General features: G+C 39.7%; 1 protein-coding gene across 1 annotated transcript; it reads left to right on the top strand.

The window, feature by feature from the left end:
* Positions 1-38,805: 38,805 nt before the first annotated feature.
* LOC118663601 (doublecortin domain-containing protein 1-like) lies at positions 38,806-112,625 on the top strand. Its single transcript, XM_036323398.1, has 20 exons — positions 38,806-38,841; positions 46,928-47,109; positions 50,246-50,344; positions 56,566-56,665; positions 58,524-58,659; positions 60,223-60,382; positions 65,786-65,944; positions 67,112-67,312; positions 72,355-72,448; positions 75,132-75,302; positions 78,837-79,022; positions 80,625-80,828; positions 82,607-82,808; positions 85,080-85,232; positions 85,947-86,048; positions 91,517-91,653; positions 92,866-93,045; positions 99,715-99,865; positions 102,471-102,580; positions 112,388-112,625. The coding sequence occupies exons 1-20, from the start codon at positions 38,806-38,808 to the stop codon at positions 112,448-112,450; spliced, it is 2,826 nt and encodes a 941-aa protein (XP_036179291.1). The 3' UTR covers positions 112,451-112,625.
* The last annotated feature ends 31,554 nt before the right edge of the window (positions 112,626-144,179 follow it).

Raw genomic sequence — 144,179 nt, 5'->3', positions numbered from 1 at the left:
TCCCGAGGGGTCCCAGACTGCGAGAGGGCACAGGTCAGGCTGAGGGACCTCCCCTTCCCCCCCCCTCCCCGAATGCATAAAATTTTGTGCACCAGGCCTCTAGTCTATACAATAAAAGCCTAAGCGTCTGTTACAGAGGGAAGACCAGAATGACCGGTCGCTATGATGCACACTGACCACCAGGGGGCAGATGCTCAATGCAGGAGCTGACCCTGGTGGTCAGTGCACTCCTACAGGGAGAGTGTCACTCAGCCAGAAGCTGGGCTGACATCTGAGAGTGTAGCGGCGGTGGCAGGAGCCTCTCACACCTCCTCTACAGTGCTAAAGAGCAGTGAGCTGAGCAGTAAGGAGCAGCAAGCAGGCAGGTGGTAAGGAGCAAGGGGTCCTGGACTGCGAGAGGGCTCAGGTTGAGCTGAGGAGCCCCCTCCCCTAGTGCATGATCTTGTATATTTTAACATTACCAAGGTAGATTTTTAAAAACAGCATAATTGGATTTGAGAAATTATTAATGAGAATAAAGTTTTAAATACTAGTATTTATCTTTTTAAAACAAAATATGTTTTTAGTATTTGCCAGTTCTTCTAAGGTCCAAAAATGACAACCTATTAGTTCTTACCATTCCACTATACTTCTTTTAAACCTTTCATGTAATCCTTATGTGTTCATTATTCAAATTCGTTAATGAAGAACTGTCCATATGTCTCCAGAATTGTAAGTTTGCCTAAAAGATAAGTGGGTCTGAAAATAATTTATCAAAAATTATAATGTGTAATCCTAACATCTAACATCTTTTTTAAAGGCACATAACTCTCTCACACCCTGAGGGTCAATATGTTATAATTTTGTTTTACTTAAGCTTATAAGAACTTGGATAAAAATAATGGGGTTTGTATGTCGTTTCTTCTGTTTTCTAGTCTCAGAGGGGGGAATTTCTAGATTAGTTTATTTTTCTTCCCCTGGGCAATATACAACTCTCTATGTATGGCCATTAATGTTCAGTAATAAGTTAGTCTTCAAATACCAATAAGATGAAGTGGGCTTGATGGAAGTTAAATGTCCCTAAATCCTATGAATTGATCTGCAGGAGCTGTTTTCCACATGAGTGGTGGCTTCACCCAGGCAGACATCCGCAGAGCTTGAGGTCAGAGTGATGGAGGAGGAGTGTGCTTGGTGGCACATCTGCACTCTATTCCTGACAGTGTCTTGCTTCGGCAAAGGGAAGTGAAGCGCGTATACCATGCTCAGTGGCATTTCCAAATGCAGCTCAGCTGGGGGCCCAGGCTTATTGCATCAATGGCACGTACTGGGCAAAAAAGGAAATACATAATTTTGTCCAAGTAGTAGATCACAATCTACCAATCCTTCCCTCCCCCTTCAACATCATCACCCCCACACACTAATAGCTCTAATAGATACAGACTTTATGCATATTTCAAGTCACAGCAGTATTTCTAATGCATATGTGAAAGGGCCCTTAATTTATGTCTACCAACTGCGTGGTGCCCTTCTTTTGGGTAATGTCATCATCCTAATGGTGTTTCTATTATACTCAAAGGTAGCAAATGAGGCTTATTGCAAGAAGGTAATTGATTTTCACTGAGTGAAAATGTAAATAGCCACAAGAAATCCTATGAAAGATAAGTAGTTCAAAATTGCCAGGGGAAAAATGATTTGTGTACATGACTTATTGGTCCAAGTATATAAAATCTTTCTTTTTTCAAGTCGATACCACAATAACTGCATTTTGCATCATTTTATTTCAAATTGAAGTAAAAGTTGAAGAATGTTGATGATCTTGCTTTTACCAGCTTATCAGTGTATATTATGACAATTATCATATATGGAAGGGGACTTCCTTTTTTTTCAGTGTGTCTTTTTAATAGAAACCATGTGAATAAAATTCTTATCATGGAGGTATAAAGACTATTCTTTTGACATTCTATAGGAAAAAAAGTATAGCATCTGCATCAATAATGTATTTTTAAAAATATATATAAGCCAAAATCTCATTGAAAATAGCAAAAACATTAGCCCCCTATTCAACAAAAAAAGCAAAGCTATAAACATGTTTTACTATTATAAAGAAAGATTAGGTAAAATCACAGATGCCTAACGACATGATGTGGACACAGTTATGATCAATATTTTCTTATCAATAAAGATAATTCTCAAAGTTTGTATTAGCAAGAGAATTAAAGCAAAATAGAGTATCTGAGACAAAAATTGTTTGCTAAAATAATGCCAATTTTTATTGTACAGTCAAGAGCTCATAAAACTATTTTTGTTCCCTCCACAAGTGAAATATAGACATCTGCATATTGCTATCATAACCAATACTACTTGCGTCACACTACTCTTTCCTGAATCCAAAAGATACCTTTCTCCAAAGAGCCACTTATCAGAAAAGCAACGTTTTAATCACAAAAGTCTCCTTTATCCACTTAAATTTTTTGTGATGGAAAATAAGAAGTAGACCATGTATTTCATCCACTCTCCTAACTTATCTTACTATGATTTGAAAAGGACTTTTATTTCAGGAATTATAAAATATGTAATGAGAATGTTCTTGTCTTAGAAGGTTTCTTGGATTAAAAAGAAAAATATCATTTGTGTTGACCTTTGAGTTGGTAGATGGAGAGATTTGATAATTTTTATTTCTGCACGAGAGTAGGAAATTGGACAGGAAAATAATCCAAATTCCTTCTTCAGGGGAAGTTTAGAAGAACAATTCTTTTCAACTTTCAGCATCATCAGATGCAAAATCTTTAACATCTGTTTTATTCTTCATAATGTATGTGGCTAGAGGCAGAACTGACTCAGCAATCAGTTCAAACGGGTAAACTGAAAGCTTGTTGACTTATTCTACAGTGCCACGGATAAAATATACTCTTTGATATAATTAGTCCCCAAGCAAGCCCTCTAGTTTGCTACAGACAGGACTCCCTAATGATATGGAGGTTTCACTAATCACTTTTAAAGCCATGTTTATAAATTCCATTTGGTAGAAAACCCAAGCTCAAAACAAGAAATTCCACTTTATGGGGAAAACAAAACCTTGCATGTTTATTTCATTGAGAAGAAAACATCAAATAGGTTTATCACAGCATGACTTTTCAGTTTCTGCATTCCAAATTCTATTTCATTAAAAAATCCAGTCATTATTTTGTTCTTTCTGAATTTAGCTACCTTAGATTTATCAGTCTGTGAGTAAATAATGAAAGCAGGTATGGTTTAAAGGCTACTAAATAATTAGCACATTTAGATATGAAATTACAGTAAAGATAGTGGACAGGCCCCATCACTGTGTTTATTGTAGTTGATACGAAGTGTGTAGTGAGGAGAATCCTAAATGGTCCTGACAAATATGGGTCTGAACAGCTCGAGAAGACACTTGTTCTGTTTCTGATGACCTTAAACCTTTTTTTTTTTAGAACTATAGGACAAAAGTAAAACTGGATCCATAGAAAGACATGTTTGGGTAATATTTTAAAGTATCTCTAACATTAAAATAATGTATATAGTATTATACATTTGTATTTTAAAAAACTCATTTGGGGAAGCTTTTAGAAACTAAGTTATTTTAACAATTTTTACCTGTGTCGTAAAAGATAGCTTTATTATATGTCATTTACAATGTCCAAATCTGAGATAATGAATATTGTATTTCATAGAATGTATATCATTTTTATTGGTTTTTATACTACTTGCCTGCTTTTGATTATAAAGGAATAAACAATGTTGTCTTCCAGATATGCCATCCCAAATCTCAGGTGTAATCATGGGTACAATTTTCTTTAAGATTGAGATGAGAATACTATTGGCAGCAATAACTATGGTTCAGTCCTGAATCCTAGAAACTTTAATTCAGGTGCATTGTGGGCATATAAAATGTGAGTTCAAATGCTTTTAAGAAGTCATGCCATTTTGTTGTTTGACACTAATTTTCAACCCAGCATGCTTTAGCAATGACTGAAATTAGTTCCAAGTGAATTACAGCTAAGCTATTTTCTACTGTCTATATTTTTTATGCCAACTGAGTGAAGAGAGTTTTTTGAAATTTTCTTTAGTGTGTATTATGTAATGGGGCTCATCAGTTAGATAATCAAGTGTCCTGATTGTACACACCATTGAGATGTCACTCAATTGCTTTTTTGCAAATATTACTCAACCCCAGTTATATTTTTTTTGGTCAGAAGAAACACCACTTGTAATTGTCTACTTTTTTTCCAAGTCATTAACAAGTGTTATTTCTATAGAGTCCATGAAATAGATACTGACCTATTGGAAATTGGACTAAAACTAGCAACTTATTTCCCTCATGACAGTAGAGTTACAATTAGATATATTTTCTATATCCTACATTAGAAAAAGTGTTCTATATGGGTGTGTGTCATAATTCAACCTTTTGCCCTTAACACACAGTGGAGAGTTGAATTTTATGAGAATTTGAGGCAGGGTATTTCTAAATGATTGTGAAGAGATATCATTTGACCATAAGAAAAAGAAGTTTCTAGGCATTAAATAAAATTGAGTCTTAAACAAATAAGAAGAAGCTTTTATGGACTAATTTAATATTTTGAATTTTCAAGTTGTTTCTCTTAGTCTTTCAAACCAAAGGGATTCATGGTGAATAAAGGTCTGATCTGACCTCCACGTTTCATACAGGGTACAAATGATGCTGGTTTGCTTAATATTCATGTAAAATGTTGATGGAAAATATAAGAAGTATTTAATCAAATATAAGGTATTAAATTCAAAATATAAGGATCAAAACAATACATAGGAAATATATGTAGGAAAAAGTCAATGGCAGTTTCATAGTTAGGGTTGCTGTTTCTCAAGGATTAAACATAACAAATTACAGCAAATGAATTAAGAAAGTTTCTCAAAATGACCTTTTTCCCGCCTTTTTTAATGAATTCTTCTTGAGTAATGTTTTTATCATCAAAAAGGCCAGAGTTTCATAATTTTGTGGAAAGTTCAACATTTATATGTGAAAATAGTCTTCCCTTCCATTGTGATCATTTACATGCTTTAAAGCTATACTGATGAAGTGGTTGAAGGAAATAAATAAGTAATAAAAAGCACATCAAAGAAGTTATGACGAGACAGCCAGATGGCAGAGAATTGCAGTACTTGCTGTAATTTTATCAAAATTACTATTGTCATGGCATGTTAGTTTTCATAAGAATTTGTACAGTCACTGATCTCATACAAATTAATTTCAGGTTCTCTCATGTGTAGTCACATAACAGCTATACTTGAGCACGCACAAAAGAAAATTAAATAATCATAGTCACATAAACTTGAAAAGCAGCACAATATCTTAAGTTTACTATTCCATAACGTCTTGGGAATCAGTGATCATTTCTGTTATGTTAGATTCAAATCGATCTGCAGTGGTACAGCTATTATGTAGTTTCTGCTATGTGTAGTCTTCATTATATAAAGGTAGCTTGTCATGCAGTATTCTATTAATGAATTGTTATTAAATCAGTAATGTTGTAATTCTTACATTATGCCCTTCATCAAGTTTCTTTCTTCTATCTCTTTTATGTCAAAAGGGATAGAAGCTTTTTATGTTTCCCTTTAGAGATAAATCCAGATATGAATCCTCAGTGATTAATGAATTTAAGTGATATTTGAATTAAGAATGTTTATTACAGGTTTCAAATGTTCTCCTTCCTTTCTTTGTTACAGAATTATGAAGAGAAAACCCGACACTATGCATTTTATGTCTCTGCTGTGCATATCTAACCAACACGTTTCTATTCTAAACGCTTCTCCCTAAAGTCATTATTTTTATTGTCTCATTGCCTCGCCCGACTTCTTTCTGTCATCTCATGTCCTCCTAGGTATCAGATTTGTTGCATTGTAATATGTACTTGGCCTCAGTTTCCTCACCTACAACACAGATGTTTCCCTGCTAGAAAGGAAGGGGTTGCTATGAGAGCTTAATGTTTATTAAAGTAAGTTTAGTTTTCATGACGTTAAAATTGAAAAAAAAATTTTCACTAGCTATTTCAATGATCTCAACTTATTCAAACAAATATATTACCTGGAGACATGACAACAGTCATACATATCTTAGAAACAGTCTCATTAAGTATTTTAATTCCTTGTTCATTTTTTCACCAAAAATGTGCTATATTCAACTTTAGGCTTTTGTCCCTAAAGAGAGAGAGAGTTGTTTAATGCATTAAATTTTAGTTGTCCGTGCTGAAGTGTTTTGTGGTCTTGTATGGATGTGTAGCTCTTATTTTATATTAATGGAATAAAATGTTTTAGGAATTTCTAATGTGTAAAATTTTATTACATATAAAATCTACATATGTGTTATATATAAAAAATATATAAAAACATTATATATATAATAGCCTGTTTTTTAATATACAAGTTATACAATAGAGAAAAAACCTTGTATGTTATATTTGAGGCAAATAATGTTTCCAGTATGTGATTGGTTTGTCCTTTAATTTTGCTATTTTCAATAGACAAAGGTTTAACATTTTATATAATTTAATTCACTGATCTTTTCTCCTGTGATTGTTCTACTGATAAAAATGAACAGCATTTTCTAATATAGCACAATGGCATATATTGTCAACCTAGTACGAGTATTTCTCATTTGTATGTAATTCATTATTATAAAGTACATACACATACCAGTATGTTCCTAGATCAAATATTAAGGCTAATTGTTTTCCTCTTTGGATTTTCTCTTTTTGTGTCTCTCCTCTTTCTGCCACCCTACCCTTCCCTCTGCTGTTGCTTCTGCACTCACCAAGTGTCTTCCTCATTGTTCCTTGCTCCACCATGCACCTTTGATTGCCATGGAGTGGAGTGGAGTGGAGTGGAGACAGCAGCCAATTATCATATTGCACTGCTATTCATATCATGCTGTGATCTGTTGGTTTAAATGTTTGAAAAATATCAAAAAGTAGTTCATATACTATACTATATATATTCGTGTGAATATATGCATGTATTTTATTTTGAGGAAAAGCATTGCAATTCTAATGATAACTTTTTTGTCCATAATTATAAACTAAGTCAGGGACTTGCCTTGCCCTGGACAGCTGGGCATGGAGCTGAAGACTAGATTGCCTCCCTGTCATGCAATTACCTCCATTCCTGGGACCAAGTCCATTGTTGATTAAACTTGATCCTTCTTTAAAGTGGAGCCTCTGCTGTGTGGTGCTGAGGAGCTAATGCTACTTTTGGATTCTGACACCGTGAGTGATTCAAGGAGCCTCCTCTTAGCTAATTAAGAGGTTGTTGTGATGGCTGCATGATTGTTAAAATCTATAAAAGTCACAATATCTGTCTTCATCCAATGTTTTGCTTCGTCATTTGTGAGTACCTATCATGGGTCTAGCACCAGGCCAAAAAAAAAAAAAAAAAAGTTAGGAGAACACATATTTCCTGCTCTTGAGATACTTACAATCTAGTTTGGGAGGATATATATATATATATATATATATATATATATATATATATATATATAGTCACCAAATAATGTATAATGTATGCACACATTTTGAATAATTATAAAGGCATTTATTAAAACACACTTCATTTTCAAAATTGAGCTATCAGCTGTTAAAGTGTGTATGTATTTTTGGGGAGACCCTATATATGTATATACATGTATACATAAATTAAAATTTTAAAGTAGCTGAGCTAGTTACTAGATAAGAGAGACTGTAAGGGTGCAGATCTATATGCTAGAGAATTTAACATTGGGGGAAACAGTCTAAAAACAGGGGGCACCAGCTTGAGAAGGTTTTTATGAGTTGAATTGTATCCCAAAGTGAGATGTTTAAATCCTAAACCTCCAGTACTTGTGCATATGACTTTGTTTGCAAATATAATCAATTTAAGATAAAGTCATGCTTAATGGATAGGTCTTAACCCAATATGACAGGTGTCCTTATAAGAAGAGGAAAAGAGACAGAGATACAGACCACCAAATTTTAAAATTAGTTATTTTAGATAAGTAGTATATTCACATGATTCAAAAATAAGAGATTCAAGCTGGTGTACAGTAACAAGTTACCTGCCTACCATTGCCCCCAGCCTTTCTATCAGGCCACTCCCTTACCCACCAGAAAATTACTCCTATTAGTTACTTGTGGACCTTTCCAGTGATTTTTTTTTTTAATGCATAAGCAAAGAATATGAACAAATACCCAATCCCCATTATGGAAGTGGTAATATTCCATACTAGAGGCCAGGTGCATGAAATTCATGCACAGGTATGGTCCCTAGGCCTGGCCGGTGATCAGGGCCGATTGGGGCCTTCCAGCTGCCAGCCAGGGCCTTCCTTCCCCAGCTGCCAGCTACTGGCTGGGGCCTTCCTTCTTTCTGTGCCGCCCCCTGGTGGTCAGCACACATCATAGCGAGTGATCAAACTCCTAGTCTCCTCGTCAAACTCCCAAGGGGACACTTTGTATATTCGCCTTTTATATATATGGGTACTATTTGCACCTTACTTTTTTCACTTAATGTGTTTGAGATTTTTCCGTGTCGGATTTTTATACACAGTGGACATTAAATAACTTACATGGTTTGGGTTAGTGAATGTTCTCAGGATCTGTGTGGTCTTGCTTTTTAATTTTTACCACTAACATCTCCATTAGGGCCTTTTACACAGTGGCTGCCACCCAGTTGGCTCCACCCACCTGGAAACCCACTTGTACCCTACCTTTGGCTATAGCATTGATTAAAACTTACTCCAGATAACCATTTCCACTGACTTCACAAAGTATATTATTAAGGTTTTCTGAAGCTTTTATCCAAACTGCTTTACTCCTTGAAATAACAACATTCCCCCCCCCCCAAGATTCTGAAATTATCTCTTAAGTAGAGTTTAAGCATATATAGGTCATTTCAGAGGCTAATGATGGAAAGGCAAAATCCATAAATATAGCTCTTACACAAAATCATATGGGTTTGTTGCTACCGGGGAAAGATCAGAGGGAGAGAAGATCAACATGAGAAAAGGAACATTAAAAAAGTAACAACATAAGCAGCTGTAGAGAGGGAAACAGAAGAGCAGCTGATGAGTAGGAGAAGAGGAAAAATGAAGCATTTCGGTGAAAACCCGTTATTATTGGGAAACGATTTTTAATATGGCTAAATGTCTGTTTGACAGGACTTAACTATATTATTATAAAAGGAAGTTCTGGAATCCTAAATATAGCTAATGTAGAATTAAGAAAGGGAGGATGTAAGATGCTTCTTAAATTTTGGGATAATGAATGAAATTTAAATCACAACTGAGCCTCCCCCAAAACATAGTTTTCATCTAGAATATTGGACTATTGGTGGGTAGAAATATTAGATGTTATTTTTTCTTAAAAGTCGTGCTTGTATACAACCAAATACCACTGATTCAGCTTCTTATGGTTGTGCCTCAGTCTGATAGGTTGAGGATTATGAAGGACTTCAGTGAGGACAGTGATTATCAACTATCATGAAATAAAAATGGCTGGTATCATATCAAGTAGATAAATTTAGCAGCAGGTGTTTAAGCTGGTTTTGAATAAAGTAGCATGTTACTGCTGAGTAAAAAGTCACCCCAAACTTAGTGCCTGTCAATCCTTTTGGGCTGCTATAACAAAAAAGCCACAGGCTGGGTGACTATTAAACAACAGAAAATTTACTTCTCATAGTTCTGGAGGCTGCAAGTCCAAGATCGGGGTGTCTGTATGATGAAGCAAGGGCCTCTTCTGGGTTGCAATCTCCTCACTGCATTTTTCCTTAGCGGTAGAGTCTGGGGAGCTCTGTGGGGTCTCTTTTGTCAGAGCACTAATTCCACTCAGGAGGGCTCTGCCTTCATGGCCTGATTACGTCCCAAAAGCTCTACTATCTAATAACATCAGATTGGGGATAAGAATTTCAATATTACAATTGGGGGTCAGACATAGATATCAGGTCATATGAGTAACTTAAAACAACAAACGTGTATAATCTAACACAGTTTCTAAGAATCAGGAATCCAGGAACAGCTTGGGTAGGTGGTCTGTCTCAGGATCTTTCATGAGGTTGGATTCAAACTGCTACCCAGGGTTTTAGTCATCTGAAGGTTTGGGTAGGGCTGGAGGATCTATTTCCATGTTTACTCAGGTGACTATTGGCAGCCAACTTCATTTTCTAGCCACCTGGGCCTCTCTGTAGGGCTGCTGACTTCCCCCAGAGTGTGTGATGAGAGAAAAAGAATGCATTCAAGATGGAAGCCACAATGCCTTTTATAACATAACTAGAGGCCCAGGGCATGAAATTCATCCATGGGGGGAGGGGAGGTCCCTCAGCCTGGCCTGCACCCTCTCCAATCTGGGACCTCTCAAGGGATGTCAGACTACTGCCTCTTCCTCTTTATACTACTATCGGATGCAGGTCCTACTGGGGCCACTGACTCCTAGCCGCTCACCTCCCTGCCTGCCTGATCACCCCTAACTGCCTCTGCCTGCCGGCCTGATCGTCCACTAACTGCTGTCCCTGCTGGCCTGATTGCCTGCCCCCTAACTGCTCTCCCCTGCTGGACTGATCCTCCCCAACTGCTTTCCTCTGCCGGCCTGATCCCCTCCTAACTGCTCTCCCCTGCTGGCCTGATTGCTCCTAACTGCCTCTGCTCAGTCCCGCCACCGTGACTTTGTCTGGAAGGACGTCCAGAAGACATCCAGTCTAATTAGCATATTACCCTTTTATTAGTATAACTGTTAGAAGTGAAATATCATCACTTTTCTATATTCTATTGGTCACACAGATCAAACTTAGTAAAATGAGGAAGGTTTATTAGGCAGCTCAGGCTGCCATAACAAAGTGTCACAAACTCAGTGACTTAACAGAAATTTATTATTTTTTCATGTTATGGAGGATAGAAGTCCAAGATCAAGGTGTGCGTGGGCGTGTGTGTGTGTGTGTGTGTGTGTGTGTGTGTGGGAGAGAGAGAGAGAGAGAGAGAGAGAGAGAGAGAGAGAGAGAGAGGTATGTGTTGCCTCTTCCTCTTTATACTAGTATAGGATGCAGGTCCTATTGGATTTGGGCCCCACCCTATAACCTCATTTAACCTTAATTATCTCCTTAAAAGTGCTATTCTAAATAGAGTCAAATCACAAGTCACATTGGGTGTTAGTTTTTCAATACGAATTTTGGGGGAGTCACAATTAAGTCTATCATTGAGGGAGCCTGCTTAGGATGTAAGTAGCAGGAAAAATACTGAGTGGTGGTGTGTCTTAGACTATTCCTGGCTCTGATGGTTTCATTCATACCAGATTCACCAAAAACATTTTATTCCTCTTTGCAGTTACCTTTAGAGTTGGTTTGGTATCACGCTTTTGTCAGGCCCATTTGAAGACAGAAAGGAAAGCACTATGAATACCATTTTATTAAATATGAAATTATAATTACACTAGAGGCCCAGTACATGAATTTGGGGTCCGTTGGCCTGGTCTGCGGGATTGGGCTGAAACTGGCTCTCCGACATCACATCCCCCAAGGACTCCTGGGTTGTGAGAGGGCTCAGGCCAGGCCGAGGGACCTCACTAGTGCACAATCGGAACTGGGGAGGGACATGGAAGTTTGGCCAGCCGGGGAAGGACTGTGGGAGGGCTCCAGAGCATGTCTGGCCCATCTTGCTCAGTCCTGATTGGCTGGACCCCAGCAGCAAGCTAACCTACCAGTTGTAGTGTCTGCCCCCTGGTGGTTAGTGCACATCATAGTGACTGGTTGACTGCCCCCTGGTGGTCAGTGCACGTCATAGCGACTGGTCGACTGGTCGGCTGTCTGCCCCCTGGTGGTAAGTGCACGTCATAGCAAGCGGTTGAGCAGCCTTAGCATATCATTATCACATAACGCTTTGTTTGGTTGAACAGCCGACTGGATGACCGGACACTTAGCATATTAGGCTTTTATTATATAGGATTATATAATTTTATGTATATTTATCATATCTATGTTGGGTCTCCCTAAATAAATATCCAATTATGTGTAAATACTAGTAAATGGGTTCTTGTATATTTTAAAACCATGCCCTTGCTAGCCTGCTACTGTTTTCAATAATGTTCTCTTACTTTCCTTTGAATATAGTTTCCTATATATATGGAAGAGCAGATAAACTTCCTAAGCCCTTTATTTAATGATAAAGTAGTTAAAATACTTTAAAAATAAATGGTTATGGAGGTTAAGTTCTGAAGTGCTAAGAAGTATAACAACAAATGTTTACTGAGCACCTGCTAGGTATGTGTAGACCTGTTGCCATACATTGGGACAAGAGAGAAAGAATAAAAACAGACAATTCCTCCTTAATTTGCTAAAAATTTACTAAAGTAAAAGGTCTTCACTTAATATGTCTTTATTCTCAATATGAAATGTCCCCACAGAAGTGCTCTTGAAAACCAAACTTTTTAATATTCAAAATAAAATTAAGAAATAGCAATGAAATATATTAGAAAGACATTCTACAAAAGGCCAAACAGGAAACCAATGAGCAATACTGGGGAAAGATATGGTAGATACGATCTCTTCAAAATTATTTTGAAATTTTTCAAACAAGCAGAAAAGAATGCAGAATAATTTACTGGTAATGACCACCCATTGCTGTCTACTCAGCTTTAATAGATCCTTAACATTATGCCATATTTGCTTTAGATTACGTTTCAGAAATTGCAAATTATTGTTTCATCTCCAGATTATACCTCTATCCCGAATTAGTGCTCAGTATTCACCTGCATGTTTTAATTTTATTCTAGAAAGAATATATAGTATGGTTTTGGATGTTTTCGATCTTTATCTAAATAATCTCATGCTGAACATACTATTTTTTCTTGCTTTTAGTGGTCCACATATTTTTTAGCCTTATTCATGGTTACATACTTACCTCTAATTTAATTTCATTCCTGTATGGTTCTGAGTATAGCACTATTTATTTATCTCTTCTCCTTTGGTAGACATACACTATTTGCAACTTTTCACTATTACATTTGGTCATTTGCTTTCTTTGCTCAGCATTATGTTTCTGAGATTTATGTATGGTGGTGGGTGTGAATCTATCTTTTATCTACTGCACAATATTACTAGGTATTTATTGCTAGTTTTAATTATTGCATAATATTGCAAACAGTGCATATTCCTTGATATTTCTTGTGGGTATCACTGCAAGAGCTTCTCCGGGGTGTATACATGAAAGTGGGATTACTATGAGTAAAGGGTATGCCAACTTTCAGCTCCATTTGGTATTGACAAATAGCTCTCCAAGGTGGTTCTCCTTTGGGAATGATCATTGTTGATGGTCTTTCACCCAACAGTATGCTCACAGCAGGTTGTATTGGGGTTCTTGCTTGACTTCTGAAAACAGCAGTTGGTTAGAACTTACATATTAGTTTGTTTTATTGTCTCTGTAACATAACACTTAAGTACCCTCTACAAACCCAATAAAAAAACAAAACTGTTTAACAAATAATTATATTAAGATAATTTAGTTACGCTTTGAAAGGAATCATTTTAATTCACAGTCATTGACAACTCAAGCATTGGCAACATTATGTCTGTATTGGATAAAAATATTATTTTCCCTCCTAATTATACTATTTGAGGATAAATTTTTATTTTATGTTCTTTCTGTATCCATTAATGTATAAGAATAAGTCATTAGGTGGCCTCTAAAATAACCTTGGCCTATATTTCATCATGAGTTTACATCTGGAAAACTACTTTTCCACCTAATTGTCACTTAATAAATCTTAGGAAAGGCTCATATATTGATCCTATTTTCCTCAATGAAATAAAGACTACTCATGACTCTAATTTTTTATTTTGACACAATACTGAACATAGAGCACTTATGTGGCAGTAACGAAGAACCTGGAAATTCATTTGAATCTGGGGGAATAGCTACAGCATCCAAATCGAACTGTTGCTAATGCTTTAATATCTCCAAAGGCAAACCAAGCTTATAAAATCTTGCTAACCACCTTGCATGGAGCTGTCACCTTCGATGTACCTTTGATATCCTCGCTTCTTGTTAAAGGGGACGATGGAAAACAGAAAGTGTATCATTTCATTCACACGGACCCTGTCTGGACGTGCGGCTGTGATATGATTTCTGTCAAAAACGATCTGCCTGATATTTCTCCGCCTTTGCCTGGGAACGCAGAGTGGCCTGTCCGTTTGCCATCCCTGGGTGCTGGGATATGCTGCCTTGTCAAACAGCATTTGTCTTTACTCACTACCTGCTTGTTGAGTGGAGCCCAGCCTCGCCGCGGTGGCAGAGAAAGCCTCAGGCTGCTCAGCATCTGTCTCTCCATGTAATTAACTGCAGGCCTGGATGGGGAGCAGGACAGTGATTTTGTGCTGTGACAGAGTAATGTGTCCGGACAGGAGATTCTAAGCAGGAAAAGGACTTGTTAGTGTTTCTGTTCAAACAAGAGGTCACATTTTTTTTCCCCTCAAAATGTTTTCAGGCAAAGGGACCGTTTGCTTCCCAAGGAAACTTTGGAAAACTCAGGTGCCTTAAATGCTATTTCAGAAAACCTTTCCTTGACAATTGTAGCATCAAAATAATGATAGTAATAAATTATAGACCACTGAATAAAATAAGTATCCCGAGTCAATACTGACATAAACGGATGAATAAATAAACAAAAGATGAAGATTGACTCTTCCTAAGCATAGAATACCAAGTAATACATGTTGAAGGAATGATGGACTTGAAAAAAATCACCATTTCACTTCTGTCCTGTCATAATTGATCTGAGCAAAAATCATGCATGGATGCTAATACTAGTCGACGAAAGTTTGATGGGAATCTGGCTATGTATGGTCTCAAATTGTCTCCTCACATGTTTACATGTATTTCACATGTACATAATTCAACCTGGGTAAAGGATATAGGGGAGCCTTCTGTTTTCTTTTTGTAACTTTTCAGTAAGTTTGAAACTATATCAAATTAAATAAACACCAAAAAATAGCATTCACTTGTACTCTCCTGTTTTCTTCCAACGTAATTGGAGCATGGCTCAGGCGTGGCTCTTTGTAACATAGTATTAGCAAAAATGCACTGTGCTAGCCAGAGCTTCACTCGCCAGCTGCCAGCAAAGCGTCATCAATGTAACGTGTTCCACAATCAAAACCTGCTCTCTCTTGGGAAAAGAGTGACATTCTGAATCCTTGCCTTTCACAGAGACCCACGTAGGGACTTGCAGTCCGTAAGGGTTTCTAAGTGAAATGGGAGTATCTGCATGCGTGGTTCCCTGACACATTGTATAGTACCCTTTGACTTTACAGAAAAGGGCCCTGAAATTTAGAAAATGAATGCTTGCAATTCTTCCTATGTCATTCTTAATAAGCTTGCTTTCAGTAGCTGGAGGGCAAAGACTCCTCCTCTTCTAAGACCTTATTATGTAGCCACAGCAACCCCACTAATTGCTCACATAAGAAAAAGAGGCTAAATATTATAATAAAGACTGCAAACAGCATTGAAGACAATTATACTCTTTCCTGGCTATTTTTGGTATTCCTTTAACATAGAGCATTGTGATTCTTAAATGAATGGATGTATAATTTAACTTAAAAAATTGGAATTAAGCAACTCACTATGTGTCTGAAGGAGCAGACATTGCCTAACCTGCTTCTTCATGCGGCAATGCCCTTGGTGTTGCCCTTGCAGGGGTCGATGGGCCTGACCACTTCTTCAGAGCCAGGACAGACCATACCTCTTATTTGGAGCCACCACCTTTGAATTATCTTTTCTTTGTGGTTGGTGACTGTATAGTAAGTTAACGTCCCTTCCAAAAGGGAAATGAGTCAAGTCTCAAACATCAGACCCTTTGCAATTTGAGCTAGGTCACCAATACTATGAGGTGATCACTGGTGTGCTCCTGAGAGGTCTGATCATTATTTAATTTATTGACATTTGTATTTTTAGTATAAGTTTTACATTGAAAAATACTTTTGAGTTTTATGTTTCCTTAGAAATATAAGTCCTTCTCCCACTATCTTTTTCTTTTTTGTTGTTTTATGATAGAAGAGGTCTCTAAGAGCCATCTTGTCCAAACTCATTACTTTAAGGACTAAGAAACTCCTATTTTAAGGGATGAGGATTGGTCTTTAGGAATCCCCATGTTGCCTGGGGCCATGCTTATTGATGGGGCTGGAATTTGGACCAAAGGGTTCAGGTTCCCAGGCTAGTGTTATGTTCACATGTTGCCACTCTCACAGCAGCCACGAATCTGTTCCATGTCTTGTAAATTCTTTGAAAACAAAAGCATAGTAATTTTTAAGTGGAGTATCTAAAGAAGTTAAATTATGCATAATGTTTTTAAAACTTTTTGTTTTGAAATAATTTTAAGTTTACAGAAGAATTGTAAAGATGGTAGAAAGTTCCTGTAACCATGCTACAGTAGCCAAAACTAAGAAGTCATTACTGGTACAACAGCATTAACTAAACTAGACTTTATTTGGGTTTTCCTGTTTGGTTTTTTCCCCCTACTAACGTCCCCTTTTCTATTCCTGAATCCAATCCAGCATACCTCATTGCCTTTAGTAGTCATGTCTCCTTATTCTCCTACATTTCTCAATATTTCATTGTCTTTCATAACCTAGAACCTTCTGAATAGTGGTCAGGTATTTTGTAGAATCTTCCTCAGTTGGGATTTGTCTGAGGTTTCTTATGATTAATGATATACATTTGGGGGAAAATATAAAAGAAGTGACCTGTCCTTTTTATTGCTTTACATTAGGTGTTTATGATAACATATTACATATTACTGGTAATGTTAACCTTGATACCATGGTTAAGATGGTGTCTGCAGGTTTCTCTACTGTAAAGTTAGTCGTTAGTCATTTTCCTTTCTCATACTCTATTTGTCAGAAACAAATCATTCAGCCCACACTCAAGGGGAGTAGAATTAAGCTCCACCTCTTGGAGGGAGTAGTATTTAAAAAATTGTAGAGATAGTTAAAATACCACAACAATTAACAAATATTTGAGGAGAGGTACCCTTGAGCTATGCAAATATGAAGTTTGTTTTTCATCACTAATTTAGTATGTATCAGTGGATCTTGCCTGCATTGCATATTGCTGCGATGTTTAAATGGTGATATTTTATTTCACTTATTTTTTCTATATTTATTAATTAGAACTACTTTGTAAGGAGGATTAATCAATTTTTCTCCCATATATTTATTTATTCAACCTTTTAATTATATCCACATGGGATCATGGATATTTATTTTATTAATTGGGTGGTAATCCAACACTATAATTTATTTTTTCTCCAATTATTTAGCCATTGGGAGCTCTTTCAGTTTGGCTCCTGTGTCCTAACTTCAACAGCTTGAGTCTGAGAAGTAAGGCTGGTTTCCATCTTTGGCTGGGCTGCCTCACTGAGTCTGGGTTCAGAGGATTCTTTGGGGGTCAGACCTTCCACTCAGATGAAGGGAGATTACCTGTGAGTAGCTGTGTTGGTTTAGCTTCAGTCATTATCTGCTGACCACAAAGGGTTAACTTTCAGCCAGACTGACTCCATTTCAGGGCCTCCTTTCTCCTGAAAGTAACATTCAGGATTGTAAGTTTAACATATGGATACATTTTTTGTAGAATAAAATAGAGCATTTCTTTTTAAATGACTTGCTGCTCCACCTTTTATAGTTAACATCCTATATAATAAAAGGCGAATTCGCAAATTGACCAAATGGTGGAACGACTGGTAGCTATACCTGCAATGACCATCGGGGCCAGATGCTTAATGCAGTAGCTGCCCCCTGGTGGTCAGTGCACTCTCACAGGGGGAGCTCCACTCAGCCAGAAGTCGGGCTCATGGCTGGCAAGCACAGTGGCTGTGATGGGAGCCTCTCCTGCCTCCACATCAGTTGGACATCCCCCCAGGGCTCCTGGACTGCAAGAGGGTGCAGGCCAGGCTAAGGGACACCCCCCTCCCCACCTCCAGTGCATGAATTTCGTGCATTGGGCCTCTAGTATATGCATAAGAATCTTATAGAAATAAGTGTAATTTTATTAATGTCATTCTTATGATACCTAAGAGAGAGCACTTTATATTGTACTTTATTTACTTTTATAATATTTCTTTCTTAGAAAACTTGAGGTAGGTAGCAGATCCCTTTCATCTTTGTTCTCCCAACAATATGCAGGAGTCTACAGCGCATAGTAGGTGCCAGGCAATGCTTGTTGAATGACCGATAAATGCTGATGAACTATACAGTTGTCCCTCCTCTTGTTTATTCTTATCTTTCATTTTCAGTAAGTCTAATTTTTTCCAAAGAATATTATGTAAACCTGCTTTTTCTCTTTAATGTGTTAACCATGTATATTTGAGAGAATACATTTTTTTCCATCTTATTTAGGAAAAAAAAAATCCTTCTTAAATAAACCTTTTTTTTTTTGGTGTCACTCATACCAGACACCTTCAGGGTATATATTTTTTCAAGCTGGAGAAAACAAGGGAAATGAGGAGAGAGAAAGAGGAGGAGCTCAGGTGTGCAGGTAGGGACGTGGGTTTAGCTGGGTTTAAAGTGACAGCAGAGCCTAGTGGCGTGGTGGGCCCCAGGTGAACACCTTACCTAAAGCTTCCTGGTCTGGGCCATCCTGACCCAGCCGCCACTGAACTTTCCTTCACGCTACTGAGGAGCCTTACTGATGTTCATCACTGATGCTAATCAGACTTTAGAATCAGACCTTGAGAATCTTGACTTTTTGCATATTTAGAGTGCCCACCCACACCCAGTGACCTTGCCTTGGCCCTCTGTCTCTGTTTTGGTCCTTCTCTGCAGTGCGCTCACTGCCAGGTGCCACGCCTCCCTCCTCCTTAAGGCATCCCTCTCTGGCCGCTGCCCTGTCTGCCCTGGAGGTCCTGGGCTCGAGCACCTGCTGCTTCAGGCCAGCCTCCTCCTGGTTAGCAGGGATGTCCCTGGGCCCTCCCTCAGCAAGCCCCGTGTCAGCTGCCTCACTCCCTGGCAGCACCGACTTTTATGCCAGCAATATTCTCACAGCAGCTTCTCTTCGTAAGTTTCACTTAAAGGTCCCTGTGTTATCCTAGGAAACTTCCTGCCCCAGAATTCTTTTGGAAGGGCATAATTTCAAGTCTACTAGCCTGGAAAATGTCATAAGAATGGAAAGTTCTCACCTATGTTAACTTGCTCAAATACAAGTTTGCTTCACTGCACTGGTGTGATTAGCATCAGTGAAACTATTTGTGCTCTGTCTTCACTAAATAACTCTTCAAACACAAGGCCACTGTGTAAATTAGCTTAATACAGTTAATAAGAAGCAGATCAACATAGAATTGAATATAATTTGGGTTCCATTATTATTAGTGAAACCCAATGTCTGAGTTAGCCTGAGTTGGGAATGAAGTCCTTGTGCAAGTGGCCACACATCCTGGCCAATGGCCCTACCTGCTAGCCAGAGAGCCTTAGTTCTTATACCTCCTCCTCCCTGATTATTCCTGAGCATCACCACGGTTTCATGGATAATCCTTTTGTCTCTCCTATGTTTTGGCTGTAGCTTTCCTGTTGAGGGCATAGCCCCGTAAGGAGGAGCTTACCTGCACCACAGGTGCTTTCATTATAACATGGCTTCCTTGCTCCTGGGAGCCTCTTCCAGTGCATCTCAACATGGCAAATACCTCAAGATGCCAAAAAGTGCTGTGCCCTCTACAGTTCCTGGAACGCATATATTTAAAGGAGATCTTACAGGAGTAAGAATAATTGTATCTGTGTCTCTCTTATGGTACCTAAGCACCTTACATTGCATATATATTTTCAACTGCATACATAGGTTCTGCCGTGGTTGACACCTCAGCTCTGGGCTGCACTTTATTACTTAAATTTTGAAGAAACACTAATGGTACCTTGTGTTTTTAGAACATCTCTTCAGAAAACATCTGCATTATGGCATCAGTTTCTTTCTTGCCAGATGTTGGGACTGGCTGGAGTAGGGATACATCATCCTTCAATTTTGCATGTCAAATGCCATGGGCTCAGGGATCTGCTCCACATGCACACACACAACTGGTCACTCTCTGCCTCTCCAAATAAAGACTCACATCTGCCTCTGACCTCCTCTTCACCACATTCACATAAACTTTTGGAAACCTGAAAGGTTTCTAGCCCGTCATTTCATAAAAGCATTCATTAATTGGCTTTATTTTTGACATCTCATGACACTCATTTTTTTAAAGAAAAAAAGGTATTTAAGAAATGCCTTACATGTGTAACATGTTTTTTATTGGATGCTTTATCTGAGACTTTATGAATAGATTCTTGAATAGATTTGTGCAGAAATAACATATTCCACCTGGCAGTGCCCTCTTAGGCCTAGGGAGCACACACACACTTGTTTCTTATGTGTAGAGCACCGAAAAGAGCAGAACCCACTTAGTTGAACTTTCAATGGACTTATTTTGATAATTTTGATGTGATGTTGGTGCATTTCTGTGTATTAGAGAGTGAGGACAAAGAGGACATCAGATTCTCAAGTTTGTTTTCAGAATTCCCAAGGGTAGCAGGGCTCTCAGATGGAATTTTGGAGTAGAGAGGGGTCTGTGTTTGTTTAGCTTGTCTTGTTTCTTCAGGAGTATACGTGACCTTGATTCTGGAAGAGGTCTTTCCTCATATTAAACTAAATATTGAAAACATAGGCCTTCTAATGGTCACTTCTCTGTTCTTATATGGCCTTTCAAAGCATTTGACACATTTAACTACTTCCTACTTATGAAACACTTTCTTCTTTTGGATTCTCTCCTACCTCACTGGACATTCCTCTTCGATCTCTTTTGCTGCCGGCTCTTTTTGTTTGTTGTTTTGTTTTAACTCTCAATATCTAGTACTTGAGGGCTCTGTCCTTTGACTTTTTCTCTTCTACCTCTATACTCTCTGATGATCTCATCTGCTCCTGTGGCTTGAAATGCCATAAAAATTCCAGTGATTTCCAAACCCATAGCACCAACTTTTGCAGACTCACAGATCCAATTTCATATCCATGTGGAGGTGTAACTAGACTCTCAAACTGAACGTATCCCAGGTAGAATGTTTCTTTTTCTTGCCCAGACTTGCTCCTCTTCCAGACACCTCCAGCTAGCCTTGTCCTCAAGCTTAACATTGGGACATCTCACTTTTTTGCATCTTTAGCCCTATGCCAACTCCAATTTATCCTCAAACTTAACTGATGAATCTGTTCATTTATTTCCATGTGTAGATCCTGAATCTGTCCATTTATTTGATTTCTGTTAAACTCTAGTCCAGCCGCCATCATCTGTTCGATCACAGATGATTCTTAACTGCTGTTTCTGCTCCTGTGTTTGCTCCCCTACTGTCCATCCTCTATCAGCAGCCAGTTAGTATTTTTAAATAAAAACCAGATCATGTCATTCTCGTCCTGAACACTATCCATCATGTGTAGAATAAAATCTCAGCTTCTTATCTTGGCTTGCCAAACCCTACATGGTCTGGCTCCTGCCCATCTCTACGACTTCATCTCCTACGACTACTGCTGTCCACATGCCACTCCACTTTAGCCTCCTACCTCTCTTTCTGTTCCTGGAACATACTAAGCTTTTTTCCTTCTAATGCCATTCTACCAGCTGTTCCTCTGGCTAAAAATACTCTTCCCACGAGCTTCACCTGGCTCTTTCTTTCTTGTCATACACACCTCAGCTTAACTGTGGCCTCTTAAGAGAAGTCTTCTCTGATAACCTCAAATAAGTTAGTCACACAGTCACTCTCTACCATGTTCACATATTTTAATTCTCTGTATAACACCATTTTCAGATCATCTTTATTTGTTGGTTATAAGCTCCACATAGAGTAAATTTATCTGTCTTGTTCATGGCTTCCTCCACATGCCCAGAACAATTCCTGGCATTGTAAATGCTCACATGGCATCTTTTAAAAGTGTGACACTGAGCCACACCAGCCAGGCTCCTATCCATTTAAATAAATAAATAATTTACTTTTGGATTTTTTCCCATAAATGTTGATTTCCATGTTCTCACTAGCCTTTTTTTTTTTTTTTTGATGGGAGCATAGTGGCTTAGTGTGAAGGATGTAGTCTTTGGAGTCAGATGATCATGGGTTTAAAAGTCTTGTCACTTATCTGACTTCTGAAAAGTTTTTTCATTTATCTAAACCTCACCTCCCCCATCCCACCTTGCTAATACCTTGAACATTTTAATGACGATGAAGTGAGGTGATAACATATTCCATCTCTTTTAGTGTGCTGTGTTTCTACACAGGTGTCTACATGTGTTTAAAGTCATTGGACTAAGCATTTAAAAATTGCACATTACTCTATGTAAATTACATTTAAATGAAAAAAAAATGTCATAAAGCCTGGCCATGTGACTCAGTGGTTGAGCATCAACCTATGAACCAAGAGGTCACAGTTCCCTTTCCGGTCAGGGCACATGACCGGCTTGTGGACTCAATCTCCAGTAGGGGGCATGCAGGAGGCAGCCGATTAATGATGATTGATGATGTTTCTCTCTCATTGATGTTTCTATTTCTCTATCCCTCTCCCTTTCTCATTCTCTCTAATATTCAAGAAAAACATTTTGTTAAAAAAAAATGGCATAAATAGGTATTCTGTAAATGGAGAAAAAAAATAAACCCACATATTCCAATGTTTTACTAGGACTATCTTATTTGTGTAATAAAAAGGACAGATAATCATTCTGGGGAGTACTTACAGGTATTTTGATTTCTAACATTCAGAAATTGAGATGAATGCATTCTCTTGGGAGTGCTCACATTTGAGAGCATGTCACGCTGAACTTTTCTAATTTCGGAATCTCCTAGAATTCTTTACCCTAAGATCTGCAATATCATAGTTATTGCCAAGATGAGATGTGACTGTGTCCTATGCTGAAGTTTTGAAGCAGAATCCAATAATTGGGCTTTTCATTTAAACTAGGGAGTCAGTGGTGTCCTCTTGCTTGGGATGATCACCAAAGAATGATGGTTCAGATGGAAGGAGGGGTCATTTCTGTGAGCAAGATTTTGGCCAGGGTTAAATGTGCCCACCAGGAGCCCTGGATTCCCCCTCCCTTCAGGATCAGCTTTATTTCTTTCCTAAGTTTAGGAGTTGTCATCCCTGAAGGTTTTCTACTTTCCTGTCCCTTGTCCCATTGCCCCTAAATGTACTCGATGGACACATGTGGAAGCAGTTCCCCCTGTCATTTGGGAGGTGCCAGTTTACTTCTGTGAGGGACAGGCTCATTTTCACGTTATACTGGTGACTATCCTGGCCTTTAAAAATGCAGCTGCATGTCTGCCAGCTGACCCGCTTTCAGCCAAACAACTGCTGCTTAGTCAGGGGTGGAGTTTGTAAGTCCCTGGGGGCTGAGTTGCCCACCTTTGTTTGAAAATATGAGATGTCCAGTGTAGGAACTACATGAATTGCTCCCACTTTTGATTGAATCACAGCAGATGACTTTCTATGCTGGCTGGTCTAAAAATGACTCATCTGAAGACCAGGCTAGATGACTATATATGCATCAAGACTTATGCAGATTAGTGGTTCATAAATTGCCCACCAGCCCAAAATTGTGACATTTTTTTGTTAGAGAAACACCCGTTTTCCCCCCAGGTGATTTTTGATGTGAGACAGTGAGAATATAAACAGGAATCTTTTGTGTGTGAATATGGTGTTGAATGGCATATTTTTGTTGGTGAGTGAGAGAAGAGGCCCATGACAGTTTCACACACACACACACACACACACACACACACACACACTCACACACACACAGGGCTGTCACACATGGAGTGGCTGTAACTATGGATTTAGATATCTTTATTTCTGTCTTTGTGAAATAAACTCTAAAAACCATGGAATAAACTCCATTTATTTTTGCTCCTTTTACCTCCTCACCTGCACGCTGCACAGTAATTTAGCTCCCCAGGAGAGCTGTTAAGATTCTAATCTTGTTCCTGTCCAGCACTTTTCTCACAGCAGTAAGGAAAGGACTGGCATTCCTCCATGATTGTATATAAAGGAGAACCCCTTCTTGGAAATAAGAGCATTGTTTATGTTAAAATTCCCTTAGCTTAGCTGAACCTTCCATGATTATATCACCCATTCAGATAACCAGATTTTTACCCCCTGTGGTCTGTTTCCATTCTCAGAGAATTGTCAACAATTTATTTCTGCTCTGTCGATTATTTTCATGAGAGAGAGAACGAGACAGAGAGAGAGAGAGAGAGAGAGAGAGAGAGAGAGAGACAGACATCTGGGAAGATTTTGATAATTGAGTCATGTATATAAAACTCTAAAGCACACTTTTAAAAGATACCATGTGAGAGGGAAAAAGCTTTTCTTAAAAAATAGCAAATTCAACTTAGTGATTGCTGAGGCCGCATTTGTAAGCTGTGACTCTTTATTTATATAACTGTACAGATAGCTTGATTCCAGATATCATGGAAAACATCTGTATTTGTAGTGCATAAATCTAAAGAATATTATTTGAAAAAATCCAATATGATTTTTATAATTCTCTTGGATCCCAAATGCAAACTAAAGAATCCTATTACTGTAGTGGAAGCTTGGTGAATTTAGAAATACATTCTATAAACTTAAAAGTGCTGTGTCAATTTTATGCAACATAATCCTGGTAGTACAAACCTCTTCCCCGTAAACTGAGATTGCCATTTAATTCTGTGACATTTTGTTTTCCCTGTATATTTACTCTATTCATCAGTCACTTTCATCCAGAAGCAATAGAAAGTTGGCAAAGACATGTAACGGTCAGTAGATTTTGTTTAATGGAAAACAATTCTGATTATGGGTTTAGAAATTGGGGAAATGTTGCTTCAGATGCTGTCATTTCCTTTGCTGAATGTGTACAAAGAACAGAGAATATTCAAAGCAAAGGCGATTCTTTTTTATTTTGCTAAGTTTCATGTTTACGGCATTGTATACAAAATGCACAAAAAAGGCATTTTTAATCTACTCCAGTTATAGTAGAGAAGTTTATGCCCCGCTCTTAGCATTTTCCAACACAGCTGTAGAGTAGTTTAAAGCCTATTTTTAAAATAAGTGATGCTCAATTTGTCTTTGATGATCCGAATGATTCAGGTGAGATGGGAGCACTGTCGGGCCCTTATTTGCATAAAAATTAATCACATAAAAATGTAAATTGATAAAATTTTGCCTGGCTTTTCCCCCTATTTGAGAACCGAGGATGGCTCCCAGAAGCAATCATCTCAGTATGGGGCCTCATTGGATGCTGTACAAATGATCACATTTGTGTTGAATACTCACTCATTTAAATGTCAGCACGGATGGGGCGGTACATCAGTAGAAAAAAAATGAAAAATAAATACACAGCAGCTGAAGACGATCAAATCCGTGGGCACTCTTTAGAGATATATGATCTAATGTGAAAAAATTGCAGATTAATTATCCTTTTTGCAAAATGGTAATTGTTTTAGTATCACACCAGAAAAAAATCTGCAATTTATTTGGAATCAAACATAAACCAGTAATGTGAAATACGTCATTACATCATTGTGTTTACTAGAAGCCTGCAATTAAATCCTAAGGCTCCTTTGGTCTTAAAGCTGCATAAAATGAAACAAAAGAATGTTGCTATTAATTTTCAAACAAATGCTTATCTTTCAAATCAGTTTGATTTGTGTGAAAACGGAGGTAATGTTATAAAGTTTGGTGGATATTATGTGTTAACTTAATTTCATTATGAGGCTGACACTTATAATATATTCACAGATCCCACTGACATTGCAATGTTAAAATCCAAAGGTTTTTGTTCAGTGGTATGTAACTTTAACTCCCTGTTGAAAGAGTTGTAAAGTGTCTTTTTAACAAAAGATGCTTTAAGAAAAACAACAGTAGTGCTAATAATGGGGAAGGTAGAAACTATCTGTGAGACCCCCAACATGGAAATTCTTTGGACTGCCTTTAACATGCACGAGTTTACACCCATGTCATTTATGTGAATGTTTGAGATTAAGAATTTATGTTTAGCTATTTTAAGGAAAATAACAAAATTTTCTAAAATAAAAACAGGTATAAGTGATGTCATTTTCATTGTAAAAGACGGGTGAAAGGCATTATTAATTACTGCCTAGTTATAATTATCCAGTTATTATTATAGTTTATATGATCCACCATTTATCTTCGTTTCCGGGTAGCTGTCCTTGACCCTGTGTTCCAGCTGCTTTGGTGTTCCCAGGGTGCAGTTTGCATGCAGCATTCTAGCACAGACGGAGGTTAGGTTCTTTCTATTATTCTACAGCTTTAGCATAGATTTTAAATGATTGAAACATTGAACACACATCCTTACTAGCCAGGGAAGACAAAGTTAAAACACAGCCTTTCCACCTGCTGGCTTACAAAACTCACTGAATGAATGTTACATTAATCCTAATCGAATGTAGCAGCACACTAAAAATATTTTGAGATGGTTGAAATCTATTGTTATTACCAGAGTTGCTTTGTAGTTAGCTTAGAGAACAGCATTTAAAATTTAAATTGAACAACACTTGGAAACCGTGCCTGTTTTTGAGAGTAAATATAATTTGTCATACAGTAAGAATAGCTAGCACTATGGGTCACACACCATTTATGTCATTTAACAATAACATAATATTTAATTCTAGAAGTCAGCCTTCCAAGAATGCTATGAGCTGAACACTACTCTGTTCCTTTACAAATAATGACGTTTGATCTTTTAACCAACCTGCAAAGTAGGTATCTCATAATCCCAAGAATGACATGCCCAAGGTCACCCAGCTAGCCAGAGTTGAAGCCAAAACTTGATCCCAGGAACTTGGCAGCAGACTGCTTGCTTTCAACCACTCTGTTCTGCTGGCAAATGCCTGGTGAGCACCTCTAGGTGCCATTTGAGAAAATGCTTTATTTTTGTGAATTTAGAATTTTCTTTTTATAATTGAAGTTTGACTCTATTTTTATTTCAAGTGAACATTTGTTGAGTGACACATTTTAAAATTTCATTTGATTGAGAACTTTTCTTAAAAACTTACACTTTATTTTATTTTTAGAAGAAAAGTTTAAGAACTACCTTTTAGGTCACTTTAAGATATCTCATGAAGAGTCACATTTTTCTGGACAATGTTGTTACTCTTGAGATGGATCATTTCAGACACTGGAAGAGGTCCTTGTCCAACTTGACAGAATTGGCTCTTATCAGAATCTCTGGGAAAACCCATGTGCCCCCATTCATTTCTTTGCCTGATATAGTTCATTGATTCATGTACGGGCATTGTTTTCATTCAGTTATCTATCCATGCATCTATCCATGCATCCATGTATGCATGCATGCATGCATTCATCCATCCATCCGTCTATCTGTTTGTACAACCAAACCTCTTCTAAAGTTTGCAGTGTTGGAATAAAAGCACAAATGGCCATGTCTATCTACCTTCCTTTCACAGCCCCAGCTGTATCCAGCATTGCAACGGGCATCCAAAATGCATAGATTGCCACACCGGCCTCTGTGTCCAATCTCTGCCCCATCCCAGACAGAGCTGTCCCGTGGCCATCTTTCAGTAGGAGGGGCTGCACACTAGCAGCATGATTTGCAATTAGGATAGAGATGTGGTAGAGGCTGTTCCAGTCTCTGGAAACAAGTGTGGGGCTGTTTAGCTAGGGAATCCTCAGGTCTCAGAGAATTGCCTAGAAATAGGAAGGAGGCACATGGACTCCAGGTGGATACTTCCCCTTGTCCCCCTGGACTTCTCATCCACTGACTAAAGCTGGAAGAAGGCAAAAGTGAGGCCCAGGGCAGGACCCTGATTGCCCAGTTCTATGGTTGGTACTGCATTTTACAACTATTTATTTAGTGCAGGTCCTGTGCCAGATGTTGTTCTAGGCAGTGCAGATGCACTGAAACAAAACAGATAAAACCCCCATGAAACTTAGAGTCTGCCGGGGTCCAACCCCAGCGGGTCCAGGGGTCCCCAAAGGTGTGGACGGAGTCGGCGAAGAAGGAATGACACGGAGACAGCGTTCAGTTGATCAGCAGCCTAGCCAGGATCTCTAGCCAGGATCTCCAGCCAAGTTCTGGTCTGGATCTCCAGAGAGGTTCTGGTTAGGATCTCCAGCCAGGTTCTGTGTCCATGTTCTCTTGCTAGGTTCTCCAGGCAGGTTCTGTAGCCATGTTCCCTCGCTAGGTTCTCCAGCCAGGTTCTGTCCAGGTTCTCCAGCCAGGTTCAGTCACCAGGTTCTAGTCAGGTTCTCTTGCCAATTTCTGTAGTCAGGTTCAGTCCAGGATCTTTTGCCATGTTCTCTCCAGCGAAGTTCTTCTGTCTCTAGGTTCTGTGTAGGTTCTGTCTTCTTAGTTCTGTGTTCTAAGTTCTGTGTCTTGCTGTCTTATTACATCTGTATTTATACCAGTTGATTCAATCCTATCAATCTCTATTACAAAGGTTAGGGCGTTTCTTATCTCCATTCCAGGGAGTAAAGATTATGTAGCTTAAGCATGATTGTTCATAGTTAAAGTGATTAATTACCTGCCTGGCACTTAGTTAAGAGGTTTTATTCCCTCCCTAACTTCAGGGGGAAATCCCTACCTGGGGAAACAACCTTTCTCAGAGACCTTGGTTAAAACACATAGTGCCAAGAAGGTGAGCAAACATATTAATAACAGTATGCCATATATGCCAGGTCCCTTGAAACAGTAAGGATGGACCGGCTCCCGGCAAGAGTCTAGTGAATAGACCCATTTCTTATAAACTATAAACTATCACACTGTGACAAATCTAGGATTGTTCACATGTGTTTTTATTAAAATTTTCTTTTGTGTAAGGTACTGCATTAGAAGGAAAGAAATAAAGAACCATTTTAAGAGGCTCAGAGAAAACTCTCTTTTTATGTGTAAATACAGAGAGAGGACCATCTTACATCCTGATTTTAACAGTTTACTCAACAGACATTATTGATAAACTTTCTGAAAAACTTGAACTGAATTGTTAAAATTACTGTACAAACACAGATCCTTTTCTGGGCATTCAAGGCCCTTAATGTCTAAAGGGATGTTTTCCTGTGTGGACTGTATGATTCATTGAGCTGTAGAGATCTGAGTTTTCTACAAACTCTTCCAGTAGGACTTATCTTCATTGAGAAATAATAGATTAAATAAAGTAACCCATAAATTCCTCTCAGATTCCAGAGAAAAATCGTGTAGATCTGAAGGCTGGTGAGGAAGGTGTTTCCTGCCCACCAACTGATCACAGTGATGAGAAATAAAACATTAAAAAGCAATTGGTGAGATGCATTGGACCTTCCTTCCCTTGGTGTGTGCTGACTCAGTATTTTACCACACTTAACGAATAGATCAAAAGTCCAAGATTTATGCAACTTTCCATCAGTTATTTGAGTATATCTGGGTGGGTCAGCTGGCCCTGTTAAGAAATATCTACCAGATTTTAATACTTCCCTTATGGTCCAGTTTGGAAGGTAATTTGACATTGAAGCCATTAGGGTCAGGTGCTTCTCCAGTGACTAGCAGGGTGCTGAGAGCCTGGGCCCATGCCCACACTCTGGTCTTGCAGCAAACACAGTGACAGGGTTGGAAAGGAAGGAGAAATGAGAGGGAATAGGAGGAAAAGGAGATCATCAATTGAGTTTATATATAGCATTGCCCCACAGGGATCTGTTAGCACAATTTTATTTGGGGATCCAATATTTAAACTTTTGCTACTTAGAAACACACTACACTGTGAAAGTAAAGAGTCTTGTGTGAAGGCATTTTATGGGTGACTAATATTTTAGTTGTTAAGTAGTCAAATATAGACCAATTTAAGAAATTGAAGCCACTTATATGGCAGACATGTTCCTAATCCACTGGCTTCTTAAATAATTCTTTAAATTTTTCGACAAGATTCTCTTGCTTTTCTTCAACTCATGAAGTATTATCTCCTGTAGAGTCAGCTCAAATTGTTTGTCTCCCATTGCTCTCCCCCTACACTCAGCTTCTGTCAATCTATCTGCCTTTTAGATCTTATTAGTTTCTCTCATACAGTTTTTCCGTGCTGAGCTGGTGAGCACTTCAAATGTGGATAGTGTGACTGAGGAATACATTATTTTTCTTAAATTTTAGCTCATTCAAATTTACATTTAAAGAGTCCATGTGGCTAATCACTACCTTATTGGATAGCAAAGCTATGTTGTATCATACTTCATTGTGTATATACTGTCTTTCCATCCAAAGGAATGCCAGGTGTTACATTTTTATACTTCTTTTTAAGTCCCCACAAAACTTGGCACAGTGTTATGTACATATAGTATTTGTAGGAACTTGATTACGCTGGTATTTTAAAAAAATCATAAGGAATGAATTACCTGCAAATATAGAGTTTGGATCTCTAATTTGGGAGTCTTCAAACTCTGAACTATCCCACTAAGTTTTACTCCCCTATGTATACAGGAAATATTATTCAGCATCTCCTCTGTCTCTTATGTTTTAGAATCTGTGCTGAACTCTGAGGATATAACCATGTGTGAGGTGGTTATAATTCCTGTCTTCACAAACCTTGAAGGGGAATAGAAAACTAAACATATTAGGTGTTGGTTACATATTAAGTATTGCTATTGAAAAAGTCCATTACAGAGGCATTGAATCCAGACAGGTCCGAGAAGTTCTTACTAAGTCTTTTTTTTTTTTTAATTTCAAAAATTAAGATAATTTTTTTCTCTCTTTATTGATTAAGGGATTACATATGTGTCCTTATCCCCCCAATACCTCCCCACATACACACACTTATGCCCTCACCCCCCTGGTGTTTGTGTCCATTGATTAGGCTTATATGCATGGATACAAGTCCTTTGGTTGATCTCTCCCCCTTACCATCTCACTCATTTGTGGAATATAATGAACAACTTACTAAGTCTTTAGATCTATGTCAGAATAGGTAGATCACCTACAATTGACATGGCTGCCCCTTTAACTCTCAGAGAATTCATTTTTATTTTGGTCACTTCTCAAATCAGAGTTAAGTAACTTTATAGCCTAGACAATAGTATTGCTTAATGAGATTTTTATGGAAAAGCATTCCAATTAACACCACCCTTTTAGAAAGCAATATATCAATAGGCATCAAAAATTTAAATGTTAATATTCTTTGACTTAGAATTACATTTCTAAATTTCTAGCCTAAGGAAGTACAGTTGACCCTTGAACAACCTGGCTTTGAATTGTGCAGGTTCCCTTACACGTATTTTTTTCTCTCCAATAAATATAGTCAGATTTTAATATCTGCAGGTTTCATATCCATGGATTCAACCACTGCTGGTCAAAAAATATTATTTTCACATTCCTAACCTTGGAATCCTGGCACAGAGCAGTATAATGTGAAAATGTGTCAGATGGTGCTTCCCAAGACTGACTTTACGCAAAAGATCCTTGTTGGCCTGGCCAGTGTTGTGCAGTGGTTGCCCATTAACCAAGAGGTCACTAGTTCAATTCCTGGTCAGGGCATATACCCAGTTGCATGCTCGATCCCCAGTGGGGGGCATGCAGGAGGCAACCTATCAATGATCCTCTGTCATCATTGATGTTTCTATCCCTCTCTCTACCTCTCTGAAATCAATAAAAATTAAAAAGATCCTTGTTACAATTGATTACATTTGTTGACTTCTAATGATATTTATTATTTTTCTAGTGTTCTCATACCTTCTAATTTCTTTTCTTAAGATCATTGCTCTTGTCCTTTCATTGGGAACTTCTACTGTTTTCTCTTCCTCTAGGTTGCTTGTTGTGTGTTTTTCCTTAACTCTTTCCCAGGATCTTTTTTTTTGAGGGGGCGGGGGGGTGCATAACTAAAATGCGACCCACAATAGACAATCTATAGACCTTAAAAGCTGTTAGGAGAAATATTACAAAGGTATCATTTGCTTCCTCATGGCTGGCAATCTCCTTGGACCTGTCCTAAGTGGTGATATAGTGATGACTAAAGTCCATTCCATCTTTCCCTGGGGACCCACAACACCATTTTAGACCAGGCACATGGGATCCATCTTTTTAATGCCAGTGTTTCTGAAGAGCGACTTACAGACTCTAAGAACATTTATTGAAGAAGTCAGAGAAGGTAACCATGGGACAAACCAGTGGTGACTATCAAAGGAAGGAAAAAAGCAGAACAGGAATTAATGAAAGCAGCAATGAGACTCAGGAAAGAGATGGATTATCAATGCTGGCAGAAACTTATGAAAGTTCCTCAGAGGTAAAGAACAGAGGAAGCAGTAAAAGACGCAGAGGAAGCACAGGAAAACATAAAAGACTGGAGCAATGGAGAGGACCAAGATGATACTAGAAAGCATGAAGGTTAAGCTGCTGTGACAAACCCTCCAAACCTTTATGCTTATACAGAAGCTCATTCCTCTCTGCATGACGGGTTTAAAGTGATACTATGGAGCTGGTAGGCAGCTCGGCCATTCTTATGTGGCTTCCACCTATGAGTCTAAAGTGGCTGTTTCAGCTCTTGGCATATTCCAGCCAGTGGGATGGAGAAAAAGGACCAGGGGGCACATGTCCGATTGCTTTAATGAGAGGGTCTGTGAGTCGCATCCTCTCACAGCTCATTTGGCTAGAACTTTGATACATGACTACATCTACCTGCAAGGAAGTCTTCTCTTTAGCTCTATAGCAGTGATGGCGAACCTTTTGAGCTCGGAGTGTCAGAATTTTGAAAAACCCTAACTTAACTCTGGTGCCATGTCACATATAGAAATTTTTGAATATTTGCAACCATAGTAAAACAAAGATTTATATTTTTGATATTTATTTTATATATTTAAATGCCATTTAACAAAGAAAAATCAACCAAAAAAATGAGTTCGTGTGTCACCTCTGACACGCATGTCATAGGTTCACCATCACTGCTCTGTAGCCATCTTCATCTCTTGAAATGGCACCTCTCTTCTTCCCTTTCATCATCCCAAGCTTTTTATTCTCCATGAATAGAAAATTCATGCATCCTTTAAGAAGTCCCCCCTCAGCAGTTTCATTTCATAATAAAAAGCTCATATTATTTTCATTCTGCTAGTTCTACCTGTTATAACTCTTACTGGAAGTGCCATTTTCCCCACTACATGTTGCCTTGTCTTGTTTTCAAATACTTTCCCAGGTATATAATTTTTTGCTTCTTCCTAAAATGCTATAATTTTTCTGAGGGGAAAAGCCCTCTTTAACTTCGTTTGAATTTCCTGTGGTACCTCACATAGTGCTGGGAGCAGAGAGCAGGCGCTCAATAGATGATTATTCATTTGCCTTGTTTGCAAAAAAAAAAAAAAAAAATGATACAGAAGCTTTAGGTAGTGGATCCCCCAAAGATCTGAGATACCAAACCAATCAGGCCCTATCAGTTTAGTGATAATTAGAACTCTAAAATCACATGGGGTTCGACCATAAGTAAGTACTGCTGAAGGAAGATTTTTTATTTTATTTATAAAGCTTGCACTTGATGGAGATTTTACTGTAGTTGCAAAGAGAGCTTTGCTTTTAGACAAGTATGAAACTCTCTATGAGAGATAATGACAGGTTTTTAATGCTGAATATAGATTACGCCTACATATCCAGAATCTAAATAATCAGGAAGCTCAACCAACTAGAAAAACATAGCAAAATAGAGCAGGTCAAATACTTATTTTAAAAAGCAAACTTGTAAGAGATGACAGGTTTGACTTTATATCCATCTGTGTATCCATTTATTTTCCTAGACTAAATCCATACATATAGCTGGCAGTTACCATTAATGTACTATAGGTTTCCATCAAATTTCATAATTGATCTTCTATAAAATAACTTTGAATTATATTAAAAGGCTTAATTAATGATCTTCAATTGAAAGGGATATAATATAAAATAATGGAAATTATTATGAAATAAGAATTGTTTTCAGTGTAATTGTTGAATGATTTCTCATTTTCAGAAATTCCCAGTTACTCAAGATGAAAACATGATCATAGAGTCTTCCCTTTCAGCCTTTAGTTGCCACTAAAAGCCAGGCTTAGTCCTCACCAAGTACTCCAGCTGGATGGAGCATCATCCCAACTCACCAAGGTTGTGGGTTCAATCCCCAGTCAGAGCATATACAGAAGCAACCAATGAATGCATGAATAAGTGGACAACAAATTGATCTCTCCCTGTCTCTCTCTCTAAAAATAAATTTTAAAAAATCCAGACTCTGTCTTAAATAATTTGCTAGTTATCAAAATAATGTAAAGAGATGGGCAAGTGGGAAAATATAAGACAGAAGAACAAATTGCAAGTGTATTTAGTGAGTACAAAATATCCCAGGAATAAAAACATCCAAGGAATAAAACTATTTGATATGCAAAAGGTACTTGACCTTTGTGAATTTGGGCTTGTAAAGGAATAACACTGCAGTCTTCAGTGCCTTGTTTCTATCAGGGTAAAGTTATTTAAGGTATAAATCATTTTTTTAAAAGGAACAGCCTTTTTATTTATTTTTTATTTACTAATTTGGGGGGGGGGGCAGAGAGAGAAAGAAACGTCTATTTGTTGTTCCACTTATTTATGCATTCATTGGTTGGTTGTTGGATGTGCCATGACCAGGGAGCTAACCTGCAACCTCAGTGTATCAGGACGATGCTCTAATCAACTGAGCTACCTGATGAGGCAAAAGTTTAACTCTTAAAAATAATTATTTACATAAAATATTACATTTATTTTTTTATATTCAGTATAACTTGCAAAATAAATGTAACCTAACACATTTCATACAGTGGTGTACTATTGGTAAAAGAGTAGAGAGTGATACCTGACGGATCCTGGGTTCCAGTTATGTAGCTAATATTTTAACCCTTCTATAATGTCTAAAATTAGCTTGTGTGTGTAGTTCCTGATTTGGACCAGACCTTTAAAAAGCTTCAAAACAGTTCAAATCCATGGGAACTCCTTGGGCTATTATTAAATCCCACTGAAGTAGATAGTTTTTATATTATTGTTATTTTTATAATTGGCCCATTCCTTTCTTTTTTTTAGAGATGAAGTACTTAAATTTAGTCTTAGAAATTGATTTCTATCAAAATAAATATATATATTATTGCTCTGTATGAATAATGTGTTTTCACTGTTTCTGAGGAACCATATAATTTTAAATTAATTATAGATGAATTCTAAGTGGTCTAAACTTGTGACTTAGAAAGCCTTAAAAGAAAGAGAGAGAGAAAGAAAGAAAGAAAGAAAGAAAGAAAGAAAGAAAGAAAGAAAGAAAAGAAAGGAAGAAAGAAAGAAAGGAAAAAAGAAAGAAAGGAAAAAAGAAAGAAGAGAAAAGTAACCAGTTAAAGAAATAGGTCATAGTATAAAGCAAAAAGTTTGACAGCTATGTGATGTGAATCTAATTTCTACATGCATGTTAGACACTGCTGATTTCAGTTTGAATTTGGCAGAATATTTATAATTTATTATATCAGACCTAATTATATGTTATATTATATTTTAATACTATGTTTATTACATTGTTGAAAACAATGTAATTATGACCTCCTGATATACTATGTAAAAAGACTCTCTCTTCCACTGGGACACATTTAGATTTGTTTTTATTTTACTATTGATTTCTAAGACTGCAAAATAACACTTTTCTGTCACAGTGCATTCAGTCTCGCACAATTTCACAGTCTGCCAAAAGTTCCATCAAAGGCACTGGACTCCAAAAAACATGATCTAAAGTGTTTTGTTTCCCATCCATTTCTTTATAAGATTAATTGATCAGAGCACTCTAGTGGATCCGTGACTCCATTAATCAGACTGAAATTGACAGGAGCAATTCTGGACTTCGTTTTTGAGGGAGAATGTATCTATCTGTCAGCCAAAATATTGAAGAATTATCTTAATTTTTTTATCTTTTAGGTTTAGATATATTTAGAAGGATGTTTTTTAACTTTATACTCCTTTCCAGGGGGGTAGATACTCATGAAGTATTATAAATAGGATGTTACCTTTAATGGTAAAGCAGGGTTTATAAAGACATTATTTTAAATAAACTTGCTTTTGAACCTTATTTGGCTACCAAGTAGGTCCTTCTAAAACATGAAATATTTTGTTTTATAAGATGTTTCTATTAAAAATATCAGTTGTTTAACAGCACCATTTTCTGCACTGAAGAGAATGGAAATTATTAAATAGAAATAAGTTCTCAAGGGGTAAGCATTGCATGAATCACTGTCTCCACCTAGTGCTGGTTTTCAGGAATTAAGATTCCCAGAGTCCTTACTGATCTGTAAAGTCCTAATTTATGTTATGCACATGTACAGTCATTATAGCTGGGTCTGCTGGTGCCATTACAGTTAAGGGTCTGTCAGCTCTTCATTTATAAAACAGAATATTAAGAGGTCTATTGCTTTTACATAAAAGCTCACGCTGTGCTGGAACTCTGCAGCCTAATGGCCTTTGCTCTATGTGAGTGTTTATTAACAGTGCAAGTTGAACTTGACCCGTTCCTTTTAAAGACACCCTGATGGGTGGAAGTTACACAGGCACTGCCATCAGAGGATGAGTCTTTTCATCAACAGCCTGTCCTTTGCCTTATAGTGATCTCTATATGCATCAGACCAATAGACATCCAAAAACTCAATTGATGTGGCAGGCTCTGGATTTTCATAGCATTTATGTCAGACAAGAGAAGACTAATAATTTTGTCTACTCATGTGGGAGAAAACCAGGACACTGCTTTCAAAGAAGTCACGAAAGTATTTTAAGAAAGAGGGGATGATCACACTGCTGTTAGTTCAGTCTGGAGAAATGACCTTTGATGTTGGTAATGTGAAAACCTGATAGCTCAGTTTCACTGGAGTTTCAGAGATGAAAAATCTAACTCAAATTGGTTTACGGGAAAAAGGGAGGAAAAGGAAAGAGATGAGTCTTTTAAAGAATTTATTGTAAAGGGACACAAAGAAATAAGGCAATAACTGGAGGTAGAGGTGGGGTATAGAGAACGGGGTTTTTGTTTGGTTGTTTGTTTTTAAGATATAAAGCTATCAGACATTATACAGATGAAGAGTGGGAAATTTAATTCTTCTAAGTGAGAGAGGACATGGATCAAGGCACAAGCAGAAGTGTTGGCCTTAGAACACAGATAGCATTACAGTCGTAGGAGTCAGGGTCTATGTTGTTAAAGAGCAGGTCTTTCCTGCCACCACCAGCTCTTGGTATACAGGCCTCCAGAATTTTCAGCAAGCTATGGGAAACCTGGGCCCTTGAACATGAGATTGAACACTGCAGGTGGTTCTGATGAGGCTGAGCCAGCTCAGAAAACTTTCAAGTCCATCATGTAGGGAATTATGGGTGATGGACTGCTCCTGTATTCTCATTCATTGCTCAGTGATTTATTACATTAATAAATGTCCATCATTTTATGTCTGAACTATAGTGATTATTGTCTTCACATAATGTTAAATTTTATTGGCTAATATTGATTTAGAAATTTTACATCTTTAATTTTAAATAAGATTGCTGTGCTACTTCTTAAATGACCAGTAACTGGCTTTATAGTGAAGCCTGTCTCCCCATTCATGAAAAGAATTAGCTAGGTTTTTGCATTTTTATGGTCTAGAATATTTTACATAGCATGAAAGTAATCTGTTTCATGACCTATAAAGTTATGTGAGCAAGGACATGTTTTCTGTTTTATATTTAAAATCTATGAGGTGTTGTTTTTTTTAAAAAAAAATTCATTTATCAGATTAGCTCAATTTTTCTATCTGGTTTGTATTATATTTTTTTCATCTAGACTTATATGCAAAAGATTTGCTATTTTATTTATTTCAACATTTCTGTATCAGTTTTATGCTGTCCTGTTTTCTAAATTATTTATTTCTATTTAAATATTATTTCCTTTCATCTCCTTTCCATAGGATAATTATATAGATTTAAAATACATCCAATTGAATGCTTTAATAATTTCCCTTCTCTAGTTCTTAATAAATAAACATTTAACATTATGAATTAACCTTTGACTATAATTCTAGATGTATCTTTTAAGTTTTCATGACTGTTATTTTTGTTGCTTCTAAATAGGTATTGATGATTGTGATTTTTTCCCCTATCTGATATAATAGTATTTTTGGAGGGAGAATTTTTTAAAAAATTATCAGGTGAATAAAATTTGTACTTTTCTTTACATCTAATTTTATTCTATCATTTGCCACAAAGAGTGGCTTATTCAATTTTCATTTTAAAACTGTATTAAAATTTACTTTGTTAGTGGAAAATATTACAAATGTTCTAAGAATTGTTAAGAAAGACGTATTTTCTTTTATAGGTTACAACTTATGTTAAAATAGTTATACATTTATTAGTTATAGAAATCAGATATTTTATATCTTTATCACTTTAAAAATATTTGCCTAGTAGATTGTAATATGTTGTCTATGTTGGTTTCTCTTTGAATGTCTAAAAAGTTTTGCTTGATTTTTTCTATGTTAGTATTGTTATTTATGACATCATTATTATAAAATGATTTTGTTATTCTAATTTGCCTTTGTCTCAAATTCCACTGTCAGTTATGACTGCCAATTTTTCCTGATTTTTAAACATTTACTTTTTTATTTTAATATTACTTTTATTTGTGTCTCTTGTACACTCTCAGATTTGGGTCTTTAATTGTTCACCTATTTCATAATAGTACTCAATAAATATTTTGAAGTTATAGTTGGTAACCTTGCTATATAACTCCTGTCTTTTATTTTGTTTTAGGTGGGCCATAAAACATGCAGGGACCAGTAAGCCAGGCCAGTGGAAACATTCCAGAGTCGAAAATCCTCTCTGGAATAAGCTTACCTACATGTGGCCAGTCCTTCCCAGCGGCCAACTTAACGAGGTTGTATTGTAGTAGAAGATGTGGTTGTTGAGACTTAAGTTTTAGGGCCCAGTCAATGTTATAACAATTTCCATGCAAGTTTTCTAATTCATAGTTGTTCGGTGCAAAAGATCAATTCATTCTGTTGTTCTATTAATTGGTAATTTGCATTTAAATTGCCCATTATGGAGATGAATTTATCTATTTTTCTTGTATTCTGTTAAATTTTACTTTATATGTTCTGATATTTAGTTGTTAGAAACACACATGTTCAGAAATATTGTATCTCTATGGAGAATTGCTTTTTTATCATCAGGTAAACTCTCTTGAGCTCTAGTGAAAGTCTCAGTTTTCTAATCCTAATAGAAATATTTCAGTTTTTTTATTTGCCTAGTATATCTTATTTGTATATTTTTATATTTAGGGGGTCTCTAATAATCAGCATATACTTCATTTTTAAAATGACCTGACAGTCTTTATCTCTACATAAGGACTTGGTTTATTATTATTATTATTATTATTATTAAATATTTTTATTGATTTCAGAAAGGTAGGGAGAGGGAAAGAGAGCTAGAAACATCAATGATGAGAGAGAATCATTGATTGGCTGCCTCCTGCACATCCCTGAGCCCGCAACCCAGATATGTGCCCTGTGTGGGAATCAAACCATGACCTCCTAGTTTGTAGGTCGACACTCAACCACTGAGCCACGCCAGCTGGGCCGACCCTTTTTATTTATTGCAATGACGGATATATTTAGATTATTATTTGTTCTGTTTTTTTTTCTGTGTTATTTTTTCTCCATTCTTTTTTTTTTAAAATATATTTTATTGATTTTTACAGAGAGGAAGGGAGAGAGATAGAGAGTTAGAAACATCGATGAGAGAGAAACATCAATCAGCTGCCTCCTGCACATCTCCTACTGGGGATGTGCCCGCAACCCAGGTACATGCCCTTGACCAGAATCGAACCTGGGGCCTTTCAGTCCGCAAACCGACGCTCTATCCACTGAGCCAAACCGGTTTCGGCTTATTTTTTGATTGAGTTTTCTTCTTATACTTTTCTCATCTACTAGTTTGGAAATTATATCATCTATTTCCATTACTATGAACATTTTAACTTGCATATATAAATGTTCAAAATCTAAACTTAACAAATATATCTACTTTTCTCTCAAATAATTGAGAACATTATGATATTTTAACATCAATGATTTGATTTATAACTTATATGCTATTATTGTCATGTATTTTAATTTTATATTTTTAAAATTTTCCATAAGATATTAACATTATTGTATGTAGATAATATTTATTTAGATTTACCCCAAAGTTTTCTTCTTTCTCCTTATAAATTCCTCTTACATCTTAGTCCTTCCAACCTTGGTTACTTTCCTTTTACTTAGCATATCCTTCTTTTAGTTATTGTAGCAAACTTCATTTCTACTTATCTGAAAATGTCTTTATTTTGCCCTCATCCATGAAAGGTTTCTCCACTTAGCAAACTGAAGATATCACCACTGACTTCTACCTCCCTTTGTTGTTATTGAGGAGTCAGCTGTCACTCTAAACATTATTCCCGACAGTTTTTAAAACCTTCCCTTTTCTTTGATACTTAGTTTCACCATAATATACATGAGGGTCTCCTGTTAGACTTTCCACCCTTCATGCGCCCTGGAAATCCTCTCCTGTGCCCTTCCCCTGCGAGATCATGGAAGCGGAAGTTCACTGGAGTTTGGAAAATTCCCTCAAGATAAAATCCAGCTTCAGGACTCTGTTTACCTCTCTGGGTCTCTAGTATGTCTTGCTTTATCGCCAGATCAATGCTATGTGCTAAAAGATTTTTAAAAAGTATTCTATCCTGATTTTTCTTAGTTGCTGTCATATTTTCTGGTTTCAACCAAGTTTTCTTTCTTTACCCTGAAATTACAATTTTCTATTTAATCAATGAGTGTCAGTTTTTAGAGGAAGAACTGATGGGAATCTGAAACCAAGAAGAATTGCTTAGGGCCCCAAAGACACCCACATATTTGGACTGCAGTGAAGCAACAGTCTAGAAAGCTGAGTTTTGTTGAAAGAGAAGGGAATTCTTCAAAATGCCAGAAGCTGTGGGTTGGGTAGCCTGAGCAAGGGGCTAGGTGAATTATGTGTCTAAGATTCAGGGTTTGGAGCAATAGTAAGAGCCAGGGTGGAGGCCAGGTGGAAGGGTAACACAGCGAAACTAAGGGACCCAGCATTAGACCAAAAAAGAAAAAAGAATTGTGCTAATTATACATTTTTCTTCAGAGGTTCAGGAAGGGCAGAAGCTAAAACCCAGGGAACAGGGAGGATAACTTGCTCCTCACTGGTGGTGAGCAGGTGCCAGTAAGTTGCCCAATGGCCGAAGAGGACAAGAGGCACATCATTAGGGGCCTCCAATGATCCAGAACAACTATCCACATATAGACCATGAACCCCTTTACTCAATGGTATACAGTTTATTGAACTTTCATCTATACCCAGAAACCACAGCGAGGAAGGGAAAAGGAGAGATAGATCATTGAAAGGAAACAACAGTTCTGGTAAGAAGTTTGCACGTTCAATTTGATTGAATATGTATCCAAAAGTACAGAGCTAAAAAACAAACGAGCAAAAAAGACTTTTCCAACTTGGCAGAAACTGGGACATGTCTAATTGGACTATCAAGTTTCCCCCTGACTCAGTGTGATGGGAGGAGGTCAGCAGTGCCTCAGAGGTAGTGTGCCTTCTCATATAGGGGAAGAGAGAACATGATAATGACTGTAAATGTAACAGATATTGTGCTTATATATTTCAGTATACAAGTAAAGTAATTTAGTTACTTAATGAATTTAAATAATGAGTGGTAATTATATTTGGAAAGCTAAGTTAACCAGGTTCCTTTTAACATTTACTTTTTTAAAAATAAAACTTTTGCCAGTAGTCTGGGAGTTGACAGTTATATGATTTGAAGGTTGAAAATGGACTCCTAAGTTCTCTAGCCATTCAAAGAGAACAATAGCTTTTGGGCAGAGTGAATAAGAAGTTGGCCCTCACTTGTAAACCGAAGGGAAAGGATTAAGGCACTAAATCAGCTAAAGTGAGAAAAATTGACCATGTGTTGCAAAATGACTCAGCCTAAGAGTCCTGTTATCTCTTGAAATATTTGAGAAAGAGAGGAAAATACTTATCAAGCAGGGAACTCTGTTTTCATTCAAATTAAATGTGATCCATTTCACTTAAAATCTGGATCTATCATATCTGAACCACATTTTCTTCAATTCTGTTGCCACATAATCTATTTGTTAAGCAAAAAGATACTTTTATTAGTGTATTATTAAATACAATAAATATTTTGCTTGGAAAAGACTTTTCATTTAAGTAAACTGCAGTTAGAAATGTGACATATTATGGGATTCAGAACACTTAGGTCACTATAGGCATATGTATTAATTTTATTGTAGGTTTAATATTCCAACTTTACTACTTATCTAATCATTATTTATTAGATATGTAGGCAATGCAGGTAGAGTAAGGAAGGAGGTAGACATGGCCTCTACCTTCATGGAGCTTACAGTTTAAACAATATAGGCTATGTGCCACAAAGGAAGGAATTGGAAAGGAAGAAGGCAGAGTTGGTGAATAGAAGTCAAAGAAGGAAGAAAGAAGAAACTCAAATAAAAAGTTTGGTGTCCCAGAAACAAGGCTATTTGTTCATTCAGTTATAAGGCCAGTATGAGGGAAGCTAGCCAGGCTGATTGAATGAGCCTGAAAATTAAGTCCAAATGTGGAATCTAAGAAAACGTCTAAGAAACACTATCCTGAGTGAGACTCAAATTCTTCTGTTCATTCCTGGATAAGAACTCTTAAAATAGAATAAAAACCAAGGGAAGTATGGACAACAGGAATTATTTTTGTGGAGACTCAGACTACATCAATGCCAAACTGTTTACCGCTCAGTGGTGACAGCTGGTCTGAGAACTGATTTCATGCTCTTCTTGGTTAACTATTAATCATCCTAAAAGGCAAGTGATACTGTTTTCTGAGGGAATAGCATGTTGTATGTCTTAGGTACCAGTATTTTTAAAATATGCCAAAACCCCCTAAAAACAAGATTAATGAATTGTTTTGATTTAGTCTGTGATGAAGTTCACTGGAATAATTTCCAGGAACTCGGGTTATTTTCTCACCTTTTGGGGGAAAAGTTATAAATTGAGAAGTTCTACTTCTAACCATTTAAAGGAAAGGAGCAATGTATTTTCAGATTCCAGAATGAAATCATTACGAGGGGCACATGTTAAAAAAAAAAAAAAAGAAAGTTGAAAGCACACATTTGATTAATCTGTTAAAAGATTATGATAATTAACTCTAATTATGAAGGGCAAGAAAGGATATGTGAAAAGGCCCAAGAGAGGAAATTAAAGAATCTGTTTAATAGTAAATAGATGAAGGAAGGCCAGTTTGACTAAGAATTTAGGTCATTGGTTAAGAGCTGAATTCAAAGAGGCCTTTGGTTATGAGAGAGATGAAAAAGAAAAGGCAGAACTGCCCGTGTAGGGAAGCACCACGGCCCAGCAAGGCCTCCTGACAATGCAGCTGTGCCTTGCAGTAGTGTGAACACCGAGAGAACCACTAAAGAATGAATGGATGCATGAGCATTCCAACAGAGGGCGAGGAGATAGCACTCCAGTCCGGTTAATCCATGTTTTCTTGTTGTCCTTCTTATCCTGACACTGTATTTCTCTCTTTCTATGAAGTACCAAGTAAAAGTTCCCTAAATACTAGAACAAGGTTTACAGTGGCTGAAAGAAAGAACTACCAGTGATATGTCATACATTTGGAAAGTTTTGAAACCCACAATAATCTTTTGTTTGAGTTTCTGTAATCTTATATTAAAAAGAGAAGGCCGCAGGCTTCCTTCATCTGGCTGGAAAGCAAAGGATGCCATCTGAAGTCAGCGATGCCACAGTGGAGCTGACACCAATGTTGGCATGGTACCACTTGCCCTGAGACAAGTGTAGGAAGTGAAAGGACGTACAAATAACTAGGAGCGGAGACGGCACACTTCTGATAAGTTGATCAGAATTATAGCATGAGTGGATATTGAAAAAAAATCTTAGCTCTAGATCCTAACTCTATGAACTGACTTCTCACGGACTCATTTTAAGAAAGAACCTTGTTTCTCTTGCCTTTCCCTTCCATGGTTCCGAAGAAAAGAGAGGAGGAAATATTAATGACTTTATACCAAGGCTTCAGTGTGACAGTTTTTAATAAGAAGACTGTTTTCCTCTCTCTCCCACCTATCCAACCCTGGCTTCATGTCTAAAATGTTGATTTTCTCAGAATTGCTTAATATCTTTGTTGTAGAAGAGTTACAGGTCAATCCTGAACTTATTTCTTGTAAAGTTATGCAACGCCACTCCTCCACCATCCCACATGCTAAGTATAACCTTTGTACAATAGAACAGCTTCAAATGAAAATAGACAATGAGTTTGTCATAACCTTTTGTGTTTCTTCTCAGTAGCAAGAGTAAGGAAAAGTGACCCCTTGTTGCTCCATTCATAATAATAGACATGTATCTGAATAAACACGTTGTCTTCCCTTTTGCATTTAAATTCCATACAGGCAACAGGTTCTCAGTGAACGTCAGGAGTACATTACAACTTCATTAGCTCAAATTTTGCTTGCTTAGAAGTGTGATAAGTTAGCCTCATTGTATATCACTATTATAAATACATGTACATTTTTATTAAAAATATAAAAGATAAAACACTCTACTCATGAGTTTTTAACATTTATTTATACTGCTTTTCTCCTAATTGCATGCAATTAATGTTATTTCCTTATTCATCTCACAAATTAGAGCATTATAATTAGATGCTGTTTCAGAATATTTAATCACAACTTTCAGATATTGTTTATAATATATTCTCAACACATTTTTCTGAACTATGTGATTGTTCAGTATAACTGCAAGATCCTAACAACTTTTTTTTCAAGGGAATATGTTAGTAAATTGTTACTTTTTGTCCAGGCTTTTAAAAAATGATCTCCCCTTTCATAAACTAAAGACCAGATGCCTTGGTCCGCATTGGTCTGACATGCCAGCCCACCTCTCCAACCCACAGGTGTCTTTATCTTAGTCATGTCAGTGGGAAACAGCCTGGACTCTAGGGCCCCCTCTGTAGTGATTATCTGAGTGTTTTGCCTGCTCAGCATGACTTGCCCCTTCTTTGGGTATTTGTAACCCTTTAGGAAATTCCTTAACCTGCTTCGAAGTATTTATATCCCAAACAGGCTTTTAAAGACTAACCAAACTGATTCTTAACTGTGTGTGAAATAGCAAAAGGCCAAACAAGAACCAATTTCCAAAGATTAACAAGGTGGGGGTATTTGCCCTCCCCAATATCAAGACTTACCAAATATAATCAAGGAAGCATGGTACTGTACTGGGATAGATAAACTGGCAAATTGAAGAGAGTAAAACATACAGAAACAGACCCATACTTATGGAATTGTGATATCTTACAAGATGGTTACTGCAGATTAATAGGGATTTAATTGCTGCCAGGACAATTGTTTATTCAGATAGGAAAAAGAGAAAGAAAGGACTTGGACCTTGTCTAACATCACCTCTGTTCATCCCTTTCCTCATTTTCTCTTCCTCTGCAAAACTCGATTTCTGTGAGTGGCAATACCAAGTCACCTAAGCTACAAACCTGGGAGCCATCCTTACTTCCTTTTATTTCCCCAAACATCATGTTCTGCCCATCATCTTACCCTCCTTTACTGCACTAACTCCTGCTGAGGCTTCAGGTCTGTTCCAGGACATTTCTTTTTAAAAAAATATTTTTATTGATTTCAGAGAGGAAGAGAGGGATAGAGCGATAGAAACATCAATGATGAGAGAGAATCACTGATCGACTGCCTCCTGCATGCCCCCTATTGGGGATCAAACCCGCAACCCAGGCATGTGCCCTTGGCCAGAATCGAACCTGGGACCCTTCAGTCCGCAGGCCGATGCTCTATCCATTGAGCCAAACCAGCTAGGGCTGTTCCAGGACATTTCTGAGTTAGGTTCTTCTCCATGTGGTCCCACCACACCTCATAATACCCTCTTGCTATCATACTTACACTACTTAATTGCCAGTTTATTTCTAGCTAAGTTTCTGAGCACCCACTAGAAATTGCTCAGTGAAGAGTATCCTATCTTGTTCATAGTGTTGTTTATTTAATGTTAATATTTTAAGTTTATTTTTTATTGATGTTATTACAGGTGTCCCCTATTTTCCCCCACTCCCCTTCCACCCAACCTCCACCCCACCCCAGGCCTTCACCCCTCTATTGTCTGTGTCCATGGGCTATGCATATATGCATATAAGTTCTTTGGTTAATCTCTTCCTCCCCGCCACCCCCCCCTGCTCTGAGATTCCAGTCTATTCTATGCTTCTATGTCTCTGAATCTATTTTGTTCATCAGTTTATTTTGTTCATTAGATTCCACATATAAGTGAGATCATGTGATACTTGTCTTTTTCTGACTGGCTTATTTCACTTAGCATAGTACTCCCCATGTTATGTCCAGTGTCTAAGCACTGGACTGTAGTAAACAATATTTGTATAATGCATGAATTAATTAATAAATGTATATATGAATAAATAAATACAAATTAACTGAATTCTACAAATGAAACATCTGAAATTTAAGTTTTATCATCTTGCTATGTTTTTTGGAGTGTTCCCCAAATATATTCTTCTTTGCCAAAAAGGTCTAGTTTAAGATAATATTATTTCAGGTTGTAAAACCACTTTTCACACATTCTAACTTTCCTCATATTAAAGATATTTCACACATGAACAAAAACATTCCAAGTTAATTCAGTTCTATTTTACTAGAACAATGTTTCTCTGAAAGGGAATAAATCGTCCTTGTAGTAACACAACATAGATTTGACATACACTTAAAAAATTACTATCTTTCCTCTTTATTCACACAAAACACTAATTAGACTTGAGTAAAAGATTAAAAGTATCAGTATTGTGTTACATTTCTTTATAACTTAAAGTAACTCTCTTATTTATTATCAATTTTTTGTCATTTCTTCCTGAAGGAGTTTGATTGGCCAATAGAAGGACTGCTTATTCCAAACAGTCCTTCCATGAAGAAACCCATCTGTAAGTCACCGGAGCAGGATGTGCCCGTAAGACTCAGAGTTCTGCGGAATGGAGACAAGAACAAAAACAGAGCCCTTGTTATAATGAGTCCAGACATATCACCTGGGCGGAAAATGCAGTAAGGACAGCTTGTTCAGTTTTCTCATTAAGTACATTTTCTAATTTCTGCAGAGTTTTGTCTTGCTTGCCGATGTTTTTCTGAGAGAATTCTGTGTTTATTTTTTAAAAAGGACTCCCATGTTGATATTTAGAGATGAAAATAGATGTTCAGATTTATTTAGCTTCTATGTCAGGAAATATTTGAACTCTTGATTTAGACTAGGCGTGGGATAAAATAATGAGTTGGAAATGAATAGTTCTAGAAAAAAATTTTATATCAATACCTATTTTGAATTAACAATTTTTTTAGTTTTATTAATTTGAAATAATTCATTTGAAATTGCTTCTTAAATATATTTTTACAATTCCTTATTAAAGTCATTGTATACATTCTTTACATTTATAGCTTTGGCATATTTAACAAATAAATACAGTTCTCAAAACATAACTTTATGTAATTTTATATTCTTGACTTGGGATAAGATTTTAAAAGTTAATCATAGAAAAGCATTGATCTGCACTTTAGTTGATGTTATGAAATTTGAATAAAATTTTCTCAAATAGCCAATATTTCTCCAGCATTGGAGAAAAATCGCCTGCTATATTTTCTTTATATTTTCTGACAAAAGGAATCATAGATCAGCACAGAACTCTGATATAAAGAATGAGTTAAACACATTGTTTCTCATATGATTAGCAGTGATATTACCTCTTGACCTTTCTTTTGAGATGTTTAGAATAGTTGAGGCTGCTGGTAATAGTTTAATATAACTTTCTTCACATTGATTAAATATACTTCATACATCGCTGAACAATGAGTAATATTCAGATCGGCTGTCCACTGAACTGCCTTGTAAAGATGATAAAGTAAAAAATTAATCTTGAAAGTAAAGTCAAGCCTGAAATTGAAATCTTTGACGCATACATTTCATAATTAGCTCATTCTGCTAGATGTAAAATGTAAGGGTAATGCCCTTAAAGTAGGATATGACTTTTTTTTTTAGCATGCAAAGTTAAATAATTTTTACTTCTTTCTTTCTTATTCTATTTCTTTAACTGTGGCTCAAAATTGTATACAGATTTGATTTTTTTCTCATTAACGTTTTAAAAGGCATAACCAAACATAATTTGAGAGATTTGTTCACTTGGACAGCTATTCTAGAGAGAGTCTGTGAAACTCTGCTGTCCTTGTTCATGGACCAGTGTGTCCGGGTTAATCAAATGTCCACTTTGTTCACTGCATGAATTAATTATTCCCAAATAATTAAAATACACCAGCATACACTTGACTCTAAAACTCTACTAAATATGTTTAATTTATCTTGGCTGATTCAGAAAGTTTTCTACAGCATCATCAATAGCATTTCCCCCCAGAGCTGTATGTAAGTCCTGGTAACAGAGAGATTCAATGGAAAGAGATTTGGCTGGCATTACAGGGAGGCTGTGTTGTCCAGCTCCAGTTGCCACTGTTTTCATTATTTTTGATGTGAATGGCACCCCAGAGTTGTGCAAGGTGGAAGCGTTGCTGTGCTACTTTTAATATATCCAAGTCAGAATAAATAAATGCAAATGAGATGTCGGGGCAAATTGCTCGCATTATCCTGAAACTTATTCATAAGAAGAAAGAGGGTTGAGCTATTTCATGTCTTTAAAAGCAAACTCGGGGTATAGATGAAATATAGATCCATTTTAACCAAATTCTGCTTCAATCACATGGTCTCCTTTATTATTTAATAATTCACTATTGACAGTTTGAGGAGCGTTTGTCCTTGTTTTTGTTGATTCCTTCATCTGCAAAGCCAAAGGAAGATCAAGTAGCACTTGTTCATTACTTAGTTGAAGGTTATCTTAGTGAGTAACAGAATCTTGACAAATAGTCTTGATGATGGTTGTCAGATTTATATAAATCAAGACCATTGTGATCTCTGTGTCACAGGAGAATTTCATCTCTTAGAACTATAAACAAAGTTAAACAAAGAAAAAAATTTAAGTGATATTTTAAAGAATTGTAAAAGGAAAGGCTCAATTTGATTTTATAAAGTAAAATTTTATATGTTAGGTAATTTCAATGAGTAAGTTATTAGTAAGTTATAATCCCTGGACTCACTCAAGCTCCTTAGTATAGCTTTTATGTCCTTTATGACCTATCCCTGCTCATTTCTCTAGCTGCATCTCTTATCAACATTCCCCCCAATTTCTACTTTTAAACCCCCTCCATTCCCCAACACCTTCCATCTGCCTTAATAATGAAGGTCTTCTGAGAACGAGTTTGTACTTCATTGTTAGATGTTGACTCTGAATTCCACACTTCCCTCCCCATCCCTGAGTTAGCTATGTACTTCCTTGCTTTCCACCCCCATAGCTCCTATCATTCTGTGATTATCCACTTATGACTCCATCCAGGAGCTAGAAAACCAGGATAACACACTATTCGTCCATATATGTTCTCACTACTATGGTGTGGCTATGGAACAGTGTGTCCTGATCAATTGACTATTAAGTCACTTTATTTACCACATGGCTTAGGGAACCCAATAGCCCCTAAATTAGTGCTTAATACAATTAATAAATAAATTAATGGTTAATTATATTTTAATGAATGAATGAACAACTACATTTCACCACTATTTCTTTCATTTAATAGAATGTAGAGATTTTTAAATACACAAAATAATTTTCTAACTTGGAAGTTTGAAGAGATGTATATTCCCATTAAACATCCTTTTTCTGTGATCATCATTATCTATTTTTCAGTTTAACAATTTTTAGGTTTGGATTGATTGCCTAGCATATATTAATAAACATATGAACATACACAACATATGAATAAAATATCCCAGGAAAAATAAATGTCATCTCTGCATTTTCTTTAAACTTGAAAATTCACATCTCTGGGAGATCAGCATTAATAGAGAGGATTAAAATATTGAAAATTCATTTTCTTATATAAGTTACTCATAGTATAAATGTGCATGAAGTTTAATATTTAATTGTGGTAGTTTTTGAAACCCTATATTTTCAAAAAAAGACAGATTATTTTAGAGCGAATTATTATAAATTAAAACCTCAAGATTTTTTCACATATTTAAACAAGTTGAAAGATAATTGGCAATACATACTGACATATCAATCAAATCTTGGATCATTTGTTTCAGAAATGTTGACACTGAAATGAAAAAGAATGTGAAAAAGTATGTCACTAAATATTCTAAAACCAAAACAAAGCAGACTGAATATCATCAACTTTTGGAGAGGTAAGTACTTACTATCCTAAATGCAATGGTATTTTCCATTCACATGCCTGAATGATTATGTGAATGATTATGTGTTACACAGAACACAACATACATATGTACCTATATAAGAAAACAGTTGTTAATATAATAATTTTAGAATTTTTAACACATAGAAATACATTAACTGTGTGAGTTCATGATATCAATAGTAATTAATAGATTTTCTCCAAATTTCAAGGCAATTTCCCCTAGCTTTTGAACTATCAACTTTGCAAATATAAATTATACCCATTTAAGAAATATATTTCATAGTTTTACAGCACTTTTCTTTGGTTTATATTTGAATTGAGGGTAGGGTAGTGAGCTAATTTAAAACCATTTTTATATGTCACTAACATATTTGTGAAATGTAATTTTCTTTTGATCAAGATGTTCCTACCAAAATAAAAATTATTCCCACAGAACTTGATAACTGTCCAAGGTTGACCACTTAAACTTTTTTGCAAAATATGTCTTGTTGAATTTAAAGAGGCAGTCTTACTGAATTTAAGGGAACTTATGTTATCCTTTAGTTATTTAATAACTAGAGGTCCGATGCACGAAATTTGTGCAAGAGTTGGCCTTCTTTCCCCCGGCTGCTGGCACCAGCTTCCCTCTGGCACCCGGGACCCAGGACCCGGGCTTCCCTCGCAGTGGGCAGGGCATATAGGAGGCCCTGCCCACCCGCTGCAGCCCACTGGTCAGTGGCCTGGGCCTCCCTCTTCAGGGTGATCATGGGGCGATGGCCAGGCCCTGACTAATCGCATCGCACTTACCTTGGCTGGCCTGGCACCAGTGGGTATCAAGCATGGTCCCGGATGGTCATCCGGATGGTTGTCCCGCTGTTCAGCCGTTTGGTCTATTTGCATATTACACTTTTAATATATAGGATTCACACAAGACAGTTTTGAGAGTCTTTGTTGTTATTGGTGGTAGTTTTTCCATCTACAAAGCCTAAGAAAGATCTAATAGCATAACAGCCCATTTAAAAATAATTGATACAGAATATTTTTGTTGATACCTAATGTTGTGGAAACATGGAATATTGGAAAAACCATTGGATTAAGAGTAAAAGAATTGATTTTAACCTCAGATTTGCCATTAACTAGCTGGAAAACTTCAGCAAAGCACTGCCTTTCTCAGTCTTATTTTCCTTTGTTAAACAGGATAGTTGAATGAGAAGCTAAGAAGAAGGCAAAAAAGAATTTAATTCTTTTAAATACCTGTTTTATTCATATCATATGTATCAACCAATCTTAGATATTCTGCAGGAGATTTTTTTTTTTTTTTTAAAGAGCAAGACATTCCTTGTTCTCAGGAAACTCCTAACTTGTTGGGAAGAGAGTTTGCTTATTGAAATATCCCTTGATGGTTTGGCTCAGTAGATAGAGTGTCAGCCTGAGGACTAAAGTGTCCTAGGTTCGATTCTAATCAAGGGCACGTGCCTGGGTTATGGGCTTGATCCTCAGTAGGGGGCATATAAGGAGGCAGCCGATCAATGATTCTTTCTCATCATTGATGTTTCTATCTCTCTCTCCTTCCTTCCTCTCTGAAATGAATATATGTATATATATGTATGTATATATATATGTGAAAGAAACAGTCAGAAATGGCAGTTTAAATGGTACAAAAGTGAAAATGATCATAGGATCACTTTATCTATAACCAGGAAGAATAGAGAACCTTGTGAAGGGTAGCCATCAGGAAAGGCCATAAGGAGAGGAGAGACTATGAGAGAGATATAAAAATCTAATCTAATAAAAGACAAACATCCAAATTGATGTACCTTCGCTATGCCTTAAACCATGCCCACCAGCCAATCAGAATGACTATATGCAAATTAACCCAACCAAGATGGCAGCTGGCAGCCATGGAGCTGGAGCAAGCAGGAAGCTTGGTTGCCCCAGTGATGGAGGAAGCCAAGCTTCTTGCCTGCTGCGGCCGGCTCTGAGCTCTACTGAAGGAACAAAGTTTCAATTGTAGAAGGTAAATAAATCCCAGAATAAAAAAGAAAAGAAAAAGAAAAGAGGCTGAGAGCTTCCGTCGCTGGGTGGCTTGGCCAGCCTGAAGACAGCCTTCAGCTCCTCACCCAGACTGGCCAGGCAACCCAGTGGGGACCCCCCACCCTAAAGAGGGTGTGGCCAGCCTGAAAACAGCCATCAGCCCCTCACCCAGGCTGGCCAGGCACCCCAGTGGGGACCCCCTACCCTAAAGAGGGTGTGGCCAGCCTTCAGACACCCATCAGCCCGTCACCCAGGCTGGCCAGGCACCCCAGCGGGACCCCCACCCAGATCCGGGGCACCCTTCAGGGCAAACCAGCCGGCTCCCACCCATGAACCAGGCCTCTATCCTATATAATAAAAGGGTAATATGCAAACTGACCCTAACAGCAGAAAGACTGGGAATGACTAGTCACTATGACACACACTGACCACCAGGGGGCAGACGCTCAATGCAGGAGCAGCCCCCTGGTGGTCAGTGTGCTCCCACAGGGGAGCTCTGCTCAGCCACATGCCAGGCTAATGGCTGCCAGTACAGTGGTGGTGGTGGGAGCCTCTCCCCCCTCCTCAGCATCATTAAGGATGTCAGACTGCAGTTTGGGCCTGCTCCCCACTGGCAAGTGGACATCCCCTGAGGGCTCCCGGGCTGCCAGAGGGATGTCTGATTGCCAGCTTAGGCCCAATCCCCTGGGGAGCTGGCCTAAGCCAGCAGGTGGTCATCCCCTGAGGGGTCCCAGACTGCTAGGGGGTACAGGCCGGGCTGAGGGCCCCCCCCCCTCCGCCGAGTGCACAAATGTTTGTGCACTGGGCCTCTAGTAAAGATATATAAAGCAAGAAGATAAAGTAAAGAAGAAAACTCATACTCTCAGCTTTCTGAATATTTTGTTATTGTTTTAAATAACAGGGAGAATAGGTGGGGCTCCTGGAGGGAATCCTCACAAGTGATTGGAGGAAGTCTTCACTATTGTGGAACTGGAGACATAGTTCCTACCTTCTCCTCCTGCCCTTTGCTCTCAGGGCATCTGATGCTCCTCATCCCATTCAGTTTGAGAAAGCAAAGTGAAGAGAAAAGACTCTACTTTTCTGGACTCTGTAAATCCAAGCAGGCTATGTGATTACCCATCCTAGCTCCTGGTGTGAGAGTCAAAGGACTTTATTCCTAGGGCCTTTGCCTGCATGTAACAGAGAAATCCTGGCATGCTTGCTGGGCAGCCCAGCCTATCTACTCTCTTTATAGATCTAGTATCTGATTATTCCATGATGATATCCTCTCAGAAGGCCATGTGAGGTAGTAAAAGACCCAGAGAGATTTAGATTTGAATTTTAGCTGTCCTACTTACCAATTATCTGATCTTGGGCAAGGAACTTAGTCTCCAGGATCAGTTTCCTCATCAGTGAAATGGGTCTCTCAGAAATGAAAATTAAATGAGAGAGTAGACATGAAATGCTTGCAGTGCTTGGTCCACTTAATCTGTAAAATATCCCTATTAGATAAGAACTACTATAGCTGTCTTTTACTAATGGAGCAAATGAGGCTCAAAGAAGTTTAGTAACTTTTTCAAGGTTGCACAGTAACTTTTTCAAGGTTACATGAGAGGGCTAGAATTTGAACCAAAGCAATCTAACTTCCACTTAAGAGCCATTTTTTTCTCTCCTTTCCCATTTGTATTGGTTGACAAGTGAACTAGTTAGAGAAATACAGAAACAGCCTATCCCAAACCTTTCCAACACACCTACATGAGCCAATAAAATGTAGCACTATTAAAACTAGGGTTTCACCGGGCAGGTGTGGCTCAGTGGTTGAGCGTAGACCTATGAACCAGGAGGTCACGGTTTGATTCCCAATTGAGCCTGAGGTTGCAGGCTCAATTCCCTGATAGGGAGCATGCACGTGGCAGCTGATCAATAATTCTCATCATTGATGTTTCTATCGCTTTCTCCCTCTCTCTTCCTCTCTGAAATCAATAGAAATACATTTTTTTAAAAAACAAAACAGCCCTGACCGGTTTGGTTCAGTGGATAGAACGTCGGCCTGAGGACTGAGGGGTCCCAGGTTCGATTCCGGTCGGGGGCATGTGCCTTGGTTGTGGGCACAACCCCAGTGGAGGGTGTGCGGGGGGCAGCTGATCGATGTTTCTCTCTCATCGATGTTTCTAACTCTCTATCCCTCTCCCTTCCTCTCTGAAAAAAATCAATAAAATATATTTAAAACAAAACAAAACAAAAACAACCTAGGGTTTCAAAATAGGAAGGAAAGATTTACCAACCACCTTCTAATCTCCCACTTGCTGTCCTAAAACAGGATACTCTGATAGTCCAAATATTCTTCTAGGGGACAATTTGAGTCGGAGAAGAGATGATGACGGTAATTCTTCTTAGATCAGGCTGGAGCTGCTTGGACCCGAAAAGATATTGGTTTGGAGAAAGTAGAAAGAATGAAGTTGGTCTTTGGGAAGTACCCAAAGAGAATCAGGCAAATTTTGTGTCCTTTCAACCCTATCCCACCAACTCCCGCAGATGTGAAACACAGCTTAACCCCCATTGGTTCATCAGCTTCCAGACTCGTGACATGAGAAGTAGAAATTTACTTCCCACTAGCTTATTTCCTTCTAAGACCTCTCAGAGAAATGGAAGAGGCCTAATTATCTGCTCAATTGCTTCTTCCCATCTAAGGAAATAAAATTGAGAAATATTCTTTGTACATCCAAGTCTTCCTGATGAGCATTAAGTCACTTCTAATCAAATTCATTTGCTGCAGACAGTTCATTCTAATGTAAAATATATTTAGCAAGAACCTTTCACGTTCCTTCTTCTGATGGCAGGGTCATCTCAACAGCATTCTTTAGGAAAAGCCCCTTCACTCTCCTTTAGCTCTACTTCCTCTTCCCCACAATTCTGCCTCTTTACCTCTAACCTAAGCTGGCTATATAGATTCCAGCCTCTCCAGCCTCCAGTTCATCTTTTACCTTTCTGATACATAACTTCCTAAACAAGCAGATCTGATGACACCACACCTCTGCTCTGATGCCCTCAATGACTTCCTGCTGTTAATGGAATAGAGGCCAAGTTCACTTATTTGGCAACCTAAATGCTTTCAATCAGTTCCTATTTTCTTTTCCAGCTTTATCTGGCTCCTCCTCCTGTCCATATACTCAGCTCCAGCCATATAAAGACTTATCTTCTCTAGGTCATAACCCTCCTTGATGAATGCCTATTCATCTGTCAAGGCCCAACCCAAATGCTGCTTTCGTAGACACGGCTCCCTGGAGAATTTCATCTTGTTTCCTTTGTGTTCTCACAGGATCCTGGCCAGGTGCCCATTATAGCACCCAGTGCTTCATATTACACGTCAGTTGCTGACCTGTCTCTCCCCCTGACTAGAGAGGGAACTCCTCAGGGAACAGGGAAGCTGATCATTTATCTTGCTATCCACAGAGCTGGTCCAGTGCTTGTTTGCAGGGAGGTGGGTGGAGGGGGGGAAGGGGGGAATCACTATTTAATGTTTAACCAAGCAAACAAAATTCTATTTCAACCAAAGGACTTGTATGCATGAATATAAGCCTAACCAATGGACATAGACAACAGAGGGATGAGGGCATGAGTGGAGGGCAATGGGGCGATAAGGACACATATGTAATACCTTAATCAATAAAGAAAAAATAAAAATAAATTCTATTTCAAAAGAAGTTAAAGAGCTCTAGAGATAGCTTCTGGAGAGGGGGGATGAGGAATCGCTTGATAATGAATGTGACTTTGGAGGCTTTGGAGAAAGAGTAGACTTCAACAGAAAAAGCTAAAGAAGGTGATTTAGGTAGAAGGAAGAGCAAGAAAATGGGAAAGTGTGGGGCATATTGAGAAATAAGAAGTCAACAATGATATGTTTGCCTGTGTATTGATCATGATTGACACTATACTAAGCACTTTTTAAAATCAACTGGTCATCCTCATAACAACCTTGGAAAGTAAGTAGTTTGGGCCTACAGAGTTTAAATAATGCCCATTGCCCGTGTCCCACAACTCGGAAAGGGAGAACGAGACTCACATGGGGTCTGATGGATTGCAGACCCCGGCTCTCAATGCACACAGTGCTGTAGAGGGAGTTGTCATGAAGGATCCAGGCCCTTCATTCTTTTTATTTCCTCTCTTCTCTGTTGGAAGCTGTCTGTATGCAAGGTCAATTTTTTTGTGTACTTATTGCAGGTGTACTGAAGTTCTACATTTACCTTCTGCAGCTCGGAGGTTGTTCAATGAAAAGGGAAAGGAAATCTTTTCTGTAAAAGACCTTCAAAGAGACGAACTGGTAAAGACATGAAAGAGAAACTGGAACTATTAATATATGAATAATATTTAAAATGCCTTAAAATATCAAACTTCAAACATTTACCCTCTTTCCTCTTATTTCCCCCCTCAGAATTATCATAATTCACCAACCATCAGAGACGAACACTAATAGCTAACTGATGAGGGCTTACTATGTGTCAGGAATGATTTTCAGGGCCGTATATGAATTAGTTCATTTAAGCTCATCACAACCCTATGAGATGGGTGCTCTCATTTTGTAAAGAAGGAGAAGACCAAATTATTAACTGCTTGTGGTTTCTGTCCTACTCGAAAGGAAATAGATTCTCTCTCTCTCTCTCTTTTTGGAACCTTCAAAATGTAGTCATTTAATGATTTATTACTTAATGATAATATTACCTTTTCAGAAAAAAAAATTATATCTAGGCTTTCACACACTCTATTTGGGTGGCTGGAGAAGGCTGAGAAGGACGTTAGCAGCCCAGCCTTTGTTCCCATTTATGGAATTGGGGGTCTCAAATTTGGAAAGAAAACTTGCCTTGACTGATACCTGAAATTCTTTGAACAGAAAACCAAGCTCTCACCATATTATCAGAACTCAATTCAGGCTCTGAATGTGAAGACCCTTCAAGAAAGTCTCAAACAGAATATCAATGACCAGTCTCCAAGGCAGCGTGAGAGAGAGGAGTCGGTTGTTCTTGGAGACTGGCAGGCCTTGTTTTGAATTCTAATGCTACAGATATAATTTGCTACAGTTACTGTGCTGGTTAAGAAGGAACTTAATGTAGATAAATTTAATTTAAATACAAGTAGATGAGGCCACCAGGGCAAAGGAACTGTAAGTATAGGAGGGTCAGGTGGAGCCAGGGGTGATTGTTATAAGATCCTGTATGTATTTTTGCTAGAAATGAACCTGTCACTGCTCTGTATAGCCAACATGAAGATTAAACATGAGCAGTTACATGATTAGGTATGTCCATAAGAGGGAAAAGAAATCTGGTGTTCAAAAAGAAAATTTTGAGAGTTTTATCTGAATCTTCATACAGAGTATGTGTGTGATGATCAGGGAGTGGCTTCAAAACAGGCAGAATTAGGCTCCCTTGTTCTCTTACTGAATCTTTCTCAACAAATAGAAATAGTTCTCTTTTTTTACTTCAAAGAAATATGTATTTATGTAAGGCCATTTATGAAATACATATAAGCAAAATGAAAAAGTATCATTCATAATCTAGTATCTAGAAATATCCCCATTAACATTTTGGTGCATATACTGCAAGTTCATTTACATCAGTGATCATCAAACTTTTTCTGTAAAGGGTCAGATGGTATGTATTACAGACTGCATGGTCTCTATCGAAACTCTGCCATTATAGCACAAATGCAGCCACAGGCAGCATGTAAATGAACAGGCATAGCTGTGTTCCAATACAACTTTATTTAAAAACAGGCAGCAGACAAGATTTGGGTCTCAGTCATATTTTTTTGCAAAGCCCTGATTTACACCTACCTACCCCTCCTTCTCTCCTTTCCTCCTTCCCTCCTGCTCTCCTTCCTCCCTGCCTCCCTTCTCTACTTTTCTCCTTCTTTTCAAAATTATTTTAAAACACTTTTTATTTTGAAATAATTATAGACTCACAAGAAGTTGCAAAGATAGCATGAAGTACAAAACTTGAGATTCATCAAAGTTGTTGCCCTTATCAATAGTGTGTGCCTTTTTCATTGCTGAGTATTATTCCATGATGCCACAATTTAACTACTCACCTATTATAGGAAATCTTGATTGTTTTCAGTCTTGCCTACTGCACATAATGCTGCTGTGAGCAGTTGCATTTAGGATCAGAGGCTCATTGCTTCAATAGGTATACGTTTCATGTGGGGAACATTGGATCAGTCCTGACCTATCCATTGCTCATCAAAAGAAGCAACTCTTCCTGAGGAATTTAGCATCGGACATTTCTAAAATTCAAGCCTTCTGCCATACACGTAAGACAGAGGGTAAGCACTGGAGTTATTTACCTTAACGTATACAGCCAAAGTAAGTACTTGATGATAGTGCTTTTTTAAAAGAAAAAATTAGTTTGCTTAACTAGCGTGTATTTCATGCCTGCATCTTGCTGTTTAACACTTTAGACTAATTTTTGTATTTAACAGAGCTGTATATTTTCATTTACACTACACTTTGGTTGTGCAAAGAGAACATAATTTATTTTGTCTTTAACACACTGGTCTTCTTTGTGAGCCTCACGCACCCCTATCAAGGACAAGACAACTCTTCAGTCAGATTTAAATTTTATCCCATACATTAAACAGTCCCTTCAGGGCGGGAATGGGACTTTCAGATTTAGCAAGTTCCAGTCTCACTTTAGTTCCTCTCTAGGATGGAAGAAAGAATTTGGGTGCAGATCCTCTTGCTCTCTGGGCCCTGCTGACTAAAGCCCATGGCTGGGTGATGGTGTCCCATTCTTTTGGCTTAGACAATGCTTTGGGTGGGTGCTGCTTCCTGCCTGCCTAGCCCCTTCTCGGGTTCCCCTGGCCCTTGGAAGCCTGGTTGCTGGATAGTCATCTCTGCAAGTCTTTGCTACAAGACCCCTTGACCTTCATTGGGCAACCTCTTCTGGAAAGCACCCAGTAGGGTTGTCAGCAAATCCTGGGGTACAGCTGCACCTCCCAGAAACCATTTCCACATTCATATTTAAATGGCTTGTTGAAGGCTGCTTCAAGGGTAACTGCTACAGTGTCCTAAAATGAGCAGTGTGCACAGGACTTCCTTGGTGAAGCTCAGATGCTTGAAGTGAAGCCTGTAGGGGAACATGATCCCCCATGCTGGGTTTCTGCCTTCCTCCTCTTCTTACTCTTCTCCCCTCAGGCCCAGAAACAGTTGTTTGTTTTTTCAGGTCAACCTTGAGAAAGGTCAAACCTTTGATATGCTAAATGGGAGCTGAAGGCCTTTGGAAAGATCTTAAATCAAGACAGTTCATCCTGACTTTCACAGCCATTGACTTATACTCTGCTTGAAAGTCGAAACAATCCTTGTCCTCTTGTAGCATTTCTCATCTCCTCATGGTCTTCCTCATTCATTAAGGCTGCCTCAGGCACCAGGACAAAGGTTCTATATATAGAATGGCAAGAAGGGGAAATTATTAATATAATTAAAAACATTACCTTCTTGCATATTTTGAACACTGTACAGTAAGCTTTGCATGTGTGTTTCAAAGCCTTGGGGACATTCACTAAAGAGTTTGGGTCTCTACAGAATGATTTAGAGACATATATATGATAATGTAGTCCATTTAAATAGAACGTACAACTTCATTGTTTTTGGAAAAACTTAGTGTTAATATTTTTGACTAAGAATATCTTTAGAGGGAAGAATCTACAAATTAAATTGAGTGAAATCCAATGTATTCGTTTAAAACGCAATTATCAGTTACTCTTAGGATGTCTTTATACCGAATAGCTGGACATTTTCTGCATTTGTATTTTAGCATGTGCTTTCAAATTCCCAGTTCTCTGCAATTAGAACTAACCTGTCCTTGCTATGTGTGCATTTCTGCTCAGCTCTTGTTTTAGAAGTCCAAGGTGACATTGTGTCTGGAGCCAAGCTTGCTGTGTGTAAGCCCGTAGCAACTTCTGGAGAAGAGAAGCAAATTATAGAGCCAGAGGAAGAGCACATGCAAAAAAATGCTTTAACAACGGAAAGTGCTCTCAGTAAAACTCTGTAAGTGATCAGTGTGGCCAGAAAAGCTGCCTGCTTAGTATTTGAACTCAGCTCATTAGCCTGGTAACAGCACAGAGCCCAGTAGGGAGCCCATGCCAAGTGTGTGAAATGGGTGTCAGGTGAAGAGCTCATATGGAATCGGTTTCCTGGCAGCTCCACTGTTCTACAATGATCTACTTTCAGTCATTTTGGCATAATGCTACTATTTTTTAAAGGCTAGAATATTAGAATCGCAGACATTTATTTGAAGAATCCATCATGTTTTGTTTCCATAAATGTGGACCTCAGCTATGCTTAATGTAGCTTCAAGTTGGGTGCATGTTAATGTACAGCTACCATCCTGGACTCTGAAATGGCTTTCTGATGGGACTCATCTCCACAATCATCTCCTTTCAATTCACCTGAAGTTCTATCTGTGGACAATGATCTTTCTAAAACACAATCCTTTTTGTACAATTCTTTAATGGCTACCTGTGCAGACAGAAAAAATATTTAGTCTGGAATCCTGAGCCCTTCAGACCCTGGTCCAGGCCTCTCATTGACCATCCTTGGCATTCCCATGCCCGCCTCACTCTACCTTTTTTTCTTCCTGCCTATGAACTCCACCCTCCAGCTCAGCAGCTACAAGCTGTCACCTGAACGTGGCATGCTCTGAGCCACATTCCTTTCTCTCCACCTGCAGTGTCTTGACTTGCCCTGTCTTCATCCATGGAATAATTTTTCATCATTGAAATAAGTTATAGCAATGATCATAGATAGCAAGATTAACACACACACACACACACACACACACACACACACACACACACACACACACCTTTACCATACAACCACCAACCGGGGAATTCCTCTAGGGCAAAATCTCTGTCTTTTGTGAAGAGCAGGGTAAACTGACTTTAATCATTATTGAATAAATAAATGATTGAGTTTTCAAATCATAAAACCACAAAGAGTTGATCTATTGCCATTGCAGTAACTGTGAAAATTAATTGTTATAAACTGTCTAAAAAGACTGTTTCTGTCCTTAATTATAAGAATACTAGAGGCCCGGTGCACAAAAATTTGTGCACTGGGGGGGGGGGGGTCCCTCAGTCCGGCCTGTGCCCTCTTGCAGTCTGGGACCCCTCGGGAGATAACGACCTGCTGGCTTAGGCCTGCTCCCGGGTGGCAGAGGGCAGGCCCAATCCCTAGGTGCAGCCCCTGGTCGGGCTCAGAGCAGGGCTGATTGGGGAGTTGGGGCACCGCCCCCTGTCATGCACAGAGCAGGGCGGATTGGGAGGTTGTGATGCCACCCTCAGTCACGCTTAGGGTAGGGCCGATTGGGGGGTTGGGGCACCACCCCCTGTCACACTCAAGGCAGGGTCGATGGGGAGGTTGTGGCGCCACCCCCTGTCACGCACAGAGCAGGGCCAATCAGGGGGTTGGGGAGCTCCCCCCTGTCACACACAGAGCAGGGCCCATCAGGGGGCTGAGGAGCTCCCCCCTGTCACTCACAGAGTAGGGCGGATCAGGGGGTTGGGGAGCCGCCCTCTATCACCCACAGAGCAGGGCCGATCAGAGGGTTGGGGTGCCGCCACTGTCACACTCAGGGCAGGGCCAATGGGGAGGTAATGGCTCTACCCCATCACACACAGAGCAGGGCCCGTGGGGCAGGGGGGTTAGGGCGCCACACCCTGTCACACACAGAGCCGCAGGGCGATCAGGGGGTTGGGGAGCTCCCCCCTATCAGGCACAGAGCAGGGCCGATCAGGGGGTTGGGGCGCCTTCCCCTGTCAGGAACAAAGCAGGGCAGATAAGGAGGTTGTGGGCCTGCCCCCTGTCACACACAGAGCTGCAGGGCGATCAGGGGGTTTGGGCGCTGCCCTCTGTCACGCTGATCCCGGTGCCGGGAGGCCTCGCGGCTCCGCTGATCCCGGTGCTGGGAGGCATATTACCCTTTTACTATATAGGATAAAGGCCTGGTGCACGTGTGGGGGCCGGCTGGTTTGCCCTGAAGGGTGTCCTGGATCAGGGTGGGTGTCCCCACTGGGGTGCCTGGCCAGCCTGGGTGAGGGGATGATGGCTGTTTGCAGCTGGTCACACACCCTTCAGGGTGGGGGTCCCCACTGGGGTGCCTGGCCAGTCTGGGTGAGGGGCTGAGGGCTGTTTTCAGGCTGGGACTGAAGCTCCCAACTGCTCCTTTTTTTCTTTTTTCTTTTTTTATTCTGGGCCAGCTTTAGCTCTGAGGCTCCAGCTCTTAGGCATCTGCTGCTGAAAGCAGGTATCTGGTTTGTTTAGGTTCTATAATCAAAACTCTGTATCAATTCCAGCTCTAAGATCCCGGCTCGCTGAAAGCAGGTTTCTGGGGTTTTGTTTAGCTTCTATATTTGTTACAATGTTTTTTAAACTGCAGGCTCAGAGGCCGGCAAGGCAGGTGGGGAACGTTGGTTTCCTCCGTCACTGAAGCAAGCAAGCCTCATGTTAGTTTCAAGCTGCCTGGCTGCTGGCCGCCATCTTGGCTGGCAGTTAATTTGCATATCTTGCTGATTAGCCAATGGGAAGGGTAGCGGTCGTACACCAATTACCATGTTTCTCTTTTATTAGATAGGATAAACTTTTACTTTAGGGTTCAAACTTCAGATTTTGATGAGTGAGTCATCTGGTCCAATGTCCTATACCAACAGAGACACCAGAAAGCCTTTGTCAGAGAGAATGATTTGACCTACATGTCATCTTACTCAATGGTTTGGAAACTGACCACAAACCTTCCCAAAGCCCCTTTCATTCTTCTTCTAAAAGATGTATCATCTGGCCTCTGAGTTATTAGACTGCACTTGGAAAAAAAATAGAGAAACTAAGAAAAAGAACATCTTTGAGAACAAACACTGACAGTGTTCTGATTCATAGATTTCATCAGGCTTGGAGTCCTTGAGGTACAAGTGATGGAGTCCACTCAAAACATAATCCAGGAGTCTCTTGCACAGTCCAGGCAGGCCCTTTTGATACAGTGTCTTCTTGAATACTCCTAATAACAGGAAGATCACTATTTCACAAGGCAGCCCATTTTAATGCTGAAATAATGAATTAAATTATCTCTATCCTATGATTTCTTCTGTATCTCCATGCAATGCCCTATTCCTCTTCTACTTAAAAGTCCTCAAAATATTCAAAGCTCCCCATCATTAGCCCACCGGGTTATCTTTTTTCCAGACTAACTTTCATTGGTTCTTTGAACTTTTTTCAATGAGTTGATTTTAAATCATCTTACGTTAGAAAGTCACTGTAAGATTTCCCTAGACTTTCTTAGATATGTTTGGTTGGCAGTTTTCACTTATTTGGGAAGTAGTATGGCTCAAGAAGGGACATCCATAAAGCAATAGACTAGGCCATAAATATGGAAGGAACCCTTTTGATAGATGGGTTCTATGTAAAGACTTCTGGTAAAAATGGTAAGAAGCACAGTGAAATAGAAACTTTGGGAGCACTGATCTCTGCTGTGATGCCTTATGGAAGAAAAGGCTTTCAGAGCCTGGCACTGGGTTGGTGGCAGTGGGGGGGGAGGGGGAGCAGTGGGGGCACCTTCCCTTTTCCTCACTGCACTGCAGGCAGGCCCTGCCCTCCTGGTAAGCTTCCTCCCATACCACCTTTCCCCTTACTCGCTGCATGCCTGTCACACCAGTGGCTCTGTTCCTCAAATGAGACAAACATATTCTTGCTTCAGAGACATTCCATTTGTTCTTTTCTCTGCTCGGAATGCTCTCCCTCCACATCCTCACGTGGCTGACTCCTCCCCATTGTCCAGGTCTCAACTCAAACATCATCTCTCAGAGGAGCCCTCTCTGAGTCCATTCCTAAACTAGACCCCGCCCCAACCAATTTGTATCACAGTATTCTGTTTTATTCCACTTTGGCACTTATTTTGTTTATTTATTCATTTTCTTATCTCTCTGCTCTCCACTAGAATGTAAGCTCCATGAACTCTGATAAATTATGTTTTGTTTATCACTATATTCCGACACTTAGAACTCGGCAGCTATCATATAGTAAATGTTCAATAAATATTAGTGAAAGATATGAATAACTAATAATGAATAATTAGCTTTATGAATGAATGGATAAACGAATGAATTAATAAAGCCGGATGGATTTTTAAATGACCGTTTTTAAAATTGACTTGATTCTATTTCATTTGTCTGGAAACCCAAGAGCATATACTAGTAGGTAAATTCCAAGTTAAAAACAAAACATCTGGGTTTGGAGGAAGAATATTGTTTACACACTACTAAATGTGTTAAAACTAAAATGACCTCTTCCTCCCTCTTTTCCTCAAAGAAATGGAGTTTGTGGGAAAGCTGTTGTGTGTTTTTTAATTTTCAACACAAGATGGCACTGTTGTTTTTTAACAGTTACTGAGAGTTTTCATTTGAGAAGCAGCTTGTGCTGCAGTTCTGAATAAGGTCGTGATTACTCACCAATTTCATATCCACATGTCATACTTTTGTTACACTGGAAAAGTGTCTGGTCTGCTCTGCCGACACAGGAGTTGTCCTTGAAGATTTTGGCAATTTGATATTGTTTACAGTTACATCAAAGTACCACCAGACCTTGGTGGTCACAGCCTATCCCAGAGAGCTTGATTTTCACATGCGCATATTTACAGTGCTGAAATATGCTTGCTGCTTTGCCTATATATTTATCCTGCTTTCGGATGAGCAGTTCTCATGCTGTGTCGTGATTCCACAGAGTGCAAAAGTGCCCTGAACAGTGTGGCATGGAACTGGATATGTACAGATCTGTGTGGTGGCTATGCTTCCGTGCTCATCTTCTTAAGAAGCGAGAAGGCGGGCACAGTTACTCCAATGATGCCTATTTACTCTGGGTGTTTTAGTACATTTTTCTCTTTCAGAAGCTGGCACTATTAGTGCCAAGACTATGTGAGTCTCCCTAGATTCCTCTATTGAGTGGAAAAGTTAAGTTAATTAAGATTCCGTTAACGTTGTCTAATGAATAAACTTTATGAAACCCAACAATCTAGCTGTACTGTTCCAGACAGAAATATGACCCACTTATGGAACGGGTACAAGGATTCTCCGTACATGTCTGTTAGGAATTTCTTAAACTACTAAATAGTCTTAATCTTATAATTTTTGAAACATAATATATGCTCTATTTTTTTTCTGAGTAAACTTAACAAAGATGAATGCTGTTTATTATGTGATAATGGAATGTTATTTGCAATTTTATATTAAAAGATCTAAATTATGTATTAGTAGGATATGGATTTGCAATGTTAGGCATCACTATGGAAATATGATTTACGATCTGTCAGTATCCTTCAGGATGCGATCAGAATACACCTCAGAGAAAATTCTGGTAGTATGAATCCGAATTCTTAGACTTGTGTTTGTTTATGAACCTCAATAGAGATTCACATGCAAAAGCCCATCTCCGAATGAAGGCTCGTCACACGCCTCTCAAGTATGCCTGGCAGGAACCTTCTCATATCTCTGATGAGAGCGACAGTTTTCCAAAGAAGATGCAGGAAGATCTCTTAGAAAATGTGGAACCACAGAGAAAATACAGGTAAAAAGTTCCAATGGATTCGTTATACAGATTTCTAGCTGATCTTAGATTTTCTCACTTTGGGGCAAGAATATTCCTAAGGATTTGCATTATTGTTAGCTGCTATTTACATCAACATATACATTTTTGTCTTTCTTATGTTTTTGACTGAAGTATTTGCGAGTATTGACGGGAAGGTCTTTCACACTTTAGCTAAATAATATAATTTATTTTCACTGGTGTGTCTTTTCTGTTAAAGCTTATCCATCTTTGCCTCCTGAGAAGTTAGCACAGAGCTTGTATATTTGTTGAATAAATGTGTGAATAAACTTATGCATTAACATATAAGATGCCCTGATGTCTTTAAGAAATTAGTAAAATGCAATTTCTTCTTTTTAAATTTTATTATTTTCTGGTCAGTGCCCAGTGAAATGACAGCAACCTATCATCTTTAGACATTTACTTAACATTATAGCAGCTTATATGTATTAAATAGTTTTGGCACTTAAACATTTAGCATTAGTCTATGCACTATACACTAATAAATGTTTATATTAGTCTATTAATATAAACATCTACTAGTCTTAATAAATGTTTATAAATTAATTTAATTGCCAATGCATTGTGATATTTAGTATGCTTAATAAGCTTACTTAATCCCTTAAGAGCCTTAGTAAGAGATTCCTTTAAATTAACTTATTCACATATTATTATTTTATATTATATTGAGTTGTTATGAGTATGAGTTGTTAGGGAAAATTGAAAAACTAGGAGAATAATGTTCTATTTGCCAGCAGTCTAGATAGAGGATAGAAACACTCATGGTTTAAACAGAACTCCTTTATTTTTCTCTGTTTTGATTTTACATGCCTTCTTTTTTCTAACTTCTTTTTCCACTTTAACTAAATTATCTCTTCAACTGAATGTCTTTTTTCTTTGCTGATGAGTTTCTCATATTCTCTCAGATAAACATTTATTTCTGTTACTAAATAAACTCAGAATTCTACTTCGTACATCAGTGTGTGGTAGTGCAAATAGCATTGCTGCTGTCCCAAGGGTGATGGCTCACCATTATAAGTGAATTTGGTTCACAGCGGGTCTCCTGCTGACAGAACTTGCCATCTCCAGCACATCAAGGGCACGGGGTATTTCTCTGCACATAATGGGATTTTTTTTTTTTTATCTCAGCCATTCTCCAAAGCGGAGTAAATTGCAGAAGCTCTGCCACCAGCAGTTTGAATACAGAGATGGGCAAATCATAAGTCATGCGGCTCCTCAGCTAGTCCTGGGGGTGCGAGGTCCAGACCTGCATTCAGGCATGGAGGTGGTTTTGGTGGAGAAAAAAGCCAATGATGGTCATCAGCGCTGGATGCACAAGGAAGGCAGCAGGTGAACGCATTATATTTGGGGGTTAATATATCAACAAGTGAGTGGGAGACTTGCCTGGTCCCCACAGAGCAGGCTCATGTATATTTGAGGGCTTTGGATTTTCTATTTAACATAGCCAATACATTTTTATCCTACTCCCGGAAGAGAAAGAGAGCGAGAGCCAATGTAAATGCTCAGTAGTCTACACACAACTTATTTGCTATTGATTCAGAGAAGAAACATGAAATCTGACCTACTGGGTTCATAGCTTTAACTGGCCTTTGAGGTCAAGAGAAAACTGGACTCTTACCTAATTTTATTTTTATGATTTGAAGGAATAAAGTAAGACTTCCAAAAAGACATCATTTTTTAAAATTTGCTTTTCATAACTCAATCTCCTGCACCTCCCCATATACATGCCTTCCCTCCCGTCCTTCCATCAAATAGTCAACTGATATGACTTCCACTCACAGTGAAAACTAATTCTTACCTATTCAAATATATTAAGCCAATCTGATGGGGGGCCCTTGTTTGGATCCAGATTCAAGCCAAACACTGTCAGACAGTTATTGCTGAGATAATCAGAGGAAATTCAAAGCAGTCTGGGTGCCCGATAATATGAAGGAAGTATTATTAATTTTATTGGGTGTTATAAGGGTTATGATAAAAAAAAAAGAAAACCCTGATCACTGGAATATATATTGTTGTATTACAGGTAAAATTAAGAGCTATCTCAGATTTACTTTAAAATATTCCAGCAAAAGCAAAAATGTTTAAAGTTGGGAGGGGAATGGATGAAACAAGAATGGCAGAATATTGCTCACTGTTGAATCCATGGTGGTTTCTTCAACATTTCTCTCTGGTTTTTTTGTGCATGTTTGAACATTTCCTTAACAAGAAAGAAAAGAACTCCTTGGTTTTTAGATTGGTTTGCTTCAGGCTCTACCATTAGTGTTATATGGTGGGTCTCCAGGGGCCTCTTCAGTCTTTTGAAATGCCATATAAAATTTGTGTTTGTGTATTTGTGCAATACAGTTGTTTTTTTCTGGAAAGGAGCTGTGATTTTCATTGGATTCTCAAAAGGTGTGTGATGCAAAAGGTTTAGGAATTGCTGCTTTGACAGAGATTGCATAAACTTCAGCAGGGGGCAGCAGAGGGCCCAGCATGTGCCGCAAAGGAGCTAGCCTTAATCTGCTCACTGTCTGAGATGAGCAAAACTGCCAGCAAGGGAGACTTGCTGGGCTTGTTTTACAGAAAGCTGAAAAGCCAACATGTAGATGGACCTGGTGAGTGTTTTCCTTGGCCCCATTCATCCTAGCCTAGCTAAGCTGTCTTTGCAATGGGAAGCTAGGAAGCAGGTTTTTGTCCCTGTGAATGGCTGGCTTTATGGAACCAGAATGCATTCATTCAGCTATAAAGAATTTTTCACAGGCAGTGTTTTAGGTTTAAGAACAAAACAGATAAATATCCCTGCCCCTACAGAGCTGGTACTGCCCCATCTCTACATTTCTAGAATTTAGCACCTTACTGCCTTGCCTGTCTGTGTTAATAGTACAGGTCCTGCTTGAGCCTCAGTTGGAATTCAAGCATGGCTGATGAACTGGGGTGAACACATATGGGAAATGTGACCCAAGAGAGGAGAAAGCCAAGCATGATGAGTTTAACTCAGGAACACTTGTTCATTGGAAGAGAGGACAGTTTCTGGGTCCTCCTGAGTGTCTGGCACTGGTTTCACTTTTCATCTTCATTGCAGTAGAGAAAGCAGGAGGAGGGCATGGCTATTTAAGTGAAAATAAAAGAGAAGTTTGCCTAAAACTCTGAAACACTGGACTATGATCAGCACCCCTTTGGAAAATGTAACCACATGTAACATGAAAGAGAACAGCCTCTTCCGATGTCCTTCCACTTTCCAAAACACTCTACAACTTGGCCTTCTCGAGGCCTCCCCATGTCAAGCCGTACAAGAGAGGGACCATTGGTGGGAAATGGTGGTATTGATTGATCTCTGGTGGGAAACTCCAGAGTCTGAGAGAAGAGATGGAGCCGTGAGGGGGAGGGGCAGTGAAACAGGATTTGCTCATGAGCACATTGGCCACCATCTGGAGACTCCACAAACATTTGGACAGAGGTTTCACAGAAGTCTGGATGATTAATTGTGGGCACGATTTAGAGGAATATATGTCCTGTGGCAGAAGTGTGTCTGCCTAGTGACAGTAATTCTTCCTTTCACATTTCCCCTTGGCATCTTGCTGTGTGTGTTTGGGTTTTTCCCCCCCGCCTAATTGGGTATTGAAATTCATCGGTTCTGATTAACTGGTAAGGCCTGGAGAACCTTGATTGCACTGTGTAGCAGAACCTATAGAAAATTCATTTATGTGAACCAGTCTTTTAATCCTCCTTATTTTGCCCAGGCAATACGTTTACGGTTAGGGAGGCAACTGCCCTTTCAGTATTTGGAATAATAGGGTGGGGGCAGCGTATCTCACTGCCAACATTGTGGAAGGTACTAAGGGGCATCCCTGTGCCAAGAATTGTCTACTTTTAGTCCTTTCATTCAGGCCTTGATGGGATAACACATCGTCTCGGCTGGAAGGGCAAGAAGTGAGCAAGGGGACCCTGAAAGGCACAGGAAATTGCTAGCGTCTCAGTTGCTTGGTTTTCAGCCCCACAGAAGAAGGTCCAGATCAACTTTTGAGATAATCTGGCATCTTCCTCCCATTTTCTCTGGCGCAATCCAAGTTAATCATTTGGTCTCTAAAGGGAAATATGAAAAAATATGAAGAAATCCTCAGGGATGAAAATTCCCTCAACAGCACTCAAGGTTATAGAGGGGGATATTCAGCATCATGGAATTTGGAGCTCAAAGCAATCTTTAAAACCTTCTAGTCTTAGTCACTAGTCTAGGTAAACTGAGGCTCAAGGAGATGAAGTGACTTGTATGTGTTCATAGCATGGGTTAATGAAAGAGACAGTGGTATTGTGCTGGGTATTGCTGGGACACAGAGTGATTTCTCACCTTGCTCTTTGGCATGCAGGGGGTTTTGTGTAGAGCTCTACAAGCTCAGGCTTCCTGCAGAATATAAGCATTCCTGCTGTGGGCAAGCACCAGTTAGCTGCATTGTTCAAAAGGAAAAAGAAAAACCAACTCTATGATGGCTGAGCAGGGCACTGAAGCCTGGGGAAGTTGCTATATCTATTCTAGTCATTCTAGTCAGCAAAACACAGAGATAGCTAGGTAACTAATATTGGCATCTCAATAGGTTGCTGCAGAAATATATGCTCATTCATTCATTCATTCATTCACATACTATTGAATGCCAATAAGAATGCAAGGTGCAAAGTCCGCAACATGCTGAGGCTGCAGAGATGAGCAATATAGAATATCAGTTCCCTTGCCATGTACACCATCTTCATAAAAGCTAAGAAGGTATTTGATAAAATTGAATATCCACTTTGGATTTAAAATGATACTTCATTAACTAATAATAGAAGGAGGAAACACATTGTAAGATTAATAGTGATTATCTTGTAGAAGTCAGAGTAATGTTTAAAATTGTGTTATAATTTTACTATAGTCTTCAATATTTTGTATATTTTTACAATGAGGATATATTGTCCTATGTTCAGAGATTTAAATTAGAGACCTGGAATTTTTTCAGTCTTGAAAGGAAAAATATATTACTTTTATAATAGATCCCTTCTCTACTCCCACATCATTAAATTTTATGTTCAGGAGGAGTTGTATTTTCCACAGCAGAAATGCCACTATTGATCTATAATGTAACTATGTTGACAGAGGGAAAGAATTGGCTCTTTCCATACAGACAAGAGCCTAAAATGTTCGGTTTACTTTTGCTTTTAAGTGATGCAAGGAAAAGAATTTGAAGGTTTTAGCTCAATAATTTTCATTTTGTTTTCCACTCGAGGGTGGCCTTATGTTAGTTCCAATAAGATCACATAAAAATATTCACCACATACCTTGGACTTTTAGGGAAAGCTCCTTTAGAAAAAAATAATTGAGGGAAATCTATAAAAAAAAATCACAACCATTAGTAAGAGTCACTAATACGAGTACTATGCAACAGACAATATTCATTGCATTTCATATGCATTAACTCATTTAATTCCCATAATCATCTGATGAGGTATTACCCCATTTTACTGATGAGCATACTGAGGCAGAGTTGTTAGGCAGAGCTGTGGAGCTACTGACAGGTGGACCCAGGACTCAAACTTAGGCACTGTGGCTCCCACTCTGATACACTGCCTCCCATAGCAACTAAATGGGGGAGGAGAGAATAGCAGTCTGGGTACAATCTGGAGGCAGAAACCGTACAGTGATTTAAACAGGAGAAGTTTAACATAATTGATTATTAAACAATGATAACAGAGTAATTATTGGATATTTAAACAAACATACATTCTATATGATACTGTAAGGCTGAGGGAGAGTATGCAAGAAAGGACAGACTTGGACTTGGGCCCCTCCCCAAGGCTAGAGTTCAAAACCCATTCGAAAGGTATGGTTGCAGCCCACTGGCTGGCAAAGAAAGGTGCTGGTTTGCCTGGCCAGACTTTGTCTTTGGCTGCAGGGCAAGCAGCAAGCAGCCCTCTGGAATATAAATGGGGGTGTAACTGGTTGCTGGGCACATGGGCATGTAAAGGGAGTGAGGGTGCTGGCGTGGCAGAAGGCCTGGAGCGTGCAGGATCTGTGTCAGGAGAGCCTCAAGCAGGCGATCATAAGGCCAGGTCAGGGCTGGGAAGGTGCCGAGGGACCACGCATTCTGGGCACCTGGTTGGGGAAGAGCATCACTGGATATCCCACTCTCAATTAGGGACGCCATACACAGCCAGAAAGAGGAGCCCCTTCTTCCTGCAGTGCTCTTCCAGCACTCTCTGTGAGAACCCTTAACATCGTGCCTGCTGTACTAGTAAAATGGGAGAAACACTTAGAGGATGCACATCCATTATGGAGACAAGAAGTAACACACCAATAAGTGGCACAGAGGGAGCTCTAAGCTGGTCATGCTGCTGTGTAATGTGCCTAATCCTGTTTTCCCAAGGACCTTTCACCTGGTGAGGAACCCAGAGCTTGTGCTGGCTGTGTCTATGACCAAGACGGGGAATGAAGTCTGCAGCTATCCAGTTATTGTTCAGGTAAGATATATATATATACTAAAGAGTAATCATGGCCCTTTATTTAGTTAAATACAAGTAAAGCTCCATGCGTCCTTGGTGTGGAGAAAGAAATTGGATGTCACAGAATTCTATCTTGAATGCTATTGCTAAAATATTTACAACCGTCTGCTTAGATTTCAAATTGAACATGTTCATGTAGCTCTTAATTTAGTTTTATCCAACAGATGGTGGTTGTGGGCTTGCTGTATGTCAGGAGCTATGCTTTCTACTTAAATCAATTCCAATGGCAAGCACGAGCAATTGTCCCAGCAGCATTCACATAGCTTGCAGTCTCAGTGGTGGGTACAGTCAGTGGAGTGGCTGCTAGATGCTCCATGTGTTTTAAGTTCATTGGCAACTAGAGTGAAAGAACATGGTCAGAAGGCTCTTCCTGAAGGATGTGAGCTCAACAGTGTTAATTCTAATGACACTTTTAACATGCTTTTTACAAATATTTATAGCAGCCAAACAATTTTTTGAGACTCCAAAGAAGTCTAGCTTCATTTACATTTTGGGCAAACACCTGGGCAGGTCTTTTTTGTTGTTTTTGTTCATGTTTGTATGTTTTCCTCATTTACTTATTTATAATCAAAGACACTCCTAAATAAATATGTGTTTATGTGTGTTTTTCTTGTTAGGAGGGAAGAAAGTTTAGGAGCCTCCCTGCTCTGAATTTACTTTCTGTATCCTCCACAATCTTTACCTTCTTTTTGGTGAACAGAATATATTGTCTCCAAGTAACATTTCTTTTATCCCATGTTTTTAATAGCGATGAATCCAAAGTTGGGACAAAGCAATCTGGACAAATATCAAAGCTTAATTAAGTCTTCTATCCTGATGATAAATATGGGCTTAAAATTTGTTCTAGGAGACACAGTATATATAGCATCACATTCCTCCCTGTCAGGTGCCTCTTTGGCAGCAAGATAAAAACCTCATGCAGATGCAAATTTAGTCCCTTAATCAGTTTCATAAAATTATAGAAATGGATGTTTCCCTTAAGGTTTCCATTTTATAAGAAATGAGTTTGATACCAAGATAATTTGTATTGATTTTCAAGATTTTTTGTTGTTGTTGCTGGTGTTTCATTTTTATTTCTTGAAGCAATCAGTTTGTGGTAAAATATTAAAGTTCAAGTAAATAAATAAAAATGAGGCATGTTAGGTTAATCTTACTAGGCCCCCCCTCCCTGTTCCTTGAAATATAGTCTTTATTTTTCATACCTCTGAGGGATGCCCTGTTATCTGACCTATTAAATCCATTCCTAAGGTTCATTTATTTTCCTCTTTACTATCAATCTCTCCTTGATAAAGTAAGTGTTATTCATTATAAAGTTCCTCTAGGTGTCATATGTTTAGTTGGAACTAATCTGGTTTAATTTCTCTTAAATGGAAACAACTTATTTCTTTACTTATGCTTGAACCAAGTTATATAATTTAAACAAGTATGCTATTTCCATTACATATAAAGCTGAGTGCATTCACATTTTAAAAAATCCTCCTTGATGACCAGTGAAATGTAAATTAAGATATCAGCAAGGTATTACTTTTCATTTACTAAGTTGAAGATGTTTTGGCAAGAGTGTGAGGAAAACAGGCCATTTCTTATACTATTGGTGGACTTGTAACTACAATAACCTTTCCGGAAATTATTGGCTGTGATAAAGTTCAATATTTAAAAGTGATTGTGTTCTTTTATTTACAATTCTACCTGAGAAGTTTGTTTTAAAGAAGTTTTAGATTTACACAAGGATTTATCTGTATAATTCTTTATTGCTTTTTTTGCTTACAGTAAGGAAAACTTGAGAATCTACATGTTTAATTTTTAGAAAGTGGTAAAATAAAATATCCCTAAAAGCAAATAGTATATATATCCTTAAAAAATGTTAAAAAAAAAAAAAAAGAGTCCTGGAATATTGTTAAGTAAAAACAAAAACAAAACAAACCTAATGCAGTTATCAAATTGTATATATTTTGTGATCCTATTTTTATAAATTAAAGAATGCATATTTATAAATATACTAGTGCCCCAGTGCACAGATTCATGCACATTGAAAGGAAATTAATTAGAAAGTGGCCAGCAGAGCTGGACACACCCTGGAGCCAACCTCCTGCGGTCCCTTCCCACCAGCTGCACCTGGGACAATGCCATGGTTCAAAGGGCATCTGCCAAGTGATCAGGGTCCCTCCAGCAGGCGGGGTCCCTCAGCCTGGCCTGCAGGGATTGGGCCGAAACTGGCTCTCCGACATCCCCTGAGGGGTCCCGGATTGTGAGAGGGCTGTTCTCAGGTGACGCACTTCAGAATTGGTTTCCCACCTCTCTGGTTCTGGGGTGCATTATCTGAGAACCACCACTGCCGAGTCACCACAGCTGCCAAGTCACTGCAGCTCGGCAGCTCCTGCATTGAGTGTCTGCCCCCAAGTGGTCAGTATGCATCATAGCAACCGGTCGGATGGTCACTTAGCCTTTTATATATATAGATGTTTATAATAATCAAATATCAGATATGTAGTATGTAATAATCAAATATGTAGTTACAACTACATAGCAGAATGAGTAACTATCTGTACTTTCTGAATTTATGCAATGAAAACTATGGCTGCCATAGCCAAATCATAAACTCTTCCATTTGATTCCAGATTTTGTCTTTTTTTCCCCCCAGAAATATAAGCCCTATAACAATGGGACTTCCAATCAAAAGTGGAATTACATTGAAAATAAGAAAACTTTTATGGCCTTCCATAGCACTGCATTGGATAAGGAAATCACAGCCGCAAATTATGCTGGAATTTGTACATCCTCTGTAGTTAAAGAAGAAAACATTGATCAACCAGTAAGTGGTTCCTTCCTACTGAGGATAAAATAAAAAGGGGGAGAGGGAGTAATTTAATAAAGCCAGAAATTATCTTTATAGAAAACTTATGGTCACATAAATTGAGCACTGATTTGTAAATGAACTCAGGGATTCTGGGTGGGAAAGAATGAGGGAATATTGATATTACTCCCTACTTATATGGTTCTGATGGCTCCCTATCACCAGCACCATCTTTGGTTCATCATCAGTTCACCAGAACACACATGAGGGAGGACAATCACACATACTACCCTCCACAGGTGTGCCTGCCACACCAGATGTCACTCTACTCCATAAAGCATCCTAACATGCAAATGAGTGTAAGTGACTTTAACTATATTACACTATACCAAGCATGGGCCTATGCATTCAATACATTCTAATTTGTAAAGAAAATAATTTATCAAGTTTGGTCCTTTAATTTTTATTAGTAAGGAATTACTTGCACTGTGCTTTACAAATATCTAAGATATTGTGGGTCAGTGAGTCAAGCTGCCTTGATGTTGTTGCTGACCATTGGCATACCTGAAATCTCATAAGGCACCTATAAGACCCTCCACGACCCTCTTTACTCTGCTTCTTAGATGTCTCGAAACTGCTGCTGCTGCTTTTTTTAAAATTGTTTTATTGCTTAAAGCATTACAAAGAGTATTACATATGTCTCCTTTTTTTCCCGCCCTTAACAATCCCCTGGCCTCCCCTACCCCCCAGTGTCTTATGTCCATTGGTTATGCTTATATGCATGCATACAAGTCCTTCAGTTGATCTCTTACCTCCCCCCCCTTCCCACCCCTCAACCCTCCCCAGCTTTCCCGCTGTAGTTTGACAGTCTGTTCGAGGCAGCTCTGCCTCTGTATCTATTTTTGTTCATAAGTTTATAATGGTCTTTATTATCCATGAGTGAGTGAGATCATGTGGTATTTTTCCTTCATTGACTGGCTTATTTCACTTAGCATAATGCTCTCCAGTTCCATCCATGCCATTGCAAATGGTAAGAGTTCTTTCTTTTTACAGCAGCATAGTATTCCATCGTGTAGATGTACCACAGTTTTCTAATCCATTCATCTACTGATGGGCACTTGGGCTGTTTCACAGCTATGGTGAATTGTGCTGCTATGAACATATGGGTGCATATATCCTTTCTGATTGGTGTTTCTGGTTTCTTGGGATATATTCTTAGAAGTGGGATCACAGGTTCAAATGGGAGTTCCATTTTTAGTTTTTTGGACTTCTGCTTTTTAAAAATAATATATTTTTATTGATTTCAGAGAGGAAGGGAGAGGGAGAGATAGACACATCAATGATGAGAAAGAATCATTGACCAGCTACCTCCTGCATACCTCCTACTGGGGATCAAGACAGCAACCCAGCATGCGCCCTGACTGGAATCAATCCTGGGACCCTTGAGTCCGCAGGCTGACACTCTGTCCACTGAGCAAAACCAGCTAGGGCCTGCTGCTCCTTCCTCACTTATCATTTTCTAGCTCCACTGAATGAGAGATGTCCAGGAGTACCATGCGATTTTGCATCTCTCTGGTTTTGACTGTGCTGTCCCCTGTACCTCTTTCTATTTTGTCTGTGAACTCATACCTGTTAGCAGATACACTGTCAGAGTAGTAAGACTGTCTTAAAATGAAACAAGTCAACTTGGAAAGGCTCCCACTATCCAAAGATGAACCATTTAAGCATTAATATGCTAATTAGTGCAGTGGATTGACATACATCAGATATATTTAAATCCATACTGATATTAAGCAACAGCAGCAACAACTCATTGGTCACAACTAAATGATGCTATGAAAACAAATTCATTACTTTAAAAGTGGAAAATAAATAATCAAGCTTTTTTTTCTTTATTTCCTCAGGATAACAAAATATTGGGTGAGAAGTTTCACTTTATAGAAATACTAGAGGCCCGATGCACGAAATTCGTGCAAGAGTAGGCCTTCCTTCCCCCAGCTGCTGGCACCAGCTTTCCTCTGGCACCTGGGACCCTCGCAGTCCCAACTTCCTCCTGAAGGTTGTCCGGAAGGACATCTGGTCTAATTAGCATATTACCCTTTTATTATTATAGATCCTTGCTAATGAGTGAATTGGCACACAATTCATCATGAATACCATGCTTTTCTATCTAAATGATTCTTTCTGTATGTAATATTCATTAAGTTCCACCCGAGAGGGGATATTTAATTTTCTGCTTTCCAGTAACTTGTAGAAAAGTGGAAATCAGATGTGCTGATAGAGAAATTCATAGTGAAATTTGAGAGTGACGTCTTTGAAAGTATGATGTCAATGTTGACTTTGAATTGAGATAGCTCTATGTACTTAAAGGAGTGGTTGAACAGAATGGAAAAGGCAGAACAGCCAAGAGCTTGGAATCAGATGTCACGGTTTTATATCTCATCTCTGCCATGTGCTACTTGGGTATCCTTTTCCTCTCTGAACTTCCATTTTATCTTGTGTACTAGTACATTGAGTCTGGTGGTACTAACTCTGACTGTATGTAACTTTCAGCCTTGTGAAGAACAAAGCCAATTAGAGAGTCTATGTGAAGGTACTTTAAAATGTTATCATGGACATTTTCATGCATATGCAAAGTTGAGAGATTAGTACAATGAATTCTCAGGTACCTCTCATCAAAATTCAACTCTTATCAGGCTTTAGAAACATTTACAACCCCCCAGACATGATATCACTTCACCTCAAACATAAGCATGCACCTCTGAAAAATTTGAACATTTTCTTACATAATCATTATGCCATTATCACATCTAACAAAATTAACAATAATTCCTCAAATGCTCTGTTCTTAATTATATTTCCCAGGTTCTCCTACAAAATTCTTCTTATGGTTGGTTGGTTTGAGTCCAGGTAGTTTTATTGTGGCCATCATTGCAAATAATCAGCCACATTTTCTAATGGCCAAATATCAGATGTATAAATTGGTGCTCCTTTACTCCACAGGTGCTCCCTTACTCCAATGAGTTGTGCTTTTGTTGTTTGTTAGGGTTTTTTGTTGTCGTTTTTAGCATCATTATGAACTCACAGGATTTTTACATATTCAAACATATTCTGTGTTTTAGTTATCATTCTTTTTGTTGCTTTTAAATTGTCCCACTTTGGGCCTGTGGAGACTCTTTATGTTGGCTCCTGTATGTTTTTGACACGATTCCATGATGATTTTTCTTTCTGGGCACCACATGATATCCCTTGCTCATTTTGTGTATTTCTTGCCCCAAATATGGAAGTAGCCATTCCTCCAAGAAACTCTGATTCTGGGCAAAAGTTATACACATTATGTTGAATTGTTATTGTCTCTAAGCATTTTTAGTCAACAGAGTTTGGAAATATGTTCTCTTTTAAAAATATGTGTTTATTAGTGAGCAAAATAATACATTCATGTTGTGATTTCATTCGGGAATTATAAAAATGCTTTATTTGTAAAGTGTTCTTCAAAAATGCTGCTATAATTTAGGTGTTTCTATGTAAAATCACCTTTGTCCCTCTTTTTAGGGATACTATTCTCTCACACCTTCTGGAAAGAAAAAAATGACACTGTGCCTGGCCTGTGGACGATCCCTGAGAGGAGAGAAAGGACTGAAGCAGCTGCCTGCAGGGCTGCCATTCGTCTGTGCCTCAGGCTCCGAGACCCAGAGGCCCTTCTCACGAGGGCCTTTCAAGACCATCCGTGTGGCCGAGGTGTGTAAGGATCTGAGCTCTGCTAATACCTACATGGCATCACTTTAGAAACTTTGATGCACTCATTATCTGCCTTGCACTCAAGTTCATCTCCAAGCGTCCAATTCATCTTCCTCTGATGCACCTTTACCATTTCACCTGCATTGATTTTTTCTTTCCCATTGTAATTTAAAATACATTGTCTATTAATAGTTCGATACACTCTTTGAAGTTAATTGGGCACTTCTGCGGCTTTAATCATCTACTGACACCTTCCACTGCTCTCTGTGTTGCTTTTAGATGAGGAAATCACTGCGAATCTTCACTTAGTGGAGCAGCTTTTTTGCCTATATCCACGGGGTAAAGTCCTTTTTACAAGATGCAGCATTTCGGGGAGAATTTGATATGTCGTTGTCAATGACTCTTCAGGTTGGGGGCCTGAATTCACGCACCCATGTCTAATATTATTTATAGCTTATGGAGAGAAAAACCTCTGCCACTTTCCTGTGATCTTAATTTAAAATGGCACCATTTAAAAAAGCCTTTCTTTCAAGTTTAGACATGAGAAGAGCTAAGGGGAACTTAACCCGCTGTATAAAAAGGAGCCGTTCCTAAGAGGTGGGCAACCTTTGGGCCTGGTGTGCTCATCAAGGCTTGCTGCCCATTCCCAGACCTGATACACATTGTGGGGAGAGGATGAGAAGGGGATAGTAACAGTTACATACATATCAGCTGAAACAATAACTCTGAGGGAGAAAGGAAGTCAGTCCTCTGGGGAAGTCATTGGCCTCTGCTTGAGGGAGAGTGTTTAGGACAGTGGTCAGCAAACTCATTAGTCAACAGAGCCAAATATCAACAGTACAACGATTGAAATTTCTTTTGAGAGCCAAATATTTTAAACTATATAGGTAGGTACATTGTTATTAACTTAATTAGGGTACTCCTAAGGCTTAGGAAGAGCCACACTCAAGGGGCCAAAGAGCCGCATGTGGCTCGTGAGCCGCAGTTTGCCAACCACGGGTTAGGAGGTGGCAGTGAGCTGATTGGAAAGCCCGCCCAGTGTCCCATCATCTCAGACAGGGCTTTTCCCATGGGGCAGCATCCTGTACAGGGCTGGACAGGGAAAGGTGAAGTGTGGTGTTCATACCCTCGTTACCGTGTGGTGAAGGCCACGCTCATCCACTCCTCGTTCATCAGTACTGCCACCAGAGGAGGGCATCATCCTAACGCTAAAGATTAAGAGAACATGTGTACTGTGAGTGACCCCTTACTTCAGCCCCAAGCTCTCCCTGGCCCTGGCTTCCTTCCCCATCTGCTGTCATAAGAGAAGGAAAGTAGAAAACAGGAGGAGGCTAGGAACACAGCCAGAGCCCCAACCTCACCCAAGACTCAGCAGCAGGCTGGGAAGAGAATGAGTTCTGACCTGATATCCATCCCACCACAGCATCCAATACTGGTAGCATGTGGAGTGAGCATTTCAAAATGTAGATGCCACACATATGTACATGCACATATTTATCAAATTGAGAGACTAGAGTATACCGGAATGACAAAACTGTGAAGAAGAAGAAGAAAGCTTGAGTAGACCTATGGTTTTTTTTTTTTTTTTTTTTTTTAAATCAGGTTGACTTATCTTCTTATGAGGCTGAAAAAACTCTAAGTCATTATGAAGAACATCTATTATCTTTACGGATGAAGACCTGCACACAAGTTGTAGCTCCTATTGGTACGGCAGCTGCACTCCAGAAGCCGGTGAAAATAATTGCATACAAAAATGGAGATGGATATCGAAATGGGAAGTTAATTGTGGCTGAAACATTCCCCATAGTAAGTGGCTCTCACTTAACTGCTTCTTGCATCCTCGGAAGTAATGATAATGGTGATTCTTCTGACAAGAAAACAGCAGTGGAATTGAGTGATAAATGTCCCTGGCCAGTCTCACCAATTTATGCTGATAAGATCAAGATCTCTGTTTTCGTAAAGATTTTCTTTTTGATTGTATTTCTTAGGAAAATGAGAAAGCAGAAGATGGTTTTTAGATTGGGTCCAGAGCAATGATACATAAAAGCAAAGGGAAAACAAAGCTACCAGATTTTCTTCATTTTTGTGATAGACACAGCACCTTCTCTGCCTTCCTTCCCATTCCAACTTCAAGTTGTATGTCATCTGCATATTTTAGAAGATGCCACCTCCTTTATCACTGCAGAATCTGAGCACTTATTTGTTTATAAATAATTTGATTCATCTGATTTTCAAATCGAAGAAGCCGGGGTTGTGCTGACAGGGCCTGTGTGGTTCCTGTCTTAGCGGCTGTCCCCTGTAGTCAACAGAAAAGGAAGAGAACCCCAAAGGCTACACCCAGTTTTGTCCTATGTTTGGGGATGATCTTGTCAATACCCTTAATGACATAATTTACAAGTAATGTTATATATGACATAAAGTTATCCTGGAGACTTCCTTGCAAACACTCACACACACACACCCTTGTTAACTCACCTCTTTGGTTGAATACAAATAGAATTTTTAAACTAAGGTATTGTTGTTCAATGAAATAAGCCAAGTACAAAAGTTAGAAACTCCAGGATTCATCCTGGGACCCACAGCTGGCTTTTGTGATCTTTGGCAAAAATTATTCTTTTAGCCTGTTTTCCCATCTGCAAAGTGGAAGTAATAATATGCGTCAGCTTTTGGTTTAAAAGTCATCTACTCATGTATTTTAAACAGTTTATCAAGATGACTATAGCAATATCAGACCTTATAAAGCAACAAAATTGAAAGTGGATTTTTAGGTTAAACATTTTTTAAGGAAATACTCTAAGGAAACACATCAGCTACCGTTTTAAATTTTTGGAGCTATGACTTTTCACAGCTAAACTGGACTCATGCTGTATGAAATTAAGTAGAACAACCTAATATCAAAAAGTGTTTCTAATCAAAGATCAAATAGGCAGTTATTCAGCTTTCTATTTTCTCAAATTAAAGGATTTTCTTCGATTTCTAAGATAACAAGCTCTTCATGATCATTCCCAGTTCTGTCACTGTTTCCTCTCAGTTCCTTATGTAACTGGACAAACAATGGGTCCGTGCTGCTTGTCACTACTTTAGCCAATTAAGCAGAGACAGGGTGAATCATTACGAGCATTTATTCCAATACTGCCAGCAGTATGGGAGAGCAGCAGGTCATCCACAAAAATCTGCTCTGCACCCCACCATAAGCCAGCTGCTTATATTGGGTAAAGGGACAAAAATTAAATGGGGAAATAGCCAAAAGGTATGCCAAATGGGCAGTTAACAGATAAGAAGGCTGGAGATTTGCAAAGGCCCACAGGTATGCAAAAGGGCTGGGGTCTTCAAAGAGCTGGTGATTCTGGTGATTCTGGTTTCTGCAATGAATTTGTTAATCTTTCCATGATATTAGGCAGCTCCAAATGGGGAAGATGGGCTGCATTTCCAGGTGTGTAACTGCCAGCCAGGTTAGAATGTGCCTTCTTTAATCAGGACAAAACAATCATAGTTAACAAAGCATGATTAATATTTCTAACATTTCTAGCTGGTTCTCCAACATTCTATTTCTACCCCCATCACTTACAGTCCATGTTATCTAGCTTCTTACAGAATGCACGGAACAGCTTGGTCTTGCCCGAGCAGCCTCCAAAGTATATACTAAAGATGGAACCACAATCCTTTCCCTGCGTGAACTGGTTTTATGGGCTCTAGATAAATCATTTATCCACAGAGACCCTGAGGAACAAAAGAAAGAGGCAGCCCCCATTGGAACAAAGGAGACAACTATTAAACGTATGGTTGGTTACATTCTACAAGGCTGAGCTGATTCTGCTATGTTTGGTCAGAAAAAAAGTAAATGTTGATTCTTTCACTCTATCACTAAAACAATAAATAAATTGCCTAGAATTTATAAAATGTGTTTGACAGCTTAGCTACTTTATGCAACTTCAGCAGCTTTTGTTCTTAAATTCAGAACCCAAACCAATTGGAGACCACTTGAGAGAGTGGGGCTGGATCAATGCAAATTTCTTCCTAAGATTTGAAGCAAAGGTGTCCTTACCTTCTGCCTTCCAAGTTCCTTTGCTTGCCCCTGCCCATCTCCACTGCTCCTATAAACTCTCAGAAGGTCCAGAAAATGTGCCTCTATTGCAGCTCCTAGCGTATCTGTATATATAAAAGCCTAAGTGACCTTTAGGACCAGACCACTGGACAACCGGATGACTGGATGACTGGCCAGTAGCTATGACGCGCACTAACCACCAGGGGGAAGATGCTCAATGCAGGAGCTTCCCCCTGGTGGTCAGTGCACTCCCACAGCCAACCTCCCATGGCCAGCCAACCTCCTGCGGTCCCTCCCCCTGCCGGCCAGCCCCAATCGGCCCCAATTCCTGGCCCTGATTGGCCCGATCGGGACTGGGCAAGATGGACCCCGATCAGCCCCAACCACAGGCCAGATAGAGGGATGCCACCCATGCACAAATTCATGCACTGGGCCTCTAGTTGATTATAATTATCTGTTTACATCTTTGTAATCATGGCTTGGTCTTTCTGGTGACCAGCTCCATCTGGGAGCCCACCAAGAGTCATCTCAGAGCAAAAGACACTGCCATCACCCAGGAAATTCCAAAGGACTTAGGAGCTGTGCCAGGAACCTGGGTCAAAGACTAAACATTAGAACAGAAGATGCCCCTAGTGCTTTTATCACTTAGAAAATCAGAAGAATTTCAGGAGCTGTGTGCCAGGAACCAAGGATAGAGACCAATATACTACTATATAGTTTCTATTATTTCACAATGATATGGTTTTGTTTTCTAATGAGTTAATGCTTAGCTGATCACTAAAGTGTATAGTTCCGCCTTTTTTAGCATATGGAATATTTGATTTCCATGTTCTGGAAGATTATACTCTCACTCTTTTTATTTAAAACCTGTTTTTCATGCAGGACTAACAAAAAGGCATGGCCATCCCTTCCCCTTTGTATTCTAAAGGTTATCCTTGAATCAGGCAGGCCCATTAGCAGCTGCCCCCCTGAGTTGAATTGTGGTTTGGTGTTATGCCATCAGTTTGAATTTAAGAACTTGAGAGAAATAGGCATCTATCAGAAACTCAGCATCATGCTTACAATAGAGGCAGTGGTTAAAGGCATAGGCTCTGGGGGCAGATGGCCTAGATTCTAATCCTGTCTCTGCCCCCACCTAGTTATGTGACTAAATCTCAGTAACCTTTTCTGTAAAATAGGCAGGAACCTACCTCAGAGCATCATTTTGAAAATTACATGAGAAGATGTATGTAGATGTCTTAGTAAAATGCCCAGCACATATTAGATTCTCAATCTATGTTAATTTCTATTGTAGGATATTGTTTGCTATATCACAAGTAACTTCTGTATTAAAAACCATGGAATTGCTTCGCTCAGACCTCAGGACCAGGAGATGTATATCTTCTGAAGAATTTCTTTCTTTTTGTGGGCTTTGCAAATCTTGAAATTGTGTTTTCCATTTTGCTTTGACCACTAGGATGCTCAGAGCCTAAATTGTGCTTTACCTCTAGCAAATAAAACAGTGTGTATTCATGTACATTTAATAATAAAAATATTGGAATTTTTTGGATGCTTGCCCAATTAAATAGACCAAACACTATTCTATGTACTTTCCTTTTTTTTTTCTTTTAATCTTTCCAACAGCAAAGTGAGATAGACATTATTATTTGTTTATAAGATGAGGACACTACAGCAATTATCTCTGGCTCTAATCGATTCCTATACTCCTTTCCCCCCTTCCTTGGTTTTTCAATCTCTTTGTGTTATCCCTTTTCAGAGTAAATGTGTTGGTAAGCCACCTCAAATTCCCTTCAGAAGTAGGAATCAAAATGCATAGCTATAATCAGATTAGTATAAATTATTTGGCTTCTGTGAAGTTCTGATCAAATTTATATATTAGCATCAGTTTTGGTATTGCCCACTTGAATCAAGTCATTAATGAAAAATGAAATATTTTGAATAAACAAATTAATTTAGTAAGCAGATTTACTCATTATTCATTGAACAATGGTAAAATGTCATTTGTTTCCCAGAAAACCCAAGACTGAAAGTGAAAAACAAGTTATTTCCAACATCTGTGACATCCGATGGTTTGGATGGTATAGATGAGTCTTTGTTCACCCTCCTTCACAGAAGCCCCATTGCCATCTGGGTATCTTGTGGGGAACCATTTTTCTCTCCCAATGGTAAGGGGTTTTTTTTTGTTTTTGCTTTCTTCCAAGTAAGTGCATGAAGGAAAGGATAAATAAATTTATAAGAAAATGAATTAAATGTGTATAATGTCAGCATAACATCAAATTTATGCAAAGAACAGGGATCTATCAATTAACATGTGCACAAGGATAGCTATATTCCTATATTTGCACAATTGCCTGTTTTTTCTTAATGGAATGGAGTATGCTGCATGGAAAAATGTCTAATTTAGTTGATAAAGAGATCCTTGGTCTGTGAAGACTGAGAATAATGGTGTACATTAGAAAATAACAAATGAGTTTAATTCACACTGAAGACGACCTGTCTGCACATTTTCATTTTTAAGAATTGCACCCTTTAGGCAGTAGGTGGATGTTTAAAAAATGAGTGGTTCCAAGCCAGGCTTTCATCACCTCCAAATAGTTTGTGGAAGTGGAAAATGAAATATGGCTATTGCATATGGTAAATCTATATAATAAAACAGCACTGTTCTTCTCTTTCTCCCCCTGCATTCCATAAAGAAATGCCTTAAGCCCTGTCATCTTTCAAATGAGGTTTCTTTTAATGACCCTTACCTTTTAATTACTTCTTTCTAATTGAATCTATTTCTTGGAGCAGAAAGTTCTTTATAAATTATTGGCTTGCATGATAAATTACTGTTGGTAAAAGAATGCAAAATAAAATATCTTGTATTTTTATTACTCTAGCTTTGCAGAAAGCAAAAAAATTAGAAAAACAGAACTGGCAAAAAAAGGACAAAATTTTGGCTGACTTAGACACCATGAAACACAAAATGAGACAGTTAAAAGGTCAGTATGAATTAAATCAAGTATCATCATGTTTAATTCTAAATAGTCTTTTTACCATTAGATACCAGATGTTTAACTGAGTTATATATGTATACATATAGTGTTACCAAAGTCACTTGAGCTAGTCTAAAACCTATTAATATATATTTTCAGTACTGATTACATATTTTTAAATTTTATATTAAAATAAATATCACATGATTTATATATACATTTAAAAATTTAGGCAGTTGTCTGGATCATATAAACACCCTATTGTTGTGAAACAATTCCTGCACTGACATTTTATGGGCTTAGGAATTAATCTTTCAACAAAAGTTGCTGTCATTCCTTAGGTGTTGCTTTGGAAGAAGTTTTTAAATAATGTAAGGAAGGAAGTACTAAATTCTTCAAAGATCATTGTCAGTATCTCAGAACAGCTCCCTCTTGTCATGCAGCCTAAGATATGCTATCCATAGACAAAGTGATCAATTCGCAATTGATCTTCCATGTTTTTGTCACAGAATTTTAGATTCTTGACCCAGCACTTCAGATACCAAATGGTTCTTTGGGGAGAAACAGTGCATTATGGGGTTTAGTCTGGGAAGGAAAACATTTCAGGCTCTGTAACTGCCATAGCAGGATTTCAACTCCTGAGTATGCACACTGTCTGGTGTTAAAAGCATGTGAATCTTATTTCAATCAACAACACAACTAGTCCTAAGTGCACTAAACAGAACTCTGCATTCAATGATTATTATTCCATTCTTATGAAAAGAATTGTTGTGTCTAAGTGAAAAGAATCTATTACTTCTGCTAGACATTTTCACTTGAATGTCCCATGGGTATGTCCAAAACTAAAGTTATCATATCACCCCCACACCAGTGCCTCCTTCATCATTTTTTTTTTTTAACAGTGGACACTCCCACCATCCACCCAGGTGTTTCATCTCAGAAATCTGGGAGTCATTCTAGGCATCTCTCTCTCTCACTTTCTCCAAGCGAATATCAGTAAGCCTTGTTGCTTTGAAGCTATTAAGTTTATCTCAAATGAATTCTAACAGTCTGAATTCCCACTATCATTACCCAAGTTAAAGCTACTGTGACCTATTCTTTGGATTACTAGAACATTTTCTAACTGGTCTCCTGCCTCCAGTATTTATTATTATTATTATTATTATTATTATTATTATTGATTCTGAAGAGGAAGAAAGAGATAGAAATATCAATGATGAGAGAGAATCATTGATCAGCTGCCTCCTGCACACCCTACTGGGGATCAGGCCCCTAGCCCAGGTATGTGCCCTGGCTGGGAATCAAACCATGACCTCCTGAATGACTTCAGCGGTTCATTCAACCACTGAGTCACACTAGCTGGACCCTGCCTCCAGTTTTGACAGTAGTGTCCATTCTACGCATTATGATAATATTCTTGAGCTAGAGTGATCATGCAAAAATGCAAAGGTGTCATGGTCGTCAGGCATAAAACTTCCCATTTCAAAGCTCCCATTATGTTAGGACAAAGTTGAAACTTTTTAATGGGGCCCTTCATGGTCTTGTTCTCTGCAAACTACTCTCTTTCCTTGACAATTCCGCTCCACCCCACCAATTTGGGCTTTTTTTTTTTTTTCTTTTTTCTTTTTTCATTTCCCAGTCGTACCATGTGTTTTCTTTTGACTCTGAGCTTTTTGCACAATTCAGTCCCCTTTGCCTCAAACTTTTTTCTCTCCTGTCCCCTTGGTTTGCTCCTACTCATTCTATACTTTTCAGCTCACTTGTTATTTCTTTCCAAATTAGGGGTAATGTGGTTTACCATACTCTGAACTTCTCCTCTGACAGTCCATATCACATTAATATAATTGCCTGGTCATGTAACATGTGACTGTACCTTCTCTCTTATATTATAAATTATATACATTTCTTATTTGTTCTCTGAATAGTTTTAGAAATATTGAATGAAAGAATGAATGGAACTTCAACCATCCCCTCCAGCAAGTTTTTTCAGCTCTATTCCTGTTCCAGATCAAATCAATACCAAGCAGCATACTGAAAATAGCACCTGGCAGAACTGCCTTGACTGAATTTTAACTTTATATCAAGTCTTCAGCTCTTATTATAATTAAGATAATTCAGCTCTGATTGTAAATAATTTAACATTTATTATTATTATAAGTATTAAAAAGGCATTTAAAATTCAGATGCCATCATTTATAATATCACTGTTGAAGAATATATTTGGTCAGATGATGTCCATTGTGGAAAAACCTACTGATATGGTTTCTCTTAGAATTTAGTGCTAAGATAAATCTTGGCTCTTTTTACAAACTATGTTTCTACTATTAAATGTAAATTCAATACATACTTATAAAATACCTACTCTGAAGAAGGTCTTTTCTAGTTTGGGGATGATGAGGATAAATAAGAATAGATCTAAGTCCAGTTAACTGCAGTCCCTGTTGGATTGTGAGCTTCTTGAGGATTGGATGAAAAAGGAGGTATTGGAGTTATAAAGAGTGGCTGAATCAATTCTTTCCTATTATGGTAGCCATTGGTAAATGCAGCAGGTGTCTATTGAGCATATACTATGAACAAAGAACTACGCTAAGTTGATTTTACATTTCATTTGTAATATTAGTTGCAGTTGCTAATATTAGTTATAATACTAATAATAACTTATTAGAGCTTTTATGATTAAGTAACAAATGTCAACTATTTACACCATGTTTAGCACATAATAAATACTCAGTAAATATTAGGATAGGAGTTCCTGAAGAAAGCAGCCCATGCTCCCACCTGGCGTCTTAAACACTGATAAGTAAAAGTAAAGAATGGCAAAGTATCATCTTTGTTATGTATAAAGGTAACACTAGAACCTTTTATTTAGTGTGATAACTAAATGGAGCTGCTAAATAAAACCCCAAATAAGGTGGACTTATCCTCTCGGGCACAGATGATGCTGAAATAGGGATGGCCTCCCCATTAGGGAGGGGTATGAGAAAGGCTGTCCAGGTTTTATAGTCTGAAATTTGGTTTAAGATTTATAGTCTGAAAATAGCAAAGCACTCATGTTCTCTAGCTTACCCCATTAATAGTTGGCTATTATCATTACTTTCCCTTGATCTCATGTGAAATAAAATAGGATATATAGAAAATGGTAATAAGAAAATAAAAATAATGTATTCAATACATTTTTGCTTGGTTTCAATATTCTTCCTACATAAATAATAGTTTGTTATGAAAACCATTCCCCAAACCAAAACCTTTTGTGATAACATTATGTCTCTTTATGATAATTACTAGAGGCCCAGTGCATGAAAATTAATGCACTGGAGAGGGGGGCAGTCCCTCAGCCCAGCCTGCTCCCTCTCACAGTCTGGGAGCCCTCAGGGGCAGGAGGTGACCCAACGATCAGGGGAAGGTGACAGCCCCATCATAACTCTGCTGCTGCCACTGCCGACAGCGCAAGCCTCGGCCAGCCCTGGTTACCTGAGCCTTGGGCAGCCGCCATTCAAGGCTTGCCTGTGCCTCGGGCCCACCCTGAGTGGCTGGGCAGCCACCATCCAAGGCTTGCTTGTGCCTTGGGCCATCCCTGGGCGGCTGAGGGGCTGAAACAGGTCCCGCTGCACCGTGTGCCTGCCACATGATCCCCCACCTCCCCAGCAGGGCTGAAAGGACTGGGGGACTCTGGCGGGGCTGAGGGGACTGAGCGCCACCATCTTGTGGCTATGGGCACCTCCATCTTTGTGACGGTGTGATGGCCAATTTGCATATTCCCTCTTTATTAGATAGGATAATGAAAGTATATTCATGCTTAATTTTCTTAAGAGCATTAGAAGCACATTGACAAAAAACAAATAATGCATAATGGTTTTTGTTCTTTCCTATGTTCAAATCCTGGCTCTCAACAGTGCAAGTGATAAACTATTGCTGAACTCTCATTAACTGAGCAAAATTCTAGCGTTCAAAATGCATTATACTAGTAAATAAAATATTTATGGAAATATTATTCATAAGAATTTATGTCATAAATTAATGTTTTCTGTACATTATGAATAGAGTTGTCTTAAAACTATGGTTAGTGCATTAATTTCTGTTATGTATATTTCTGCTACCATTGTGTCTTCTTCAAAGCATGTTGTATAATGATACTGCCAGTGTAACTCATTGGCTGACTGATTCAGTTATGTTTTCTCCGCATTTATAAATTGCATAAGAATGCTATGTATATAGGGTTTTGGTTTCTATGAAAAGTCATTGCTGCCACTTATTTTTATTATTGGATCTATTTCTACAAACTTGAACTACAAGAGCACAAATGCTTTATTCTCCACAAGTTCTGAATTATTTTCAATGAGTTTTCTTCATAGTCATATTCTGAAAAGAGTTGCTAAAGAGTCTTTTGGCAACATAATTAGTACTTAACTTCATTTTAGAATTTTTATTATTATATCCACCTAAGTGTTACTATCTCAAAGAAACCTTCCCTGAGACCTCAGACTAGGTTAGCGACTCCTGCTACATGGCTTTATAGGCCGTGTACTTCCCTGGTGCAGCACAGTCACAATCAGTTATTGTTCTAATCATCTCCTTGACATCTGCCTTTCCCACCAAAGTGTAAGCCTTTGAGGCAATGACCTGATCTTGAACATATTTTTATTTACATTATCCAGCACAATGTCTGACCCATAGCTGCTATTCAACTTGGTTTCTGGAAGGAGCATACGAGAAAAGCATTATTTTTACTTAAGTTTAGAGATCAGCATGACACTCAGTGCTGAGTATCTCTTCAGCACACAAAAAATTCATAAGTATGACTTTTAAGCTCCTTTAATAACGATTTTAAGTACTCTAGTTGAAAGGATGCATAAATTCACATCGCCACACTTATTAAATCATGCCTGTGATTCTTTGGAATGCAGTATTCCAATAAATATTTTCTCTTACCACAGTTTCTTAACAGCCTAAGGGGCACAGCAGAGGTGTCAGAAACTAATTGTGCTCACAAGGTATTATTAGATAGAAAAAAAGGCCTCCTGTCTCTTGGGTTAATATTATTTTAGAAATACTTAATCCCCAGGCTGCTAAGCTAATTGTGGGAGAAAGGCTTATTATTAGTGACGAGAACAAAACATATGTTGCATGACTGGAAGAGATGATGGGCTATATAGGTCATGGATTCTATTTGACTAAATTACTGCTGAACCATTGCGTTGATGAGAGGCTGGGGCCAGTGTGGAAGTCAGGATGTTACCTCTTCTTTCCATCTGTGCAGTGAGAATGCATATCCTGGCTATTTGAAACCTCAAGCTCCCATATGAAGAGGCATTGTTAGATATGATTACCTTAGGCATCTTAGCTTTTCTGATATATTTAGTGTTTTAGCCTATGCTCCCAAGTGGAATGATTTATGCATAGAAAGCCAAACCAATTTATTTGAAATCTGAAAGCTCATCATCAGAAACAACATTTCTAGAGACTTCTTTCCCCAGGGCGGCGAGTAGCAGCATGTCAGCCAGCCACCATGGTTCCCAACCAAAGCCCTGTGCAGCCGGTGGTGGTGGAAGGAGGCTGGACCGAACAGACACAAGAGGAAATTAAACTCATGGAATGTATAAGACATACAGAGGTATGTTCTTTAGGACTCAAGACATTAAAGACTCTGCCTCTATTATACGCTTTCAAAAGTACAGTATTGAATTTTAAAATTATGCCCATTAATATGTTCTCAGCATCTGGTCAGTTATGACCATGTAGGCATATGCCAAGCCTTGAGTTGGCATTTGGAGAGCAGCTCTCTAAAAGACATCCAGCTCATAGGGAAGTCTGTTTTGTTTGAATGGAGACCAGAAATTATGACCTTAGCCAAGAAGAAAAAAAGGCCCAGTGGATATGTACAAAAGTGATTATAATAAGTGTATTCAAGTTGGACCTTATGGCTTCATTGCTCATCACTCCTAAGGGTATGTCTCAATGTGTAAAAAGAGCAAGGAGCAAAATACTAATTGCTATGGAAACATTCAGAAATGAGGAATTCAAAAAGCTGTTTCAACCCAATTGCTTAATTAGTCAGGATTGCTAGACATGAAAAAGGCGAGAAGAGAAAGGTCAGCTATTGAGAGAGGATTGGGGATAGAGATCTGGGAAAACTTTTTGCTTTGTGATGTTTTCATTAAAATGATATGTTCTTATTTAATAAGTTTCTCCAATCGTGATGTGTGTTCAGTCTACATTGTGGGTGTGTGCCCAAGTCAAGCTTACTAGAAAAAAGAAATTGACATTGCTAGAAATAGGACTTGTTGCCAAATGAACAAGGATAAATCACTGACCAGGGAATGAATGCAAAGCACTGAACTAGGACATGCTTGGAGTGGGATGAAAAGCTGCCTGGCTGGGGTCTGGCAAAGTGTAAGGGTGGCTGCTGTGTTTGCAAAGACGGAGATTAGGGACTCAACAACAGTCCCGCACATTCCCTTAAGCGTTTCTTGGTTAAAGGAAACGCTGTTGTAACTCTAATCAAAAACTCATCTATTAGATGCAGAGAAATTTCTCAGTAGGAGAAATACCATGCAGAAGTCCAAAAACACATCTCTATTCATTACTTGAAATTATAAATGAAAATGAAGTGCTTTGCCAAAATGAGTACCTAGTTATTATCACTGCAATGATTATTATTGTCTTAAGTGATTCGTTGAAGCAAGGGAAATTTACAAAAGACTCAGAGACAGGAGAGAGTAATGCACTTCCTAAAATTTTGCACGTAAACAATCATAAGATTCCTGTCTTTTGTCATGTTCTTCACACACACTAAACATGGCATTCTCTGGGCTTTCCTTGACAGGCACACCTTTCTGAAATCCAAGAACGGCAATCTAAGAGAAATTCTCCAACTGCAACTAAACACACAGCACTCAAGCAGAGCAGCCTGTATAAGCAACCCAACACAAAACGGGTCTGGGTTTATCTAAATGGATGCAGACCCGACAATGGCACTTATGCCTGGGGCAAAAGCATTTCAGAGGTAAACCTGGTGTGAAAAGAGAAGGTTCGAATCCCAGTTCTGACATTTCTAGATTGTGGGGTCAGACAAATTACATCTCTAAACCTCATTTTCTCAACTGTAAAATGGGAATAATACTTTCTTCACTGGATTGATATGATGATTTAATGGGCTTATACTAGTGAAAATGTGGGATCCAGTGCCGTCCGATGTATGTGTGACTCAGAATAGGACACTTGGCCAACAAGAACAGTGACAATTAAACCCACTGCAGCTCAAGAGTAAAATCTAAACTTTGGAATAATTTAAAATAGTTTTCCTGTTCTGTTTCAAACCCAGTTTACAAAAGAATGATTTTTTTTCCCCACAGGATTGTCAGGTATTATTCTGTAGGGAAAGCAATAGTATTCACTAGAGAAAAATTATCATAGTTTTCCTACCCAGAGTCCTGGAACTGCAGCCAGCTTTTCACTTAGCAAAGGTAAAATATTGACTAAGAAAATGATGAAAAGCAGTTTATTTATTGTTTGCAATATCAAGGATATAATTCTTAAGTTTGACATTTTGTCTTAGTCTTTAAAAACTTTAGGCACATAAATGGATTTTGGTAGACTTTTTAAAAGTATTAACTGTTTCAGTGACATCTCAAAAAGTTGTTTGGTTTTTTAATTTTGTGAAATGTTTTTATAAATTGTGGGGGGACAAGAGAAAGTCTCATAAAGGTGAGATATTGGTAGGGGTGGAGGGAAAACACACTGGTGCAATAGACTGGCCTGGAGGAGTTCAAGTAGGTTGCCAAGGGCACCTGGAGTAGTAGGCGCATCTCCGTTTCGCATCTCTGAAGTGTTCTGCCCCTGAAAGTGGTCTAGACTCAGAGTGTCCCAGAGACCATTCCAGTTCGACAGGGACTTTGAATAAGATCTCGGAAGCAATCACATCTCAGAAGGGGACAACCAATTTGCTATACTTGAGAAAGGAGATTAAAAAAAAAAAAAAGTAAGGACACTTCATATACGTAGGGGGGAAAAGAAAATGGATTTTAAAAAGAGAATGAAAACTTTTTCAGGAGAGAACATTCTAGAATAGGCTCTATAACAAAGCTGAAATGTTTCTTCCGTGTTGATTTCAATGAAAATCTCAATTTGTATTGTAATTGCTAAGTCTTAAAATGCACCAATGAATTGCAACTAGAACTGATACATTAGTGAGGGAAAATGAAATGATAAATAAACAGACCAAGGGTAGAAAAGGGACCATAGGATTAAAGATAGCCTATCAGACTCAGGAAGGCAAAAACTTATAATAACTTCTACATAAATATCATATATATGGTGGAGGAATGACTTTTTGGCTTGTGACTCTTATGTAGCATATAAAATTCACTTCATAAATATTATTCCATGATCATGCAATTTTTTATGAACTTTGTACATGAAGGGCTAGATGCTGTAAGGTATTATTCTAACTTATGAATGTGAAAAGATTTTGAAAACTTTATAATGCAGTATAATTCACAGGTTAATTCAATAGTGGTGGCAGCAGTATGAGGAATAAAATAACACATGTCTATGCTCACATTAAATTAATATTTCGAGTTGGCAAAGCATTGAAAATGTATCAAGATTTACTTGGGTGTGTAGAGAAACAGGCACTCCTATTGACAGAAGTACAACTTTTGGAGGACAACATGGCCATGCATAAGAAAACTAGAGGCCTGATGCATGAAAATTCGTGCAAGAGTAGGTCTTCCTTCCCCCAGCTGCTGGAACCAGCTTCCCTTAGGTACCCGGGACCCAGGCTTCCCTCCTCCAGCTGCTAGCAGGCACCCAGAACCCTAGCCCTAACCAGTTTGGCTTAGTGGATAGAGCGTCGGCCTGCGGACTGAAGGGTCCCAGGTTCGATTCCAGTCAAGGGCATGTACCTTGGTTGCGGGCACATACCCAGTGGGGAGTGTGCAGGAGGCAGCTGATCAATGTTTCTCTTTCATAGATGTTTCTAACTCTCTATCCCTCTCCCTTCCTCTCTGTGAAAAATCAATAAAATATATATTTAAAAAAAAAAAAAAGAACCCTGGCTGGCTTCCCTCGGGCCCCAGCTTCATCAGGAAGGATGTCCAGAAGACATCTGGTCTAATTAGCATATCACCCTTTTATTATTATAGAAGTACTTCTGAACTTTATCCCAAGAATATTTTCACAAATTTATGCAAGGGTTGTTTAGTAAGAATATATTTCACAGTTATTTATAATACAGATGGATTCAAAAATAATTTAAACACTCATAAACAGAGAGTTGGTTAAATGAATTATAGTACATAGGATCGAATATTATAACTAAAAATCAACTTTAGAAAAAATAATGACAATAAACATGTTTAAGATATGCTAAGTGAAAGAAGCAAAATCTACAGCATGTGGAGTTGAATTCTATATACATACATGAATACCTCTAGAAAAACAGACTGGGAGGATTTTATTTTGAGGAGTATTTCCTGGATGGTCTTATTATTGGTGACCTAATAAAGTTGGTATTATTTTCTTGTGTGTTTTTCTATGTGTTCCATATTTTGTTGTGATGAACATAGATTGTCTTTGTGAGAGAAATATGTTTGCTAATGGAGCTAGCATTCTTTTTGGAGAAGTACTAACAGCAGGTGACATGGTCAATCAGTAGTGCAAGTAGGGGTTCAATAGTTCAGAGAAAGGAACACTGCCCATCTGGGATGAAGGAGAGGCTCCGAGAGGAATTATCGACACTGTTGATGGAACTTGAGAAATGGGCAAGATTCAGTATCTTAGGCAGAAAAAGTAGTAACAAGGATGAGAGGTACCACACACAAAGATATGGGTGTTAGAATGCATAAATCATATTAGATAGATGGTCCTTAAACTGACATGTAGGGAGAGATACATACAACTGGAGAGATTGTTTAAAAGCATACGGTGGATCCCACATACTATCTGTATTAGTCTACTTGGATTGCCATAACAAAATACTACCACAGATGGGAGTGGGAGGAATTAAACAGAAATTTATTTCTCAGGGCTCTGGAGGCTGAGAAGTCTGAGATCAGGCTGGCAACAGGGTTGGATTATGACAAGGCCTCTCTTTCTGGCTTGCAAACAACCACCTTCTCCCTGCTGTGTGTCCTCACAGAGCCTTACCTCTGTTCAGGCATGGAGAGGAGAGAGAAAAGCTCTAACATCTCTTCTTCCTCTCATAAGGTCACAGTTCTGTGGGATTAGTGCCCCACCCTTATGACCTCAGTTAACCATAATTACCTGCTTAAAGGCCCTTTCTCCAAATATAGTCACATTGTGTGTTAGGGCTTCAACTTATGAGTTTGGAGGATGACACAATTCAATCCATCACACTACCCCCAACTAAAGTGCTTGAACCACTAGTTGTCTCTGAATAAGGAAATGATATAATGAAAGCAATATTTTGGGGAGATTAATGTGGCTTAATAGAAAGATACTTAGGAGATGCCTAAAAAGTTTTTAGCATGTTGTTTCTCTTTTGCTTTATTTTTTTATAATGTTTTTATTGATTTTTAGGGGAGGGCAAGGGTGTGAGATAGATGGAAACATCAATGAGAGAGAAATATCATCGATCCGCTGCCTCCTACATGCCCCCTAGTGGGGGTCAAGCCAGTAGGGGGCATGTAGGATGAGCAGTTGAGTGTTGGTTCATGGGTCAACACTCAACTGCTGAGCCACACTGGCCCAGTCTTTTGCTTTATTTATTTATTTTTAAGTTATTTCTTATTGCTTTCCTTTCCTTTTCCATGTCCTTTATTCTTGTTTTTAGGCTCCTGCCTAAGGTTCTCTGTGATCAGTTGGAAATGTGTCATCTCAGGCTATCAGGCTGTCAAGAATACTTCTACAGAGGGGACTTGTGTGTAAAACAAATACACAATGGGAAGAGTTGGGCTCAGATTTCCCTGGGGGAATCCGGCTAATGTCATCAATTCCAGAGAAGCTAAAAGTTTCAGTGGTTGGCACTTTTGCCAGAAGAATGAGGAACAGGACACATTTCAAAGAGCTTCACTCTACACTCTGTAATGAAGCCCCTGGACAGTATTTGAATCCCATCTAATGCAGGCTTTTCCTCAACTTGTTTCACTGCTGTGGCCATTCTGGATGATTTAACCACATCCTTCCTACCCACTCTTTGAACATTGCTAAAGCAGCTCTCATCTCCAACTGCTTTAGGCTCATCTGTCATCCATGCACCAAGGTGGCTTCCTCACCGGATTACTGGCTCTTTCTTCAGGGCCGACATCTTTCTCTGATTTATGATTGCTCAGACCCCTCCTTCTATCGACCAGAAGCATTCATCTTCTCCCATTCCTGCAACATCTCTCCTATTCTACAGAATCTCAAAGTCAGTGTGTTCTCTCTTGGCCAGGGACAGTGCTGAATGTATGAGTGGAAGCTGAAAGAATGAGAAACAGCTCCCTTTGATTTGTAGGGGCAAGTACCTCTTGCCCACAGGGAATATGCAATAGTTCAATGATGCCCATGGGCCCCACCCTGAGAAGATCGGGTCTAGGAAAATTAAACTCACAAAATAGATTGTGGGAGAGAAATGATGCATAGAACATTGTTCCTTTGTTCTGAGCTTTTGTTATGGCAAAAATTACAAACATTAAAGGTCACATGCTGACTAGATGTTTTAGAATTTAATTTTGTTGAAAATACTTTATTTTCAAATTTATTTTTTAAAAGAGTTTTGTAAACTCAATGAATTTGTCTCATGTAAACAGATCTTTGTGAAAACCAAATGAAATAGTGATATATTTAATTCATATTTTGCACTTTTCTTAAATAATGTTCATTTCTCTGATTAGAGGGAAACATAGCCTCTATAGAATTGTGACATTTTAGTGGTAAAGTAGTAAAAAATATAAGCAGTACCTTTATGTGGGATCTTTTCAAGCATCACAAGTTTCTTCCAGAGATCTACCAATACATATTTCTAGGACACCACTAGAGCAGAAAAAAAATGAGTAACTTCTATGAATTGAAGTATGTACCCTTAACATTTTTATCTTGAGGCCTTACAATGTGACTATATCTGAAGGGAGAATTTTAAGAGGCAATGGAGATTAAATAATGTTTTAAGGGTGGAGCCCTAATCTGATAGGATTTGTGGCCTTATCAGAAGAGGAAAAGAGAGATTTCTCTCTTCTCCTACCATGTGAGAATACAAGAGAGCAGCTGTCTGCAAAGCCAGGGAGAGAGCTCTCACCAGAAAGTGAATCAGCCAGCCAGCACCTGGATCTTGGACTTCCCTAACTCCAGACTGTGAGAATTAAATTTGGACCATGTAAGCCACTCAGTATATGGCATTTGTTTTGGGACCCCAAGCAGTCTAAGACAGTGACTACTGTGGAAATTTTAGAAAAATTGCGAAGGGAAGCCATATGAATCTATTACAAGTGAAGTTTTTGGTTCTCTGAATAACATTCTGTTTTCTAATTATAAAACAGTATATAGACATTGTATTATAATTAGAAAAAGAAAAGGCACCCAGAAGGAAATGAAAATTCTGTCAAAAAACAAAAATCACCAAAGTTATTATAATTTTAGTAGATATATTTATGTGGTTACTATAGAGTCATAATTTTTTTGTCATTGTGATCATAGTAGATCAAAGGGCATACACAATTTTGCAATCTGTATTATTCACCTAAAACATTATTGTGACTTTTTATCCATACAATTTAATTATTTTCAATGGTATCATTATGTTCTGTCAAATAGATGGATTGTTATTTATTCATCCTATTTTGTGTTGTTTGCCATTTAAGTTGTTTTTAAATTTTTGCTATTACAAAACATACTCCAATGAACACATTTATATGAAAATCGTTAGGTAATTAGAATTGTTTGCTTTTCTTTTCCTTGCCCATGTCCCTTTTTGCTAATGTTTTACATTTACTTATTATTTTTTTCTATGAAAACTTATTTTAAAATGTTTAATTTGTTTATTTTTCTGACCATTTTTGTAGAAGTCAAATTGTGTTCTAGTTGTCTTACTGCCTAATATTAGTCATGTTATGGCTTTCCCATAGTGAAGGAATTTATTTCATTCAGTTCTTAATCTGAAATGTATGTAATATGGTTTTGACTTTTTGTGTACATGAGAATATCTTTTGTTTTCTATAGCCAAAAGTCATAATTTAGCTGGATATTGAAATTTTATGTTAAAAATCTTTTCCCCTAAAAACTTCATAGACTGCTTTATTTTCTTAGAAACTCATTGTTGCAGAAAACAGGTCTAAACATAATTGAATTTTCCCCCATGTCTGAAATTCATACTTTCCACCCAGTTATATTTAAATTAACTTTGACTTATTAACTTTGACTTATCCTGCATTAACCTATTTGATCTGAAGACATGGCCTGTTTGGGACAGGAAATTTTTCTTCTATTTTTTTGATGATCAAGTTTAATTTATTCTGGATTCTTCTCCAGTAGCCCTGACGTTCCTCATTGTTCAAGCACTTGAGTGAACTTGGTATGTCTTTCTCCCCATCTCCGTTTATATCTCTTTCTAACAATTATAAGTAAAATGAGTGTTCAAATCAGGACACTAGTTCCCTTAAAAGAGTTGAATCTTTAATACTTAACTATGTTGTGACAATCCACCTTCCAATGCTAAGTGTATACCTTGGTGTCTCAGCTGCTAGATGACTGCTCGGCTCGTCTGAAGATGGCCCGCCCAGCCAGCACCCTGTACACCCCCGGGGGAGAGCTGATTCTGTCCTGGGACCAAATAGAGCGAGACATGGTCATCTGTGTGTCCACAGGACATGGCTTTGTAACCCAAAAAGGTATGATGACAGTTTCTCTCCATCGAGTTTCCAAAGAATTAAATCATTCAGTATTTTCTTCCAAGAACTCCTCCTCTACACTGTTCTATTCCATGTTACTAAAGTTAAATGTATAAACTTATGACACTGTTTGCTCTAAAGAAGTCAGAGTTAAAAAAAATCAAAATTCTGTTAGTCTTGTGCCTTATCCCTGGGGCTTATTTGCAGGGATTCTCAAGGGCCTAATTTGAAGGTATTTCCTTAGTGCTAGTATGAACCCTCAGGAAAGTGAGGCTCCATTGTCTTCCTACTTTTCAAATTATTTAAAACTTAGTGTTTGCTTAATAACAACTATTTGGTTTGTAGATTTCCTTTCTTTTTAAAAAATATTGTTTTATTGATTTCAGAGAGGAAGGGAGAGGGAGAGAGAGATAGAAACAAGCATCAATGATGAGAGAGAATCATTGATCAGCTGCCTCCTGCACACCCCACACTGGGGATCGAGTCCGCAACCTGGGCATGTGTCCCAACTGGAATCGAACCATGACCTCCTGGTTCATAGGTCAATGCTCAACCACTGAGCCATGCCAGCTGGGTAGATTTCCTTTCTTTAGTAAACAGTAAATATACACTCATTTAATCATTTTGTCTGTTTTCTGATAATTTTCTTTCATAAATAATAGTGGAAAAGAACATGTATTTGTTTTTAAACCAACTGTTGTCCTTTATCTTATTTATCCTGAGGAATTTAAAGCCCTTTTTGGTAGGTAAGCATAGATCAGCAAAAACATCATTTTAAGGAAATTCTGAAGAGCATTGCTATCACTCTAAAGATATTAAAAGAATAGGAAGTGAATTATCTGGTTTTCTAAAGTAATAAAGCTAGATTGTTTCTTTTAAAAGGTCACCATAAAATGATTATTACTATGTTATATATAAGGTATGTAAACCAAAAACTTTTCAAACTGTCATAATTAGTTCTTTACATTTAGTCATGAAGGAACAAAGCATAGGAATGAAGACTAAAAAGGAGGGAAACAGGAATTTATTGGGATGACCAGAACTGTTTTGGGCATGCTACAACTATTCCTCTAGCACCTTCCTGTACAAAGGAAGAGGCTCCAATCTTGTATTCTTTGTATTCTATTGTCCCTGTCACTCATCATTACCCAACACCCCCGCTCCTGCAGACCCTCATGATGTGGTTCCTTGGAAGAATATGCCAATCATTGGGGTTCTTATCATTGGTATTAGTTGACAGTTTGTGTGTTCCCAAAGTGCATAGCCTATAAAAGAAACCCTTCTGGGTTTCTTTCCTGAAAGAGTTTTCAATCTAAGTATGTAAACACACTTGAAATATTACAACACAATTGAATAGTAGGAGGTACTTACCAAGTCCCTTCATTATTTACTGGTATGCTTAATCTTTCATACTCTTGGGTTGGCCTTCTGTCGCCTGGACCTCAGCCTCCTGGCCTCACTGTGTTCATTGGACCTCTTTGATAAATAAACCTAAGAATGCTGCAGTCAACCTAGCCAAAGGGTATCCAAAATACAGTGCGAAATGTAGGCTGCTTTCCCAGAGGCAGGCTCGTTACCAATAAAAACTATGAAGGGAAGAGAGAAAATTGGAAATGCAAATATCACTCTCCCTACAATTTCCCTCTCTGTTGGCTCTGTGAACCTGTGACTAGGTTGTGTGGACAAACGTTTGTTTTTGCATCTTCAATTTTGTAAGCACGTGGATTACTATGATATGAAAGTTGATTCTTTTTTATGAAAGTGGGTCCCCATAGTACCTGCATATGGTTAGTGGTTTTCTGCAATTGTCTGAATTCTTTCCAGTAAGTGATACATGTCCTAAAAAACCTGATTGATAACAGACTTTTAATTTAATTGCACTTTAGAAACTTAGTTTACCATATGAGTGCTATCTCGTTGTTTTTTTTCTGAAAGAATTAAGTTAGAAATAATTTATAGAAATCTAAATATTCAGAATGTTTTAAAAGAGAGAGAAAGGCTACTAGCATGTATATACTTATAAAGGGACATTTCATTAATTAAAAACTTCATTCATAATTTTTCTGTGGCTTCTTGGCTTATGTGTAGTAGAAAATAAGACAGCCTAGGAGTTTCAAAACTAATACTTTATAATAACTTATTTTGTGTATTATAATGTAAAAACATTTAGCACGTGGAAGTTAGTCATCAAAAAATCACATTGGGCTTTTGGCAAAACAAATCAGATGCCATTAGAATGGTTTCTTTCATACATACCCCTGACAAAATTAAAAGAGTGCTTTATGCCATTTGTCATGAGATCTGAACTGCTCTCACTGCTGTGTTTACCATCTTCTCAGTGGGTTCAATTTTTAGACCACTCCTAGGTTAGCTTTCAGTTCAGGCGTTATAACATGCCTGGAAGGAAGCCCTCTCCAGCAACTGCCATTGTGTAGAAATCCCAAGAATGTTAACACATATGTGATGTGATAAGAAGTCAAGTGTGTCGCGAGAGTCCGGCATGGAGTGAAGGATTTCTGAGGAAACTTCAGTGTTTCATTACCCTGGACTTTTAATTATTTTCCATTAATGCCTTGACTTGCCTCTCAAAATATTTTTTTAACAGAGTTAAAACAACTGATGGAGGTCAGAGCCAGTTATGCCAGAATCCGAAGGCAGCAGGGCCCTGAAGCCACAGACATCGTGGTGTCTCCACCCGAGAAGCTGCAGTCTCTGGTACATCGACTCGATTTCTAGCAGAGCCATCATATTTTGTGCGGTATTTTGCTTGTGTAGCCTATATATGTGTACTAATATACTTGCTTTGATGTGATTATTATTCATCCTTTTTAATTTTTTAATCCTTACTCAAGAATATGTTTTTATTGAGAGAGAGAGAAAGAGAGAGAGAGAGAGAGAGACATTGATGTGAGAGAGAAACATCAATTGGTTGCCTCCTGTAGGTGCCTGGACCAGGGATGGAACCCACAACCTAGGTGTGTGCCCTGACCAGGAATCGAATGCATAAACTTTTGGTGTAGGGATGACACTACAATCAACTGAAACACCCAGTCAGGGCCATCCCCCGCCCCTTTTTTTATCTTTATTGTTGAAAGTATTACAGATATTCCCTTTTTTCCCCATTGACACCCTCCACCCCCGGACCCCCTCCTGCATTATTGTCTGTGTCCATGGGTTATGCATGTATGCATAAAAGTTCTCTGGCTAATCTCTTCCCACCCCTCCCCATCCATCCTTTTTAATTTTATGCTGTCTCTCTCTTTAAAAAGCTATTACCTTTACATTTTACGTAGAGCAGCATTTGACTCCTCAAACCTATTCCTGGAAAGGGAACAGAACTAGACAAAGTAATTCCAGTAAAATAACTATGTTAAGTATATTTTCTTCCAGGAAAAAAGAAAGAAGACTACTAGTTACTATTGAAAAATAACTTAGTGGTGTCAAGTTATATTTATATTTAAATAATAAAATAGACTCTTTGACCACCTACCATTAAATTTGACCCAGACTGACATTTTTTTCTGGCTCAGCCACCATATTTTCCAAATCTCCATGTTAAAATCCTGTATTTACTGAATGAAAAGGAAATGGCTGGTAGCCACTGAATGCCACGTCATGAGTCAATCTTTCCTCCTCCAATTTCCCCTGCGTTTGGCCTGTAGGAACAGTGTAGGACTATATAGGGCACGGCTCGATGTTGTGCACAAGAGTGAAGCTGTATAATTGCAGACATAAGCTCAGTAACCAAAAGTCATGGGCTGTGTCCTTGATACAGAAACTCTGGGAGAGGGTACATGCACTATTTGAAGAAAAAGTCATGGAATGATTTTTTTTTTTTTTAATAGCAGGGTCAAGGAAAATTCTTAGCAATCTTAGGTGTCAGTTTCTTCCTGCGTTGATGAAAGAATCATTTTTTAAAAATAGCAGTGACAAATCAGAGTTTGGTTTCCGGTCTGGGTAGAACATTTCCAGAGAAATGCTCTTTTTCGCTCTCTTCCTCTGAAAGCCACTCACAGCTCTGTCTGAATATAAATTGCAACCTGGCTAGGTGTGTACAGAATGGCTCAGCTGGGCTCACTCCTCCATCCACCACTTTAATGTGATGCAGGGAGGCAGTAGATCATCTCTGCTGAAGGGGGCTCTGGGTAACGCTGCAGAAGGCCCAGTATTTACTCCCTGTCTTCAAGTCAGTGGGGCTGCATGAATAAATTGCTGCCGTCTCCAACCCCGCTAAAAGCAGAGCACAGTGAGGTGAAATTTCCCGTGTTACCTCCACAGCAATTTGCCCTTTTGCAGACATTTTCTCTACATACAGTGGATGTTAGAGATGTGAAGGCATTCCAGAACAGCTTTGTGGAGCATAGAAGGAAAAGATTGCATTTTGTTTTGTTCATCTTCTTCTTTTTTTAAAAAAATAAAAAGAAAGTTCAAACAAGAAGGGTTAAGAAATACACTCCCAGTTATGAAGTAGGCTAACAAGATTCTTTTATGTTTATTAATTTAAATTTTTTTCAATTACAGCTTATAGTCCATATTATTTTATATTAACTTTAGACATATAACATAAAACCAACAGGATTCTTAACCTGCTGAGCCCCTCCCTAGAATGACAGGATCACAATCCCCATAGTCACAGAGCATTTTATGTTTTTTCAAAATATCTTGAAAACAAAGGCGTTTCTCTAGGAGCAAAAGTACCTATCATTTTGCTGCCATGGATAAGTTGATTTGCAATGAAAATGGCATAATTTCAGCCTAGATCAAACGTGCAAATTCCTGTGAAGTCTTCACTGTGGCACGTGAATACGCCTGAAGCGAAAATTGGTAATATCACACAATGTGTATCAAGTACCAGGAGACATAAGGCAAGACTCTGCACTGAACTTTCCTATTACTAGTAAATGGGATTTTAGATGTAATATAACAGTCATCAACACATCACACTTCACCAGCAAGGCAGCAACACTGGCTTCGTTGAGGACGGCTTGTCTAGCTTAGACCTGTTCTTTCTTTATTACTGACCTTCCTCTGTGGTTGGCTGGAAGGTGGACTGGGGAGCCGTTACCCCACCTTCAGCAAGGACTCCAGGATAAGATGACTGCAATTCTGTTCAGCCCTCCTAGGCTTTTAATAAACCCAGTAATTTCCTTTGAGGCCATGTTTATCAAATTTGAATCAGCCTCATATGTATAAGTCACATTTCAATATTTTCCTATCAACTGGAAACCATTTATTATTAAAGACTATAGCAACCATCCTCAAGTCCATGGCTTTCTCCAGAAATGTATTTCCTGCTGGTTCTCACACACCCTTAAGGTGATCCAGATGTGATGAACAAGCAGATCAGCATTGGTGATTGTCCTGGGGGGAAGAACTTTTCTAGATGTTTCTGCCCTACTCTAGCTTTGGTTGCCTGGTGAAGTGTTGGAGTAAAGTTGTATGTTTCTATGCAAGTGAACTAAAAGCAATATGCCTTTTGACAGGCTTTCTGAGATTAACCAACAGCATTTATAAATAAGGATCATTTTATCTGGGTGCTTATATCAGCTTTATAAAACAGGACACATCAGTAATGATTCAAAATGCAGAGGTAGTTTCTTAAAGCAATAACCTTGAATTTCCTTTTTTTTTTTTCTTGATTGTTCATAAAAACTAAATATTTGTTTGCAGGTCAAGAGAACAAAGCAACAAACAAACAAACAACAAAAGGTAAAGATACATCTGTTCTCTTTTAAGAGAGAATCACTTAGAAATTGCGGCCAATAGCTGTTGCAGCATTTGTGAGCTGACCTTTAATAATAGCCCAGGTGTGCTGAGGGCCATCGAGATTTGCGATTGACCAAGGCAGCACATTTTTCCTGGCATCATTTAGAAGAGAGCAATCAAAACCCACAAGTCTGTGTTATTCAAGGACATTACAAAATCCGATGCAAATGTCCTGGGTTAAGTGGAATTTGGACCCAGTGGCGCTCCCCGGTTGTTTTTATTACACCAATGTCTGCAGTTCCCGCCTGCCTCTGAGCACATCTCAACCCCTCCTCATAGGTGAGCAGAAAGAACGAGCAGCAGTTTTGTTCTCAGCACAATAAACTAGAATTCGGCATAAATGGCATGGTTGGGGCTGCTTGGCCAGAAGCAACTGCAGAGCAAGATCAACAAAAACCACTCAGGAGAGGGCTGATGAAAGTAAGTGGACCGGCCGCGGACCGTGGGTGCTCAGTGGGTGCCTGCTGCCCACTCTCATATTTTCTAATTCTTCCCGTCTGTGATGTGACACTACTATCCATAGGCTGTCACCCTGCACCATATGTGCAAATGGAAATATATGAGGAGTGAGGAAGTGCTCACATCCATGGTGCAACTGGGTTGGGGGAGGGAGGAAGAAAGGAGACAGGAAATTATATTTATACGGCAAGGAAAATGGTGGTTCTGAATCAGACGTGCCATCACTCATTATCTGCGGTACCCTGTGCTGGTTTATGGCTGGATACAAGGTGCAGTCAGCTGCTAGATCCATTAGGTCCCGGCTCATCAGTCCTAGTGTGTCCAACTTAGGACTTACTATTGGTGTGTTGGCCTGTGTGAGGATGGTCAATAATGTCAGCTCTGTCAGACCAACTGAGGCAGCTGCCAGTCATCCCTAGGTGCCACCACCGGCAACTGTTATAAAGAAAAGTGCCCAAAGGCACACTCTCCTTAAATTAGCCTGCGGACTGAGTTGGAAAGGAATGGAGGAGAAGAGGGACCCCAAGAAATGCCAGGGTTAGCGCCCAGCAAAGCATAAGATTTTATTTTATTTATTTATTTTTAAATATTTTATTCATTTTTTTTTTTTTTTTACAGAGAGGAAGGAAGAGGGATAGAGAGTTAGAAACCTGGATGAGAGAGAAACATTGATCAGCTGCCTCCTGCACACCCCCTACTGGGGGTGTGCCCACAACCAAGGTACATGCCCTTGACCGGAATCGAACCCGAGACCCTTCAGTCTGCAGGCCGATGCTCTATCCACTGAGCCAAACCGGTTAGGGCAAGATTTTATTATATTGCTTTTGAGATTTCTACCACACTCTCTCTTCCTTCCTGTCCTCTTTCTCCTTGCCTTTTGACTTCTCTCTTCAGTCTTCCTTGCTTTTCTCTTCTAAGGACTTTTAAATCCCATCTTTTATCTTAAAAACAATCGTTCCTGAGCCATTTGTGGGTCAGCAAGAATGCTTCCTTCATATGCTTCTCAAAGTATAATGTGTGCACAGGTGTGATAAAACAGAGTCCCAGACTTGAAAGCAGAGATTCTTATTCGGAGGTGGGGCAGGGAGTCTGCATTCGACAAGCCTCTGGAACAGAGAGCGGTAGCTGACCACACTTGAGAAGCCCACCCAGGAGTTCTGTGCCCCCCCAGCTGGGCGTGGCCCAAGCGCTAAGTACGGTTTCAAGAGCCCTATGGACACTGTTGTTCTCATGTTCAGAGGTTATGAAGGCAAGCACTTGCTTCTTTGTGTAAGAGTCTGAGTCTAAATGTCCTCACGTTTACTCATCACCATTTCCTTGAGAAATAATGGAAATGTCCTTGTGTCCAGACCACCCACCCAGAGATTATAACCAGGCCCAGACGTTGGAGGCAAATCAAATGAGTTGAGGTGCTGAGCTTCCCATGTTAATTAAGCTGCCTTCGGTGCCGATGAAATCTTAAAGGTCATAAGAATAATGTCAGGGTTAGGATACATTTTAAAGGAGCAGAGTCATTTTGAGGGTGGGAGCCATAGCCAGCTTCCTGGAGTTTTCTTAGGCATTCTTATTGCACAAAGAGGAGAAGCTTTGGAACAGGGACAGGAAGGGGTCCTATTTGCCAAAGTGACCCTTTCTCCACTGTAGGAGCTTCTTTTTTTTTTTTTTTAATTATTTTATTGATTTTTTTACAGAGAGGAAGGGAGAGGGATAGAGAGTTAGAAACATCAATGAGAGAGAAACATCAACCAGCTGCCTCCTGCACACCCGCTACTGGGGATGTGCCTGCAACCAAGGTACATGCCCTTCACCGGAATCAAACCTGGGACCCTTCAGTCCGCAGGCCGATGCTCTATCCACTGAGCCAAACCGGTTAGGGCTGTAGGAGCTTCTTGCTGGGGGGAGACTACACCTCTCTGTCCTGTTCTTGCTCTAAGTCCTGGCAGGCTCATCAAAAACTATGAAGTTCCACAGGATATTATTTCATTTCATAATAAGTGCTCTTAGAAAAATTAATTTTCAAAATAGTTCTCTTGCCCCACAAATGGAATCCATATAGGTTGGGAGATAGATACTTTCCTTAGAAAACAGAAAATGAGTTTTCAAGGAACTAATTCTTATATAAATATAGCCAGGCACTCACTGTTCTGAGTGCTGGGCATGCAAAGGTGTATGCAATAGTAGTGTGGCTACGTGGACAGTTCAGAGGTCTTGAACGTTGGTGTAATGGGCATGAAGCAAGGGATGGGTGGGCACATGCCAGTTCTGGAGGGCTTCGTCAGTCATGCTAAGGAGTTTGAATTTTTCTTTTTTCTTTTATCTTTCAAAAAATATTTTTATTGATTTCAGAGAGGAAAGGAGAGGGGAGAGAGAGATAGAAAATCAATGACTAGAGAGAATCTAATCTATTGCCTCCTTCGCACCCCACACTAGGATCGAGCCTGCAACCCCGGCATGTGCCCTGACCAGAAATAGAACTGTGACCCCCTGATTCATAGGTTGATGCTCAACCATTGAGCCACGCTGGCTGGGCTGAAATTTTTTTTTTTTAAGTGCAGTGGGGAGCCATCAAAGGGAACTAATATAAAAGCTGGACTAGACCTTTCATATTAAATTAAGCATACTCAGGTTGGCAAGTTTTGGAGACACATTCACTCCACTTACCTAATCACATGTATTATGACAGACTGAATATTTTGTCCCTCTAAAACTCATGTGTTGAAATTCTGTGCCAGATGTGATGGCATTAGGAGGTGGGGTCTTTTGGAAGTAATTAGGATTAGATGAAGTCATGAGGATGGAGCCCTCATGAATAGAATTAGTGCCCTTATAAGAGAGCTTCCTTCCTCTGCTCTGCTCTGTGCCATGTGCAGATACAGGGAGAAAGAAGTCAGCAGTCTGCAACCCAGAAGAGGACTCTCACCACAACCTAACCAGGCTGGCACCCTGATCACAGACTTCCGGGCTCCAGACCTGTGAGAAATAAGTTTCTGTTGCTTGTAAGCCTATGGTACTTTGTTACAGCAGCCCGAACGAAGGCATGCATTACTACATCAATCCACAGGCTATTACACAAGTTTGTTATAAAACAAGTCTTGCACTTGTTGACAAGGCAGTAGAGACTGACTGAACTTCCTTTATCACATGGCAATCTAAAGCAATGTTGACTATGATCCCTTCTTTGCAAGTTGTAACTTTCAAAACACTCCTAAGGCCTGATAGAGTAGAAAGCATTCTTCCCTCATCAGTGCCCAGAAGGACCCTTAACTGCTGGCTGCCTCTGCTGCAGGCAGCCGGGCTTGGAAGGGAAGACATGTCACCCCCTTTCACAAGTGTGATGATTTGTGGCTGAGACGGGAGAGCCTGCTCTCTGAACCACATGCCCCCTGGTGCAGGCAGGCTAAGGAAAGATGAATGGCATTATAAGACAGACATCTGAATGTTTCATATTAAATTAGTCCCACAGAGCGCCCAGAATTCTCATTCCATAAATCACCAAGTAAAATAAACTCACTCCCAGGTTAGATTGCTGTGACTCTGGCCTGGGGTGTCATAGATAATCTGAGAACAGTTAAACATTTGTCTGAAATAGTAATAATTTTCAGCATATTTACTCAGTGACATGGAGGTGACCCAGACTGATCTCTGTTGCCAGAAACAGCATGTAAATGGGAGTCAGCCAATTTAAGAGATTTCCAAACACGAGTCACTGCTCCTCGCCCCCTCCACCTACTCGGAAACTGCCATGAGCTGCTTAAAGAGCTGCTGGGGCTGAGATGAGCAAAACTCACCACCCCTGAGAGTAGGTGTAAAAGAGCCCTGATGTGCCCACCCCTTCGCTACGTTACTGTTGCGGCACCATCTTGAAATCCACCTTTACCTGGTCTTGCTCTCAGCATCACAGAGCTGGGAGGCACCTTGATTCCACTAAAGCTGCAATTCTCTTCAATGACAAAGGTTTATTCTGAGAATAATCTACCTATCCTTGGGCCTATTCTGGTTCTTCCATTGCTGAGCAGACACTGTAGCTACAGGGGCATAATAGAATGGAAGGAACATTAGACTGTGGTTTATGAGATCATTCAGCTCGATGCTAAGTGGTTGGGGCCCCATCTGAGCTCCTGCTTCCTCTTCTATAAAATGAGGAATGTAAAGTCTTCCATCTCTAAAGTCCCACCCAACTTTAAAAGTCTGATTCTGATTCAGTAGTGAGATTCAGTTAGCACCCCAGGTGACCTTGGGAAGCCTCTCTCTCTGCTTGGTCAGGCCTTTCTACAGGTGTTCACTAGGACCTGCATCCAGATCATCTCCACCCTCAGAAACCCACTTTAAATTTTTATCAGAGTGACAGAGGCAGGGATTGGCACAGCTTAGTGGTGGCTCAGGCCTGGAGGTGGTTCCTCCCAGGGAAAGATCTCCGGTCTTGGTGTGAAAGGCCTGAACTGGGTCTTGCCTCCTGCCCTGCTGGGCAAGTCCTTTGACGTGAGGATCAAATCAGAAACATGGAAGGGAAAGGCCACTAACGCTGCAGAGTGTCTACACGCACCAGAACCCATGTTGGCCTTCTACACTGTTGTCTGCTTCATTCCACTCTCAGGGCCACCCTCAGAAGTAGGTCTGTTTTCTACTTCCGCTTTCACATTTCACAAATGATGAAGCTGCACTGCTGAGAGGCGAAACACCTTGCCACCAACCAATAAGTGGCAGGGCCGGTATTGGAGCCCAGATCTGCCTAACCTCAAAGCCTGTGCTTTTTCCATTATTCAGTGCTGTAGGAATTTCAGGCATGGTTATTGGTAACTCTAAAACTGAGTTCACTGTTGCCTTCAAGGAATAGTTTTAGGGTCTAGTCCAGCCGTGGGCAAACTACAGCCCGCGGGCCGGATCCGGCCCGTTTGAAATGAATAAAACTAAAAAAAAAAAAAAAAGACCGTACCCTTTTATGTAATGATGTTTACTTTGAATTTATAGTTCACACAAACACTCCATCCATGCTTTTGTTCCGGCCCTCCGGTCCAGTTTAAGAACCCATTGTGGCCCTCGAGTCAAGAAGTTTGCCCACCCCTGCTCTAGTCACTGCTGTCTTGGAAGGTTTCCCCCATGATGGCTAAGTTAGGCAAAGGGATTTGCACTTGGATGCTCAATCTGAGGTAGGAGGAGCACTGCCAAGGGCACGAGAGAGGCCCTGGTCAGCTCATCTGGACCCAGCAAGCCATCAGGGGTCTCATTTCTTACCCCAAAGGCTGTATGCATCCGTGTATTAGTTGCTAAGGCTCTGGTAACAAAGTACCACAAACCGGAGGCTTAAACAACAGAAACTCATTGTCTCACAGTTCTGGAGGCTAGAACTGTGGTTCCTTCTGAAGCAGGTTTGGGAAGGATCTGTTCCATGCCTCCGCCCTAGCTTTGGGTGGTTTGCCAGCAATGTTTGGCATCCCTTGGTTTGTAGAATCATCACCAGATCTCTGCCTTCACCTTTACATGTCATTCTCCCTATGTACCTGTCTGTGCCCAAATTTTCCCTTTTTTATAAGGACTCCAGTCATATTGGACTAAGGGCCCACCCTAGTCCAGAATGACCTCATCTTAACTAATTACATTTGCAGTGATCCTATTTCCAAATAAGATCACAGTCTAAGATGCTACAGGAGTGGGGCTGGGGGCGGGGAGTGGGGGAGGTGAATACCGTGGGGGAGGGAAAGCACTTTTCAATTCATAACAGTCAGCAGCAAAAGCCCCAACCCTCACCCACACATGCATTTCACGTGAGCACCAGTGCTGTACCTGAAAGATCACAGCGTTCTTTCTGGAAGGCATGTCTCTCTCCCTTTTATGTCTTTCATGTTTCTTACTAACACTGGAGTCCGATATTAATGGAAAAACCATTAAAAAGAAAACTATTATCCTATGAGGCAAAGTGAATGCACTCAACTGTAAAAGGAAGACTTATCGATCAATTTCAGGTAAACCTTGCTTGTCAGACACTTTGCAGCTAAGGAATGTGTTTTTATTGCCTGGCCAGATAGTTCTGATTTCCGGTCAGTCTTAGTAAAGACCCCTTTTATAACGTTGATAAAATTTTATCACAGAGCCATGAAAACAAAATTAGATTTCATAACTCACATCAAGCCTTGAAAGGGATGCCTCTATAAATTTTACAAACCTTATCAAGTTTTAACCCACCTATTCTGATAAATATTTTAAAAATAGCAACTTCTACTGAAACTTGTGGATATATATGTGTGTATATAAATTAGTGTGTGTAAAAATATTTTCTTTTTCTCCCTCTCTCTCTTACAGGAAAGAAAACTTTCTTCGCCTATTTGTAAACAGAAGACTGTGACAGAAAAGCCTATTATTTAGATTGCAGAACACTCTGAATTTAGGAAAATCCACTTCTATAAAAGAAATCTGTGTCATTTACTTAAAATTTAGTCCTAAAATGTATCCTTTGAAATTACTAGCCCAGCAGGTGTGGGTCAGTGGCTGAGCATTGACCCATGAACCAGGAGGTCATGGTTCGATTCCTGGTCAGGGCACATGCCCAGGTTGCAGGCTTTATCCCCAGTAGGGGCGTGTAGGAAGCAGCTGATCAGTGACTCTCTCTCATCGTTGATGTTTCTATTTCTCTCTTCCTCTCCTTTCCTCTCTCTGAAAATCCATAAAAACATATTTTAAAAAATATTTAAAATGACTGGATTTTTCATGGGCAGATTTTGAAGAATCATCAACACTGATAAATCATCTATAAATTATCTATAAATTCCTAATAAGACACATCATAATCAAGGACAGTGTTAGCCATAGATATTTTATATTCAAGTAAAATTCTGTGTGTACATTCTCTAGTTTTTCCAGTCTATAGAGTGGTCTATTGGGGGAAAAATTATGTGTATATTGAGCACATCTTGTCTCCCCAACGAGAAAGTAAGTACATCAAGAGACAGGGCTGTGCCCACAAGGGCCCAGGGATAATGCCCAGCAGTCCTCCTCCCAGAGCAACATGATGGGGCGGACGATGAGGCTCAGCCATCTTTCACTCTTGCGGACCACAGACTGGCATTACAACTGTGCAACAGGCACAGAGGATCTACTTGATAGAATTTCATTTCAGTCAGTTGTGCAGGAACTGAAACCCTCAGAGTCAAATGAAATGGAGTTATAGTTGGATAGTCCTTTCTGCTTTTCAGAGGCTAGAAACACTTCTCCAAACTGTGCAAACAAAATAAATGTCATGGTGTCAACCAGGCCTCCGATATTCTTGAAATATATCTTTGATGACTGTACATTTTTGTTTCAAATGCCAAATTGAAAGAAACACTCAAAAGTTATGTGAAATTCCTTATAAATGAATTGACAGCATTCAAAACCTCAATAGATTTTTGTAAGGAGTTCTCAAACTATTCTCGTTCATATACCCCTTTGAGAATCTTTTGAAAGGCCATAAACTTACAAAATGGACCTACAAAAAAATGTTTCTTTCATACCATGCATGAGGCTCACAGGTCTACCTGAAAAACATCTGCAAACTCCAAGTAAAAAACTCCTGGTGCCCTAGCTGGTTTGGCTTGGTGGATAGAGCGTTGGACTGTGGACTGAAGGGTCCCAGGTTCGATTACGGTCAAGGGCACATGCCTGGGTTGTGGGCTTGGTCCCCCCAAGTGAGGGCAAGGGTGTGTGTGCAAGAGGCAGCCAATCAATGATTCTCTCTCATCATTGATGTTTCTATCTTTCTCCCTCCCTTCCTCTCTGAAATCAATAAAAATAATTTTTTTTAAAGTTCTTAAAAAAAAAAAAAAGAACTCCTGGTATAAGAGAAGATATTTCTGAGTTCCATAATCTTTAAGGTTTGGGGGACATAGGATCTGTACTTTTCAATGGGAGAGTTCAAAGTACATGTCCAATGAAACAGATTCTAACTTTCACTGTGGTAATATGTTATGTCGTTACATTAAAAAACAATAAACCATGATGATTTCTTATCATCCTCGAGTGTGACTTTTGCATCTATGAATCTTAAGTGAGAAAAGAGAAGGAAATATAAACTTCTTCACACAGTGGTGTGAACTTTGGGCATTCCTTGGAGAAAGCACTTACTACGTGGGAGAGAAAAGCTAATGAAGCTGACATTTCTTACCATCACAAAGCTGTTTTACTTGCTACTCTTACAGGCAGAAGGGAATACGTATTGTTTCCCTGCTGTCTATCAGGAGGATAATTGGGGAGCGGCAGCTGGGCAGTTCAGCCGAGTGGCCGACGACAAGGGTGCCTGGGAGTCAGTGCTACTGGCCCTAGAAAAACTGTTGGCTTGGAAGCCCCTGCTGTCTCCACTGCTACTTTAGTGCACTTACCTTTTATATAAGGTGGCGATGTTTCCACACGTTTCGGTAACTTGCTGATCATTTTATTGCAAGTCATGTTACAACTGTACTTCAGTTAATTTAGTCAAAGCTTACTGTACTACCCGTCAGAAATCATGTTAAAATGCTTTTATAACTCCCTTTAAGGTACTGTTTTGAAACCTCCTTCAAACTGTTAAGTTTTTATATGGAAAACTAGGAGCCCAGTGCGTGATTCAAAATCGCACGCTGCCGCCCACCCTTGAGTCGCCAGTCCGGTCCTGCCTCGCAGTCTGGCTCTGCCTCCCTCTCCGGCCCTTGAAGCAGCCAGCAGCCGCTGCTGGTCAGGCCCTTCCCCAGTGCAATCGCTCGGAGGCCCCTGCTGCCCCACCCCCGACGCTGCATGCCCAACCTCCCCCTGTCCGGTCTGCCCGTTATGGCATCCTGGCTAATTAGCATATTTCTCTATTTTATATATAGATATATTGGATTATAATTTAATGTCACTGTCCTTGGCTAGAGTGCTAATATTAGGAAGGAGACTCAGCTGGAGGTCAAAGTCACCCTCCAAGGCTGCTCAATCTGTCTCTGCTTTGTTCCCGGAACACAGCACATACCTGGAACACAGTAGGTGCTCATTAAATGTTTGTAAAATATCAGAGCTGAGGTTCAGCCCTGGCTGGGTTTCTGATGACCCATGGAACATCTATTTTCTCATCTGTGAAAAGACGATAACAATAATTGAGTAGTCTCCAAAATTAGGCATACAGTGTATATAAAAGAAGTATGCACCATTGTATTATTACAAGGGGAAGAAAGAGATCATAGACTTCGAATTCAAAATAAGATATTTTATGTTATAGAATTTTAATGCTATATTAAAATTAGAGGAACCATCACACCCTAGGCCTTAATGCATCAAAATATTGAGCTTTCTTTCATTCATGCATACAATCTATGACATCTCAGAGCTGCCTTGTGACTGATAATAGCTGATTCATCAGAAGACTCTCAAGTTTTAGATACACTGGATTCTGACAAAGGCAGAGTACAACAAATTTTGAGATGACCTCAGAAACGTTATTGAATCTGTATTTTCCTCTCTTGGGGCCCCAGGAGAATGTCACTTTAACTAACCATGACTGCCACCACCTCCACTGATACCCCCAGGGTCATCAGAAGAGGTAGGAGCGCAGGTGATAGAGGCAAGGAATGCTAAACTAGGAAACTGCCTGCTACATATCCAGCACCTTGTTAGTTTTTTCATTCATGAACCTGTTTAGTCCTCACACGTGTTATTAAGCCTGATGCTGAGAGCATGGGCACTACAGCCCGCACTCATTTGTTCATGCGAGGAGTATTTATTTATTGCGCACCTTCTATGGGCTAAGTACTTGTTTGATCAGTTCTGTTTGACATTAGATAACCCTTCTTTGTGTGAAGAGAAAAGGAAGGGCACAGAAGAGGAGGGAAAGAGGAAAAGATGAGTGCAAAGAATAGCCTACTTGTTCCTTTGATTGAACTTGGGAGAAACAACATTTTTTTTTTTCTCTTGCTGCCACTCTCTGAGCTTCTGGAATCTCTCTATCTGCTCTCTGTTTGAACTTGGGAAAATATAAAACTTATATTTTCTCTGTTCCCAGAGCTTTCAGAATCCCAAAGCATTTGGTTTAGATTAAATCCGTTGACCGAGGCATTATAATTCGGCTTCAACACAGATGATGCCATCACCCGCCGCCTTATCTAACCGAACCGCTTATTACAGTAACAGAGCATACTGGTCGGGGGCAGGGGCAGGGCCGGGGGAGAAGGTCACGCAGGTTCAGCAGCCACATGCACGCAGCAGGGTGGTGTCCTTCTAGAATCAAAAGGAGCGGATTCATAAAATCCAATCAGGAGCATGTGTGTGCATAGGAGCCTTTTTTTTTTTTTTTGCCTGAATCTAAATTATAGAGATTTTAATAGCTTCAGTAATTAGACAAGTATGCAGTCAACCCCATTATGTTCCTGTGTAATATCACACTCCCCAGGGCCCACCTTCCCTGCTTGCTGGGCTCCCTGCATGGGCCCCTTCCCCCTTACTTTCTGCCATAGGGAAGCAGTTTTCTTTTCAAAGAGCTCACTGTTCATATTGTTTGTGTTCCCTCGATCTGGATTTGCTTTCTCAAGGGTTTCACCATTGCATCGCCCAGTCATGCAGGCAAAGGACAGCACGGGGTCTGGCCGTTCACGTGCTGCCCCCACAGTGCGCAGGGCACACTCAGGGTGCCACAGTGGACACGGCAGTAGTCAAGAAGGCACTCAGCTTGACAACTGGCACAGAGAAGACACTTCAAAATGTATACAACTGAGTCTATTTAACAAACTCTTCCTTGTTCAGTTACTGACCTTAAAGGAAGCCAAACAAAACGCAACCTTCACGATCTTAAACCATGGGCTCTTTTTGTGGGAAACTGCCTTCCTACCTCCCCGATGGCCTCTCGTTATGTATCTCTCTTGTTTTGTAACTTTCTATTTTCCGGAGTGATATTTCACTTTATCAGCGAGGATCACCTCCCCGCAGGCGCCGAGGGCTATATCTGGAGATATATTGGACATCTTGGGGTTTTCTTATTCTTTCCTCTAGAGAGAAAAAAAAAAAAAAAAGCTGTTGGTGATTGAAATTAAGGACAGGAAGCGCTGTATTGCTAAACTAATGCAGGTTAATCACTAGATTGACGGTTTCCATATGCAGACGCATATTTTCCTGGGGGCTGTCAGAAAGGGGCTTTCATCGCCATTTGTTTTTATGAAGATATTCCCAAAGAAGAACGTCTGGAGTTTTGTGTGCTGAGGTCACCTTTTCCTATTCCCTATCCAGTCCCCTCACCTAAATGAGGACGAAGAAGAAGAAGAAGAAACAAGACCTGAACTATCTTTTCTTCACAAGGATTTGAAAATTGTCCCCTGAAAGCAATTCTAGAAGTCTATAAATTTGGCCTCCAAACCACTTAGAAAAGGAAAAAAGATAGCATAAAATTAAAATCTTATAATTGACTTCATTATAATTGGCAAACTGATACTCTCTTTTCTCTCCTGAGTGGGTACCAGACAGACAGAAATAGTAGCGTGGGCCACAGCAGCAGACTTGAAAGTCAGAGATGTTTTCTAAGACTCGATCTAACATCTTTTCTACAGAGACAGATGAAAGGATAATGAGCTGAGGTATTTCTAAAGGATTCTCACAACTTACAACTCAAATAAATCTAGTTTAAAAATATGTGCGTGTTTGAGGCTCTAATGGCTCAAAATGTTATAACTAAATATTTTGCTTAACCCAGGAAAGACAGAGGGGGTGTCTGAGTGAATTAGAACTTAGGAAGGCCGCCTCTGCCATGGCAGTTTCCTCCAGAAGAGAATGGCTAATTCATACGCGACATATTCTTGTCACTCCTCCGGAGAAAGGATGCTCTGGGAGGAGCCAGCCGCTCAGCATTTCGCTCCTGGTCGGGATTGATTCCAGATGTGGGAGGTACATGCTAGAAAGGGTTTGGAAATGGAGTGGAAATGAAAAACCCCTCAGGCCATTTGAGTGTTGATGACAGATGAGGTAGGTATGTTCAGGTAACTAATGAACGCGCTGCTGGGAGCTGGGAGAGCGTTCGGTCCAGTAGATATTTAACAGGCAGGAGGGACCCAGCTGAGCCTTCAGGGCCGCCCTCCCACCCCAACCCATGCACCAAGAACAGGGGGAACGTGGACTCCTGATGGTAACACATAATACCCAAAGCTGAGGCTCGGCGGCTCTGTACACGAGCTGAGTCTTAGTCTTTCCCTAAAGCTCATTCATAATTCGTGAACACATTAAAATTTTTTCTATTATTTGATTTATTGTGGCGGTTTCATTACTGGAAGAAACATTGAACCAGTGTTCGCTGTGTGTATGTCCGAAAGGCCAAATAAGAGGCAGATTAGTAGAGGAATCACAAACAGATCTTGAAGTGACCCAGGCTTAGGTTTAAGTATTGACTCTGCTACTGCCTAACTTGATCTTGGGTGGGTTATTCTAAGCCACAGTTTCCTTATCTTTAAAGTGAGTATGACATTAGTATTTAGTTTAGAAGCATTGTTTTAAGAATTAGATGAGGTGATGTATATGAAGCAAGTAGCCTAATAATTAATGCTCAATAAGTGTAAAGCTAGCATAATAATTATTGTTATTCTAGGAATGGAGGTTGGACCAGCAGGTGACACACAATCCCAGCATGGAAAATTACTTTCTAGCAATAGAGATGTCGATGCACAAGCACTTTATATTATTAATGCGTTCCTGCTATTTTCAGCTTTAATATTGGTATTTCAGTTAGGGTTCTTAGTTGCATGCAACAGAAATTTACTCTTGACAACATAAGCCACCAGGAGGTTGCTGGAAGGCTAACAGGAGGCTCACGGAATTGAAGGGATGCCAGAGGACGACCCTTGGAAATAGAAAGCTCAAGAAGCAGAAGGCAGGAAGCAGAGCAGGAGACACAGCAACCCTCTGGTACCCAGAGAGCCAAGCAGTAATGACTTTCCATCATTCCCTTTAGACCTGGTCAGCAGTGCAAAATTCCAAGTCTCAGGAGGGAATAGCATGTCTGTTTGGCCAAGCTCAGTTTCCATGCCTAATCCCTGGCCATATGGTGGGGGCAGGGAGAAGAAAAATCACAGACTTGAGGGGAAACTAGAATGGTATAAACAAAGAAAATGTATGCTGGTAGCCAACACCCATAAAAGTCTTTTATTACTGATACAACCTTATATAATGCATTCCACAGAAATTTCACTTGTTTTAAGCCATGAACTCTTGGATACAATGGTCATGTTGCTTGGGTCATACTCCCAGGTTCTCAGAGCGGGAGAAGACTTAAAAGTGATTCTCAGTTTGTCTTGAGTGAATGTGCAAGAGAAAGTACTGCCCAGGCTCCATCTCCAGATTCTCCAAACTTTCTAGATTGCTGAGCAGGTGATAATGCTCTGCGAAGACAGACCAGTCTACATGCACATTCACATACATGCGTACACACACACACGTATACACACACACACACACACACACACACACACACACACACACACAGGCAAAAACTAAAGCTTGGATTGCCACATACTTTCTGCTGGAATTCTGGGCCCTATGGAAATGATTCAAACACTCCATGAAAGGTGAGCAACACTCAGCCATCCCAAGGTGAGTACAAAGAGTTCTCCCAATGCCCCCTGACAGCAAGATGGTAAACTATCTGATCTCTAGCCAAAGTAAAGATAAAACTGCCTCAACAGGTTTATTGCCATAGGTGCAATAAGTTCCCGTAGAGTCCTGGCCTTTAGTAACAGAACAATCAGTTCTGTTAGGATTGTATACAGTGGTCGGCAAACTGTGGCTCGCAAGCCACATGCGGCTCTTTGGCCCTTTGAGTGTGGCTCTTCCACAAAATACCAGCTTCTGTGCGTGGGCCACGAAGTTTCAATAGCACTGTACGTGCGCACCCGCACGTGGTATTTTGTGGAAGAGCCACACTCAAGGGGCCAAAGAGCCGCATGTGGCTCGTGAGCCGCGGTTTGCCAAGCCGCAGTTTGCCAACCACTTATACTATAAGAAAAAACATGGCTGAAGTAGTGACTGTCAAATTAATACTAAATGTAAAGAGTAAGTGGTAAAATCCAGAATGTTCTGAAGTAGTATCTCTCTGTGTCCTCAGGTTCCTCCTCAGTTTTGCTCATTATTCTGTCTCAGTTCCTAGCTTAGTACTCAACAAGCGCATAGTAGATAATCAATAAACTTTCTTTGAACGTCAACCCTCACCAAGTGAACATAGAGGTGCATTAAGATGCCAAATCCTGTAAGGAGTTGTGAAATGTAATGTATCTTTTATATTATCTACTTTGAATTCTGAAGTCTGGCTTTTCTATTTGCTCCAAGTCTTACCCACCTTAGATAAAGCAGGCTACTTCTATTCATCAGCTTCTCCTACTACCACCCACAATAACTCAAGACCACTCCCTTTGCTGTGGATATTTTCTGATACTTTCCCCTTCCAAGCTCGACCTATAGTTAATTAGTTAGTTAGTTAGCTTTTTAAATCTAGAGATTTCACTAAGACATTTGCCACTCAGACCTCAAACTTTAGGAAGAGAATGCTGGACTATTCCTCATAGAGGAATGCTTTCTGTGTACCCTTTAGCCCACTAGGTGGCATCTCGGCACACGGAAAGCTGGATCTTTGGCAAAAGCTGTTTATTGCTTTGAACTATCTAGTTGTAATATTATTGAAACTCTCAGCATTTGGGACCTGGAAGATTGCTATGCTTCTGTATTAGATAAGAAATGTTCTAATTTCTTATCTTTCTGATGGATTACTGTTCTGAAATTGCACCCTAGGATGAAAAAGTTGGTATGGAGGCACTCCTATCAGGTAACTCCCATAACTGTGAGGTGTGATTAAAAATATATAAACAACAGACTACCTGGTGACATTTAGGCCTGATTTATAAACATACTAGAGGCCTGATGCACGAAATTCATGCAAGAGCAGGTCTTCCTTCCCCTGGGTGCCAGCACCAGCTCCCCTCTGGCACCCCCGGGCGCCGGCACCTGGATCCCGAGCTTCCCTCCAGCCGCCAGTCTGGGTCTCCCTCTTTAGGGTGATCATGGACCCCCCCCAGTTGATTGCCCCGCTGGCCGGTGACCTCTGCAGGGCGATCATGGGGCGATGGCTGGGCCCCCGACCAACCACATCGCACCACCTTGGCTGGCCTGGCGCCAGTGGGTGTCATAGCGTGGTCCCGGATGGTTGTCCGGATGGTCATTCCACTGCTCAGCCATTGACATCCTAGGCCTGGGTGGGTTTCCCTCCCACATGCTCCTATTGCACCCTATATTTCCGCCATCATCACCCCCGTTGCACAGGACTACAACTACCTGTTGTTTAGTATGTGTCTCTGCCTCTAGACTGTAAGCTCAGTGTAGGCACAGAGCCCGACTCTTCTTTCACCACTGTATCCCCGAGGGGGTCAGATGAGTGCCTGTTCCTCAAAAAATATTCACTAAATAAACAATTAAATTTCTAGGGAAGAAGAGAATGTGCAAAGGTCACTCCAAAACACACCATTCAAAATTCCTCCTCCTCCCCCTGCATTGCCACAGATTCCAATCTCAATTATGATGATGATTCTGGCCTTTTGCTTTATATCACCACTAGAGCAAATAGCATCCAAGGACTGCTGCCCAGAAATAACTTTGGCTGTTCAAGCATAATTGAGTGCATTAGATTAAATGAACATTTATTGACCACAAGTAGATAGGAACAACCAAACTTCTCATGCAACAGTTGGTATTCTACCCTCACCAAGGTGTCCCCCTCAAAATAGCTTCTCATCTTACGTTAATTGGATACAGATGGATATACAGGAAACAGTACACATTGTATAACAAAATAATTTTTGTCACAAAAGACATTCTTGCAAACGGGACTGGAGCTTTTGGCTGCTTCTGGCAAGGAGATTTTATAAATGAGTCTTTGTAGCAGAGGTCATGAGCTTAGGCTCTGGCATTATACCAACTGGGTTGTAATCCCAGCTCCACCACTTCCTGTCTTGAGACCTCGAGTATTTTATTTAACATCTCATGAAGCTATATTTTAAAAATATCATCTATCTTATAGGGTTGTTGGGAGGATTAAATGAAATGATGTGTATGAACTCTTAGCATAGTGGCTGGCCCTGCAGCAAGAAATCAATAAACATTAGCTATTATTATTATTATTATTAATCTGAATGGCTTTTCTTAGAAGCCCTTTGTATCAGTGACAGCCAAAATGAATATTCCATAGGTTCCCTCATACATCTTTAGGCTCTGTCCATTAGATTCTGACACTGTGGCTGTAAATAATAACAAATGAGCCCCAGGTGTACCTCAGCTTTGTGTATTTAAATCAGAGCCAAAGAATCATGATCCACCTTCCTTTTCCTTCTTGGACTAGGTTTTCTTCTCTATTATTTCCGAGATTAGGTATCTAGCCATGGCCCCCACCCCCACCCCCATCCCCAGCATCCCCACCTCTGTCTCCATTTATCCACTCATCTATCTGTTCACTCAATAGGCATTTATTACTGAGTCCTAGGTGCTGTTTACCCACAGATTCCGCCTCTTGGCAAGTTTGTAGTCTGGAGGGAAAGATGAAACACACACACACATAACTGAGAAGAGTTATACGTGATGAAGGTCAGAAGGGATGGCCATCGCATAGTAGAATTCTGAGGAAGTAGAGAATCACTGCTATTTCAGCACCCACACTGCGTGCCCAGATAGATAGAGAGATGCTGGTGAAGATGCAAAAGTAAAAAATTTAAAAAAATTTGAAAGTCACTGTTCTGGTACTTAAGGAATTTGGAAACGTGGAGGGAGACAAAACCAAAGGCAGTTCCGGCTGTATCCCAGCATTAGCACCATGCCAGGCCCTCAACAGACCCTTCAGTTAAAGATAGAAATACCCCTGGATTAAGATCCTTGAAAGGAAGAAATTGAAAGCCGTGCTACTATCTCACCACTGAGAGCAGGAAAGACCTGGAAAGGAGGGCACAGGAGGCATTCTGGTCCCTCAAACACTTGGCTTCTGTATTGGTTTGCTGGGGCTGCCATAACAAAGTACCACACACTGCGTGGTTTAAACAACAGACATTCACTGTCTTGAGGCTCCACAATTGAGCTGTCGGTAGAGTTGGTTTTTTCCTAAAGGCTGGGAAGGAGGGATCTGTTTTCAAGAGAAGGACGAGCTTGAGCAGAAACATAGAGTAGGGAGATTGGCAAATGCATTGGGGTGTGGTTGAGTGAGAAAAGTACTTTTCAAACTTTATGGAACCACAGAATCCTTCTCGAGGTGAGATTCTAAGCAAACCCACCAAATATTGAAAGGAGCACTCTCTGGTCTAAAATCCTGGCTGCTTGAGAGATCCACAGAGCACAGCTGAAAACTCACAGCTGGTGACTGGAGCATTGGGAAGTCAGCCTGGAAAGGCAGGGTGTGGTCAGCTTAGGGTACCTAGGAGTGGCCGTGGCCTTGGGGACAACCACGGGCAATGGAGGTCTTCGAGCAGAGAAATGACTATATCTGGGAAGTGACTAGACTGGAATCCTTTGGTGATGATGAGATATGGGATGGGTCAGAACAGGGGGAAATAACTTTGTCTTGAAGCAATATAGGTTTATAGAAATTTACTAAGAAAATTATCTACTATTATGTATCCAGAGAACTATAAAAAGTGATCAAATCCTCTGCCTTGCTTTTTCTGAGGCTCAGCTGTTGAAGAACCACTCTGAGCTTCCGTAGAGAGGAGTGAGATTTTGTATTTTATGCAAAATCAACCTCGATTTATCTAGATTGATAGCAATGTGATTGAAAGCATGGGATTTAGCTCACCCAGGCCTGTGTATGAATTTCATCTTCTCCCAAAGTTCCTTATACCTGAGTGTCAATCATCTCATCTGCAAAATAGAGACATTTATATAAACCTCATATGATTATTGTGGGGATCAAGTGAGACCATATATTTAAAGTGTTGGGTATAATGCTTGGCAATAGGATAGCATTGGCAAAGTGATTCTTTTCCAACACAAATTAACAGGCCACTGTAAGGGGAAAGTCAGGATGCTAGGCTGCCCAGCAGAGTCACTCACACTGATGCCATCTCAGGGTTCCCCCGAGCTGCACACATCCTTCCATGTATTGAGCAAAGTTTCTGGTAGCCAAGGCTCATTCCTGGGGCCCTGTCCACATGTCTGCATTTCATTCCCACCCTCTTCCCCTCGGGCTTCCCGCTCCCACATGCTGATCTACATAGTCCCGTTAGTGGGTTGAGTCTACAAAAGGATTCCTAGGCAACAGAAGAGAGAAATCACTTTGTCCACACGATGAAGAAGTCTGCTTTGTGGGTACTATCAAGACAGATTGTGCAGCAAATTGGTGAAGGCCACACAGCATGTCAGAACGTGTGTCCAGTAATTGAAAAGTATCACTCGCACACTTTCAGTATCTGGGCAATCTCCCCGCAGACAATGGCATCAAGGGCTGAACTGCACCATAAAGGATGGACTCCAGCCGCCTCCAGGACAGAAGTCAGGCACGTGCCTCCAGGAGTGCAGGAAGGGCATCCACTGCTGTTCCGTTTTCCATGCGGCAGAGACAAGAAAGGAACGATTTCAAAAACAACCTCTGGGCTCACATCCCCCATTTTTAATTTGGCTCAGCATTTTAAGCTCCGGCGGATGCCCACCTAGAGATGCTGGCTCTCACCCTGTTGTTCCCAAGGGTGTGTAGGGTGTCCATCTGGCTGTCCTGCTGATGTGTAATTCCCACCCAGAAGGCTGAAATCACCAATGTCAACCAATGTCTCTCACCCGGCTGGCGGCTGCACTGGGTTTCAACAACCACCAAAGGGACTATAGTAAAGTGACTTTCAGAAAACAGAGCTAAGGTTTTGTGTTGCCTTAGGAATTTGTTCCTTTGGTGTCCTTGGTTCGGGCCTGTGTGGATGGGCTTTGATTGGATTTTAGACTTGAGATAGAGTTCCTATGAACTCCACTGGGAGCCAGAAGAAGAATGAAGTGACAGAGGGACTGCTGATCTTTGACCCTGGCCCATTGATGGGCGTTGTCATCACTGCTGGTGGCTGCTCTGAACAAGAATGCATTGTCTCCATCTATTGTGGACTTTCTTCACAGTCAGTCTTTGTGGGGTGTACCTTTAATCAGGAATGTGTTCTTTCTCCAGGGCAAAGGGTGGACGAGGAAGGCAGATCCAGCACGAGTTTCTCTCTCAATACTCCAGACTCAGGACTTGATAAAGAAACATTAGGGGAAAGTGTAATGTTAATAAGAATAAGAGTTAAAAATTAATATTAATCCCAATCGTTAATATATACAGGGGTCGGCAAAAGTAGAATAATAATAATAAACAATAAAACAGTTAATAAATAATAATACAAGAATAAATAAATTGTTTCGAGGGCTCACAACTGTAAACCTACTTTTGCTGGATCTGCCTTCCTCTGTATGGTATGCTTACATTGGTTGTTTCACTTAATCCTTTCAATAACCCTGGTAAGTAAGTGCTATCCCAGTTTTCAGAGAAAAATCTGAGGTTTAGTCTATATATATATATATTCCAGGTGGATCTATGATTTGATCCCCAGCAATGAGCAATGCATCCAGTCTGAGACTGTAAGACTTACTTGGTGTTACCTCCATGAATCAGGAAGGAAGTTAAAACCAGAGACCTTAGGAGCTCTGCTGCCCACTGTGGAATAGGAAGCTGAGTGCATCTGTGTGAGAAGTTGCTTCGCTTCCTTTCTGACTATCCAAAGGGACACCATCGTTCAAGGCTCAGGTCAGAGCCCACTTCTCTACAACTGCTTCCTTGAAAGATTTTTCTGAACCCCCGAATATTTTCTATAATAATCACTGTACCCCAATGAGTTTAGGAACTCCTCATAACAAAACTATTGCTATTTTTTCCATTTTATAGATTAAAAACTGAGCTTAGAGAAGAATTGCCTAAGATCCTATTTCTAGGAAGTAACTAAGCTTGAGTTGGAAGCCAGGAGACCGGACCCACGGGCAAGTGTTATGTTGTCTCCTGTCAATTGAAGGCTATATGATATACTACTTGCTCTCCAAGAACTTGCAGTCTAGTAAGCAAGGACTTTTCTTTAAGTCTTCTTTGTGTAAATAAACTATCAGCACACTAGGGATTTGGGAGAAACTGCAGAAGGGATTATAGTAACTGCTGATGGTTTTAGGGGCAAGTGCTTTGTCACGACCTGCTCTCTTATACCAGATGCCGTGCTTCCCTCGTTTGTGATTTCTCTGTTCTTGTTTTCTTTAGACTCTGATTCACATTGCTATAGAAAATCAACAGGAAAGAAACTACCTCATGCTGAACGTGGGGAAGCATGTCCTATTTTTCTTGATTATTGCCTAGGGCAGTATTTTGTTTTCTTTAAATCAAATCAAGTCATATTTCCAGAGCCTACCCTTATAAAGTGGTGGGAAAAAAATGCAGTCTTGGTAATTACTAGGGTCTTTTTCCCTTTCAGAATAACATGCTAGTTGGGAGGCTTCCTCATCCGGAAATGGGAGAAGGATGAGAGGGGAGGGGAGTGGAGCACTTCTGACTTTTTACATAAAACAAATAGGAACCCTGTAGGATAATCCCTTCGGGGTGAGAACTAGTGAATAAGAGCTCACTCTGTGAGGAGATATTACAGGAGTAGACACATTTCCGGGTGTTGTGTCTGGGTAGAAATGGGGAAAATGTCTTTCCTAAAGATCTATTATCGGAAGCTCACACTCTACCAGATTCAGGCCTGAAACACCACAAGGTGAACGTGCAGTTAAAGTAGCTCAGATAACAGTACTCTTGGATGTCTGGCAGAAACAATGGAAATACTAATCAGAAGACTAGACTTTAAAGAATTCAAAAGAATCGCCATGGATAATTATTCTAAGAAACAGGAGCCAACAATCAAAAGCGGCTGAAATGTGAGTGAATAAGTTACTACAACTGAAAGTCAGTTGAAACAATAAACTGTAGAATCTGCCCTGCAAAGACTTTAGATTTTGGCGTTATCGGGTATAGAATAAAAAGTAATATTGTTTAATATGATTAAAAATAAAAGACAAAATTTTGAGGAATATAAAAGATGGAAACTGTAAAAGATGTTTAAGAGACACAGGAGAGTGATGGTGAAGGTCCAACAAATGCCTATTGGAATTCCGGAACTGCTAACAGAGAGAATGGGGAGAATCAATATTCAATAAGATAACAATGGACAGTTTTCTAGAATTCATGAAAGACACCAATCATCAGATTCAGAAAGTCCAATTGAGTTTGTAGTGGAACTGTAGAATACCAAAGACAAAGTGAAAACCTTAAAGCTATCCAGGAAAAACAAATTAACTACAAAGAAACAACAATTAGAATCACATACTTCTTAAAAGCAACAATAAAAACCAGAAGACAGAGAAACAATATCTTTCAAAATGTTGAAAGAAAATTATTGTCACTCTAGAATTCTATGCCATGCAAAGACATCTTTCAAGAATGAAGATTATGTACAAACATTTTCAGGCAAACAAAAAAGTGTGTACTATCAACAGATGCTCTCTCATTAAAAGAACTTCTGAAGAATTTCTTCTGAGAGAATAAAAAATAATCTCAGAAGGAAGGTCTATCCTGCCAGAAGTAATTGTTAGCAAAGAAAATATAAACATATGAGAAAATCTATAGAAACCTTGATGTATAAAGGAACAATAATATTTAGTCTGTTGGGCTAAAAAAAGAAAGATATAATGAAAACCCTGCACAATAGTGTTTCAGTCGAGAAGGAGAGGAGTGGAGTTAATGATCTAAGCTCTCTCAACATGATTTAAAGAAGTGTAGAAACACTGATTATCTTTAAACAAAATTTTATTTTCAAACTTACAGAAGAGTTGTTAGGACACTATATAAAAAAAAACTTCCCTCCCCCTAACCCCTGACAGTAGCAAACCCCATTACCCCTGAATATTTGTGTGTGATTTCTACAAACAAGAACACGTTTCTGCATAGCCACAATTAACCATAAGAATCAGTACATTAACATCAATACATTGCCACATCTAATTCGCAAACCTATTCAAATCAAATTAGACCGATTGTCCTAATAATATCCTCTATAGCAAAAGCATTCTGTTTAGAATCATGTGTTGCATTTACTAGTAGTTGTTATGTCTCTTTAGTCTAATCTAGTAATGTTTCCCCCTGACTTTCATGATCTTGGCACTTGAAAATCACAGGCCAGGTATTTTGTAAAATGTTCCTCATTTGGATTTGTCTAACGTTTCCTTGTGATTAGATTTAAGGTAATGTATCTTTGGCAGAAATAGCACAGGAGTGAAGCTGTACTCTATGGCACCCTGTCTTGTAGCTGTCCGTTTCTGGAGATGCTAAGTCTGATCACTTGATTGAAGTGATATCTGCCAAGCTTTTCCACTCTCTCTGATAAATCTACTGTTTTTTTTTCCTCTTGGTAGTTAGTAAGTACTTGATGGGAGGTGTAACAAAACTATGTCAATAGCCCTTTGCTCATTGAAAATTCAATGAGCTACAGTATTCATGTCAGAGGGACTTATACTTTCTTATTTTATTAAGTGGGTTAGAGTCCATTATTTTCATTTATTTTGAAGTTCACATTGTCCTCAATTTTATCATAGAGAGCCCCTTCTGGATGGCTTCTGAGTTGTTTTGAAATGTCCTCAGCATCTGTTGAGCACTGACCTACATTGGGACACAGAAAGGTATTCCAGGCCCACCTTTTTCTTTCTTTTCAGCCCCCTCAGGAAGACCTTCCTTACCCTGCTCTGGCTCCCACACCTCATGCAGGGCCACCGTGCTGACCAGAACCCCTCCTAACCCACCTTGACTTTGACTCCCCCACAGGCTGCCTTCCCACGTGAATAGTCTCTTCACCCCTCTCGGACTTCAATACCCTGAACCAGAAACCTGTCTTTATCCCTACCCTCATCTCCTGCCTGGATGCCTCCTTGTCCTGCTTAGGTCTTAGATCTCCTTCTGGAGGGTATACCCAACCCACCCACTGAAAGTCCAACACCTCTCACCAAATCCCCCTTCCAAAAGGTTGCCCTCCTTGTTCTGACCAGGCTCTAACACCTGTTCCGGGCAGGCCTTCTACATGGACACCCTCCTCCTGCACTCTCCTCCTGTGTCAGGATGTCTGACCTTTACCAACTCTGCCCTGGTGGGGACACTTACCTTGTTAAGCCCACCTGATGGATTTAGGACCAAGTTGCTTGGAAAGGGAAGGGAGGGAAAGTGAAGGAGAGGGAAGAAAAGGAAGGAAGCAGGGAGCAAAGAAGAGGAAAAATGAAAAAGAAATTGAAAAAGAAGAATTTTTTAAAGCATGTTAAACTAAAATGCATGTTCAAAATTTGAGGATAAATCCCAAAAGGAAAGAAACTAAATCAATCAAAGAAATAACAAGGATGGAACAAAACAAATAAGAAACAAACAAAGAAGGGTAGGAGCAAATAGAAAGTACTAAGTTGGTAGAATTTAATGGAAAAGAACTATACGATCCAGTTAAAAGATAAAGATGATCAGATTGGACACAAAAACAGGATCCATCTATCCACACGGTTCACAGCAGCCAGACCCAGAACATTAGGATACAGAAAGTTTGAAAAGGGCCTGAGTTATTCCCCCTCAGACTCATACCCTCATTCTCCTGCTCTGAGGAAGCAAGAGGTATCACAGTCCTAGTGGTAAAGGAGGGCTCTGCTTGGGGTGGGGGCCTTGAAGAAGGTGTTGGAGCCAGAGCAGGGTGGAGGGCTTCGTGGAAAGAGCCAGATCATCCTGGAACATCTTGTGTCATAAATAAGGCAATGCTCGTAAATGCTGGGGACACGTCCAAGGACACAGAAGCCAGTGTGAAGGGTCACACACTGCTCAGATCAAAGTGGTGCTGGTCCCCGGGTCCTTCCCCAGTCTAGCTGGTGTCTGTCTGTGTTGGGTCAATGGGAGGCTGAGTTTGGACTGACAGCGAAAAACCACGGCCAGGGGTTTCTTCCCTAGTCTCTCCTTTAAGTCTCCAGCACATGGATATCGCCTCCATTGCTACTGTGCCTTCATTGTCACTGTGCTCCCACCTCTGCCAGCTGGCCACAACCCCCAGGCTCTGACATCAATGTGTCTCCCCTTTGACTGCCAATCCCATGCCAGGTAGCACCTTCTTATGGTTGCTCATCACCAAGTTGTCTTATCATCCCTGTTGGGTTTCTCAGATCTTCTGTGATGTGTGTAACCCATTTCCTGAATTCAATTCCTTCCGTTTAGATATTTAAGAGGGTTTCTGTTTTCTTAATTGGACCCTGACTGATACTCCGGGCAAATACTGGCAAAAAGAAAGATGGTGTAATTATATTAACACTAGACAGAATAGGCTTTAAGGCAAAAAGCCACAGTGTGATAGAGAATATAACATAATTCTAAATTGTATGCACCTAATAACCTAGCAAAATACGTGTCAACAAAATTACAAAGAAAAATGGACAAATCACCATCAGACCAGGAGACATTGAGCCCATTTCTCTCTGTAATTGATAGCGCATGCTGTCAAGGAATAAAATATAGAAGATTTGTACAGTATAATTAAGAAACTTGATCTGGCAGACATTATGAAACACCATACCAATAGCTGGAGAACGCACACATTTTCCCAAGCACACGTGGAGCCCAGATTACAGCTTAGGCCATGAAGTAGGGCTTCACAAATTTCACAGTGTCAGGCAGACCACATTCCTCACCATAGCACAGTATGTTAGAAATCAACAACAAAAAGATGATTAAAATAACCTCATACATGGGGGAGGAGGGAATATGGGTAAAAAATGAAATCATAATGGAATTTTTTAAAATATATTTTATTGATTTTTTTACAGAGAGGAAGGGAGAGGAATAGAGAGTTAGAAGCATCGATGAAAGAGAAACATCGATCAGCTGCCTCCTGCACACCTCCTACTGGGGATGTGCCTGCAACCAAGGTACATGCCCTTGACTGGAATCTAACCCGGGACCCTTCAGTCCGCAGGCTGACGCTCTATCCACTGAACCAAACCAGTTAGGGCCACAATGGATTTTTTTAAATGCTTATAACTGAAAAAAAAATGTAAAACAGCATTTAGAGGGGAACTTATTGCCTTGTAAATGTAAACACAAGGGAAGAAGGAAGGCTGAAAATTAAGAACTTTAGAACAGCAGAATAAACCCTAAGAAAGTAAAGAAAATGTTAAAAATAGGAATAAAGCAAATAAAAATAAAGGGAAAGATTGATAAATTTTATGACCTTAAAATTAAGAAATTCTGTTCATCTAAAAATGCCACAGAGTGAAAATCAAACACCCCATGCTGAAAATGGCGTTTGTAGCATATATTAGCAGTAAAAGATCCATATTCAGAACTTAAGTAATTATTTCCAATCAGTAGGACAAATAACCCAACCAAAAATGGGCAAAGAAATAAACATTTTAAGATGAGGACACTGGCACTAACACATGAGTGTAAAAGAAGATGGTCCACTTTATTAATAACCAGCTAACTGCAAATTAAATCCCCAGTAAATTTCCACTTGATATCCAGAAGAACGGCGAACTTTCAGCATGTGATCCTCCTACATGTTGGTGAGGATGTGGAGCAAAGGGGACTCTCATTCAGTGCTGATGGAAGGGTACATTGAGACAACTATTTTGCTGAATAATTTGACTTTGCTTAGTAAATTTGGGCATGCATATGCCATACAATCTGTCAATTAATTTCACAGGCATTTCCAAGATTAACTGATGTACTTATGCACCAGTGGACATGTACAAGACCGTCTGCTGAAGCACTTTTTATAATAGACATTACTCTTTAGAGCAGTTTGAGGTTCACAACAAAATTAAGCAGGAAATAGAGTTACTATATGCTCCCTGCACCTATACAAACACACAACCACCCCCCTCCCCCGAGTCGATAACCCTCACCACAGGGGTACATTTCTTTCAATCTATGAACCTACATTAACATATTACTATCACCTAAAGCTTATAATTTGCAGTAGGGTTCACTCTTGGTGTTGTATATTCTATGGGTTTTGACAAATGTATAATGACATGTATCTACCATTGTAGTATCATCCTATATTAAAAAAAAGCCCAGTGACCATAACGGCGTAATGAACAGAACAACTAGTCGCTATGAGGTGCACTGACCACCTCTCGGTTCTTCCCCCCGAACCCCCAGATTCTGATCGCCAAATGGCTAATGGGGAACTGGGGTGGGTGGTGGCGGGGCAGGACTGGGGATTGGCTAGGGGAACCAGGTGGGTGGCAGTGGCGGGGCGGGACTGGGGACTGGTGAATGGGCAGAAGATAGCCCTGATTGCAGGCTAGGCCTAGGGACCCTACTCATGCACAATTTCGTATGCTGGGCCTCTAGTATTAAATAGTTTTCCTACCTTAAAAATCTCCAGTACTCTGCCTATTCATTTCTCCCTCCCCTGGCAACCACTGATATTTTTATTGTCTCCATAGACCTTCCTTTTTCAAAAGGTCATATAGTTGGAATCATACAGAGTATAGCTTTTTTTTTTTTTTTAGATTGAATTCTTTCATGTAGTAATTCACATTTAAACTTCTTCATGTTTTTACATGGGTTAATAGTTCATTTTTTATTAGTGTTAAATAATATCTCATTATTTGGATGTACCATAGTTTACTTATCCATTCACCTACTGAAGGGCATCTTGGTTGTTTCCAAGTTTTGTCAATTATGAATAAAGTTATAAACATCTGCCCTGACCAGTTTGGCTCAGTGGCTAGAGCATCGGCCTGTGGACTGAAGAGTCCCAGGTTCGATTCCTGTCAAGGGCATGTACCTTGTTGCGGGCACATCCTCAGTAGGGGCTGTGCAGGAGGCAGCTGATTGATGTTTCTCTCTCATCTATGTTTCTAACTCTCTATCCCTCTCCCTTCCTCTCTGTAAAAAATCAATAAACTATATATTTTTTTAAAAAGTTATAAACATCCATGGGTAGGCTTGTGTGGACATAGTTTTCAACTCCTTTGGGTAAATATCAGGAGTATAATTGCTGGATTGTATGATAAGAGTATGTTTAGTTTTTTAATAGACTGCCAAGCTGTCCTTCAAAGTGGCCATACTATTTTGTATCCCTAAGAGCAGTGAATGAGAGTTCCTCTTGCACCACATCCTCCCCAGCATTTGGGGTTGTCAGTGTTCTGGATTTTGGCCTTTCTAATAGGTATGTGGTGGTACCTCATTGTTGTCTTAATTTGCATTTTCTTGATGACGTATGAAGTGGAGCATCTTTTCATATGCTTATTTGCTATCTGCATGTATTCTCTAGAAAGGTATCTGTTGAGGTCATTGGCCCATTTTTTAAAAAATCAGGTTGTTGGTTTTCTTGTTGAGTTTTAAGAGTCTTTAAATATTTTAGAAAACAGTCCTTTATTAGATGTGTTTGCAAATATTTTCTCCCAGTCTGTGCCTGGTTTTCTCATTTTTTTGACATTGTCTTTCACAGAGCACAAGTTTTTCATTTCAATGGGGACCAACATATTAATTTTTTCTTTCATGGACTGCGTGTTTGGTATTGTATCTAAAAAGTCACTGCCATACCCAAAGTCATCTAGATTTTCTCCTATGTTATCTTCTGGAGGGGTTATCATTTCATGTTTTATATTTAGACCTGTGATCCATTTTGAGTTAACTTTTGTAAAAGGTGTAAGGTCTGTTCTAGATTCTTGTGTGTGTGTTTTTTTTTTTGTATGTGGATGTCCAGGTGTCTCATACCATTTGTTGAATAGACTATCTGTTCTTTTGTATTGTCTTTGCTCCTTTATCAAAGGCCACTTGACTATATTTATATTGTTCTATTTCTGGGCTCTCTATTCTGTTCAGTTAATCTGTCTAGTCTTTTGCCAATAGCACACTGTTTTTGATTATTGTAGTTTTATAGTATATCTTGAAGATGGATAGTATCAGTATTCTGTCTTTATTCTTCTACTTCAATATTGAAGTTGCTACTCTGGGTCTTTTGCCTCTCTATGAAAACTTTAGAATCACTTTGTTAATACTCACAAACACTTTGCTGGAATTTTTATTGGGATTGTGTTTCATCTATACATCAAGTTGAGAAGAACTGGTATCTTGACAATATTAAATTCCCTTATCTATGAACCTGAAATATCTCTATCTAGCTCTTCTTTGATTTTTTTTCATCAGAGTTTTATACATATAGATATTATAATATTTAGTTAAATTAAGACATAGGTATTTCATTTTGGGGGTAATTTAATACAAATGGTCATTTGTTTTTAATTTCAAATATCACTTGTTTGGTGCTGTTTACTGGAAAATGACAGACTTTTGCATATTAATTTGTATCCTGCAATAATTCCTTATTGGTTCCAGAATTTTTTTTGTCAATTCTTTAGCATTTTCTACATAGAGATCATGTCATTGTAGACAAAGATAGTTTTATTTCTACCTTCCCCATCTGTGTACCTTTCTTCCTTTTCTCATCTTATGCCTCTGTAAGGTAAGTAAGCAGAGGTATGGGTGAATTATAAAAGAAGTTTTAAGTTATTGGCAATATTCCTTTTTTTAAGCTATTTGGTTAGCGCATAGGTGATTTCAATTTACTATTATTTCAAATGTACACATATTCTACATACATTCTTTTGCATGGATTCTATATGTTACCAAATAATTGAAATGCAACGTAATAAAGCAACTGCATAGATTTAAGTGGGTAATGACACAACATTCAGAGAAGATTTGGAGAGGCGTTTACAACATAGGAGCAGAGAAGGGCAGTTTATGTAGAAGGTTCATATGTATAAAATAGCTTGTGCTTTGGGGGAACTGTAAGGAGTTCAAGATGCTTTGGAGCCAGTGTGGGGGAAATGGGCACGATTGATTCTTGATAATCGAGGAAGGATGAAATGACAAAAAGAGGGACGTCATTTCTGTAAGTTTCCTCTTAGTACGTTTATCACATGCCCAAAGCAGAGTAAAGTGGTCTGAACCTTTCTTTAGAATAAAACGACCAGCCCCGCCTCAGAGCGTAGAGTTCTAATCTTTGACTAAACAAGCAGGGAGTTCTGCAGGGCCATCTGCGTCCACTCAGCCTTCTTCCCATTTGGCCCTGCAGAACTGTTCTTTCTCAAAGTTCAAGATTTTTAATCCCTCTGGACAAGGCTTCACTAATTAAAGCCCACACAACCTTAAAAGCAAATGAGCATTTGGGGCCACTGGCACCATTCCATGGCTCTGGACCCATTGTTTTTGTTTCTTAATTCTCAAAAAGACGTCTTTGTTTAATTCTAAGCTTCCCTAAGTGCCCTTTTCTCACTTTGAGTCTTACCCCTCCCTCCTGCCTCTAGTGTAGCTCACCACAATCAGTCTAGCAAAATCCCACCGAAAAGCTCATCTCTTTTGTGGTCCCCTGATTTGATTCTCTGTAAATACTCACTACACTGGCCAATTCCTTGGCTCAGTCAATACTTACAGTTGTTTCCCATGTAAAATTTCCAAGAGAGAAAATACAGATGCAAAGTGTATGCTAAGTGCAAAGAGCAAAGCAGATAACAGAAAATGAGGTTTGGGAAGTAACCCTTGATGCACCACATGAGAGTATTTCAAGGAAGTCAGAGTTCATGGGCAGCCTTTTCCCCCTTCAGTTTCCAAGGTCATATCTGGGAAACAAAACAGGAACAAGAAAGAAAGAAGCAGGCTGCTTCTACACTGGAAAACTTGATAATGGGTCATCAGTAACATAAGCTTTCCACACTTGCTTGGTGGGTTACTGGCAGAAAAAGAAGAGAGAAGCCAGCCTGTCCTGAGACTGCCTGATCTACTTAAGGGTTAAATGCATTGCATTTTGATCATGCCTGTCTCATTTTCCTCTGTGGCAAGCCTTAACTTTTTTACCTTTGATGGATAGCATTTTCATTCAAAGATTTTTCCATTGTTGTAAGTTAAATTGTTTCTTAAAAGTAATTGCAGTGCCCTGTGCTCAGCAAATCAATAAGGAAAAAAAGTGCCCATCGCGGGGATCTTTGTCTCTTTAAGGACAAAAGTAGCATGTGTTACAGGAATTAACAAAGTTCAAAACAGTGTAATAGTTTTGCCTCTCTTTTCCCCCATGATCAGATAAAATCAAAGCTTCCCTAATGAATTCTCTTTTCAGATCTAGGTATTAGTTGTGTCTTTGAGAGCAGTTGATAGGCTTTTGCATAACTAAATGCTCTCCTCCCCTCCCCTTTCAGAAAGCCCTCGGATGCCTGGGGGGATGCGGTGGTGGTGTTTCCACAGGCAGGGAAGCAGCTGGCACTACGTGGATACACTACCTGGATGTATTAATCCCCCAGTAGCACAGGGCCAGTGGTCAAGGATAAGGTTAGCATCTGAACTGACTTAGAATGACCGACACTAGCTGCTTGCATACTGTTTGAATCTTGAAAATAAGCAGAGGGTCACACACAGATCAGCCTCAGTGGAGTCACCTTGATTTAATGTTTCAGTTACAGTGGTTCAAGGCCCCACCTCATTGGTAAGTGGACAACCTGTAGCAAGTGATCCCCTCCCTGATCCTCCTAAAGACCCTAATGTCCCTGGGGACTCCCAGGGGGCTTACATTTCTCTTGTCACTTTCACTCTTGCTACCGCCTTCCTTTGAAGCCTCATTTTCACAGGTATCTCCTTTCGGGCAGATGGGCTCTTTTTCCAGGATAACATAGAGGTTAAGAGCTCAGAACCCAGGGTCAGTTGTAGCTGGGTAACTGGACAATCCACTCTTCTACTCTGCTTCGTTTCCCCATCTGTAAAAACGGGCTAATAGACTACCTCCTCAAAGGTTGTTGTCGACATTACATTTAGCAGAAACCCCTTGGAAGAGTACTGGCCGGCACCTGGGGAAACTCTGTAGGTGTCAGTTATTCTCTCTGCTCCTCATCTACCCAAAGGGACACAGCCCTTATCCTCTGCTTCCCTGAAGCAGACCTCATCAGTGTGGTGTTTGACTCAAGCCTCAGCAGTCAGAGGTGAGCATTTGCAGTCTGACTTTCCAGCAATTACAATTTCTCCACTGGTCCCGCTGAAAGCAAGCTCACTGATGTCTCCCTGGTCCTCCGGGCTATGACCAGGGTACCTGAGCTGCTCTTCCATGCCTTCCTCACTCCCTCCTCCTCCTTCCTTCTTCTTGGCCCCTCATTCTTTCTCAGGCTCCCCTGGACCCTCCTAACCCTCCCACTGTTTGGCAGGACAGTTCAGCATTGCTCTTTGCTCAGATGTATCTTTCAAGCCACCCCTCAGAAATATGAGCCTAAGAGAACTTGCCAGGCACTTTCCTAAATGAAAAGCCCTTTCAGGAAAGGAAGTATGCCGATCCCACCCCCCACTTCCCACCCCCCTAACCCCCACCCCAGGGGGGGCAGAAGCAGCTGCCAGCAGTTGTGATTTTTAAAAGCCCCCCTTTCTCTCTGTTTACTACTAATCTTACCTAATAATAGACAAACATGTAAATTGACCATTCCTCCACTATGCTCACCAGCCAATCAGGAGAGTATGCAAATTAACCCAACAAAGATGGCGGTTAATTTGCATACGTAGGTGTGAAGCAGTGGAGCAAAGACTGAAGGCTCTGGCTGGAACAGCAAAGACTGAAGGCTCCGGCCAGAGGAGTGAAGGCCTGGGTCCCAGGTGCCGGAGGAAAACCGGTGCCAGCAGCCAGGAGAAGGGAAGGCCTATTGCATGAATCTCTTTGTGCAACGGGCCTCTAGTAAAATTAATAATGGGTAAAGGTGGCCCAAAGGTACAAACTTACAGTTATAAGATGAATAAGTCCTGGGGATGTAATGCACAGCATGGTGATGATGGTTAATGATACTGTACTGCATATTTGAAAGTTGCAAGAAGAGTAAATCTTAAAAGATCTCATCAGAAGAAAGAAAATTGTAACCCTGTGAGATGATGGATGTTAACTAAACTTACTGTGGTGATCATTTTGCAATATATACATATATCAAATCACCATGCTCAATAGCTAAAACTAAACAATATTACGTGTTAATTATATCTCACTAAAACGGGGAAAAACTAGTGCCTGCAATGGTCTTTGCAGACATCACATCTGCTTCACATCTATTATTGTCATGGTCCAGTGAAATATCACTTTAACATTCCAAGTCTCTGTCTCCTTATCTGAAAAAAATGGGAAAATAACAACTACCTCATAGACATCATAGCAATGAAAGGATATAATACAAACAAGTACCGCCATTACAACAGTGCTTTGCACTCAGTAGGTAGAAGTAAGTGCTGAATTAATGATCCTCATTATCCTCATTATCTTCATTTGACAGATAATGAACAGAAGCTGGGTGCTGTTGGGTCCCTTACTCATGCTTACAGAGGGAAAGGGGAGCAGGCCAAGATTTCATCGAAGCTCATCGTCTGCCTTCTTTGAATCCAGAGCTACACGCAATTACAGGGACTAAACCCACATGTGCAGTTTCTGAGTTGAGGAATCTGAATGGAAGAATGAAATCGTTGAAAATAAATAAATAAATAAATAAATAAATGAGCTCTGAACATTTAATCATGAGCACATGTTACATGAAACTCTAGATACGGGATTTCTCTTTAAAAGTTTAACGTCATTAGCCCTCATGCGGGAATGGAAACCGCCAGTGAAAGTTCAGTGGAGGCTGCTTTCCTGGCACGTGGCTCCCAGTTCTCCAGTCTCTGCCATGCTTTGCTTTGTTATCTGAGCAGCCTGGGCCCTGCCAACATTTCATTCGTGCCCCGTGCCCTTACTGTGGCTGACCTAAGTGTATATCCTCCATTCAAGAATCAAATCAAGTAATGAACAAATCATCTCTTTACGTGATTCAGGAGAAACTTTGGGGGACCCTGTTGAGCCCACTTGGTGGTACCACCATAACGAAATGCACGAAATGCCTTCCACACCAGGATCTTTTTTTTTTTAAAAAAAATATATTTTATTGATTTTTTACAGAGAGGAAGGGAGAGAGATAGAGAGTTAGAAACATTGATGAGAGAGAAACATCGATCAGCTGCCTCCTGCACATCTCCCACTGGGGATATGCCCGCAACCCAGGTACATGCCCCTGACCGGAATCGAACCCGGGACCTTTCAGTCCGCAGGCCGACGCTCTATCCACTGAGCCAAACCGGTTTCGGCCACACCAGGATCTTTAACAGCTGCTGGGGAGCCGCTGCCCGCACTGCCCTGGCCACTGTCAAGTAAACGGAATTGAAGGACCTTCCACAATCGTTCAGGTCATTTACTCTGAAGCCCGTATGGGGGGGGGGGGGGTTCTGAAACTTTTCTAAACGTGCCCACGACACAGGTTTGGAAACAGCTAAGGAGTCTGTGGTCATGCCCGTGACAGGTCTGCTTAAGACATTTTCCAGAGTGCATTTCCTTGACTCATTGCCACGGGATGCTAACCAGCCTCCCCACCACCAATTCCCACGGCTTCAATTCATCCTGGACTCAACTGACAGAATAATCTGCCTCAAACATCGATCTTATTACAACCCTCACCTGCTCAGGACCCCGCAGAGCCTCCTACCGCTGCTGCCTGCAACCAATCCGCCCTTTACAGTCTAGCATCCAAGGCCCTCGTCAATTACACGGTCCCTGGTGGACCATCTCCGGCCGTATCTAAATTTCTCCTTGACACGGCCTCTCCGCTCCAGATAAACCAGTCTGAGCTGTCTGTACTTCTGTGCTTTCCTTCATGTTTCACCTGCCAGAAGGCATCCCTGAATGTCCCTTCAATCCAATCGCACCTTTTGTTCTGTTTCCTTCATCAGGTACAGATTTAATAAGGATTCTGTTCCTGGCATTAGCTCTGTTTTCATGATTTACCCATGAAAGCACATCTAAGCTTTATGTAATTTTCAAGTGTTACTTATAAACAGAGAAATTCTGCACTAACATGCACCACTTCCTACTCTTGTGCTCATAATAGACATTACTGATCAATCATGGCACATTTTCACACTGAGCTGTTCAGAGCTTCTGTGTCTTTCTTCACCTTCTGCTCCAGGGAACCACATGTCAGTTGGAGTTGGATATGACATTGCTGTTCTAGGTTAGAGCACCATCACAGTTCTAGATGGTAGAAATGGGAAAGCTCAGCCACTCAGAAGTGGAGTAGCTCAGTTGGTTGAGGGTCGTCCCATGCACCAAAAGGTGTCTGCCTCGGTTCCCGGTCAGGGCACATGCCTGGGTTGCGGGGTTGATCCCCTGTCAGGGAACATATGAGAGGCAATCAATGGATTTTTCTCTCTAACATTCCCCCCTCCATGCCCCTCTATCTCTCTCTCACCCCTCTTCCCTTCCTCTCCCTAAGCAAGTCCTCAGGTGAGGAGTAAAAAAAGAGAAATGGGAAAGCTCAACAGGAGGACAGGGCAAAGAAGAGGCCGTATTTCCCCTGAACAAGGAAAGGACGATGCTGCCATAGGGAAGACCGAGGGGAGAGCTCGGTCTTCGGTGAAGTGGATTTGAATATTTTAGATGCTAAGAAGACATAGCAACTCAATTATTGATATAAGTCTTAGGTTCAAGAGAAAGGTATGGTTTGGAGATTGAAGGCTTGGAGTTGTCAACACCAAGATGATATTTGACGCCATGAGAAGAAATATAAAAACCCAGGACTTTGTATAGATAGATGAGCAAAGTCATTCCAGGTCTGAGCTCTCCAGCCTCCATACCAGGAACTGGAGCAAAAAACTCCAGTGTCCCTGAGTGCTAACTTCCCAGGATTGCACAATTAGAACCACTTTTTCCTTTGGTTTGACTTTTTGCTGAACTCCAATTTTCCTATTTGAGTAACACTTTTCCTTTTCATTTTAAACTTTACAAATGCTCTCCATACTTAGCCCCCCAAATATTGATACACCAGGAAGGGCAGTCTAAACTGAACTGCCAAAGCAAATGCAGAGATGGCCAAGAACAGAACTCTGGTTTATCTTGGAGGGTGGGACCACCAGGCCTTGGCTTTCAAGGCCAGGCTGACCTGCACAAGAGCAGAGGAGGCAATTGGCCCGGGGTGGACGATGTCATGGCCAGCTCCCATCACTGCATGGTCATTGGATTGGGCATGAGAGGGTCAGGGGTCTTATACCATACCGGGGCCTCTAAAAATCTGGGTTAGCATCCTGGTGACTAGTACCCAAGAGAGCAAAAGGGTTCCTCTGTCCCGATTGGCCACTCTGATTAATCTGGCGCCTAATCAAGCCCCTTTAAAGGGAGATGGGGAGGATAAAAGAGCAGCACACCTGTTTTCACTTGACTCCAATCCTGAAATAATTCGGTGACTCCTACAAGATTTGAAACAAATTAAATTTGAAAGGGCGGAGAGGGCAGCTTTGAATAGTTGGCTCTGTTAAGAAATGTGGGTTTTCATTCCAGGAAATGGCTTCACTGACAGATCACATCCCCTGGTTGTGTTGGCTGGGGTGGCTGTTCGTGCATGACTGTGGCTCAGGTGTTGTGGTGAATGCTTTAGCTTTCTTATCTCTGTCATCGAGCTTTTGAAAATGTCAGAGAAACGTTATAATAGTATCTACATGAAAGACAGATGTCAGGAAGGGAAGGCGTTGTATACTGTTTGGGGAATCTGTGTTTTTAGTTAAGACACGTTCTGCCATACGGGGAGGCAGTGACAGGCATAATTCTATCCAACCCATCACCTGGAAGATTGTCCTTGAATAAGACTCTTAGATTAATCTAGCTCATATTTTCTTTTAACAAATGAAGAGGCTAAAGCTAGAGCAAGGGCATCTAAAGCAGGGGTTCCAGGCTGGAGCCCCGCCTCCACTTACCTTTCAAGTGGTCCCCAGAGTAAACAATGGTGTTGTCAGAAGAACCCTAGACCTCCAGCTGCCTCCATAAGAAACTGTATCTTTTAAACAAAATATGTTTTTATTGATTTCAGAGAAGGAGAGAGAGATAGAAACATCAATGATGAGAGAGAATCATTGATCGGCTGCCTCCTGCACACACCCCCACTAGGGACTGAGCCCACAACCTGGGCCTGGGCCCCAACTGGAAATCATACGGTGACCTCCTGGTTCACAGGTCAATGCTCAACCACTGAGCCATGCTGGCCAGGCAAGAACCTGTATCTTATTTAGGATGTTGGGAATAGGGAAGCAGGATAGGAAGAGAAGGAAATTCTTCCCTCTGGACCATAGGCCTAGGAGCTGCAGTGATGAGAAAGAGAAGACGTCCTCCCCACCCCCAGGTCTGGTGGCAACAGATCCCTTCTTCTTCCACTGCTCACCCTTCACCACAGAGGCCTGTGGAGCATCCGTCAGGTGCCACGCAGGGCTCTGCTTAGATAAAAACTGGCAAGTGGGCCTCCCTCACACTTACAGGTCTGTCACTTTGATCTCTGTGACAGACACAGAGCCAGATGTATCCAGTGTGGTAACCTGCCTCCTTGATCTACTGCCAACGAGGGGTTTGACAGATAAGTTGAGGGATAGGAGGTCACTGCCTTTTATGGTCTCCGTCATTAATGTCTCCTAGGCAGTGGGCAGAATTTGCCTGCCTGGGACCCGGGGCAGCTGATGACACAGCCCTGCTAGCCCCAGGTCTGGTCCTGGCTGATGTTAAGGCCGCCCTTTATCTCCTCCACAAGAAAGAGGAGCTAGAAGACCTGATGGCAAGGACACTTTGACCTTTGCTTCGGGGTCCTTGCAGACCAAAACATTTCAATCAGGCCAAAGCACACAGCCCTCTCTAATGAGGATTTGTGAAGACCTTCTGTTTGATAAGGGGCAGATGCTGTGGGTGGGTCAATTTCCCTTTTCACTGATGTTCCTGTGGCCTTTGATAGCACAGATCACACACACATAGGTGTGTCTTTCATGCTCCCTCGCCTTGTGGACAGGGGTCTGCCAAGCCGTCATTAATATGCACCTCAGTGCAGCTGGTGGGGAATGTGATAAAAATAAAAGAGGCGAGGCTCCCTTTCTGTGAGGTCAGGAAACCCCCTGTACATGCCTATTAAAATGGAAACAGTTCTCCAGAGAAAGAGAGACCCGTAGAACAAATTGTCATCACTTGTGTCAGGGGCATTGCAAAACTAGAACTATTTCCTGTCTTATTAAACATAAAGGATTCTCCTTAAATATCACCCGGTCTGGTCCTGTACCATCTCTTCTAACCAGTCACTGTATTGATAGGAGTTTTTTTGGTTGCAGATAACAGAGGCCAACTCTGGAAAACATAAGAGAATTTGGGGGGTGGGGGCTAGAGACAAGGTTTAGAAATAGAACAGAAACCAGTCTAGATATGGGAGGAACTAATGACTCAGCTAGCTATGCTAACTAGTACTTTTAGAGTAGATGTTCTATACCTATTTTTACATCCTTCTCCCATCCTTGAATTTTTATATAAGGAGAGAGAGACTGTTGGGTCCAGCTTGAGTGACACGGTTATTCCTTGGGCGGTGAGGGCCAGTACATGCCATGGGAGAGGTAATTCTTCAGAGGATAGAGGTGGTGCTGTTCACCAGAGGGACTGGTTGCCAGACAGCCAAAAAGATTAGCACCTGTGGAGCTGTCAACCAGCCCTATTCATTCGGTTTCCTTCTTAAATCTGAATCTTTCTGTCCAGCGACATTGCCTCTGTTGTGATGAGGTCTGCCTAAATTAGGTTTCTATAAGGGGTAAAGGAAATAACATTAGCAATGTTTTAGCATAATGTCTAGCATTTAGTTGAAGGATATTATTAATTGCCTTTGAATTTGAATAGACTTGCTTAGTGATTTCTAACCTTTCTCTCTCCCTACCCCCGTTCTATCCTCCACATTACTGCCAGAATGAACTTTCTGACATACAAATCTAATCACATCCATGACCCTCCTCAGAAGCCCCTGATGGCTCCCACTGCCTCCAGAATAGTCTCAAATTATTAGCCTGACATAAGGCTGCATATTCACTCTTTTATTCAGTAGTGCTCTGGTAAATGTTCAATAAGCAGTGTTCTGGGGGAGCAGGGGTAGGAAATTTTTGCATACACATGCATTCATTAGTTTATTATAAATTTAACTGATATAACAGATATGTAGAATATCTTTA

The sequence above is a fragment of the Myotis myotis genome, unplaced genomic scaffold (assembly GCF_014108235.1).
Source record: "Myotis myotis isolate mMyoMyo1 unplaced genomic scaffold, mMyoMyo1.p scaffold_m19_p_10, whole genome shotgun sequence".
Lineage (NCBI taxonomy): Eukaryota > Metazoa > Chordata > Mammalia > Chiroptera > Vespertilionidae > Myotis > Myotis myotis.
The sequence above is the reverse complement of the archived record's forward strand: the minus strand, read 5'-3'. Positions and strand labels throughout refer to the sequence as shown.

Coding starts and splice junctions, on each gene's coding strand:
- LOC118663601 (XM_036323398.1), top strand. CDS start 38,806: ATGTGGCCAGTCCTTCCCAGCGGCCAACTTAACGAG. Junction 56,666..58,523: donor ACCTTCAAAGAGACGAACTG/GTAAAGACATGA, acceptor TTGCTTCAATAG/GTATACGTTTCATGTGGGGA. Junction 58,660..60,222: donor CCATACACGTAAGACAGAGG/GTAAGCACTGGA, acceptor ATTTCTGCTCAG/CTCTTGTTTTAGAAGTCCAA.